At 39.7% G+C, this 144179-nt stretch overlaps 1 protein-coding gene across 12 annotated transcripts; it reads right to left on the bottom strand.

The window, feature by feature from the left end:
• Nucleotides 1–43466: 43466 nt before the first annotated feature.
• LOC132636274 (uncharacterized) lies at nt 43467–76210 on the bottom strand. 12 transcript variants are annotated; one of them, XR_009581154.1, is made up of 6 exons: nt 71242–76210; nt 70794–70887; nt 55422–66255; nt 54858–54899; nt 52528–53373; nt 51868–52291 (listed from the first exon to the last, which is right to left on the bottom strand). XR_009581154.1 is itself a non-coding variant. In XM_060353054.1 (3 exons), exon 3 carries the CDS (start codon nt 65051–65053, stop codon nt 64004–64006), a length of 1050 nt encoding a protein of 349 aa, XP_060209037.1. In that variant the 5' UTR covers nt 65054–66255; nt 70794–70887; nt 71242–76210; the 3' UTR covers nt 55340–64003. The 12 variants fall into 12 exon arrangements, 1 of the variants encoding a protein (XP_060209037.1); XR_009581155.1 differs by having other exon boundaries at nt 53327–53373; XR_009581160.1 differs by lacking the exon at nt 55422–66255 and having other exon boundaries at nt 54198–54899.
• Between the last annotated feature and the right edge of the window lie 67969 nt (nt 76211–144179).

Below are 144179 nucleotides of genomic sequence, written 5' to 3'. Positions count from 1 at the left end.
GTACAAACACCTAAGATCATGATACATTTTTGTCGATCCCGGGTGAATAGTATAACGAGCACAGTGTGCTTCCCTCATTACCTGCTACCGTAACCCTGCAACCTCAGGTACACATGTACATAATCTGTCTTTGTATCGTAGTACTCCATCGGCTGACATCTTAAATGGGGTCTCCTCCTTATGAAGTGTTGTATCTCTATAATATACCAGAACAGGGTCCTCATATTGACGCTTCTTTACCTCTTCTACAATAGAGGGCTCAGCAACACCTCGCACCAAAACGCTACCATTATCAGAATCAGCCAACCGAACTCCAAGACTAACTAGCTGATGAATCTCACAGACTACCCCTTTCTTTCCTGGCTGTTCGCTTGCTAAACTAGCCATAGATTTACGGCTGAGTGCATCTGCTACAACATTAGCCTTCCCTGGGCGATATAGAATATCGACATCACAATCTTTCAGCAACTCCATCCATCTCCTTTGCCGCAATCTTTACAAGAATACGCGAAGGCGCTCAAATCAGCCCGAGCAATACCTTGGCGTCGTCTCATCAGTCTAGATGCAGACCTTACATTCTTCTCTTATATCTTTCAATTGATATCGGGGCTCAACTATGGCTTTTGCCCTCAGTACTAATTCTATCTCGGTACTTTGGTTCAAACCATCTTACACCTTTCCTTAATGTGTCCAGAATATCGCAACCGCATTGTTATTATTGAATCCTTACTTTTCCTATCAAGTATATATATATATATTTTATATTTTTTTTTTTTGCATACAAATATTCTTAGGTTGCATAACCTTCTTGTACAGCTCGTATAAAGTACATCCAATCTTAATCATAGTCTTTTCTTCTCCTGGTTCATTCTGCTTTGCATGTCTTATTTGTACAAAAATTCACTTGTTGTCTATCTTGTCATACTTCTTTCCTTTTCTTTATTCACCCCTTTGATTTTCTTGTATCCTACTATAGGAGATTTTCTACCCTTTCTCCTTTTGCTACTTATAAGTCACCATATTATTAACGACCAACTCCATTGCCAACATCTTAGCCTCTAATCTGGTATAGCATTGCTATCCCTTATAATATCTCTTGTCATACTCTTTCTTTTCATAAGCATCTACTTTCTAATGTCATATTATCCAAGGTCTTTACAAATAATTCTCAGCACTGTCTCAGATACCATCCTGACTTCTACCCATTTATTGTTGGCTTCCAGATCTTACTAACTTGTCCCAACGAGGGATCTCACTTAAGGTTTTAAGCACTCATATTAAATATATTGTAGTGTCCATTGTTTCCATCTCACACTTGCATTTCTGTTATCCGCTTCCCCGCTTAAAGGTGTACCTATACCATTATCTATTTATATCCTGCTCTATGTTCTCCCTCCAATCTCAAATTCATCTGATCCCTTTTTCAATTCGCTTGGTATACTGTACCATATCTATGTCTTTCTTTATAATTTATAGCTTTGATTATCCACGTTCGAAACCTTAGCAAAAATCATGAAGCGACGAGAGCCTTTCTATATATAGAGTACAAATCTCATCCGGTAATCTGTACTCGAGTAATGCGACCAATGTAGCAACTCATCCAAGGCCACATTCCACTCATTCCAATCAATAATTAATTAGTACTTGTAGTCGTTCCAAATTCTCAATTAGGTAGCACCTATATTCTGATTATAAGTGTCCAAATCCTCTTGTAACATTATCTTTATCCCAACCTATATCATCTGTTTCCTTTAATAAATTTACAATACATCACTTGCTCCTCAAGCCTACCGTCCTTGGTCCTTTAAGGATTCCACTATTTCCGAGGTGAGGTCGTGTACACGCAGTACTCCTTTATGCCTTATGTCCTTTCTCCCTTGTTGTGTGCCCAGTACCAACTTCTAACTCACTCAAGATCGTATCAGATTCATTTTAATGATAGCCTTATCTTATCACTTCGTCATCGTACTACACCTTTAAGTTCATAAATATATATTCCCCTTTCGTTCCATACTCGTACTCAATTAATTATGTCTATCTTAGGTGCTTCCTTTGGAATTCCCTTATCATTTCTCCCGCCTATGGCTATCTTTTATTCTGTGCACGAAGAATCTTATGCTACCTCTGTATCCTTCGGAAAACATCACTTGTGCATAACCCCTTTCTTATTTTCCAAGCGTATTCTGCCCATCCTTGTTTATTCTTGTCATACCAGTCATTTCTTAGCACTCATTCTACATCGTTGCTCATTTTTCTATAACTTGGTCTTTCACAGTTCCGTTATTTGTAGTATTCGTGTCTTCAGCTACACATGTCGTGACCTATTACCACACTGTTATCTCGCTTCCTTCTTATCTCCTTCTTTCAATTACTCCCATTTTTTTGTACTCGTTATCATTTCCGTTATCATATAACCTTTACTCTGAACTTTCCCTACAAAACTTAATAAATCTTCCTTATTCGTTCTATAACTCGTTTTTCCATTTCACACTTACCTTTATATTCTAGTCACATAGATCACGTCATATCTTTTAATCGCTTCCTCACTAAACTCCATTCATCTTCATAATAATCCTTATTTTATTCACTTTATATCCTGTTCGTATTCGACCCCATAGTCAATCTTATCCTTTAATCCCTCACAAGCTGTCTTACCTCACAAGCTGACTTATCAATATATTCCCATCCGTCACAATTCTTTTTCTTCTGTACTGTTGTCTTAATCATACTATTACTTCTTTTATCTATAAACTCGTCCTAATTCATCCCAGCTTATCAATTCAGTCGGTACCTCATATAACACCCTATTAAGATTTGCCAGCCTTTTCTAAATCATCTCTTATTATCATAGACCCTTCCAAATTGCCCTAGCATTTCCTTTTTACTATTTTGATATCGATCTCATAATTACTATTACTATCAATTCAACGATTAACTTATTTCTCGACTTTTGTCAACTCTTATCAGTACCGTTGACACGACCTTTCAATACATATTACGAACTAATATCTCATTCCTTTTATACTTGTGGGAAAATTTTAACAGAGTTCCCTCTGTATTTCCTTACTATCCCAGAACCTGCACACAAGAAATACCAACAATGCCTCACAGGGCCAACATATATATATATATATATATATATATATATATATATACATCATATCATATCATAGCCGCACAGGGCTCCCAATATTAACAACAGTATGAAAATGATGGACTTACCTCGTATGTCTAATCCAAACTGCACCTGTTACACTTTCCTGTTTACCTTCCCTTTCAATTTTTAACTTTACATTTCAATCGTACTTCAAATACGTTACCCGACATACATTCTTCGTACCGTTGCTTACCTGCGTGCTTTGAAACGTCCAATATCATCAGTCACTTTCTTCGGTTGATGCCGTTCTACTGCTGAAATCAAGGGTTAGTATAAGGAATTTCATTTCCTATGACTGGGCTCTATCGCACGATCTTGGATATGAAAGAAAGGTAACATCCTAAATGTCCTGTAGCTTCCTGTTTATAAATGTGGTGCACAACACATCGATAAACAAGACTCTACTCGACACGGTCTGTAGACACTCCGAGGATTGAACCGCTTTGATACCACTTTTGTCACGACCCAACCCCGTAGGCCGTGACTAGTGCCCGAATTGGACACTCATATTACCTGTTAACTATAATCATCTATAATCAGCATGCCATGAACTTAATTGTATCAAAAGGTAGGATGTTATTTTAAAGCTGTCACAATTCTGTATGTCGTAGACACTGTCTCCTGAGGAGTTATAATTTTTAAACAACAACATACATATTTCTACGCAAGCCGACAAGGCTGCCACGATATGCAACGTACCAAACATACATATATATGCAAGCCGACAAGGCTGCCATTACTAATGGGTACGCCCCAAACATAAGTCATAGTCATACAACGCATCAACAACCATAAACAGACCCACACAGGTGTCCACAGACCTCTAAGAGTAATGACAGTATCATATGGCGGGACAGGGCCCCGCCGTACCCAAATAAAACTTATGCATACAACAAAGGAAGTTATACCACAAGCTAGGCTCCGGAACAAAGGAGCAGTCCAAAATAGCTGAATAGGTACCCTAAGCTGGCGGATCTCCAAAACGAGCGTCTGTACCTGCGGGCATGAACGCAGCCCCCCAAAGAAAGGGGGTCAGTACGGAATATGTACTGAGCATGTAAAGCATGGAATGTAATAGTGAACTCATACTGAGACAAGGTGTGTAGAACCCAATGCAACAACCAGATTTTTATAAGACTTTCCTTTGAACATATTTCATCTGTATCGTTCTCATATCAATGTCAATATAAAGCTTTGTAATCACAGCTGCATAATCATTTTGTATATAACATATATAACGTGTCCCGGCCCTTTAATGAGGGACTCGGTAATTAAAATCATGACATCATAAACATAAACATATACGTGTCCCGGCCCTTTAATGAGGGACTCGGTAATAAGGAATATATGCCCTCCTGGCCACCGTCTCTATATCATCATATCATCATATCATCATGTCATCATATCATCATATCATCATATCATCATATCATCATATATATATAACGTGTCCCGGCCCTTTAATGAGGGACTCGGTGAATAATATAGTAAACATGCGCACGAAAACGTGTCCTGGCCCGGGACTCAATGAAGGATATAGCGGTAAGCACGAGCAGAATAATAGGCAACCACATATATGCAATTCATCTTTTTAGACTCAGTAGATAAGCAACTAACCAGCTCTAAAGTGTTGGGATAATAACCATATTCAATTCTTTTCAACTTTCATTACAAGCCATAGCAAGGAACATTTCAGCTTTCATGTACATGTGTAAATTTTCATGATGTAGTTTTTTAAAGTCAAGTATACCTCTATTCATGCCATTCTTTTAAGAGTAGGAACTTCTATACATCTCTCATTAGTCCATCATATAGTAGGCTCGTGACAATAGCATTAAGGAAATATAGAATCATAAGTCATGCATGGAACTAGAGAATCGAATTTACCCCAAGGTTCATGTCATTTCATACTTACGTCTAGGACATGCCAAAAGAAAGAAGGAATGGGCTTTACATACCTTTAGCGTTTAGTTGTATTCTAACTTGTACTTGCTGCCCAAAAACACTTATCCTATATCAAGATATGAAGAACTACAATTAGTCTACAAGGGAATTCAATACGTATTTTGACGCTCACAATTCCTTTCTAACATTTAAACGACGTTTCGTTCGCATTCAAACCAACTAGCGTTACAAGCTAACATTGCTAATCGTTCTTTCATATATTAATCAAAACTTGTTTAAACATGACTTAGGGAGCTTGGGCAGTCCCTACACCATTCAAAACTGTTTCATACACACGGCTAAACAACACACATAGCATTTCCATTCTCACTTAGCAATTTTCCAGTTTTAACTTGCAACAACAACAACACGTTTAATGACATTACTTTCATGATTCTTGGAACTGTTTTAACCTCATTTTCATTCCTACAACAGCCCACCATCATTTCAGTTTCAACTTGAATCAATGCACTTTACTTTCACTAAACGTTTGCAACAAGAATCAACATTCAACACACACAAATTCACTTCTAACATCAAAACTGTCCACGGTTTTGGACTGCCTATACACTTCAACATAATTCATTTCTTTAACACCTCAATTCACATATTCAACATGCATACAATACACCACAATTTCCATAACAACAACAATCCAAATGTGACACAAAACAGTCCCTAAATCTCCGCTAAAACAGTCCCTTTTACACGGCTACAACACCCTTCCCACAATTTCATGATTTTCATCCGTTTATCCAACTACAATACATTCAATCCATTTCCAATACATGTTCAGGAAGATAAAGCATGACTTCATTAGAACCTTCAACACACGGCTCATTTTCATTTCAAGAAAAACAGTCCAATATCCAACATGCAACATCACAACCAAACTTCTACAATCTTTGTTCATTTACCTATGTTGGTACATATTCAATTCATCAACAATACATGCAAAATGAAATCAATCATGCCTTCACCTCACTCACGGCTCACTCTCTACTTCAACTACAACAACAATCCAACAACAACATGCATGAACTATACATTCAAATCATCATGCAACTCAAAAACAAGGATCATTCTTACCTTACAACTTGTTCTTCTACCTTAGCCGAATCTTCAACACCATAGACATGCTACACCCCCTTGTTTCTTTCCAACCACTAGTACACGTTCTTATGCACTTGATAAGGAGTTGAATTTATGGAGAAATTTATTTTTTTGATCAAAATCTTGGAGCTCATTCTCGGCCAGCCATGGCCGAGAGCTTCTCTCTCTAGCTCTTGGTTTCTCTCAACTTTGTGAAGGTGAAATGATGTAGTGTAATGAGGTATGAATCAGATTTCTTGCTTATATATTCCCTACAAGACTTGGACATGTGTCCACTTAAATTTTTGGGTCAAGATTCTTTGACCACTCCACCATGATGCACGGCCAAACATGGCATATAAAATGGACTGATTTTTGTCTTCCCAATCCCACTTAATAATCCAATTATGGTTAGTTTAATCCAAATTATCCATTAATACATCCATGCCAAACGAAATTGTAGGTAAATTGTGACTTGAAACGAAACCGGAAGTTAAAGTCTCTACTTCGTATCTTAAGATAATCTTGCCTTTAACTTGTCGCGTTTATTTTAAAACATCTCAATGTATGAAAATATGGGATATAACATCTAATTGCTCCAACAACTATCCCACGTTAAAGAGGACCTTCCAATTAGTAGAAATGCTAGAAGAAAATAATTTTTGATCAAATCTTTTCCAAGGTTCTTGTTTGGTTGTGTATGGCCGAATGGCCTTTTTGTTTTGTCTTCTCCAAGTTTCTTGAAATTTCGAAGTGGTGAAGATGAAAAATATGGTGAGTTTGTCATCTTTTTTGAGCTTATATTAGGCTTCCATGTGGGCCTTGGCCCACCCAACTTGGACGGCCACATGGCCCTTTGGTTTCAAGACCTTCTTTTTTTTTTTTTTGTAATTCAAGACCATTATTTTTTATTTTTTTTTAATTCATGAAAAATTATTCATCTCTTCTTCAGCTTCCCAGGTCATCTACTCTCTGTTATTATTCCGCCACAATACTTTAACAGAAGCTACATCTTTAGTACGCAGTCTTCTTACTTGACGATCTAGTATGGCTATCGGCTGCTCTTCGTAGGATAACTCTTCTGTCACCTGAATATCATCTATGGGAAATATTCTGGAAGGGTCACCAATTCATTTGCGAAGCATCGACACATGGAAGACCAGATGCACTGCTTCTAAATCAGACGGTAAGTTTAATTCATAAGCGACCTTGCCCACCTTGCGGACGATCTGATAAGGTACAATATGCCTCGGACTGAGCTTCCCCTTCTTGCCGAATCTCATTACACCCTTCATGGGTGACACTTTCAGAAATACCCAATCGCCAATCTAGAATTCCAAGTGTCGACGTCGATTATCCGCATGTGATTTCTGTCGGCTCTGAGCTGCTAGTAATCGTTCCCGAATAAGTTTCACTTTATCCACTGGTTGTTGAACCATGTCCGGACCAATTAACTTAGTTTCACCAACATCGAACCAGTCGATCGGTGACCTGCACTTCCTGCCATACAGGGCTTCATACGGTGCCATTTGGATGCTGGAATGGTAGCTATTATTATAAGCGAACTCGATAAGTGGAAAATGGTCGTCCCAGATACCCATGAAGTCAATAACACAGGCCCGTAGCATATCTTCTATTGTCTAAATAGTACGCTCGGCCTGTCCGTCAGACTACAGGTGAAATGCGGTACTAAGACTTACCTGGGTCCCCAATCCTTCTTGAAATGATCTCAAGAAGTTAGCTGTAAACTGAGCACCTCTGTCGGATATAATAGATGTGGGAACTCTGTGAAGTCTTACTATCTCCTTAATATATAACCGGGCATAATCCTCGACCGAATAGATGGTCCTGACTGGGAGAAAATGGGCTGATTTTGTCAGCCTATTAACAATAACCCATATGGAATCATACCTTCGTGGAGTGCGTGGTAAACCTGTAATGAAATCCATATTAATCGCTTCCCACTTCCAAGCCGGAATTTCCATTTCCTGTAACAACCTACCAGACTTCTGATGCTCGATCTTAACCTGTTGGCAATTTGGGCATTGAGCAACGAACTCTGCGATGTTCCTTTTCATACCATCCCACCAATATAAGCATCTGAGGTCATGGTACATCTTTGTTGATCCCGGATGAACGGAATACCGTGCATAATGTGCCTCTTCCATAATCTGCCGCCGCAGCCCCGCAACGTCAGGTACACATAACCTGCCTCTATAAAATAATACTCCGTCAGGTGTAATCTCGAACGGGGTCTTCTCCTCATCAAGGGTTGCATCTCTGTACTGTACCAGAATAGGATCCTTGTATTGGCGTCGCTTTACTTCTTCCATAATAGATGATTCGGCAACCCCTTGGACAGAAACCCTCGTATCTCCAGAATCGGTTAGACGAACTCCAAGACTGGCTAGCTGATGAATTGCGCGAACTATTTCTTCCCTTTCTAGTTGCATGTCGGTCAAGCTGCCCATAGACTTGCGGCTGAGTGCATCTGTTACTACGTTGGCTTTCCCAGGATGATACAAAATGTCAACATCATAATCTTTCAACAACTCGAGCCATCTCCTTTGTCGCAAATTCAGCTCCTTTTCCTTAAAGATGTACTAAAGGCTTTTGTGGTCTGTATATACATCAACATGAACCCCATATAAGTAGTGCCGCCATATCTTCAAAACATGATTTACCGCTGCTAATTCCAGGTCATGAGTAGGATAATTTCTTTCGTGCGGTCTGAGCTGCCGGGAGGCATAGGCTATAACTCGACCATGCTAATACACAACCTATTCCAACACCGAAAGCATCACAATAAATGACATACCCGTTTGGTCCCTCGGGAAGAGTTAGAACCGGAGCTATAATCAACTTTTCCCTCAGTAACTGGAAGCTTCGTTCACAAGCATCGGTCCACTAGAATTTTGCTGCCTTCTGAGTCAGCTTTGTTAACGGTGCTGCAATCGAAGCAAAATTCTCCACAAATCTCCTGTAATATCCTGCCAACCCCCAGAAAACTATGTACCTCAGTAGGTGTCATAGGCCTAGGCCAATTCTATACGACCTTGATCTTTTGTGTATCGACCCGAATACCATCTGCTCCGACAATATGCCAAAATTCACATTTGGAAAACTTAGCGTATAACTTCTGCTGTCGGAGTGTTCCGAGTACTGTCCTCAGATGATCTGAATGCTCCTCTTCTGATCATGAATAAACCAGAATATCATCAATAGATACAATCACGAACAAGTCTAGGAACGGCCTGAATACTCGATTCATCAGATCCATGAACACTGCTAGAGCATTAGTTAGCCCAAAAGACATCACCCTAAACTCATAGTGCCCATATCGGGTCCTGAACGCAGTCTTCAGAATATCTGCCTCTCTTACCCGCACCTGGTGATAGCCCGAGCGCAAATCTATCTTCGAAAAATACTTAGCACCCTGCAACTAATCAAATAAATCATCAATCCGGGGGAGGGGATATTTATTCTTTATGGTCACTTTGTTCAGCTGCCTATAATCAATGCACATCCGTAGCGACCCATCTTTCTTCCTCATGAACAGTACCGGTGCTCCCCAAGGTGATGTACTGGGTCTGATGAAGCCTTTCTCCAATAAATCCTTCAGCTGTTCCTTCAATTCCTTCAGTTCTGTAGGTGCCATTCTGTAAGGAGGAATAGATATAGGCTGGGTATCTGGCAGCACATCTATCATAAACTCTATTTCCCGTTCAGGAGAAAGGCCTGGGACCTCGTTCGGAAATACATCTGGAAATTCATTAACTACTGGGACTGACTGAAGAGTAGGTGCTTCTGCTTTAATATCATGTACGCGAACCAGATGATAAATTTACCCCTTCTGAATCATCTTCCTGGCCTTGAGGTATGAAATAAACTTACCCCTCTGCGATGTTGTATTTCCTGCCCGTTCTATAATTGGTTTCCTTGGAAATTGGAAGTGGACTACCTTCTTCTGACAGTCAACGTTGGCATAACAGGAGGCTAACCAATCCATGCTCATAATAACATCGAATTCTGTCATATCCAGTTTTATCAAATCGGCTTTGGTGCAACGACCACATATAATTACTGAACAAGCTTTATATACCTGCCTTGCTATAACAGAATCCCCGACCGGTATAGCTACCTCGAACGGCTCTATCGGTTCAGGTTTTATCCCAATCTTACTAGCAACCAGGGGGGAGATATATGATAAAGTAGAGCCTGGATCTATCAATGCATACACATCTCGGGAAAAGATCAATAATATACCTGTAACCACATTTGGTGACGCCTCCTGATTCTGTCGGCTGGCCAAGGCATATATGCGGTTCGAGGGACCGCTAGAATTGGAAACTTCGCCTCAGCCTAAGCGACCACTTTATGGCTTATAACCACTCCGCATACTCTAATTTCCTTTAGGTTACCCTAAATTCCTATTTGTCTCTTATATCTACATTTATGAAATTTTTAGTACACTTCCCAGGGGGTCACCCATCCTAAAATTTCTGTCACCCTAGCACGCTTAACCTCGAAACTCTGACGAAATTCGATGCGTTAGTGCTGGTATAATTGCATCCACTTCTTCGCACGACCTTTATCACGTAATCTGGAGTAAGTTGGTGTCTTCACAACTTCCAAAACACTCTCGTAACATGTCTCCCTCCGACCTGGATTGGGTCTTTTACTTTTCCGACTACGCAATTATCGTATTAGCCTTTTAAATCCTCAATATTCATTTTTCATCTGTATGCATGACTACCTTGCATCCGGGGTTTCCAAGTTCCCACTGGTGACGGAGACACCTTAGTCGTCGTTACTTATAGATACTGGGTCATCGGCCCCATTGGGTTTCCGCTCGCCGCTATTAAATAATGCTCTACGGAAGTTACACAGCTCATATACCTGTAGCCGACCGGTCTCTAGTCTGATCTGGTGGACTGCTATGTGAAGTTTGCTCCTCATCATCGTCTGCCCGCCACCCGCTCGTCTGATCTTCGTCATTGGTCACATCTGAGTCTGAAGAGTATAGATAACCGGGCAATTCCTGGTTTACTGACGGCCAGGATAGAGGACTGGAGTAGTCCGTAACACTCACCGGGGAGGCCTGTCGAACGTAGTGCTCCACCACAGGAGCAGCTGGCATGGCCCCGGAAAGCTCCTCCTCCGGTGTCCCAGAAGAATACTCGGATGGATCTGTATCGTAACTGTTCTCTGCAAGGTCCTCCTCCCCGGGAGTCAGAAACTCTGGAGGAATTATCGCCGGGTCCTCCGAAGGATCAGTCTCAATAGTATAGCTAAGACTCCTCGTACTCGGTCCTGAAGATACTCTAGGGGCCTTCTTAGCGCCCCCACTATCTGAAGTTGACCTTTTCAGCTTTCGTCAACCCACAATCACCTGCAGGAAACAGAATCAGAAGCGATCTTCCTGGATGCTTACACTATTGCTCTCTTCTGGGCATCGTTGTAGACACAGCAATTCGTTAGAGAGGAACCATCCTAATAATGCAGCTCTATCGCACGATCTAAGATCGAAGGAAGGGTGAAATCCTAAATGTCCTGTAGCTTCCTGTTTATAGATGTGGTGCACAACACACTGATAAACAAGACTCTACTAGACACGGCCTGTAGACATTCCAAGGATGAACCGCTCTGATACTACTTTTGTCACGACCCAACCCCGTGGGCCGTGACTGGTACCCGAGCTGGGCACCCATAGACACTCATTCACGAGAATCGGCATACAAAAGACTTATTCAGATACAAAGGTCAGACATCGTCTCAAGCAGTCGCATATAAAAAAATGTATCACACAGAAGCCGGCATGGCTGTCGTAAAACACATCACCTCACAAAATATATATATATACAGAAATACATGTAAGCCATTAAGGCTGTCATAGCAAATGGGACCTCTTAAGACATAAGTCACGCAGACACAACAGAACAGTAACTATTCACAACCCATATGTATGTCTACAGGCCTCCAATACAGACAACAGAATCATACGACGAGGCAGGGCCCCGCCGTACCCCTGAATATATACAAACATACATATATGCAACGGAAGAGTCTATACCAAAATGTAGGCTCCAGAACAAAAGGAGCACTCCAAAACAGCAGAATAGGTGTACTAAGCTGGCAGGTCACCAGAACGAGCGTCTGTACCTGCGGGCATGAAATGCAGCCCCCGAAGAAAGGGGGTCAGTACGGAATATGTACTGAGTATATAAAGCATGAAAGATAATAATCAGAATCATAACTGAAATAAGAAGTATGGAAAAACAGGTACAAAAATCAGTATACCAAACGCTTACTTTTGAAACACAAATAATGCATATCAAAATCATGCATAGGGCTCAGGAACGTGGTCGCCCCTCCCGTCGTTGGCGCCACAGCACATCATACTCCAGAAGATTTCATATCTCCGTACAACCCCGAAACACATCATAACATCATAGCACATCATACGCCATAACACATCATAACGCCGTATATAAGCCGTACCCGGCCGTATGGCGAGGGACTCGGGAAACCGTAACACATCATACTTCCAAATATAACATAGTGCGCACGATGACAAACTGGCCCGGGACTCGGCGAAAGATGTAAATACAGTATGCACGAGCAGAGTAGTGAGAAACTATATGCAATTTAAAAACATCATTATTTTAGATTCAACAAATAAGTAAACTAACCGACGCTCGAGGGTTAAGACGATAATCATGTGAAATCCTTTCAAAAGTCGTTAGAGCTATACAAAGGTAAGTCTCGGGGACCACAGATAGGTAGCAACCCAATTCGAGCCCGCCTACGAAAGTTATAGACATAATACGCTTTAGAACTCCCTAAGAATGTTTCGGAGCGATCCGAGCTCGTCTAAGAAAGTTAGAGACATTATTCGACATAAAACTTTTAAGAATAAAAATTTTGTATACCATTCTTTATCCAATGATACAAATAATCTAAGGACCATTGTTCGGTTATACTAGGAATGTAACATCAAGAAATGAATAAGAATCGTCAACATGCTCGGGTCTTAAGAATGGAGTTACCCCGAGGCTCGTTTCATAGCTTACTTGCAACTAGGACATGCCAAAAGAAGGAAAGGGTAAGCTTTACATACCTTGTCTGCTCCTTAAGCTAACCTGAATTTAAGCCCCGGGTTTCCCAAAATCTACAACAACACCAATGAATATCAAGCATTAGCTATAGATCTTAAGAGTTTAATTCTAAACTAATCACTTTGTCTATAAAAATTTCGGCAGCATCTCCCCTGTAAATACAACCACCCCGAGAATTCAACTCGGCCAACTTTATCAACAACCATACCAACAGTCATTCCAACAATACCAACAATCAATTTAAAACGCATTCGAACATTAATAACCCGCTTTAACATAATTCAACGGCATTTCGTTTACATTCACTTCAACTTCATACAATCAAACCAACACCAATGCTCGCATACTCAAATACTAATCCGAAATCATTTAAACAAAATCCCAGAACATTTCAAACAATCCGCACAACATTCAAAACAATCCAACCAAAACTCCGTTCCACCCGAAATGCAACAAGAACAACAACAACACATTTTCTTCTTTCAAATTCATGAGCTATACCAACAATTCACATGCTAGCAACATTAATTTCCATAAACACAAGAAGGGGTTTTAAAATCACATTAGCTTCTAAAACAACTCTCCAACACTTACAACTTCAACTAGAATTATTAAACTTTCATTTTCATCATAGAATCCATTACAACAACAACCAAAATACTAAGTAAAATCGATTCATTCTCTTCCACACCACACAATACTTACACGGCCACAACACTACATATACACGGCCACAACATAACATCCATATTTTCATGAATTTTATCCATTTCTGCATACTACAACATACACAACCATCCATAACATATACAAAGAAGATTAAACCTTACCTTTTTCACCACACTTCTCACTTGGCTAGGGCTATGAATTTGCAACAAGGAGTGGTTTAATTGCTCCAACAACTATCCCACGTTAAAGAGGACCTTCGAATTAGTAGAAATGCTAGAAGAAAAAAAATTTTGATCAAATCTTTTCCAAGGTTCTTGTTTGGTTGTGTATGGCCGAATGGCCTTTTTGTTTTGTCTTCTCCAAGTTTCTTGAAATTTCCAAGTGGTGAAGATGAAAAATATGGTGAGTTTGTCATCTTTTATGAGCTTATATTAGGCTTCCATGAGGGGCCTTGGCCCACCCAACTTGGACGGCCACATGGCCCTTTGGTTTCAAGACCTTTTTTTTTTTTGTAATTCAAGACCATTATTTTTTATTTTTTTTAATTCATGAAAAATTATTTTTCTAATTCCAAATTTGCCCTTAGCCTTCCCCAATATTACCATGAACCACCTTGTGAATTTCCCTTTTTACCCCTAGCCTCTCTTAATATTTCCACATCAAAAAAATTCATAAACAACTTGTATATTAAACAAGATCAAAATATAGCCTTGCCCTTAACTTCTCACAATTATTCTTGAAATATCCGAATGTACAAAATACGGGATATAACAGTAACTTTGAATCAACTCCTTCTTTGGTAGTAACACAAGATTTGTGTGAGTGACTGATTTTGGAAGAGTATGACCCTGAAAGAAAGCCACCACCATCTTGTATACATCCAAGCCAATTATGTCCCAACATGTCTGGTAGAACACTCCAGGAAAACCATCAGGTCCACTAGCACTTGCTCCACTAAGGTTGAAAACAGCTTTTTTGACTTCATCAACACTAGGCATTTGACAAAGAAGATCATTTCTGTCTTGGTCAATCAAAACAGGAATGAGTGACAACAAATTTTCATCTCCAATTAACTCTTCTTGTGCAAATTGTTGAGAGTAAAAGTGCACAGCCTCATCTGCCATTTGATCTTCATCCTCAATCCATGAACCCTCTGAGTTTTGAATTCTTTTGATCTGCAATTTCTTCCTTCTTCCCTTTACTAGATTATGGAAAAATCTACTATTTTTGTCTCCATCTACAAACCAATCCAGACCTGATTTTTGTCTCCAGTACTCCTCTTCATAATGCAAATATCTCTTAGTCTCAGCCAGAGCTTTCTGCAAAATCACTCTATTTATTTGGCTTGGATTTTGTTCAAACAATTGTTCCTTTAACCTCACTATTTCCTCCCTTATGATCAACTGCTTGAATATATCACCAAACACTTCCCTACTCCATTTGGATAACACTCATTTTTAGCTTTTTCATCTTGCTTTTGAAGTTTATGAAAGGATCATCATGCTCCCAAATGGACCAATTCTGCCTGACTGTATCTAGGAAAGTTGCATGTTCTATCCAGAATGATAGAAATTTAAAAGGTCTAACCAGATATTGATGCTTGTCCCCATAGGTACACATAAGTGGAGCATGATCTGAACCAATTCTTGCAAGATGTTCCACTTCAATGTGTCCAAAGTTATCCAGAAGCACTGAATTCACCAACATCCTATCCAATCTCTCAAAAATACATGCTGCATCTACTCTACCATTCCACCAAGTGAAGGGACTACCCTTAAAATTTACCTCTTCAAGCTCACATGAGTTTATGCAAAAAGCAAAGTCTTTTATATCCTGGGGTTGAACAGGATTACCCCCTATCTTTTCTTCATCATTCAACACCATATTGAAATCTCCTCCTATTAACCAGGAACAAGATAAGGTATTGGAGAGATGATATATATCCTCCCATAACTCTATTCTATCAGAAGCACTACATTTAGCATATACTAAAGTAGTAATAAGATACTGATTCAAATTTTGTAAAAACAGCTTCAAAGTAATCTGCTGAGGGGAATCCATCAGAACTTCTACGTCTATATTACCAGCCACAAAATACCAGATTTTACCATTACAGTTGGCATTGGCTAAGCACATGCCCAACCTTCTTCTATACTGGTTAATTGTCCTGACCTGTTGAAAAGGTTCCATGAGAGCAATCAAAAAGAATTTGTGATGTCTGTTTAACATTTGAACCCTCTGAAAGGCTTTTTGTGTCTTCACTGACCTAATGTTCCAAATGAATGACTTCAACATCATTTAACATTAGATTTAGTAGCATTCCTCTTTGGTACCACCCTGAGTGGAATTTTCTTGTCAATAGCATTCTTCTTGTCTTTCTTCTGACCCTTATTGTTAGACTTGCTATTAGGAGATATATCTGCCTGCTTAAGAATGTTTTCCTTATTTTGCTTAATATTCTCCTCCTTGTCTTCTTTGTGTAGATCTCTAACATCCTCCTCTACCTCCCAACCATCTATATTATGAGAGATCAGGTCATGTAATTCTTTGACTGGGGAAGATTTTCTACAAAATGTCACCTGATGCTGGTCAGTCCGTGAAATCACCATATCCTTTCTGATGAGGAATGATCTGGTGGATTTGCATCTTGCTCCACATACAATTGCTCCTCATCCACTACTGTTGCCTCTATGGATTGCACATTTTCCTCCATTTTTTCTTCTCTTTGCTCAGGAATCTGAGTTATCACTGAGTGAGAACCCTCTGAAGGTTCTTTTACTCCATGTATCCTTGTATCCTCAACATCCACATGCTCATCATGTTCTTGATGATCATTTTGTTTCTGCACCTCCTCTTTGTCTGGATTATCTACTGTTCCTTTTTCTGCTGTATTGGTGCCTACTTCTCCATTAGTTTTACCATGTTCTCAATCTTCTTATTGGTTTTCTCCTATATTCAATTCCTTTTCTGCTTTATTGGTGCCAACATGTTTTGGTTCTTCCACACTGTCCCTTTTACTATAGTCTCCCTCAGTATTACTTTGTACTCCATCATCATATTGGCTTCCTCCTACTATCAATTCGTTTTCCTCCACCTCATCAGCCAAGGAGCTATGAAATTCTTTTTCCTGAATAGTGCCTGGCATACCTTCCTGAGCATCTGGTTGAGTGATATCTGCACTATTCAGCCTTGTCTCCACCTGGTGACTTTGTCCATCCTTGTAGTCATTAACATTAGAAGTCTCCCCTTCATCTTTGAATGTACTTCTACTTTGTATCTCTCCTTCCTCCACAGTGTTTAGTACATCAAACTTGTTTTGCACCATCACCTGTAGTTCTGAATCATCATCAATCTTTGCAGCACCTTGTTCACCTTTGCTTTCATTCCCCTTATCAGAAGTATTAGTTTTTGGGGATATACTTCATCATGTGATAATTTCTACCATGATACCATCGACGTGCCTCCTTTTTGTCTTTATCTTTAACAACTTGTGCCTCTTGATTTCCTATATCCTTCACCCCTTTATCTGATCCTGTAACCTCAACATTTGTTGTTTTCTTCAATTCAGGATGAAGAATCTCATCTCTAGAATGGCCTTGAACCTTACATTCAGTGCAGTATTTTGGAAGGAAATCATATTGAATTTTGAATTTCATCTTCCTGATGTCCTTTGTATCCTCATTCTCTATTTCCAACATCAGAAACTGAGGTAATTCAGCAAGGAGATCAACTTGGACCTTAACTCGAGCACAACTTGGTCGAGTTTTGTTTATAGTTGCCAAGTCCAATTGTAAAGGATTTCCAACAGCAGAAGCCATGGTAAACAATGATTCTTTGACATAGAAAGTAGGTAATAGGTTTGGAAAAGAGATCCACGCCATTTCCTGAGATGTTTCTTCATCAACTTTGAACTTAGAACCATAAATAAGAGGCCTCATCTGATATGTAACACCATCTTTGGCCTTCAAATAATATGCACCTCTAGACGTAAGATTGATAAAATCTTCCATCAAAGAGCATCTGATCAAAACATGTCTTGGCCTAAATAATCCAACCTTGGAGTCACCTTTTAATCCATATTGTGATGGTATAATGCTAAGTAGCTCATCCAGCTCCGGCCACCCATGGGAAAATTTGCCAATTACTGCATGTTGAAGGTCTTCCAATATCTCCATTCGTTTGATTTCAGCCTCGGTCCACTTCACCATTGGAATACCATCAACATACGTTAGATTCTTCCTAGGTATAGGTTCACATTGCTGCTTCATTACTGCACAGATTTCCTCTCTACCCGTTAATGTATTGGCAATGTTTTTTGAAGAATTAGGGTATGTAGAATAGTTTACGTTAGGGTTTGAAAAATTAGGGTTTGGTTTAGATGAAGAAGAAGGCAGTATATTGGATTGAGGTAAGGGTGGGAATATGATGGAGGAGGTTAGAGGGAGAGGTTGGTCAGTCGCCAACGACGGCTGACCAGTGGCCAGAATGGCCATATTACGGATAGGTTAGGGTTTGTAGTATTAGGGTTTGCATGAATTTTGAAGAGAGAGAAGAGAGCGTTTTCGTAAAAAAAGAAAAAACTGAGCTACTCAGTGCGAGGGAATATATAATATCTTGTTCGGCCGTTAAGGCACGGTAATATATATATAGCATCTTCTCTCTACATTTATTCCATACAAATTCAAGAGATATTAGTGATCATCTACATCAAACTAAGTGAATCAAGTGTGAGAAACCCAGTAAAGTTCATCCAAAGTAAGAAATCCAAGTGAAGGTGAAACTAGGGTTTTGCTCAAGTGAAGCATTTTCAACCAAGGCTTGTTCCTACAACATCTAAGGTAAGCTTTATGGTATTTCTATGTTGTTTATGATATTTGAAAGTTGAAACACTTGGACTATATGAGGAAATGGGAAATGAGTCATGAATGTGGGAATAGTGTCACTTTTGAGTAAATGTTTGGAGTGAGTTATGATTCTTGATACATCATGATTATAATCATGTTATAAATGACGTGGAATAGACTTTGTATATGAATGAACGAAATTGTGTGATATGACCATGAATATGGATGAATTGAGGTGAAATGAGGAGTAAGGATGATGTAGGTGAGTAAAGGCTATTGTGATGATATTGTGAATATTATTATTGATGTTTGGGAGTTTATATATGCTATGGAGGAATGTCGTATAAATAAAGGAGACGCTGTCCGATTTTCTCTAGTTTTAGCCATGTATGCTAGCTATCGACTTCTAATGATAGTATGACTTTAATGAAGGTAGAAACATGAGCGTTGAAGGAGAACGTGCAAGTCGTAAATAGTTGAACGGAAAGGTATGTAAGGCTAACCCTTATTTAATAAGGCATGGTTATTTGGCCAAACATCTAAATCTTCTATAAGTCTATGATGTCTTTCAAATGGTTCGATCTTCCGAGCTTTTGAGCTCACGATTCTTGATATGCTACGATGGTACTAAGTTCCTCAAATAACGAGTAAGCCTATAAAGATAAATATAATGAATGACGATAGCGATGACGATGATGATAGTGATGTTAAAGTATAAATGCTTATGAACTATTATGTAAATGTAACTATGTATGGCTATTATGAAACCCCGAGCTTATAAGACCGGGTAGAATATGTATATGATTATCTAACGCGTGCACACCTTTGCAGATGGTACGGATAAACCTGAAGCCTTGGTAGGGCTAGGTAGATGTAACCCTGAAGCCTTGGTAAGGCCAGGTATGTGTGACATTGAGCCTTGGTTAGCCAAGTATGTATGAAACACCGATCCTTCATGGTCGGGTATGCTATGCAAATGCTATGTATATGATATAGATATGAGTATAAATACGAATGTGATACGAATATGAATAAGATTATGTATATGAATACGACGATGAACGCAATGTAAATGAGTACGGATATGAGTATGGGTACGAATATGGATGTATGTACTCAAATACACATTAGAAATGGAAAGTTCCTATGAAAGGTAAGTAAGTGCTTATGACGATGATATACGATCTCCTATCCTATGCTATTCCTCATGTTGTATATTACGCTTCTATATTGATATTGATCATGCTTTACATACTCAGTACATTCTTCGTACTGACGCCCTTTTGTTTGTGGACGTTGCATCATGCCCACAGGTGCACAGGGAGACAGACTTGATCTGTAGCTACATTCTCAGGGACTACATAGCGGAGCTCCATTTCATTCGGAGCTATAGCTTTTGGGTACTTATTCTTTTGTGTACATAATTATGGGCACAGCGGGGTCCTGTCCCGCTTATGTGATATGTCATACTCTCCTTAGAGGCTCGTAGACATGTGTATATAGTTAGATATGTTTGGCCTTGTCGGCCTATATGTTGTATATCATTTTGTAGCCTCGTCGGCTTATGTACATGGGTATGGCATAGATGCCAGTGTTGATATAAAGGTGTTATCGTCCAATGGGACTAGCATGATGGATGAATAAAAATATATCTTTTATCATGTGGCTCACCTAGATGTAAGAGTAAGTGTATGATAAGGGGTGCCTAGGTGGGATAGCACCGGGCGCCCGTCGCGGCCCCTAGTCGGGTCATGACAACATCAGTACGAATAATGTACCGAGCATGTAAGGCAGAACTAAAGTAATATATCTTAACTCGAATGATAAAAGAGTAACAAACTCAATCTGTACCTATAACCAACACTGAGAATCATGTATGTACATATGAACTTTTAAAATATCATGCGTATAGATATAATGGATACCTTGTCCCTACTCGCAGCCCCTTCGAGCATAATAGCATAATGGCCCCGTCGGGCAGCCCCTTCGGGCATCAAAATCATCGTGGACCAACTAATCAGTGGTTTGCATATATAACACCATAGCCCTTTTCCCCTTTCCCATAAAATCATGTCGTACATATATATAAGTGTGCAAATGCATGATAATCTTTGTAAAACATCAAAAGACTCCCTTCGGAGCAACTTTTAGCTCAAAATGGGAACTTCTTCCCCTTTTCATTTGTCTTCTTCGAGACTTAAAAATCAAATATAAAATGCATATGAATAAAGAAGCCTTATGAATGTCCCCTTCGGGATTTAGACATCATTATGAAAACGTACAACTTATGGATGCCCCTTCGGGACTTAAGAAATCAAGGAACTCAGGATATGAACCACACTAATATAAACATAGGGACATGAGCTCCTACATCTAGGAGTGGATTCATTATGAGTATCATCACGTTCGTACTTATCATAGATCATGCCAAAATGAAAGAAGGAATAGCCTTAACATACCTTGTTGCTTCTCAACTTAACCACAACTTAGGTCTCGAGCTTCACTAATCTACAAACGATACCAAATATACCAATAATCAGATTAAGATGCTCTTTCAAACCAATCCTTAGTTAGTTAGGAATCTAACGATATTCGGGCAGCATCTTCCCTAAAAACATAATAACCATCAAGATTCCAACTTAGCAAAAATATCAATCACAATACCAACAACAACAATATCAACAAATACATATCCAAATAGAATCAAATCCATCCTTAAATCACTTCCAAAACATCCCACAATCATAATAGCAACTCAATGAACATATCGAGATTATACCGTCATTTTCTTCATTCTAATCTGCCAAAACTCTTGATAACCAACTAAATAACAAAGATAAGAATCATATACATACCGTCAACAAGAAGAACCTCCAAAATTCAAACTCCAAACACAAGTTCCAAGCTCAATAATATCATTAGGACCTTAGGAATAACTTTCTTTATATAGGCTCGGGATTCTGGGGGTCAGATCTTACCATATCAAGGTTAAAAGTGAAGAGAGCTGAAGCGGAGTATTTTTAGACTTAGGGTCTGTTCGTTTCTGAAAATAGAAAGTTCAAACGAACTATGGACATATATAGAAACTTCCTACTGAAGTTGCACCGCCCCACATCGACGGTGCACTTTGATGGCCCGTCAACATATTGATGGCTCCTCAACTTGCACCGTCGTTGTGCCACCCTACAGTTCAGGGGTTAGTGCATGTTGACGGTGGCAATCGATGCCCCATCAACATATTGACGGCTCGTCAATTTGCCCGTCAATGTGCACTGTCCCCTAGACTTCAACTTGTCTCATTCGGCTCGATTCGTCAAACCTCTAACCTTCACGTCACGTACTTATCACTTCTTAAACATAGCATGAATACTTATAACCTCAAAAATAATCTTGTCCTTGAACTTATGTTGACTAACTTATGACAAATCCAACGTACAAAAGTACGCGATGTAACATCCTTCCCCCCTTCGAAACATTCATCCTCGAATGTTAAGCTAGTTCTGCATTCCAAATACTTCCTCAAGTGTTCTCTTATTGAATTATGCCCTTCACATGCCTCTTTCGTTGGTCGATTCCCTTCAATTTACTATAAGGCGTTTTAGATCTCTAAGTAACCATTCCCGTAATATTTCCTCTTGCACTTGCCTCTCGCGGTAATAATTCCACGTCTTTGTCTATACTCTCCTCTTTTCCCTTTCCTCCATTTACTTTCTGTGCTTCTTATTCTTTTGACAACTTAAGTCCTATTCTTTTCTCCTCATCATCCATTTTTCACCATTCATCATAAATCACAACCCTCTCAGATCTTAGTTCTCTCCAAAATGATCTCACAAATTCTCAAAGTAGCCTAACAAGTATCTTAGTACTATCTCAATTACTTTCGCAGTTTACCTTGTGTTCTTTCACTCTTATCATATAATCAACATCGGAATAACCTTAGACCCAATCATGTCTACGTCCTACATTCTCTTGAGAATAATTTTATCATGACGCTTCATCTTATGTTTCCTCGCAGTTTCTTTTAATCAGTCTGTTATACCATAGACGCACAATTTTCGCTTATCAGAACCTTTAATATTCACCGTTCTTACTAAAAGCTTTCCTTTTCTTACGATAACATAACTTTCACCTCTTCATCATGTGCCTTTTATATGACTGCCATTTTCCTCTTTGTCGTTTCTTTAGCCTACCTTGTCACACACCTCCCTCTATTTTTCAATTGACCCAAAGTCGACACATTATTCTCTAATCGATTCCAGATCCTTTCCTATGAATCATTACCTTCATGTTAGTCGTAATAAGCCTCCTTCTTTCACTCAATTCATAGCACCCTACCCGTCCTATCGATTTTCCCCTAAATCTCACATGGGGTTTGTTTCTGTAAAAAACCTCTGATATAAGTCATTCTTAAATCCCTCAAACCACTGGTCATCCACTCCGTAGAAACTATCCTTCAGAATTAAGATAAAACCATTTTAAGATTCCTTTGAAAGCGACTCATGGCTAACAACTCAACATATTCACCCTATAATCTTGTTACCATATTTCCTTTTAATCATCTTCCACAGCACACACATATTCAAGTAACTTATCTTCGAATTTTTTTTTTGCAAAGTCTCCTCTGTAATTCTTACTATCACAAACCTACACCCTACCCAGAAAACACATTCAGCACCTCACAAGGAAACCATAGAAGTTAATATGATACATAACTCACCCACATAGAATTTACCTCATATACGAATATTGACAAGATATGAAACATACCTTCCTGGTCGACGAACTTTAATTCTTACCACTCATTCCAAAACTTAAGCAAATCAACTACTCATCACCAACAAAAGCATTCGGGTTAGAGTCAAGGATTTCATATCTTATAACTTAGCTCAATAGCACGATCTAGGATAAGAAAGAAGAGTAACCACCCTAAATGCCATGTAGCCTACTGTTTATAAATGTGGTGCGCAACACACAATAAACAAGACTCTACTATATACAGCTTTGCAAGCAACCCCTAGGACGAATTGCTCTGATACCACTTCTGTCACGACCCAAACCGGAGGGCCACGACTGACACCAAAGACCCTACTCAGCTGAGTGCTGTACTACCATTCTATTCATAAGTCACAACTTTTTGTAAACCTTTAAATTATGAAATGATGCTTCCATTAAGTAAAACATGAAAACTTTTTAATAAAAATCTTTCATCATGTCAGGGACTTCTCCTTTATCGTTAAGTCAAAGAAAACCTTTAGTCACAATAAAATCTTTAAATCAATGCATATGAACACATCGACCTATATGGCCGGTTGACACAATTGTCGACATCTCTAATATGTAACAAGATACCATAACATAAGTTGGGATAGGGCCCCAACATACCCGTAATGCATCTGAGTCAAGGACATACATAAGTACTCTGACTCGGTGACACTCCGAATAAAAATGGAGCTGACCAATCCAGCTGATATCCTGGGAACATTCTATAGCGAGTTCCCTCTAATCATTTGTATACACCTGCGTCACATGAAACACAGCGCCCCCCGAGAAAGGGACGTCAGTACGAACAATGTACCGAGTATGTAAGGCAGAACAGAAACAATATATCTCAACTCGAATGATAAAAGAGTAACAGACTCAATCTTTACTTGTAACTAACACTGAGAATCATGTATGTACATATGAACTTTTAAAACATCATATGTGTGTGTGTGTGTATATATATATAATGCATACCTTCGCCCTGATCACAGCCCCTTCGGGCATAATAGCATAATGGCCTCATCGGGCAGCCCCTTCGGGCATCATAATCATCGTGGACCTACTGATTAATGATTTGCATATATAACGCCATATCCCTTTCCCCCTTCCCCATAAAATCATGTCATACATATATATAAGTGTGCGCATGCATGATAATCTTTGTAAAACATCAAATGACTCCCTTCGAAGCAACTTTTAGTTCAAAATGGGAACTTCTTCCCCTTTTCATTTGTCTCCTTCGAGACTTAAAAATAAAATATATAATGCATATGAATGAAGAAGCCTTATGAATGTCCCCTTCAGGATTTAGACATCATTATGAAAACGTACAACTTATGGATGCCCCTTCGGGACTTAAGAAATCAAGGAACTCAGGATATGAACCACACTAATATAAACATAGGGACATGAGCTCCTACATCTAGGAGTGGATTCATTATGAGTATCGTCACATTCGTACTTATCATAGATCATGCCAAAATGAAAGAAGGAATAGCCTTAACATACCTTGTCTCTTCTTAAGTTAGCCATAACTTAGGTCTCGAGCGTCACCAATCTACAGACAATGCCAAATATGCCAATAATTAGATTAAGATACTCTTTCAAGCCAATCTTTAGTTACTTAGGAATCTAACGATATTCGAGCAGCATCTTCCCTAAAATCTTTATAATCCTCGAGATTCTAACTTAGCCAAAATATCAATCACAATGCCAACAACAACAATATAAACAAATACGTGTCCAAATAGAATCAAATCCATCCTTAAATCACTTCCAAAATAGCCCATAATCGTAATAGAAACGCAATGAACATATCGAGATTATAACGTCATTTTCTTTATTCTAATCCGTCAAAACTCTTGATAACCAACTAAATAACAAAGGTAAGAATCATATACATACCTTTAACAAGCAGAACCTCAATAAATTAAACTCCAAACTCAAGTTCCAAGCTAAATAATATCATTAGGACATTAGGAACAACTTTCCTTATACAGGCTTGGGATTCTGGGGCTTGGATCTTACCATATCATGGTTAAAAGTGGTGGGAAGTGAAGGGGAGTATGTTTGGACTTAGTGTCTGTTGGTTTTTGAAAGTAGAAAGTCCAAACGCCCTATGGACATATGTAGAAACTTCCCACTAAAGTTGCACTGCCGCCCATCGCTGGTGCACTTTCAGGGCTCGTCAACACATCGATGGCTCGTCAACCTACACCATCGTTGTGCCACCCTATAGTTCTGGGGTTGGTGAATGTTGACAGTGAAATCAACGGCCCGTCAACATGTTTATGGCTCATCAACTTGCCCGTCAATGTGCACTGTCCCCTGGACTTCCACTTGTCTCATTCGGCTCGATTCGTCAAAACTCTAACCTTCACGTCACTTTCTTATCACTTCTTAAACATAACATAAATACTTATAGCCTAAATAATAATATTTTCTTTGAACTTATGTCGATTAACTTATGACAAATTCAACATATAAAAGTACGGGATGTAATAATCTATTCCTCCTTATAGAATGGCACCTGTTGAATTGAGGGAGTTGAAGGAGCAACTGAAGGATTTGCTTGAGAAAGGCTTTATAAGGCCTAGTTAGTTGTTGTGGGGAGCACCTATGTTTTTTGCATGAAAGAAGGATGGCTTATTACGAATGTGTATCGACTACAGGCGGCTGAATTAGGTAACGATAAAGAATAAGTATCCACTTCAAAGAACTGATGATTTATTTGAGCAGTTGCAGGGTGCTAATTGATTCTCGAAGATAGATTTTAGGTTAGGTTATCATCAAGTGAGGGTTAGAGACAAGGACATTCCAAAGACGACTTTTAGAACCAGGTACAGTCACTTTGAGTTTCGTGTAATGTCGTTTAGGTTGACAAATGCACTGGTTGTCTTCAGGGATTTAATGAACTGTGTATTCAGGCCTTTCCTAAATATGTTCGTGATTGTGTTTATTAATGATATTCTTGTATACTTCCGATCAGAGGCAGAGCATGCAGATCATTTACGCGCTATCCTTAAAGTTCTTCAGGCTCAGAAGCTGTATGCAAAGTTCTCTAAATGTGAATTCTAGTTGAACTCTGTGACTCTTCTAGGGCACATTATTTCAGCTGATGGTATTCGGGTTGATACATAAAATATTGAAGCTATGAAGACTTGGCCGCGACCCACAACACCCACAGAGGTTCATTTTTTTTGGGTTTGGCAGGCTATAACAGGAGATTCATAGAATTTTTTCTTCTATTTCTGTACCACTGGCGAAGCTGACTAAAAAATAAGCTAAGTTCCAGTTGGCAGATGCTTGTGAGAATAGTTTTCAGGAGTTGAAGAATAGATTGACCTCGGCTACGGTTTTGACACTTCTAGAAGGATCGGAGGGCTATGTTATTTATTGTGATGCCTCAGGCGTTGGGCTAGGTTGTGTGTTGATGCAGCATGGTAAAGTAATTTACTATGCTTCAAGACAGCTGATGAAGCATAAGAAGAACTATCCAGCATATGATCTAGAGTTATCTGTGGTAATTCAGGCATTGAAGATGTTGAGGCATTACTTGTATAGTGTTCATGTGGATATTTATACAGACCATAAGAGTCTCCAGTATATTTTCAAGCAGAAGGAGTTAAATTTGTGGCAGAGGTGATGGTTAGAGTTATTAAAAGAATATGATGTTAGCATTTTGTACCATCCTAGGAAGGTGAGCGTAGTTGTCAATTCTCTTAGCCGTAAATCCATGGGCAGCTATCATGTGTTCAGCTAGAGAAAAGGGAGTCAGTTCATGAGCTTCAACAGTTAGCTAGCCTAAGAGTTCAATTATTGGAATCGAGCGTTACAGGAATTACTATTCATGATGCGACAGTTCCATCTTTAGTAGCATAGATGAAGGAGTGCCAGTATGAATACCCCATGTTAGTTCATTACAGAGATACATCTCCTCAAAAGAAAAAGTTGCCATTCGAGATTTCTACCGATGGAGTTCTCAAAATTAAGGCAAACTGTGTGTTCCTGATGTTACAGGATTACATCATCAGATTCTGGGGGAGTCTCATTGTTCCCATTATTATATTATCATGATATTAAGAAAGTCAATTGGTGGGATTGAATGAAGAAATATGTAGTAGAGTTCGTTACCTAGTGTCCTAATTTCCAATAGGTGAAGATTGAACATCAGAAGCCCGGTGGGTTGTTGCAAGCTATCGAAATTCCAATGTGTAAATTAGGGGAAATTAATATGGATTTCATTACAAGCTTGTCTTGTTCTCAGTGTAAGTTTGATTCCATATGAGTGATTGTTGATAGACTTACTAAATCAGCCCATTTTCTGCCAGTCAGGACTACTTACTAAGTCGAGGATTATGGGAAACTTTATATTAAGGAGATAGTACGACTTCATGGTGTTCTGGTATCTATCATCTCCGACAGGGGTGAGTAAATTACAACTAATTTTTGGAAGACTTTCCAGAAGGGTCTGGGAACTCAAGAGAGTCTTAGCATAACATTTAACCCCCAGACATACGGACAAGCTGAGCGTACTATTCAAACCCTTAAGGATATGCTAGGGGCATGCGTGTTAGACTTTATAGGTAGCTGGGATGATAATTTACCGCTCATTGAGTTTGCGTATAATAATAGTTATCATTGCAGTATCCAGATGGCCTCATATGAGGCTCCATATAGGACAAAGTATAAGTCACCCATTGGATGGTTTGAAGTGAGGGAAACCAAATTAGTAGGCCAGATTTGATCTAGCCAGTAGTGAACAAGGTCAACCTTATACAACATTGATTATTGGCAGCTCAGAGTCGTCAGAAGTCTTATGCAGACAACCGCCGATGAAATTTAGAATTTCAGGCTAATGATTGGGTATTCCTTAAGGTATCACCTATGAAAGGTGTTATGAGATTCGGCAAGAAGGGTAAGCTCTATCCTCGGTACATTGGGTCTTACAAGATTGTACGTAGAATGGGCTAGGTGGCCTATGAGTTAGATTTGCCTCCAGATATGGAATCAGTCCGGCCGATCTTCCATGTATCGATGCTTTGTAAGTGTACCGGAGATCCTTCCAGATTTGTACCCATTGAGGATGTTCAGGTTACCGAGCAACAATCGCATGAGGAGGTTCCCATTGCTATTCTGGATAGACAGGTTCGGAGATTGAGGACTAAAGACGTAGCTTCAGTGAAAGTCCTTTGGAGGAACTGGAATGTCGAAGAGATGACTTGGGAGGCCGAAGAAGATGTAATATCAAGGTATCCGCACTTGTTTCCACTCTCGGAGGAGGTCCATACAGGGACACCACTGCCTTTAGGTACGTAATGTTTCGTTCCTTATCATTACTGGTCGTATGAGTTCATTACTGTTATTGCTTGTTGTGGCCCTGTGCGACATTGTATATTTTGGTTTGCTTTGTCACAGGTTGGTAGTGATACACTTACAGGGGAGACTCTGCCAAAAAAATTTTAAGACCCCTAAGAGTCTAACATTCGAGAATGAATGTTCGTAAGGGGGGGGGGGGGGGGGAGATGTTATACCCCATTGTTTATACGGTGCATTTCACCATGACTTAGCCGACATGGATTTATAAAGGGACATTTTCATCAAGGTCATAAGAGATTCTACATGTTCATTCTATGTGTATGACAGTTTAAGTTATGTCTAACAAGTATCGATAAGATTGGAGGTTGAAATGAATCAAAAGAAACTGAGTGTGACAGCAGGGCAATTCCACGCCCTATCTTAATGGACCGTAGAATGGTTGATGGCCCATCAATTCCCACCATGGACCCACCATAATGACGCCACTCGACGGTCGTAGAGCAGTTCGACGGTCCGTCGAGTTGAGCGTCGAAGTTGAGGCGATGGAAAATTTTCCACTTTTTATAAATTAAAGGCCAGAACTTGGGGTTCATATTTTTCTCCAAAATAGATTTATCTAGACCCTCTAAGCTCTTCTAAACACCCATAAAGATCCCATACTATTTCAAGAGGAGATCAAGCATTAAAACCTTAAACTAATTCATAGAAAGTGGTTATTCTTCCTTCTACTAGGAGTTATGGTGAATTTGATCTTGAGAAAAGTTGTGTGTGGATAAAGTTCTTCAATTATAAGGTATGTTCTTCATCGTATTTCTTATGTTGAGTTTATTTGGAGGTTTAGTAAGTCTTAAAGGCAATAGAATCATGGTAGAGAAGTCATGAGGTATTAAGTTGAAGTTGATGACTATGGGTTGATTTTGACAGGGAGTTTTGGATTGACTTAAGTTTAATTTGAATGTAATCTCATGTGCTTTTGAGGATACATTGGTGATGTCCAAGGGGAAGTCGTTCCGGATGGAGTGATGATGGTATTTTGAGCCAGATTGGCTAGAGACAGGTAATATGAGCCTAAGGGCTGAGTATTATGACTTGGAGCGTAAGGGGATGAGTTTGTGATTTGATGCCAAATATGTCTTTGAACCCGAAGTAAAATCACGGGTTGGTATATTGACCATGAAAGTCCCCCATGGGTCACGATTCATAGAATTTCAACATATGTATATCGGAAGGTGGAAAAGGCCTTGTGTTGCATATCATTGCATATCCTATTATCTCAATTGTTTCCTTGTTTGTTGACTTACTTGAATTGTTACCTGGTTTATCTTAAATGTTAATTTGGTTGCTTGATGGATTGGGCATTTAGAAGCTTTACCTAGGCTTATAACCTGAGATTGTTGTGATTGTGGACTAATAGCGGTTAAGTGTGGAAGTGGTATTCGTAGGCCAACCCTCATCTCCATTGTTATTGTTTCCTATACACACACTACACTTCCTGCACCCTTTTTATATCCAGAGTCTATGCCTGGTATGAGTGGACCACGAGACTACTAGCTTGCTCATTGCGGAGGCTATTCCAGAGAGTTTGGGGTGAGCTACTTGACAATTCGGAGCACCAGATTTTCCTTCTATCCCTTTATCTTTTGTCTTGTACTTTCTAGATAGTATTTCAGGTTATATCCCAGACTTGTAATAATTTAGTTTATTCTTGTACTTGTGACACCATATTTTTTGGGTTGCAACTTTGTCTTTATGCTTTCATGACTATCGGCTTTATTAAGACTTTAAATCGACTTGTATGATTCCTTTTCTACATTAATTTCGTTATTAGTATTTTCAAGCGGGTTCTAGATGTCTTAGTAACTTGGTGGGAGTTAGTGCCTTCACAGTTTATTAAATTGGGTCGTAACATCATCACTCCTAAAAACACTTGTTTCAAGTGAAAAAGAGCACACGATTAAGTCTTTATTGCTTAACTTGATTTCTTATGGTTTTGCATGTCATGTTCATTTTTTATTAAGTATATCATGTGCAATTGAGGATACGTGCGTAAGGTCCGAAGGGAAATGGTTTCAGATGGAGTGATGCTGATAATATGAGCCATATTAGCTAAGTGACAAGTAATATCAGCCTACTACCTGAGTTTGATAATTTGGAAGCCATTAGAGGCTAGGAACCTGAAGGGAAATAATGTCGGGTTGGTATATAGACCTCGTGAGTCCCTCACGGGTCACGATTCATAGTATTTGAGCGTGTGTGTATCGGGTGATGGAAAAAGGCCTTGCAATGCATAGCCTTTGCATATCACATTATTTTATTGATTTCTTTTTGTATGACTTATGTAAATTGTTGTCTAGTTTTTCTTAAATGCTCATTTGGTTACTTGACAGATTTGAGAATTTAGAAACTTTTACCTAGGCTTGTAACTTGAGATTATTATGCTTATTATGATTATTATTGTAGACTAATACTGTTATATCTGGAAGTAGTATTCGGAAGACCAACCCTCGTCTCCATATTTGTTAGGGTTGATCAACGATGTTGCTGAGTACACGTTCTTTCACATACTCATGCTACACTTGCTGCCCCCTTTTTATGTGCAGATTTTTTGCCTGTTTGTCACGACCCAACCGGAAGGCCGTGACGGGCACCGGAGCTAACCCACCCGGGCACCTCTCATCATACTTTTACAATCATAACTAGGTGAGCCACATGGCTAACTCGCAATTCATGTACATCAATAATACAAATCTTATCGGGCAAGAGCACTTTTATATCAACATCATCAACTATGCCCATATACATATACACAAGCCGACGAGGCTAACAAAATGATATACAAAATACGAGCCGACAAGGATAAGAGACAGCTAGCTATACACAATTGTCTACGAGCCTCTAAAAAGAGTATGTAACGTCATAAAGACGGGACAGGGCCCCGCCATGCCTATACATACACAAAAGAATAGCACCAACAGCTTCAGCTCTGAATCAAATGGAGCTCCTCTAAGCAGTCTCTGGATAAGCAGCCTAAGGATCAAGTCTATCTCCCTGTCAACCTACGAGCATGACGTAGCGTCCACAAACAAAAGGACATCAGTACGAACAATGTACTGAGTAGGTAAGGCATAAGCAGTAACATAATAATAGCATGAAGGATAACATGAGATAGAAGAGTCATGAGATAAAAAACCATATATATACCTTTTGAGACGTTCGCCATTTTTACTTATCCTTTTTTGAATGGAAACCTTCCATACATACACATACATATATAGTAGTATCATACCCAACCATAGAGGTTCGGTGCCACACATACCCGGCCATATCAAGGCTCAATGTTGTCCATACCTAACTGCAGTGGCATGCGCGCAATGAATATCGTACCCGGCCATACAGAAAGACTTATGACACTTCCAGAAGGATCGGAAGGCTATATTGTCCTTTGTGATACTTCAGGCGTTGGGTTAGGGTGTGTGTTGATGCAACACGGTAAGGTGATTGCTTATGCTTCAAGGCAATTGCGGAAATATAAGAAAAATTATCCAACCCATGATCTTGAGCTAGCTGCAGTGATTCATGCATTGAAAATGTGGAGGAATTATTTGTATGGTGTCCATGTTGATATTTATACGGATAACAAGAGCCTTCAGTCTATTTTCAAGCAAAAAGAATTGAATTTACGGCAAAGGCGATGGTTGGAGTTGTTGAAAGATTTTGATGTTAACATCCTATATCACCCTGGGAAGGCAAACGTTGTGGCTGATGCTCTTAGCCGCAGATCTATGGGTAGCTTATGTGATGTTCAGCTAGAGAAAATAGAGTTAGCTTATGAGCTCCAGTAGCTAGCTAGCCTTGGAGTTCGGGTAATGGACTCGGGTGATATGGGAGCTACCATTCAAAATTCAGTTGTCTCGTCACTAGTAGTTAAGGTGAAAGAGCGCCAGTACGAGGATCCCATGCTAGTTCATTACAGAAATACACTCCCTCAAAAGAAAAATTCATCCTTTGAGATTTCTGGAGATGGAGTTCTCCGATGTCGAGGCAGGTTGTGTGTTCCCGATGTTACAGGATTACATCATCAGATTTTGAAAGAAGCCCATTCTTCCCGTTAATCTGTTCACCCCGGAGCAACGAAAATGTATCATGGTCTTAAATCTATATATTGGTGGAATGGAATGAAGAAAGACATAGCGGAATTCGCGGCTCAATGTCCTAATGGTCAGTATGTGAAAATTGAGCATAAAAAGCCCGGCGGGTTGTTGCAAGCTATGAAAATTCCAACTTGGAAATGGGAAGTGATTAATATGGATTTCATCGCAGGCTTACCTCAATCTCAATGTAAGTATGATTCTATATGGGTAATTGTGTATAGACTTACGAAGTCAGCTCATTTCCTACGGGTCATAACTACAGACGCAACGGAAGATTACGCAAAGCTTTATGTCAAAGAGATATTGCGACTCCATGGTGTTCCAGTATCTATTATTTCTGATAGAGGGACATAGTTTACCGCCAATTTCTGGAAGTCTTTTCAAGAAGGTTTGGGGACTCAGATGAGTCTTAGTACAGCATTTCATCCATAGACTGATGGGCAAGCTGAGCGTACCATCCAAACTCTCGAGGATATGCTACAGGAATGTGTGTTGAATTTTGGAGGTAGTTGGGGTGATCACTTACCGCTTATTGAATTTTCTTATAACAACAGTTATCATTCTAGCATCTAGATAGCCCCGTATGAGGCTTTATATGGGCGCAAGTACAGATCGCCAAATGGGTGGTTTGAAGTGGGAGAAATTAAACTGATAGGGCCAGACTTGGTCCAGCAAGCTATAGAAAAGGTCAAGCATTTACAGGATCGATCATTAACAGTTCAGAGTCGTCATAAATCTTATGCAGATAATCGTCGATGAGACTTGGAGTTCCAAGTGGAGGATTGGGTATTCTTGAAGGTGTCCCCAATGAAGGGCGTCATGAGATTTGGCAAAAGGGGCAAGCTTAGTCCCTGGTACATTGGACCTTATGAGGTTCAATGTCATAAGGTCCAATGTACCGGGGACTAAGCTTGCCCCTTTTGCCAAATCTCATGACGCCCTTCATTGGCGACACCTTCAAGAATACCCAATCCTCCACTTGGAACTCCAAGTCTCATCGACGATTATCTGCATAAGATTTCTGACGACTCTGAACTATTAATGATCGATCCTGTAAATGCTTGACCTTTTCTATAGTTTGCTGGACCAAGTCTGGCCCTATCAGTTTAATTTCTCCCACTTCAAACCACCCAATTGGCGATCTGTACTTGCGCCCATATAAAGCCTCATACGGGGCTATCTAGATGCTATAATGATAATTGTTGTTATAAGCAAATTCAATAAGCGGTAAGTGATCACCCCAACTACCTCCAAAATCCAACACACATGCCTGTAGCATATCCTCGAGAGTTTGGATGGTACGCTCAGCTTGCCCATCAGTCTATGGATGAAATGCTGTACTAAGACTCATCTGAGTCCCCAAACCTTCTTGAAAAGACTTCCAGAAATTGGCGGTAAACTATGTCCCTCTATCTGAAATAATAGATACTGGCACACCATGGAGTCGCACTATTTCTTTGACATAAAGCTTTGTGTAATCTTCCGTTGCGTGTGTAGTTATGACCGGTAGGAAATGAGCTGACTTCTTAAGTCTATACACAATTACCCATATAGAATCATACTTACATTGAGAACGAGGTAAGCCTGCGATGAAATCCATATTAATCACTTCCCATTTCCAAGTTGGAATTTTCATAGCTTGCAACAACCCGCCGGGCTTTTTATGCTCAATTTTCACTTACTGACCATTAGGACATTGAGCCGCGAATTCCGCTATGTCTTTCTTCATTCCATTCCACCAATATATAGATTTAAGACCATGATACATTTTCGTTGCTCCGGGGTGAACAGATTAACGGGAAGAATGGGCTTCTTTCAAAATCTGATGATGTAATCCTGTAACATCGGGAACACACAACCTGCCTCGACATCGGAGAACTCCATCTCCAGAAATCTCAAAGGATGACTTTTTCTTTTGAGGGAGTGTATTTCTGTAATGAACTAGCATGGGATCCTCGTACTGGCGCTCTTTCACCTCAACTATTAGTGACGAGACAACTGAATTTTGAATGGTAGCTCCCATATCACCCGAGTCCATTACCCGAACTCCAAGGCTAGCTAGCTGCTGGAGCTCATAAGCTAACTCTATTTTCTCTAGCTGAACATCACATAAGCTACCCATAGATCTGCGGCTAAGAGCATCAGCCACAACGTTTGCCTTCCCAGGGTGATATAGGATGTTAACATCAAAATCTTTCAACAACTCCAACCATCGCCTTTGCCGTAAATTCAATTCTTTTTGCTTAAAAATAGACTGAAGGCTCTTGTTATCCATATAAATATCAACATGGACACCATACAAATAATTCCTCCACATTTTCAATGGATGAATCACTGCAGCTAGCTCAAGATCATGGGTTGGATAATTTTTCTTATATTTCCGCAATTGCCTTGAAGCATAAGCAATCACCTTACCGTGTTGCATCAACACACACCCTAACCCAACGCCTGAAGCATCACAATAGACAATATAGCCTTCTGATCCTTCTGGAAGTGTCCAGTTCTACCGGAAACTAGATAATTGTTCTTATATTTCCGCAATTGCCTTGAAGCATGAGCATCACAATAGCTCAAGATCATGGGTTGGAACCATTTTTCTTCTACAATCAACATTGGCATAGCAAGAAGCCAACCAATCCATGCCCATGATAACATCAAAATCCACCATTTTTAACTCATGTAAATAAGCCATAGTACGATGATCACAAATCACAACTACAAAATTTTTATACACTTGACTAGCTATTACCGGATCACCAACGGGTGTCGATACCTCAAAAGGTTTGATTGACTCCGGTTTCACTCCAAATCGACCAGCAATATAAGGAGTAACATATGATAATATGGAGCCCAGATCTATTAATGCATATACATAAGTGAGAAAATATCGATAATATACCTGTGACAACATCAGGGGAGGACTCAAGATCCTGCCATCCAGCCAATGCATAAATATGATGCTGAGGAACACTCGAACTACAGCTCCTCCTCTACCTCTACCACGACTAACTGGTGTCTGTGAGCCTTGCCCCGGAGGGCGTATAGATGATAAAGACCCAACTGCTGACCCTGTGGCCTGAACTGTACCTCTAGTACCTCTAGAGGGGCAATCACGCATGATATGGCCTGGCCGACCACATGCATAGCAAACATGTGAGCCTAATCGACATTGGCCCCAATGTAATTTCCCACACTGAGAACATCGTGGTATAGGTGGCCTTGACCGGCCCGAATCACCTCTGTAAGGAGAACCTAGAGCTCTAAAACTCTGACTCAGCCCGGAGTGAATAGATCTATCAAATCTCTGGCCCGTAAACCGTGGAGGCGCACTAGTCTTGGAATGGCCTGAATGCCTAAAATACTGTTGTCTTTGCCCTCCTCTAAACTCGCTAGTCGGACCCAAAGATCTAGCCCGCTTGCTATAACCTCTATCAAGCTCACGCTCACTTCTTTGTTGTTTTGGCTTTTGTCCAAATTCTAGGCATGGGCTTGAATGCGAGAAATATTCATACCATCTTGAAGTGATGCAGTCAAGCACTTATCCATCAAGTGTGGCCCTAAGCCACTCACAAACTGGTGCACTCGGTCACCCATATCCCCTACCATGGCCGGAGCATACCTCGCCAAAGAATTGAAGCGGAGGCTATACTGTAGGGTACTCATGCTTCCTTGCCTAAGATTCAAGAACTTATCGGCTCTAGCCCGCCGAACCTCTGGGGGCAAGTTGTGTCGGAGGAAATCATCAACAAATTCTTGCCATACTGAGGGAGGTGCATTGACTCCCCTAGAAGACATCCAAACCGTATACCAATGAACTGCAACATCCCGTAGTCTATAGGAGGCCAATTCTACCGATTCGACGTCGGAAGCATGCATTAACCGAAGGGTCCTCAACATTCCATCACCAAAGCTTTGAGGGTCCTCATCCGGCTTTTACCCGAAGAATTCCGAAGGGTTCAAGCTAATAAAATCATGAGCTCTTGCGCTAACCACCCTATCACCATGACCCATACCCTGCCGCTGGGCCTGAGCGACAACTAACTGAGTCAGCAAATGAATGGCCTCTTTTATCTCTTGGCCTGTAGTATCTGGTGGGGGAACTGCGGGTGCTGGAGCTGGGGCTGAGGCACCCTCATGCTCATCTGAAATAAGCAACGAGTGAGAGGACCGAGATGGAACCTTATTCTAGGACTCACCCTCCACTATATCTGTCCGTGGTACTCTCTCAGTCTGCCTTCCTGCAGCTGTCTTGCCCTTTTGGGCTGCTGTAACTTTTTTCTTTACAGATATCTCTGAAATACATAACACATGGTTAAGGAAAAAGAAATCCTTATATCATGGCTTTATCGCACGATCTATGAAGAAAGAAGGTCATTCATTGCTAAATTCCCGCAGCCTCCTATTTATAAGTGTGGCGCGCAACACACCCATAAACAAGACTACTGGACACGGCTCGTAGATACACCCTAGGATGGAACTGCTCTAATACCACTTCTGTCACAACCCAACTGGAGGGCCGTGACGGGCACCCAAAGCTAACCTACCCGGGCACCTCTTATCATACTTTTACGATCATAACTAGGTGAGCCATATGTCTAACTCGCTATTCTTGTGCATCAATAATACAAATCTTATCGAGCAAGAGCACTTTTATATCAACATCATCAACTATGCCTATATACATATACACAAGCCAACGAGGTTAACAAAATGATATAAAAAATATGAAACGATAAGGCTAAGAGACATCTAGCAATACACAACTATCTACAAGCCTCTAAAAAGAGTATGTAACGTCATAAAGACGGGACAGGGCCCCGCCATGCCCATATCAACATACACAAAAGAATAGCACCAACAGCTGCAGCTCCGAATCAAATGGAGCTCCTCTAAGAAGTCTCTGGATAAGCAGCCTAAGGATCAAGTCTATCTCCCTGTCCACCTACGGGGATGACGCAACGTCCACAAACAAAAGGACTTCACTACGAATAATGTACAGAGTATGTAAGGCATAAGTAGTAACATAATAATAGCATGAAGGGTAACATGAGATAGAAGAGTCATGAGATAGGAGAACCATATATATACCTTTTGAGACGTTCATTATATTTACTTATCCTTTTTCTAATAGAAACCTTCCATACATACGCATACACATATATAGTATCATACCCGACAATAGAGGTTCGGTGCCACACATACCCGGCCATAGCAAGGCTCGGTGTTGTCCATACCTAACTGCGGTGGTGTGCGTGCAATGAATATCGTACCCAGCCATACAAGCTCAGTGTTACATAATAGCCATACGTATATACATACATATACACATAGGAGTACATAAGTAGCGTCAACATCATCATCATCAATATATCTTTCTTTAGAGGGTCAACTATCGTAGGATGAGATCAGCAATATCATGAGAGTATCAAGACTTGTGAGATTTAGCACTTCTAGAAATAGAGGCGTCATGGAAGACATTATGGATTTTACATATTTGTATACAACCACGGAATCATGCCTTAGGAAAGAAAGGTTAGCCTTAAATACCTTTATGTCTTTTTAACCACTTAACGTTCACCTCCAAAACTCGAGAAATCTACATTTAAAAGGATTCATACCAAGGTTAAGTCTTAAAGACACTCTTAAGTTCAAACTAAAATAATTCATGAGCTAGCGAAAATTGGGCAGCATTTCCCTATATCATCTACTTCTACCAAATTCCGAAACAACCCCCAAACAATAATGACATTATTAACAATACCATAATCAAGAGGCTTCATTCACGTTAAGCATCATCCAATCCTCAAAACTCCCTATCAAGATCATACATAACAATAGCTACAACACAACACCATATTTACTTACATAAGATAATTCATCAACATCATTAGCACCACCCACAACAAGATTATACTCATAGCATGCTAAGAATCATAATTCAAATTAACTTATAGCTCACAATATCCTCAAGTTCATTCTTGAACTCTATTTTCACTTTTCTTCCTCCAACCACATGATATAACAATCAAACAACCTTAACCATATGTAAAAGATGTAGAATCTTACCTTAATCACTCAAGAACAAGTCTTGGATCAACTTACTCCGCTAAAGTGAAGTCTCCAACACCAACACCATAGGAATTCTTGAGTTCCACAAACCCTGGCAAGCTTCTTAGCACTTGAATCTCTTGATATTGGCCTCTTGATCCTTGATTTAACTTTAGATTTGTGCGGGTATGCTTGGAGGAAGGTTCTAGGGCTTTTAAGAGTTTTGGGGAAGTGGAAAATCAAATGAATTAGCAAGGGTCGGTCATATATAACAAAAAAGAAAACCGGCCCTACCCGGATCTACGGCCAATTATACGGGACATACAAAGTGTAATCCTACCAGAGGTTCACCCTTTTTTGGAATTTTTCTACAGAGGAGGTCGGTCAATTATACGGACCTTAAAAATTATACAGTCTGTATGTTTGACCGTATAAACCATTTTTCCCCAAACTTATTCTCGTTGATTCGTTCAACCCCTAATCCTTATGGAACCTTATTGGCACTTGTGTAATACTTCATTAACCATCTAAGGGGCCCTATAGCTCTCCCTCAAGATGTTACTAAACAAATTACAGCTCGATTATTGAGAAACCTTCCCAAACATGACTTACATTTCACTTCCTTCGACGAACTTAGTTTCACCTATTCATATGACTTCAAAATCTTATGGTACGCACTTAAAGTTATTAAATAATCTCCTTTATATCATAAGGACTTCATGCTCAGCTTAAGCTCGCGTTGGTCTACTCATAATGCAACCATCCGCAATCTCTGAGTTGTAACACTGTTACGAGTGGATCTCGAGACTAAGCAATTGCTCGTTGAGGAGGTCATCCGGAGAGTTCGGGGTGAGCTGCATGATGATCCGTAGCTCCAGATTCTTCCTCTATTATTTACTTTCTATCCTTTTCCTTTGTAGACAGTATTTCGGGTTATATCCTAGACTTGTATTTCTTTAGTCCGGTCTTGTACTAATGACACTCAATGTAGGGGTTGTATCACCTTACTTATATTTTATGTTTATTATATTTATTAAGACGTTAAAAGGACTTGTATGATTTATTTTATGCATTAACTTCCTTATTAAATTTTTCTAACGGGTTGTGGATGGTTTATCGAGTTGGTGGGAGTTGGTGCCTTCACGGCTTAATAATTTGGGTCGTGAAAAACACAATGATATGCAACCTCCTTAATTGCAACAAAATCTACTTCTATGTTGGTGGTTTCATGGATCTCTTTTCCTTCAGCATATATCAGATCACCTAAGTGGTTCCTCAAACAGTCTCCATATGAGCTCCTTCAGGATTCCCTTCGTTTGCACTAAATCACTCCTGCTGGAGGGGGATTCCAATGTATGAACTTATATCTCATCTTAGGCTTGTATTGCTCTAGGTATTGAATCACTGCTGGAAAGTTTTATGATATATCATTCAAATTTGGATAAATAGTCTGCACCAGTTGCCAAATAGTCTTGTTAATAACGTGCACTAGACTGTTAAATCTCGTTTTTCCCCATGTATAGTGGTGTTCCTTCTCTTCCATAGTATCCACGCAATGATAGTTGCAACTACATGAATTATGGGCTTCAGAATGGGTCTACAATAATTTTTCCACTAGCTAGTTATTATGTGTGGGAGATGCTATCCCACCTGTTTTATAACTGCAAAATTAGCAGACATTCTCCACAATTTTAAGGTTGTAGGAGCGGTTGGAAAAATTTGTGATAAGGTCTCCTACTTTCGATCTTTACAACACCAGCATTTAGATGGTAAATGCACTCCTCTCCTTCATAGTATTTCATCTATAGGTATCCTAAACTTTCATGCTCTCCATATAAGAAATGATAACTTGAATGGTAAATGTTTCCTCCGCATCTAAGCATACATCTCCGATTTCTCCTCCCTATGTCGCACAAAGTCCTAAGCACTTTTGATAGAAAATCTCCCATTCTTTTCAAGTAACCACCATTTTCTGTCTAGATTTGCAGTAGGATCAGGAAGTGGAATGGTATGCAATACATGTTGCACTTATTCCTCATGTATGTACTTTCTCAATGCATGGACATCCCATCCTTCTGCATCTGAAATTTTGTTAACTTCTATTTCCTCTGCATTACATATTTCAGGCAACATATGATATAGAGCTCCTTGATTTGTCTAGTTATAAAAAACAAAAGTTGGAGTCTCCTCCCTTGACTTTCCTCCAGATTTGATGTTCAACTGATTCGCTCACTGATATTTGCTTTTTCCGTATATGTGATTTCCCTTTAGCTTGTGCAATTACGGGATGCGCTTTTTTATGGTAATTTTTTAATCATAAAAGCACACCAAAGGGAAGGTTTTATTCTAAAATTCCACTATAGTTTACAAAAGAGAGCATTTGATACTTCAAAGAGTGACCGAAAACCCAACCCCCTTTTTCTATTGGTAATGCTATGATATCCCATTTCACCCAATGAACTCCTTTTCTGTCCACTGAATTAGACCATAAAAATCTAGTGAAAAATGCTATGCATTTGCCTTATGACACCTTTTAGGGGGATTCATACCAGATAATAAATAAACTGCCATACTTTGAAGTACATGAGAGATTAGAGTTGCTCTCTCACCATATGACAATAGCTTTCCATGCCATGCTTGCACTCTTTTGGCTATCTTTTTTATAGTGCATCATTATGTGAAATCTTGTTCGTGCTATAAAATATTGGACACCCGATGTATCTGAATGGAAAAGAGCCTTGTGTTATTTTTGTAATCTATTTCGGCATTGAAACCAGACTACTTTGAACCTTCTCATGGACATAAAAAGTACTTTTGTTGAGATTACCAACTGCCTACAGACTTTCTCATATCTAGCTATCACTTGCAACATTAACTGCAAGAATTTCTTATCTGCAGATACAAACAATATAATATTATCAACATGAAAGGTGATTTATCTTGGGAGTCCATTTAGGCATACCAAAATCCATAGAGTCTGATTTTTCATATAGTGCATTTGACCTCCTAGATAATGCTTCTGCAGCCAATATAATTAGAGTAGGTAACAAAGGATTACCTTGTTTCACACCCCATGAGGACTTGAAAAAACCATATGATTGACCATTTAATAAAACAGAATATCAGTTGTTGGATAACAACCTATATACCATATCATTTGAACACCTCAAAGAAAACAAATTTCTTGAGTATTTTGGTGAGGAACTAGGAAACTTTGTCATATGCCTTAGTCATATCCAATTTCACTACCACATTTGCAAATTCAGATACTATCATTATGTCTCTGATAATTTCCTAACCAAGCAATGCATTTTCCATGATGCCTCTTCCTTTTACAAAGGCTGATTGATTTTAGAAATCAGCTCTGCTTGCAATTTCACTATTCTTTCTTGCTACACCCTAGGTAGAATCTTATTAGTGAAATCACTTAAACTGATTGGCCTCATATCAGAAAAATTATGTACATGCTCCTTCTTTGGAATAAGCACCAGATTTGTGTGTGTAATGATTCTTGATTATTCTTGTAAAAAAAAAAGGGGCTTCACCATATCAACAATGTCCACCTTTATAATCTACCAACAAAATTGAAAGAACAAGCCTTTGAAGCCATCAGGTCCACAAGTACTTTTCCCATTCAAAGAAAAAAATTGTTGCCTTGATTTCCTCCTCTTTTGGTATTTCTTCTATATGCTAGCTTTGCTCTTTTGTAACTAGAGTAGGGGTAGGTTCTAGTAATTCAAAATCAGTTGGAATCCTTTATTCGTCAAACTATTTGTGATAAAATCTTGTTGCTTCCTATTATATACCCTCTTGATTTATAAACTTGCTGTCCTCCTCATCTTCTATGCCGCTACCTCGAGTTTCTTCCTTCTTCCATTCACATAAGCATGGAAGAATTTTGTATTTCTATCCCCATCCTTGAACTATTTCATTCCCAAATTTTTCCTCTAGTATTCTTTCTTCAGATGTAGGATCTACTAAGATCAGCTTTAACTCTATGTAGTCGTTCTCTATTATTCACTGTAAGAGATGCTTCAAACGGCTCCTCACACAATTGGATTACCTTTTCAAGGGATTCTATCTATGAAAGATGTTTCCATATGTGCTTTTTCTCCATTGTCTTAGGATTGTTCTCACCTTTTTAAGTTTATGGTGAAACTTAATAAAATGATTTCACTCAAAGTCAATGGTCCAGTTATGTCTTATGATATCTTGAAAGCTATCATGTTGCACCCAAAAATGGTCACGACCTAATTTGGCTAAGTCGTGCGGGCACTTATCTTTTCCACCTCGGTAAGAGAACCCTCAACCCAATGATAATAGAGGCATAAATAAATAAATCAATTAAGCGGAACAGAATAAATCACGTAAGTCTTACAATAATAATATAGAAGAAAGTGCGGAAATAAGAAAATACACCCAAGGTCTGGTCTAATCCATACAAGAGCATCCAGATGCGAAATATACAAGTCTGGAAATATAATAATACATCAATCCGTATATGTCTCAGAATGGAAAAGTAAGACATAAATAAGAAGAGTCTTCAAGGCAACGGACATCTCGTGCTCACCCTGTGGACTTAAAGCAGTCCTAATAATGACTATCAGCCACGGGAGATGGAAGAAGATCCAACCTGGAACTCTGCACTCATAAAAGAATGCAACAAGTGTAGGTCACTACAAAATCACAGTACTGATAGGTATCATAGGCCGACTAAGTATAGCTAACATAATTCAGAAAACAAAGCACGATAGGCAGATAAATCAACAAGTCAAACATAATTGGAACCAAGTACACGTCGTCGCCTAGGTATAACCATCTAAACCCAAATGTGCCAAGTCTAAATATGTCCAATCTGAAACCAACATCACAAGTAAAACACCAGATCATCATAGTATAAGCCATAATGCAATGCAATGCAATAATGTATAAATGCAAATGCAATGTTGTGTACACATGTACTCCGAATGGAAACCTCCACATCTTGATAACACAACCTAACGTGACTCGTGAAGTCTAAGTGCTACTCGTCCTGGATCTTTGCCCAACAGACAGATGAGACTTCGAATCTTTGCCCACGGAGGATTTTTATCAGCACCACCCAGGGGGACCCATGGAGTCCATGCACTCGCTCAATCCACGATTTTGGGACAAACATCGGATATCGGACTCTCACATCACTCTCATCCAAACTGAGCTCAGATCATCACAGTGTTTCATTAAGTATCAGCAATGTATTAACAATATATTATGAAGGATGAGAATGCGTGCAATGTATGTGTCGGCATCAATAATTGATCAATATCACAAGTACCAAACACGGGTACACCAACAATATCTTGAAATACTACACAAGCCATACAGAACACTATCCTCATATCAACATCATCAAGGTACTACAATATCACAATCAAGATGTAACAATAGTCCTCAATATCTACTATCATCACGTGGCATCAAGCTAACAATAATAGCACAATCAAGTCACAACACAACGGGATGACTATCCCCAATCACACAACAGGGCCCAACCTAAGACAATATCCAACCCAACTTCATACCCAAAGGTTTACATGCTTTCTTCGATAATATCATCTAAATATATGCTTCGATACACGAAGTCTGACCAAGGGCAAGCCATAACCTATCTGGATGGCGGAACAACAATACACCAACAATCACTCCATAGCCTTGCCCTCCCGCTGAGCCTCAAGATCAAGAAAGTCTAGGCATATTTGAAATCTAGATTAGAAATCATGAAGATCGATACCTATATTGCTATCATTCAATATAAGTCAAAAACCAATCTAGAATTTGGGGAAACGAGACCCACAAGGTCAAAACGGGAAATTTGAGGGTAAAATATCCAATTAAACACTGGGAGTTCAAAAGCAATCAACCAATTTCTAAATTAACTAAAGGTTTAAACAAAATTCAAAATCCAAGCAAAACCCACAATTTTATGTATAAACCCTAAATCTTAGATTCAAGGATTCAACACTAATAATAGAAGAGATATGAGTAACAACCTTAGATACATCATAATCTAGCATAAACTCAATCAATTTCATCAGTAAAAAGCCTAGATAGAAAATCCATTAAACCCACTTTCAATCCTCCATTACTAATGAACTAACAAGAAAAGCGAGACTCTAAGATGATTAGGAATAAGGAATTTAGCAAGGGAATTAGAAGGACTTACCACCAAGAATTTTCTCCAAGAATCCTCTAGAACAGTTCCCAAGAGCTCAATTTTCGTAATAGTAATAAATGATAGACTGAGGGCTTTTAATACACACTTAATGAAAATAACAGGTCCGATGCCGTTACGGCGGCATCTAGACCGCCACGATGTCACCGCCCCGAAGTCTACTCAGACCGTGAGGACGATGAGCGTCCATCCCACCGCTACGGCGGTGCCGTTAGGATGGTACTGGTGTCGCCCTGGCGGACACTAGGTACCAGAATTCCCAAATATTTTTCCAAATCTCAATGAAAATTCTGACCAACTCCCGAGGCCATCTGCTCACAAACAACCTACATAGACCCATACAAAAACGCGCTATGAATGCACTCGTGGCCTTGGAATTCACAACTAATTTCCAACCAAAGTCCCAAAATGCATTTGAGTGCATTGGTGTTAACCCCAACCTTGGTAAGGCATGACTGGCACTCTGCACCCTACGGGAACCGAGCAAACCAAACTGTAACTCACATTTTCTGTATCTCGAAAGGCAGCATAAAACCAAGGTACCATAAACCATAGGGGCACAAGCCCAAGACATAAAATACTTACGTCTTCAAACTAATCTCGAGTGCATATGCCGGTAAAGCTATCCATAATAATGATACAACATAGTATAAGTCAAGATGATTATAAGACATCTGATTGTGCATATCTGTCTACGAGCCTCTACAGGAGTGTTTGACATAAAGTGGCCGGAACAGGGCCCCCCCATACCCATGCAAATATGTATGTAACCATGATAACTGACAGGGCAACTCCGAAGCAAGTGGAGTGCTACGACTCTGCCTGCTGAGCTGGTATCCTTACCAAAAGGTTTTTCAAGCTGTATCTCAAGACCTTCGAGCATGAAACGCAGCACCCCCGGCAAAAGGACATCAGTACGAGCAATGTACTTAGTATGCAAGGCGGAAAGTGCAACAAAATAGCCATATACTAAAGATGAGAAGAATAAGAATCAACCTGGCCTTTCCGAACTACCAATGGAAATCTAGCATATGTATACATACCTCTTCATCTTCTTATAGTCTTTACTAGGTTTATATACCCTACCATGGCCCTGGTTACCTTATCATCAAATGTTATCCGAATATGTTTTGCGGCTGCAACCCGATCCATATATGATACATGTTTCTCTATACTCTCGCATGCTTAACTATATCTAGGTATAGTGTTGTGTCTCTATCTTACTAATCATCGTGTATTAACTGTCCAACTGATCAGTGGTAACTGCCCGACCGGCAGCAGCCTGGTGGTAATAACTGCCCGTCCGATTATCGCCCGATGGTAGAGCGCAACTACCCGACTGATCAGCGGTAACTGCCCGACTGGCTGTAGTCCAGTGGTAAATATATATATCTGCCCAACCGGTCGTAGATCAGTGGTAATAACTGCCCAACTAGCCGTAGCATGGTGGTAAATACATATCTGCCCAACTGGTCGTAGGCCAGTGGTAACTACATATCTGCCCAACTGGTCGTAGGCCAGTGGTAACTACATAGCTGCCCAACTGGTCGTAGGCCAGTGGTAAATACATACCTACCCAACCGGACTTAGCCCGGTGGTAACATCTTCCCGACTAGTCGTAGACCAGTGGTATCTATAATCAACATCATGATGAAACATGTACGAGTAACCTCTATGCACTTCTCATGGCCGCCACTTATTCGCTAATGTCCACATAATCACATAAGAGTGGTAACACATCGCTGGGCCAGATCATATAGATGCATGTGCTACGGAACGTGTAGCCCAATCCAATCTCTCATATAGAATCCCTTATATAATTCTAGTACTCATTCCTTATCTATTCATTTCTAAGCGTTTCTTGTGACCATCATTTATCCGTCAACACTTATATTGTCATATAAAACTCATAAGCATATTTCTAGGCCCTTAAGACTTCTTCCCGCTTAACTAAATATTAGCCAAATCCTGAGATACATCATAAATCTCTCTTCTAGCATCAAATACCTCATTAGGGATCCTTCACTAGTACTCTATTCATGTCCCACAAAATATTCCTTAAGACACCTTCCTAAGCTCGTTGGATTATTATTATTATTATGGAACTATCGTCATCGCTATATCTCACCTTGAAGGAACAAGTATCATAAGGTGAGATCAATCACAATGAACAATTTCAAAGGTCAGGAATAAGCTCAATAATATTATAAGGATCATGAGATTCTGTTACACCTCGAAAATTTCATGTCGTTGTGTCGTAAATAGAGTAGCACAAGATTAAGGTGAACATGAGGCTCTTATGATTATAAGAAGGGTATTTGGTCGCTTTAAAGTGCATACGATAAGATTTTGAGGTTATATGAAGTAGTGGAACTAAATTCATCAAGGAAGGTGAAGTATAAGTTGGGTTTGAGGAAGATTTTGCAAACTACCGAGTTGCGGATTGATTGGTAATGCCTTGGAGAGAAGTTGTGAGGATACTTAGATTGTTAATGAAGTGTCAAACAAGTGTTAAGAAGGTTCCATAAGAGTTTGAGATCAAATGAATCGACGAGAACTAAGTTGGGGAGAAGGTGGATTATATGACCATTTATAGGGTCCATATAATATTATACGGTCCGTATAACAGTTTCAGTGAAGGGCCATCACTGATGGAGTTATACGGTCACTTATACAAACCGTATAATAGTCCGTATAATCCTATCGGGCTGAGTCATTTTCCAAGTATAAATATAAGTCCCACTTTCTATTTTCTTATTTTATCATCTTCCCCACTTCTTTCAAGACCTCTAGAGGGTTCCATACATTTCCCCAACATAAACTCAAGGTGAATCAAAGATTAAACACCAATAATTAGTGGAATCAAGTGCAAGGATGCTAACTAGGGTTCATGGAAGCTAGAAATTTCCTTGGAAATGAAGTTAGGGTTTTCTCCAAGTGAAGTATTTTCATCCGAAGCTCATTCCTACATCATCAAAGGTGATTTTTATGATCATTTCATGTTATTAAGAGTATTGAGTGGTTGAAAGACTTGGATTAAGGAGAAAAGTAGAATATGGAACTCAAATGTGAAATAATGGTATTCTTGAATAATAGTTTGACGTGAATCATGATTCTTGATATGTTGTAAATGATATAAATGATGTTAAAAAGGTATTATATGAGAACGAATACGGTGTTATGCCATAGTTATGGTCATGAATCATTTTGGTAGGGAATTGTGGGAATTGGATAATGTTGAACTTGAAGAAGTTATTGATTATGATATTATGAATGTCGTTATTGATGTTTGGGAGCTGTTATATTATATGGAGGAAGTTTTAGAAACAAAGGAAGTTCTGTCAAATTTTCGTTAGCCCTTAATCGCCTTAGCTTAGCTTCAAGTATGTTTTTGGTTATCTAACCTTAATACGAACTCTCTTGAAGGTAGAATCGTGAACTTGGAGGGGAGCGTTTAGTCGGCAAGTTAGAGAAACATAAAGGTATGTAAGGCTAGTTCCTTTCCTTCAAAGGCATGACTCTTTTCTTACATTTCCATGATTTTCTTACATCCTAAAAGATAAAAGTTAGAGATTCTCAAAAGCTTCTTATGAACTACAGATGATACATGCTTTATGACAATGATGATGAGAATGATGCTAGTATGAGCTTGATAATTTTAGCTTCATGACTCCATTGATGTTATATCTTGTTGCTACCTCACCTCATGTTATTATTTCTCTCAAGGTGAGGCATAGCGGTGATGACTACTCCATAATGTAATCGGAGGTTTCCGACCTTACGTCCCTCTGATAGATTTACAGTTCTTACTTGAGCTCTTATGCATGTTTCATGTTAGGAATATAATGAGGATTACACCATGCCTAGATGGTCGGGCAGCACCGCTAAGGCAGGCGGCTTACTGCACCATGTCTATATGGTATGGGCCGACTCCACTAGTGGGCGGCGTGACATGATTACCCCGGACGCGGGCTAATGATGTTATTGATCCAGACATATTATGTATGTATATGTGATATGTTTGAAAGGTAAAAGTGAGCATGCATGATTCCGCCTGAAGAGGCAAGCAGTTATCTTTTCTTCTTATGCTTTCTATGTTTCCTTATTATGTTATCATATATGCCTTACATATTTAGCTCATTGTTCGTACTAACGTCTTTTTCTTTATGGACGCTGTGTTAATACCCACAGGTAGACAGGGAAATGGCACAGATGCTTAGGAGCTTACTCAGCAGTTGTACAGGAGTACTCCACTATTCCGGAGTTGCCACATCTTGGTATATTCTTTTGTGTATATAATGGGGCATGGCAGGGTCCTGTCCCGTCCTTATGATTTCAGTCTTCAGTTAGAGGCTCCTAGATACTTATGTGTGGGTTGTAGGTGTTATGTGACTTCTTCATTGTAGATCCTGTACATCATTTTTGTAGCCTTATGGGCCCATGCTTATATATGTTTTGGGGGATGTTTGGATATTGTTTCGCGATAAGTTTGTGTTGAGAACGATATGTGCCCAGGATGAGTATGATAGTCAGTATAATAAGCGATACTCGGTAGTCAGCCCCGGGTACCCGTCATGGCCCCTTGTTGGGTCATGACAGATTCACAGGCTTCTAGCATTTATGGAAGCAACAATATTATGAATATAGTACAAAGGTTTATAACAAGAAATCATGCCTTTAGAAAGAAAGGGTTTAGCCTTACATACCTTTCAGTCTTCTTAGTCACCCAACATTTATTCTCCCAAGCTCGTATGTCTACATATAAATCATTCATACTATCATTAGACTCATTGCCACACACTTGTCTCAAGCATTTAAATGAAACCCCTTTTTGAATCTGCCGAAATTCGGGCAGCATCTCCCTTGTTTATATGCCTAGCCTGAAATCATAATCCAGCAACCAACAACAATACCAACATCAACCACAATATTATCAATACCAATATATTCCATAAAATATCCCACACGATATTCGTCCAATTTTTTCACCAGCAAATCCACTATACAATTATTCAACAACTCTACTTCCGTAAATAAACTTATATCCATATCCATAAGGAGAGATTCATACCTGATTCTCGCTAGTATTGCGATATCTCCAATATTTTTCTTGAATTCCAACTAAGATTCACCGCAATACGATAGTATAATCGCAACTACGCGCTGTCCAAACATAAATCCGGAGATTATACTTAATTCGCATTAAAATTTTGTGGAGGAAAGGTTGGGAGAATCTCTAGAAAGTTTGGGAGATTTTGAGAGATGTTTTTTGGATGAAAAATGAGGGGTTTTACCCCTTTTATAAGGTCCCAAAGTCGGTTCGGCCTGTGCGTAATAGCTCACTATTCGAGCGCTCTTGCGCCGAAGATGAATGGGGCTAAGCGATCTGCCGAAGCTGTGGGATGTAAAAATACATCGGTAAGGGAGCGTTCCGCCTTAGAGAGAAGCCTCCGCGCGAGCGGTGGTGGACGAAGCGGAAGCGAGAATGTCGGCTTGAGTAACGCAAACATTGGTGAGAATCCAATGCCCCGAAAACCTAAGGGTTCCTCCGCAAGGTTCGTCGACGGAGGGTGAGTCAGGACCTAAGATCAGGGCGAAAGGCGTAGTCGATGGACAACAGGTGAATATTCCTGTACTGCCCCTTGTTGGTCCCGAGGGTAGTAGTTACTATAACAGCGCGACTACTGTAGCACGCCGGTTACTGTAGCACGCGTTTCTGCTCTGTCAGCCTAACTTGTAACTAATATGCCCTATTTTTAATGGATTAAAACTAGTTCACAACTTATTACTATGTTTCCTCTAGTTTTACAAATTTTCAGAGTCGCCACCTAATTTTAGGAAATATTAGGAAACCAATTGTGAAAATGGAAATTCCATTCTTTAGTCTTTAAAACCTGTGAGATTCTAGGTAAGGGTTTTATTTACCCCGAGGGGAAGGTGTTAAGCATCCCTCAGAGTCTATCCGAAGACAGTTATTAAACTTAGCTTAATCAACACTAGAGGGGGATTATTTAATTATTTATTATTACTTATTTAAAGAATTGCGGGAAAAAAACTACTCTCTCAAAACTATTTGTATAAAAAGGGGGATTTTGAAGTAATTATAACTATGAGAGTAAATGCATATTTATAAAGGAAGTAGTTAATGCTAATGTGTGCATGAGAAAACTATGTTTGACAATTATTTTATATAAGAATAGTATGTACAATATAGAATAAGAAGATATATATATTTTTTTATGAGAAAATAACGTATATATGTGATATGTATATCATGAGTAACTAAAAAATAGTTATTGAAGACATGACGAATATAGATGCATATAATGTAAAGGCGACCAAGAGAATTAATGGAAATAAGGTAGTATATGTATGCTACGTGTTTAAAAAATAATAGTATGTAGGCATATTCATTGTAAAGGAAAGTAATTAATACGAGTTGTAAAATTATATGTACTGGGGATGTATATCGTTTACAAAAATAGTACATTTGTATTTTTTTGAAGATTAGGTATAAATATGATTATTGTATATAAGGACAGTATATATAATGTAGAGTATGAAAATTCATATTTTTTATGAGAGAATAATATACATGGAGTATGTTTATTGTCACACCCTAATCTTACTAGGGTGTGATGGGCACCCGACCCCACATTCGGAGCCGAGCGAACCCGCTGACTCTTATTACATACACAATCTCTTTAGATTCTTAAGTCAAAATAAGAATGAAATACACAATAAAGCTTTCAGAAGTATTCTTTTGCATCGTCCTCAAGTCAAAAAAAATCTGTAATCATAATTTATAACAAAACACAAAATGACATCCTATACCCACGACTCTGTCTGCAAAGTCTCCAACTTCGAACAAGACATCATAACATAATACTCTGACCAGGCAACACTCCAGGGGCAAATGGAGCTTGCCAACTCTGCTGGCACATCTTCTATAATGACTTCTACTCATCTGGATGTACCTGCGTGGCATGAAACGCAGCCCCCGAAGAAAGGGGGTCAGTACGGAATATGTACTGAGCATGTAAGGCAGGAATACAGAAAACAGAACCATGATCGAAACAAGCAGTACAAAAGTAAGTACATTATTCAGAATACCAAAATGCTTATTTTCCAAACACAAAACATGTATGCCGAAGTCATATGTCAGAAGAAGTATAGAAGGTAAGTAGCTTATCCAGAATATCGAAATGCTTACTTTTGAAACACAAATGATGCATATCAAAATTATGCATAGGGCATAGGAACATGGTCGCCACTCCTGTCTTTGACCCCATAACACATCATACTCCAGAAGATTTCATATCTCTGTAACACATAACACATCATAACATATACACGGTACCCGGGAATCGGACATATATACACGGTACCCGGGAACCGAACACATCATACTCCATAACATATACACGGTACCCGGGAACCGGACATATATACACGGTACCCGGGAACCGGACACATCATACTCCGGAATTTATATATATGGAACCCGGCCCTCAAGCAAGGGACTCGGTGAACCATACGCACGATACATACCGGCCCGGGTCTCGGTGAAAGAGGTAATGACACATGCACGAGCAGAGTAGTGAGAAACTATATGCAATTTAAAACATATTTTTAAGACTCGATGGATACGTACATAAATCGACACTTGAGGATCATAAACACGTTTCAATTCAATCCGAGTTAGTATACGAAAGTTAGGGACATTTTACTACAGAAACCTTATTGAACATTTCAGAAGCTATTTTTGGAAAATCAAAGCAATAGTCATATCACGTACCTTTTGAATATCACTATGGCCCAAATCAAAATAAATCTTTCGGAACCATACATACGTATCAAGACATAGCAAAACGGTCTTCGGAAGTCAAGAACGTTAGTCATCCTAGTGGCTCTAAGAATAGGAGTTTCTTTGAAATCATACATATACTTTGTCTGTTCGTTTCACAAAGATCATGCCAAAAGAAAGAAAGAAAAGGGTAAGCCTTACATACCTGTTCCACGTCCTATTAGCTACGCTTAATTGTCCAAGCTTGCTAGTCTACATTCAAGAGAATTGACATAATCATTAGACTCATCGACATATACTTGTCTTAGTCTTTCAAATGAATTCACTTATATTCTATCGAAATTTCGACAACATTTCCCCTGTAAATACAACCATCCCCGAGAATCTAACTCGGCCAAATTATCAACAACAATCCGAGAATTCAACTCGGCCAAATTATCAACAACAATCCGAGAATTCAACTCGGCCAAATTATCAACAACAATACCAACAATCATATCTTCAACTTCAACAGTTATTTCAAATGCATTCTAACACTAACAATCTTTTCTACACAATTCGACGACATTTCATTTATATTCAATTCAACCTCATATAGTCAAGCTAACACCGATGATTTCACATTCAAGTATTAATCCGAAATCATTCTAACATGATTCAAGAACACTTCAAACAATTCAACCAATATACCACTTCACCCGAAACCTTCCAAATTTAACAAAAACGATAACAACACATTTCCTTTCATTCCAAATTCATAAACTACACTAACAGTCTACTCATTAACAACTACATCCTCATAATTATGAGAAACCATACTAATGTCACATTAACTCATTCAACAATTCCTCAACAATTACAAATTCATTTCAAGTCGTCAAATCTTCATTTTTATTATGGAATCCACAACAACAACAATCAAAATACTAAATAAAATCAATTTATCACATCTACACAACACCACCTCCATTCGGCCACACCATACGCATACATATTTCATGAATTTCATCCATTTCTACATACTACAACATTCATAAATCATCCCTAACACAAGTAAAAGAAGATTGAACACATACTTTTCTCCACACATCTCTTCACTCGGCTAGCATCCAATACTTTGCTTACTCCAACAATCACTCCATGTTGTTAGGGACGTTCCACTTGGTTGAATTACTAGAAGAAAATGATTTTTCTTGATCAATTTCCATGGCCTCCATTTTTTGAGCCATGGCCGAACACTACCATATTTCTTTCTTCATGTTTCCTAAGTTGGAAGATGAAATATTTTTCTTTCTTGCCTTGTAAGCCATGGGTGGGTCCCACTCTCACACACCACACGGCCAACATGGCCCCTTTCAAGAACTTTCAAGACTTCTTGTGAACTTCCCATTTTGCCCTTAGCCTTTCACAATATTATCATGAACCATCTTGTGAATTTCCCTTTTTACCCTTAGCCTTTCTCAATATTTCCTTACTAATAAACAACTTGTATATTCAATTAACTTTGGAACATAGTCTTGTCCTTAACTTCTCGCAATTATCTTGAAATATGCGAATGTACAAAATACGGGCTATAACATCTATCATATGTAAAAATAGTATAAAGAGGTATACTTTTAGAAATAGCCATGGAAAAAATAATAATATGTATAAGTACCGTGATATAGATAAGTACACATAATGAAAAGATGATTGAAAAATAAGATAGTATGTGTGTATTAAAATAAAGTACGTACCTTGTAGTTCTTGTAAAATAGCTTTGGCCACTATATATAAGCCTGATATGATTTTGTTTTTGTTTTCAACATGAAAAATAAAGGGTGTTGGACGTTAGTTATCGAAATAGACAAATTTCTGAAAAAAATAATGATAATAATAATTGGTCTTGCTCCTATTGAAAAACAAACTTAAAATTCAGCAGTTATTTGTCCAATAAAAAAAAACTGCACTTTTCAACTCCAAAACACCTATATTTAGAGGTTTTAAAAGTCTCGTTTTTATTCCTTCAATATCTACATTTGGACTCTTAAAAATCTCACGCTTTTCTCCTTTGCTAAAAATCCATATTTTCAAGCCTTTCATTTATTTTCATTTTTTGCTAAAATCTCTCGATGTTATACTTAACCATTTCCTCGCAAGTTCATACCTAAGCCAGAAGCATATATGCTACAAACATAATCCAAAAGAAATGTTAGTCTAGAATATATGTATGTGAATGTGCTAATGTGGAGACACGAATTTTGAAGAGAGGAAGAAGGATGTGGACACTTTCGATACAAAAATAAGGGACGGCTACACACGAGCAAAAAATATGCTGTCGGCTGTTCTCTGATACTGGGCTGAAATCTGAGTTATATCACAACTCCAATGCACTCCCAAGGTTGCACATGAAGAAAAAAATAGAGAAAAACAATTAGTATTTGCATCTTGATGGATCTTACTAATAGCAACATGACTATTGTTTAACCTTAAAACGGAGAACAATTAAATTTGTATATGATGCCAAAGATATGTGGCTAAATTCAATTCAAGATTAAATAGCGAGATATGTCAATAAAATGAACAGAGAAGCAGATCTAACCGAATGTTAAATACGTATGGCCTCAGGTATAGAAACCGAGGTCGATACCCTTTTTGTTACAAGCTCTCACGAAGGTATAATAAAAAATGAACTTAAGAACAGACGCGAAGTGATTTAATAAGATTCTTATGATTGTTGATGTAAACTATTTCTCTCCTTGCTGTTGCTAACCCCCTTCATGAATGATAACCTCCTCTTTATATAGTAGAGGAGTTTCAACCCTTTTCTAAATAAAGCAAGTAAATCTGGTGACAGCTGTATTGCTGAGATCGACACTGAAATATCAGGGTAAGGGCGGATATTTCGGTCTCCCGCTAATGGCGGTCAATCGCCCTTCTTTTTTCACTTTTTGACTTTTACCAAAGGGAATTTTTACCTTCGTGTGCTCTGAATACTTTGATCTTCATATCCTCAAACCTTCAAACCTCCATATCTTCTTCTTAATTTCCTGTTCAATCTTCAAACCTTAATTTTAAACCTTTTTATCTTCATACTTTCAAAATGACGAGCAAATCTTCAAAGGCTAAGGCCGGTGAGACGTCTTCGGCTCCTAAACCAGAGCCACTGCTGACTGACTTCATTCCTCAAGACTGTTCGACCATTCGGGACATCAAAGTCTAGAAACCTTCTCAACAGGGGGATCGAGGTGTCGAAATATCAGCCTATCTGTGCACGATACCCCCGAATAAACTCGAACAAGTCAAGGAAGATTGTGGGTGGAAAGGTAAGGAGGTCGTTATTCCCGACCAAGATGAGGCCATACAGACCTACGTGGAAGGGTACTTAAGTCTTTATACTTACCCTTTCACCTTCACCACACTCGACTCTGTGGTGGTCGATTTCTGCAAGTGGTACGAGATCACCCTAGGCCAAATTCACTCATCATTTAGGAGGATCGTTGTGCTCCTCCATTATTTTGCTACAAACGTGAACATTCCGTTCACGGTGCACCACCTACTTCAACTATATAGCCCCCGTGTCTTCAGAGAGGGAATGATAAAACTTTCAAAACGAGCTGCAAAAGCACCCTTCTCCGGTCTGGACGAAGATAGAGACCGAGGCTGGCAGGGCAGGTTTGTCCGAATCAAAACAGTGGATCTGATCCCCGTTGACAAATTTTCGCTTCCCGAGAAATGGAACCCAAAACGTAAGTAACTTTATGTCGATACGATTCGGCTGCGTGCCTGCACCGATACTGAACTTTTTATTTGTTCGTGTGTATACAGCGCTTATCCGAACCCTTGGTGCGGTTCCTAAACTCGACCAGTGGATTGGGAAAATATGTTCCCAACTTACTTATGCCGAATGTACCTGGAGGTGTTTATCCCGGTCCCGTTGGGAGGCCGGGACCCATGGTAAGTCTTCCCCTTAGAGCGTCGTCCTTTCTACTCTGTGTAATATGCCACGTTAGTTAGGTAATGATTGTTCTTCTCTTTACTTCACAGGTTTGTCAAAGGCCACCAGAATTCGGGGCCAGGAAACTGCCGAGACCTCAACTGACGAGCAGGATGTCGAAGCTCCCGGTCTTGGAGACCTAGTTGAAACGAGGGAAAGAAAATCCTCCGAATCAGCTCGAGCTCCTTCCTAGTCTAGGAAAAGATCGAAGGTCATTATTCGAGAAACCTCATCAAAAGATATCTCAGCCTGTGCTTTGGACGCTGAGGTTGTTAGCTAATTATTGGACCATTCTAACGACGATGACCAGGCGTTGGGTGGGCATCGTCTTATTGACGAGCCCCTTGAGCATGATTTGGCCGATTCTGTTGCAATCACTACACCATTGATGGAAAGCTCAAGTCGAATTTCGGCTAGGTCGAGTGGTTTCTCGAGGTCGATGGACGCAGGGATCGTCGGGTAGAAAGTTGGGGCCTCCGATCACACTTCTACTCGAAGTACGGGAAAACTACCAGTCGCAGCCGCTAGATCGAAGGCAACTTCATCGGTATCAGGCTCTAAGGTACCTACTATTCCGCCTTTGTACGGTATTGGTTCCATCTTTCCAATACAAGTTGTGGCCTCATCTGAAACGATAATTTGCATACAGGATTCTCCGCCGCCATTGGTGGATATTCCTGCCGATGATGAAAAAGCCAAAGGCAAGGTGACCAAGCAAAGGGCGGCCGGTCATGGGGTTTATGAAATACACTCTCCGAGTATGTCGAGTTTCTAGCATTTGCCCATCCCGGTAGCCGACCGTTTCGGGGTTAATTCCGGTCCCGGGTTGGAGAAATCATTTCCTCCCCTAGTATCGACCCGAATCAAAAGAGGCTAATCACGTTTAAGGTGTCGGCCGATATGAACATGCTATCGGGTCCTCTTGGGGTGCCCAGCTATTTGTACCCTCTGGTGTCCCGAGAGGACCGTAAGAAAATGGCCGAAGTCAGCGAATCGTGCTTTTTCAACGAGGCTCAGCATGCATTGAATCGGGTAAGTCTCGTCCTTATGTTCTTTTTACTCAGCTTTTAATTTCATGCCTCATTTTAATAACCGTTCCTTTTCCCCTTATAGGGCTCTGTGCTTCACCATGCAAGCTTCGACCGGCTTAGGCACGAAGTGGGCCGACTCAAGGAGGAGCTCAAAAATAAGAGTCAGGAGATGGACGAGCTCATGAGTCTATATGAGAAAAAGTTGCAATATATCTCGTCTCTCCCTGATCTTTCTATCCTTAAATAGGATTTAGCAGCGGCTCGAAACGAAGCTGCCGAGGCCAAACGGGAACGTAACCAGTTGGCAGAGAATGTAAAGGCTTTCGAAGTTTACAATAAATCTTTAATAGCCAAAGCTAATGCCCTTGCTTCTCAGGCCCGAGCTTATGTTAGCCAGATTGGTCAACTCCGGGCAGCGCTTGATGGGATCAAGCCCGAGTTTGATGGCCTCCACGAAACTACCATCGGTGCTGTGGCCGAATGTGATGTTCTCCGGGAGCAACTTCGGGCATCGGTGGAACAAATGAATGGCCTTGTCTCATCACTTGTTGCGGCCGAAGTGGAACGGGATCGATTGAATCGGGTTATCACCAATCTGCAAACTGAGCATGGAAAGGCTCTTGACCAGATCTCGAGTTACGACGACATGTTAGAGCAGTACAAGGCCGATGTGACTGCTGCCGAAAAGGCCAGTAATCTTAGAGCTGAGTACGAGCGGTGCTTGTCCCGAAGGAAGAGCCTCGAATAAGTTCAAGCCACTGGTGCGGACTTATCAAATCTGATCGAGGAAGCCAAGAAGCTTGAAGCGGAAGCAAAGGCTGTGTTCGACCCTGAGGATTCGGATATCGACCTCGATTCAACCGATAAAGAGGCCGAGGGGTCAGATGAAGATTAGGTTCGGGACCTTGTGTCCCTTCTTTTGTTTTTATACCTTTGTTTTGAGGCCACTATTCCAAGCCTTTGTAAATCTACTTTATGTATGTATGAATCAAAACTTGTATTTGATATTTGCAAAGTACTCCTCGGTTCAATGTTTTGTTCGGTTTATGCCTTCATTATAATTTGCCATATTGTTTCGGCCAGGATAAAATTCAAATGGTAACGGCCCATGATTGGGTTATAGTCTGTGTTGTCGTTAGTCGTTGCTTTATTCATAATTTGCAAGATAGACCCGATCATGACAATTTTGTATTTTTAGACCGTGGTCTTTAATCGTTTTAGGTCGCAGCTTTCGAGCTTGCACATGTTTTTTAGACCGTAGTCTTTTAACTATTTACGCCATAGTTTAGACCGTAGTCTTTAACTGTTATGCCATAGTTTTTCAGTATTTGGCAACATCGGATCCTTTTGATCGAAGTAAGTTTTTTATTCAAAAAACTAGCCACAGATGCATTCGCAATTGTTGCCATGGCAAGAACAAACTAAGTGGACACGATTCAATCAATCGTTTGGTCCTTACATCTGATCCTATCGTTCAGGCCTTGGCTTTTACATAGTTATCACTTAACCCATGGTATAATAGTCCCCTAGTATTCGAGTCCGAAGTATGAGGGCTCGGGTACTATTAGCCCGGTATGTGCAGTCCCCGGTCTTCGGTCTTTGATCGATATTCTCTACATGTGTAGCACGCTGTTCGGCGCTGCCTCATCAAAAACCTTGCCGAAAACCCACTTCGGGACAAAACGGTCTAAGGAAAAAAGAGTGCAGCACGTGCTTTCAGTCCTAAGTCCATGACTTCCGAGTATCTGTTATGCTGTTTCGTTGTCCCTCGGGTTGTATCCCTGCAGGGTTAGATCTAGAGAGAAGAACGCAAAAGAAAAGTTATTCGTACCTTTAACAGTAATATCATTTTAGGTGTGCCACATTCCAGTTATTTTTTCAGCTGTTGTCCGTCTTCATTCTCGAGCTGATAAGAACCCTTTCCGGTTATTCCAGTGACTCGGTACAGTCCTTCCCAATTCGAGGCTAGTTTCCCTTCATGAGGGTTCTTCGTATGAAGTGTGACCTTCCTTAGTACCAAGTCCCCAATTGGAAAATGTCTGAGGTTGGTCCTCCGGTTATAATACCTTTGTATCCTCTGTTTTTGTGCGGCTATCCGGATATGAGCAGCTTCCCTTCTTTCGTCTACGAGATCCAGATTGTCGGACATTGCTTCATGGTTTGAGTTCCCAGTGGCATAACGGAATCTTAAGCTTGGCTTACCAACCTCGATGGGTATCAGGGCCTCGGCTCCGTATACAAGGGAAAATGGGGTCTCCTCGGTACTTGATCTTACCGTTGTACGGTAAGCCCATAAAACCTCAGGCAGAACCTCCTTCCATCGGTGCTTAGAACCGGACAGTCTCTTCTTTAAAGTCTGCAATATGGTTTTGTTAGTATACTCGGCCTGACCATTCGCACTCGGATGATACGGGGTTGATAAGATTTTCTTGATTTTGTATTCTTCGAAAAACTTGTTAACCTTGCTACCTATGAACTGCTTCCCGTTGTCACACACGATCTCCGCTGGTACCCCGAATCGACAGATTATATGATCGTAAATGAAATCAATGACCTCTTTTTCCCTGAATTTCTCGAGTGCCTATGCTTCGATCCATTTAGAGAAATAATCAGTCATAAGTAAAATAAATTGTGTCTTACCTGGGGCCCATGTCCAAGGTCCCACTATATCCATGCCCCATTTCATGAATGGCCATGGGGAGAGGACCGGATGGAGCTCTTCCCCGGGTTGATGTATTGACGGGGCGTGCCTTTGGCATTCGTTACATTTTCGAACGAAGGTTTTGGCGTCCTCCTCCATCTCGTTCCAGTAGTATCCTGCTCTGATCAGCTTGCGGACCAATGAATCGACTCCCGAATAGTTTCCACAAGTGCCCTCGTGAACTTCCCTCAGAACATAGTCGGTATCTCCTGGTCCTAGGCATCTCGCTAAGGGGCCGTGGAATGGCCTTCAATACAGCTGACCATTGACCAAACAAAATCTAGCTGCCTTGGTTCGGAGGGCCCTTGATTCCTTGGCATCGGATGGTAGCTTTCCTATTTGGAGATAGTCTATGTATTTGTTCCTCCAATCCCAAGTGAGGCTGGTCGAGTTTATTTCGGCGTGGCCGGTCTCTATGACGGATTTTGTCAACTGGACCACAGCTCCCGAATTGAATCCATCTGATTCTACCGAGGATCCCAGATTTGCCAAGGCATCCGCCTTATTATTCTAATCCCGGGGTACGTGTTCCAACGTCCACTTCTTGAATCGGCGAAGGATAACCTGCAATTTTTCTTGATATCTCTGCATTCAATCATCCTTGATTTCGAAGGTTACGTTCGTTTGGTTGACTACCAGGAGAGAATCGCATTTGGCCTCGATGATCTCGGCTCCCAAGCTTTTAGCCAGTTCTAAATCTGCAATCATAGCCTCATACTCGGCTTCGTTATTAGTTAAATCAACACACCTAATAGATTGTCTTATTATGTCACCTGAGGGGGGTTTAAGAACGATCCCTAACTCGGAACCTTTCACATTAGATGCACCATCCGTCTAAAGGGTCCAGTCTCCCGTGCTAGTCCCCGAGGAAAGAAGCATCTCCTTGTCAACCTCGAGCATCATGGCCGGTGCAATATTTGGGATTTGATGGCAGTTCGGGGTTTGTATTCAATATCATACCCGCTAATCTCCACAGCCCACTTTGCTAGTCGGCCTGAGAGTTCAGGTTTATGCATGACGTTCCTTAGGGGGTACGACGTTACGACGTTACGACGCATATGGGATGACACTGAAAGTAAGGTTTTAATTTTCTAGATGCACTTAACAAAACCAAAGCGAGTTTTTCCAGATGTGGGTACCTAGTTTCAACGTCACAGAGGGTTCTACTTACATAGTAAACCGGGTATTGCGTACCTTTCTCCTCTCAAACCAGGACACCGCTCACCACTATCTCGGACACCGCCAGGTATAGATACAACTGCTCGTTTGCTTTTGGTGTGTGGAGTATAGGCGAACTTGACAAGTATCTTTTGAGTTCTGCCAAGGCCATCTGACATTCGAGGGTCCATGCAAAGTCGATCTTTTTCTTGAGCAACGAGAAGAAACGGTGACTCTTATCTGAGGATCTAGAGATGAATCGGCTCAGGGTAGCTATCCGTCCCGTTAATCTCTGTAACCCTTTAATGTCATTTATCACGGTGATATCTTCGATTGCTTTTATCTTATCCGGGTTGATTTCGATTCCCCAATTTGATACCATGAATCTGAGAAACTTTCCCGATCCGACCCTGAAGGCACATTTTTTCGGGTTCAGCTTCATGTTGTACTTTCTCAATATGCTGAAAGTTTCCTGCAAAAATTTCAAATGGTCTTTTGCTCGCAGGACTTAACGACCATGTCATCTATATAAACTTTCATGGATCTCCCTATTTGGTGTTCAAACATTCAGTTAACTAAACGCTGATAGGTGTCACCGACATTTTTTTAAACCAAAAGGCATTACATTATAACAATATGTGCCAAACCTAGTTATAAAGGAGGTTTTTTCTTGATCTTCCGAGTCCGTTTGTATTTGGTTGTACCCGGAATACGCATCGAGGAAACTCAGCATGTCGTGACCCGCGGTAGCGTCGATCATGCGATCGATGCTGGGCAAAGGAAAGGAATCCTTCGGGCATGTTTTGTTTAAATATTTATAATCTACGTACATTCTAAACTTATTCCCCTTTTTAGGCACTACTACAACGTTAGCTAACCAATCTGGGTATTTTACCTCTCGAATGGACCCTATTTTAAGGAGCTTGGTTACCTCGTCCTTGACGAATGTATGTTTCACCTCGGGTTGTGGTCTTCGCTTTTGTTTGATCGAGGGAAAACTTGGATCCAAGCTCAACTTGTGTGTTGTCACATCCGGTGGAATACCTGTCATGTCTAAACGGGACCAAGCAAAGCAATCTGAGTTAATTTTAAGAAAATCAATAAATTCTTTCTTGAGCTCAGAGGCTAACCCCGTGCCCAGGTATACCTTCTTTTCTGGTAGATGGATGAACAGTATGACTTGCTCGAGTTCTTCAACGGTGGACTTAGTGACGTCAGAATCATCAGGCACCACAAAGGTTCTCGGTATTTTGAATTTTAACTCTTCGTCTAGCGTGTCGTCGTTCCGATCTTCCCAAGATTCCGGGATCGGGATCTGTGATTGCTATTTGGCATTCTTCCCTTCACTCCAATCTGGCACCTGTATATTCTTAACAGTTTCTTCAACCGCGGACATTTCTTTTGCGGCCTGCTATTCACCACGGACAGTTTTGACACCTTCTGGAGTCGGGAATTTCAATACCTGATGCATAGTCGAGGGAACCGCTCTTACGAGGTTAATCTACGGTCTGCCCAGCAATGCATTGTATCCCATATCTCCTTCTGTCACATAAAATTTCGTCTGCTGCGTTGTTCCTGCCATACTGATCGGTATAGTGATCTCATCCTTCGTCGTTTCACATGCTATGTTGAATCCACTTAGGACCCGTATAGCCGGCACGATCTGATCTAGTAGTCCCAGCTGTTCGATGACTCTCCATCGGATGATATTAGCCGAGCTACCTGGATCAATCAGCACACGTTTAATTCTAAACTTATTCACAAGGACAGATATTACCAGTGCGTCATTATGCAGTTGGGTGATGCCTTCCATGTCCTCATCATCGAATGTGATGAGGCCATCGGGGTCACCGTTTCGGATACGCTTTTCCCTCGTTATGCAAAATTTTTGTGCGCTTCATAACCGATCCAATGGGAATATCAGTTCCTCCCATGATCATGTGTATCACCTGCTGGGGCTCTTCCGACCTATCCAGCTTGTTGGAATCCAGGTTTTTAAAAAGGGTTTTCGCTCGTTCACTTAGGAATTCTCGAAGATGCCCCCAAATTGAACAGACGGGCGACCTCCTCCCTCAGCGGTCGACAATCCTCGGTTCGATGGCCATGAGTATGATGATACTTACAAATAATACTTTTATCCAGCTTCTCCGGGTCGGATTGGATTGGCCTCAGATGCCTTGTTTCTTTGTTTCGGATAACGGCTGCCGCTAAGGTTGCTACATCGACACAAAAGTTGTACTCAGATAACCTTGGAGTTTCTCTGTTTCCCGGTGCTCTATCGACAACATTTTTGTTTACCAAACCACGGTTATTTTGGCCTCGATCATTCCTTATATCGTTTCTCCTATCATTCTTGCCCGATTCGCTGTTACGCCCGTTCCCCCTTCGATCGAACGGGTAAGGCTGGTATATGTCATATGAAGATCTGGAATATCGATCTATCACTCTTCTTGATCGATCACCTCCTTTACTGGAATGCCATGATACTGAAGCGGCCCTCAGAATCTTATCGTCTTCGACCCTGATCTTCGACTGATACCTGTTGTGCACATCAGCCCAGGCGATTGCCGGGTATTCTATCAAGTTTTGTTTTAGTTCCATATATGTGATTGAGCTCCTCGAGTTTAGCCCTTGGGTGAAAGCCTGAACGACCCAATCGTCAGTAACTGGAGGTAAGTCCATGCGCTCCATTTGAAATCGAGCCACAAAATCGCGGAGGGTCTCGTCATCTTGTTGCTTAACGTTGAACAAGTCCGATTTTCGAGTTTCGACCTTGATGGCCCCGGCATGGGCCTTAACGAAAGCATTAGCGAGCATGGAAAATGAATCAATCGAGTGCTCGGGCAAGTTATGATACCAAATCATAGCCCCCTTTGACAAAGTTTCCTCGAATTTTTTAAGTAGCACTGATTCCCTTTCGACATCGGCGAGGTCGTTGCCCTTAATAGCGCACGTAGACGCAGTCACATGCTCATTTGGGTCCATTGTCCTATTGTATTTCGGGATATCGGGCATGTGAAATCTCTTGAGGATTTTCATCGGTGCCGCACTTGGCGGAAACGACATTTGAACAAACTTTTTCTAATCCGATCCCTTCAACACTGGCGGATCCCCCGCGATCTGATCGACCCTCGAATTATAGTTCTCCACCTTCTTATCGTTTGTCTCTATCTTCTTTTCACCGGATTCGACCCGTTTGGTCAATTCTTCGAGAATTCTTATCAATTCAGTACTTTGTCTGAAATGGTTCTCGTTACCCCGTGAGGCATGTATTTCCTCCGTATCCTGGGTCTGTTCTGATGGGGCAACATCGGGTGCCTGACCCCGATTTTGCAATTGTGCTATGATCTCTTGCTGGGCCTGTAACTGAGCCATGACCATGTCTAATTGGTTTTGGAGCTGTTGCGGCATGACCCCGTTATCCTCATCGGCCGGTACGTTGCCCACCGATGATCCAACTAGAACAGGATTAACGGGAGGCGCGTTATTGTTTGGTACGTCCCCGTCGTCATGCTCATAATGGCTTGGTTCCACTTGGAAGTTGACAGAATGGGAATCCGACTTTTTCGGTATACCTGAAATCAAACCCTAAAGAACAAGTGTAAAATATCGAGTGTGACCAGAAAGTTGTATTGAACCGCCACTACTATCTAATGCCCCACGGTGGGCGCCAAACTGTTTAACCTTAAAACGGAGAATAATTAAATGTGTACGTGATGTCAAAGATATGTGGCTAAATTCAATTCAAGATTAAATAGAGAGATATGTCAATAAAATGAACAGAGAAGCAGATCTAACCGAATGTTAAATACGTATGGCCTCGGGTATAGAAACCGAGGTCGATACCCTTTTTTTTTACAAGCTCTCAGGAGGTATAATAAAAAATGAACTTAAGAACAGACGGGAACTGATTTAATAAGATTCTTATGATTGTTGATGTAAACTATTTCTCTCCTTGCTGTTGTCAACCCCCTTCATGAATGATAACCTCCTCTTTATATAGTAAAGGAGTTTCAACCCTAGTACAATTCTAAATAAAGCAAGTAAATCTGGTGACAGTTGTATTGCCGAGATCGACGCCGAAATATTCAGGTGAGGGCGGATATTTCGATCTCCCGCTAATGGGAGTCAATCGCCCTTCCTTTATCGCCTCATCCTGGCCCGAGCTCTAAGCCTCGTTCCCGGTGAGACGATCGAATTGTGACCGAGCATAACCATGACATCGGGAAACCGAGCGTGCCTGTGTCCTCGATTTTACTTGTATACAACTATAGGAATAGCTAACTGAGATAAAGCAAGTAATTCCAGAAATTTACAACTAAGGCATTTCAATCAGGAAAAAGAAGTTATCCTTATTCGAACAGTATTGCAAATGAACACAAACACTTTATAGGCTGATGAGCCACAAGAAACAGTATTCATATCATACATAATCCAGTATTAAACGATGCTTAAATCCAACAGATAAGGTGCTGAAATCTAAAAAAAAAAAAAAAACTTTCATTCATTTTTGTGACTTAACAGCCGTTCTGTTAGTTCTTCAAATAAACAAACAAATGAAAGAGGAATTATTTTTAAAGGGACACATAAGAGACACAAAATAGTTATTGAGCTTCAAATAATATTTTCCATGATATGTTCTCATACAAGTAAATAGCAGTAAACCCACTGCCCTATAATTCATTTTTTATTTTCCATGTCATAAAATCCGAAACGAAATTATTTGAATCTTAATGGAAGCAAGTTTTTCTATTAAAACATAAAGCTCAAGGACACCATACAAGCAATCAAGGAGTGTAAATCCAAAATACGCCCTGACTACTCAATAGATACTCATCAGTTTCAAATCAAACTAATGTATATTTATTTCGGAAAAGGCTCAAATATGCCATCGAACTATCAGAAATGGCTCATTTATGCCACTCGTTGAAAGTTTGGCTCAAATATGCCACTGCCGTTACCTTTTTGGCTCATCCATGCCATTATTCACTAACGGTGGTTTTAAAATACCAGATATGCCACGTGACAAAAATTTATTGGTCCACGTCACTTAAATGAAAACCAACCAAAATAAATCCTAACTATACAACGAGTGGCATATTTGAGCCAAACTTTCAACGAGTGGCATAAATGAGCCATTTCTGATAGTTCGATGGCATATTTGAGCCTTTTCCGTAAATATATTTCAATGAAGGTAATATAAAATATAAAATAATTAATAATTAATAAAAATAGGAGTATATTCTATAACAAATTCCTAAAAAATTAGCTATTTATATTTTATATGAATTATATATATATATATATATATATATATATATATATATATATATATATATATATATATATAGAGAGAGAGAGAGAGAGAGAGAGAGAGAGAGAGAGAGAGAAAGACGCCCACGCGCACACACACATACAAATATATGTAAAAATAAACAGTAATATGTATTTGTATGTGTGTGGGCGCATGTGTATATATATACTTAATGCATCTAGTATTAAAATATCAATCATAAAAGTAATATTTGATTTTGTGATAAATTCATAAATGGATTATTCTACTTAAAGTATGAATTTAGATAAAAATGTATAAATAGGTTAAAAAATAAATTTTCTATAATATAAAAAGGTATTACATAGATGGAGGATTGAAAATGTCAAGGATAAAATAGACATTGTTTAGGATAAAGGGGGGAGAACGTCTATTATTCATAATTGAGGGGGGATTTTGATTTTTAAAGCAAAGTTGGGGGGTTGAAAATCAAATAGGACACTTTTTCCTCTATATACTTGTCTTTGCAAATGAAAAGTTTATTCCTTGATTAGAAATGTGCTTGTTGAATAATTTCAAATACTTAACGTCTCCGGATAAGTATATCCAAACTTAATAGTGAGTAATCTGGATTCTGGATAATTAACTTCAGCTTTGGAGCATAAAAGGCTCAAATATGTCATCGAACTATCAGAAATGGCTCATTTATGCCACTCGTTGAAAGTTTGGCTCAAATATGCCACTCGTTGTATAGTTAGGATTTATTTTGGCTGATTTTCATTTAAGTGACGTGGACCAATAAATTTTTGCCACGTGGCATATCTGGTATTTTAAAACCACCGTTAGTGAATAATGGCATGGATGAGCCAAAAAGGTAACGGCAGTGGCATATTTGAGCCAAACTTTCAACGAGTGGCATAAATGAGCCATTTCTGATAGTTCGATGGCATATTTGAGCCTTTTCCGTATTTATTTTTTTGATCGTTATGGCTAAACAATCCTTTCAGAGTGCTGCTAAGAGCCTTCCATAGAAATATTCGGGTTAATCATGCTGATTTTTCATCCAAAAGTTCATTGTAATAAAGCAATCGCTCTTTCAAATACTCATATACTTTGAGAGTTAAACCCACAGAGACCAATAAACATGCATATAACAGTAGGTTAAACAAGCAAGAAGCAGTTCACATATTTAGATATTTGTTTGTGAAATAACGATGTGAAAAAGAAGGTTAACGACTTAGTTAAATGCAAAATACGAATGACTTGCGGAAACAGGAAAGTTAGCCCACGACGAAGTTATTCACATGTTCGACGAATTTAATTTTCACGAATCAATAACTTTTCCTTTAATCAAGACAAGTAACTTTTTTGTCTAATCAAAATAGTAACTTTTTTTTCCAAACATCTAGAGCTAGCTCAAACTGATTTTTATTTTAGCAAAATTACATGAAAGCAGCCACTTCATCTCAACACACAAAGAACTCTCCTAAAAATAAAGCTATGACTTAAGCGAGCAACATACGGGGGGGAGACTCTATACCAATAAGACTAAGTTAAAGTAACATTTTTCTTATGAAAATAATATACTTGATCAAATAATTTTAAAAAACTTTGACATACTTCAACAATTTAAGCACACTTTACAAGTTCATTATTAACCATTTATGGGCATATCGGAGAAGCAAAGCAGTCATTGGATCCAAGCCTCTTTTCAAATATCATGAATGGATGGAAAAGAGAAGTAAGACGTTTTACTTTATTAAATTAATTCCCAAAATATTACTAGTGCAAACCCCTTTTTATCAATAGCTAAAAAAATGATAAGTTTACCAGAGAAAAAACAAGTTTCTGAATTTTTAGAGTAAGGCATTAGTTAGTCATACCACTTAAAATTCTAATGTGCAGCTAAGGTATCTAACAAAGGAACAAGGCATAATCACATAGCATCTCAAAAAAAATTAGACACTAACTCATTAGCTTTGGACATGAGTACATGCAAGATACTAATCTGGACAAAAGATGCAGTCCACTTACACCTGATTTCTAAAAGTATCAATCCCAAACAAGTTGATGAAGAATCGTTGATGCTTATATTTCCTTTCATGCGATTACAAATAACCTTCTATATACTAGTAACACGCAAGATTATTTCAGCAAATAAGTTTAAACAAAACTAGACTAAACATAACAATGACCGTGTTCCTTTTTAGAACCCTTAAGAACCTTATGATCATGACCTCTAACTCTATAAACTAACACGGGAGAAAAATTTACTTTCAAGGTATTTCAAATCAGTGAAAAGATTACACCATCCTTAACTTAAGAAAATTCAAACAGAGAAGACGCTTTTCCGGAAAAAAAAAGAGGCTTAACTAATGATGAGGACGATGGCTATTTATGAAATGGAACATCTATCAAATATACACTGAATCCTTAATTCAAAATTTTTTAACGCAGTACTGAGATCCCGCCCCTCTTACGCACCAGTTAGACCAATAGTAACAATACCCAAAGAAGAATACTACACACGTGTTTTCATTGAAATCATTATGTCCATGAAACACCAATAACATATCAGTTATGAATATATGCACATCAAAACAGTGGATAAACAGGTCCTAAGTTCAATAATACATAGCTATTTTCTTCTCTTTTCGCTTTTTCCTTCTCTTTTTATTCTAGCAAATCACTTATTTATCATAACAAGCCCATAGTCTATGTTAGCCTTTTGTAAACCGACTTTTATAAAAATAGAGACAAAATGACAGATTTATGCATACTTAGCAGAGACTTGTACAAAAAGTCGAAAATACTCGAACGATAACATTTTAATTCTGTAAACCAAAACGAAATGAGAGACGAGGGTGTTTACATGTTTAATATAAACTGGTCAAAGTTCACACCAGAAGCTCATTTTTACCTTACAACATAATACGATATCGACTTAAGATAAGTTCTTCCCAAACATAAGTAATGCTCAACCACTTACTATCCAACACAATTGCTAGGTTTTAAGAATAAAAACACTAGTAACTTATTCATGAACACACACTCAGCAGTTTTAGAGTTTCCGGCAAAGAGCCAGTTCAGTTTGTAAAACAGAACTCAAAGAAAAAGATATAGTACTATGTTATGCCATATATTTTCAAGGAAAACACAGCCAAAATGATCATAATTTCAAGTTTTCTCTGGATTTCTTATGTGCCAGCTCTTTTATCACCTTTCCAAAATACGAGTTAAAATGAATACTAACAATAGAAGATTAGACAAACGACATGGTGCGGCATACATCCAATAAATTGAATCAATAGCCCTTCTAAGTGTCCTTATTTCATTTTGACTTCTACATACAAATTTCATCAAACAAGAATAACGAAAATCAGGTTCGACAAACCTCAAATAGAAAATTAGACAAGCAAATTACGAATACAAACGTACATTTTAAAATAGAAAACCAACTGAGAGGCAAAAACACTCAAACAATTACACTCATCTAAGAACTGAAATAAAAGGAAAGTGAATATGATTACTGACCTTCTCCGGGACAAAGAACTGAGGCTATTGTCGTCGTCGAGTCTCTGAATCCGCTCAAAAAGCTTGTTGTTTTAGCAGAGAACTTGAAAAGAGACTTTGATAGCCAAAAAGAAACTTAAAGTTAAGAGAGGATTTTTCTGAGAACTTAGAAAGAACTATGGTTTTTCAGTTGTGAAGACTTATGAAAAAGAAAGGGATTTTTCAATTCGACTTTAGAGTAAATAAAAGTTTTCTCTCAAATTCTAAGCCTACTTCAAAGTGAATTTTCAGCCTTCAAAAAACTTCTCTAAAACAGCCCAGGAAGGCTGTATTTATAGCCAAATGCTGAGGGGGTTTCAACAGCTTCTTCAAGAAGCTTTTGCCTTTGAATTTTGAATTCAAAAAGGGGGAAAAATTCTGATGCTTCGGAAAAAATAAATTGATGAATAAAAAAGTGACGAATTTTCACCTTTTCAGAGTGATTTGAAGGCTAGAGGTCCAAAGCTAGTGGTTTCTTCATGGTTTAAGGCTCTAAGGGATTGGAACGAGCCTTTACCCACCGGATTGAAGAAGAGTTGAGCTTGAAACCGGTGGTTCATTGCGCTCCTCTTATACAGAGATTTAAATGAACCATTTGCTAGCTCTTTCAGTTCTTCCACAATGTCAATCAAAGGGAAAAGGGGACGTGGTGGCAATTGAGGCGGCGCCTGTGTTTGTCTGGCGGTCCGCTTGGCGTTGGGGCGGTGAGGTGACGTGAATGGGAGAGGGGTGGAGGTGATGGCTAGTTAGGTTTTTGTTAGAGAGAAGAGGGGTCATTTGGTTAGGGCTGTTTGGTTACTGATTAGAGTGAAAGAGTTAAGGGGTTTTAGTTTAGGTGTTGGACTGGGTTGGGATTTTGGGCTGGGGCGTTTTTGGGCCACAGATTTTTGTAGGATAGGAATCGGATTTGGCTCAAATTTTAGGTAGATGAATTATTTTCTCATCCCTTCTTACTTCAATCAATTAATTAAAATATGTTCTTTTGTTCTAATTAATTCCCACAAAATGTATACCTATATAAATTACAATAGAAGTAATTTAATATACGTATTTGGTTTTAAAAATATAGTAAGAAGATCATAAACATAGTAATAAATATGATTAAAGGAAAAATGTCAATGTCAATATTGATATAGGAATACCAACAGTATTTTTGAGTGATTTAATTGTAAAGAATGATGTTTAGTAATTTTTTTTAATTATAAAAAATAATGATAATGTTTGGTGATTTTTAAGAAATGATAGAAACCTTTCTTAACTTTAGAGAAATAATATCTTAAAAATAGTGTAGTAATTAGTGAAATTATTCCAAACTCATTTTTGGGGAATTTTCTCGCTTGAGAAGCATAGTGAAATTAATTAAACAAAAAGGAGGGGTCCCTCTTTGACCAGGGATGATGAAAGAGTCTTTGGGCGAAGACATTGACATAAACCCGATTTTGTCCGGACGAGTAAATCCGATTGGGTTTGGAAAGAGTACAACTACAAAGGGGGTAATCCTTTGGGGGAATGGAGAGGTGTGTTTATGAATTCAGCCGAACTCTCGTTCCTGAGTAGCCTACTGTTATATCCCGTATTTTGTACGTTTGGATATTTCAAGGTAGTCGTGGTAAGTTAAGGGAATGACCATGTTCCAAAAAAATTTTAATATATAAGTTGTTTATTAGTATGGAAATATTGAGAAAGGTCAAGGGTAAAAAGGGAAATTCACAAAATGGCTCATAGTAATATTGCGGAAAGCTAGGGGCAAAATGGGAATTTCACAAAATGCTCAAGAAAAATTCTTGAAGAAGGCCACTTGGCCGTGTGACATGTATGTATACATATACATATAATTGTGGAAAAGAGATGACAAAATACAATAATTAGTCATCTTTTATTTTAATTTTTAAGAAACTTCAAGAAAAAGGCCATGTGTTCACATGGTATTGGAAGGAACTATTTATATATATGTAGAGAGATGACCAAGCAAGACACATAGTCATCTTTTATAATTCTAGAAATTTGAAGAAAGAAAGAGAAGACAAGGGGAGCTAGGTTCGGCCAAGGTTGGCAAAAATTGAGCCATGGAAAATGATCAAGAAAAATTATTTTCTCCTAGTATTTCAACCAAATGGAAGGCCCTCATCAACATGAAGGAGTTTTTGGAGCAAGCAAAGTCTTTATTTGTGTAATTCACAGGCCCTAGCCGAGTGGAGAAGCTAAAGGATGAAGGTAAGATTTAATCCCCTTTTCTATGTGTTGGAGATGGTTGTGAATGTTGTAGAATGTAGAAATGGATGAAATTCATGAAATAGGTGTGTATAGGGATGTGGCCGAATAGGGGTTGGATTGGTGAGATGTGGTGAATTGATTTTTACTTAGTATTTTAACTATTGTTGCGGTAGATTCTATGATGTAAAATGAAGGTTTAATGGTTTGAAATGAAGTGGTAATTGCTTGTGGATTATTGAAGAAGCTAATGTGATTTTGATATAGTTTCTTGTAATTATGAGAATGAAGTTGTGATCATTGTAGAATTGTTGAAAGAGTTAGTATGACATTAATATGATTTCTTATGCTTGTAAGAATGATGTTGTTAATGTGAAGAATGTAAGTGAAGTTCATAAATTTGGAAGAAAGTAATGTGTTGTTGTCTTTGATGGTGTGGTGAGATTTCGGGTGGAATGGTATAGTAGTTGGGCTAATTTGAACATTGTGCGGATTGTATGAAATGTTTTTAAGTCTTGTTTGAATGGTCTTGGACTAGTACTTAAATGAGTGAGCATTGGTTCAGGCAAATCCCACATCGGTTAATATCGTCCCGGACGCGGGATATATGTGGCTAAATGGATCGGAGCCGACGCCTCGGCAATATGACATGTTCTATTTTCTATGTATATGAAAAAGAAATGTTTTCAAAGGAAAGCTAAGCATGCATGGCATCCGCCCTAAGAGGCACTCAGATGTACAGGTTACCCTTTTATCTCATGATATGCTCTATATCTCTATTCTGTTGTTGTTCATAATTACATCTCTTACTATGTTACTATTCATGCCTTACATACTCTGTACCTTGCTCGTAATGACCCCCTTTCTTCGAGGGGCTGCATTTCATGCCGCGCAGGTACACCCAGATGAGCTGAAGCTATTATAGAAGACGTTCCAGCGGAGTTGGAAAGCTCCACTTGTTCCTGGAGTGCTGCCGAGTCAGAGTATGTGTGCTATGATGTCTGATTAATGTTAGAGACTTTGCAGACAGAGTCGTGGGTATAGAGTGTCGGTATTGTAAACGGCTCCACCAGCCTATGTGTCATTTTATGTTATGTTATAAAGTCCATACGATCATAGATTATATTTGAATTGAGTACGATGAAAAGAAAGATTTTGAAAGTTTTACTATGTATTTCATTATATTTGATTTAAGAGTTCAAAGAGACTATGTGAGTAATAAGAGTCAGCGGGTTCGCTCGGCTCCGGGTATGGGGTCGGGTGCCCATCACACCCTAGTAAGATCGGGGTGTGACACCTACATATCTCAGGTCATAAGAGAATCAGGTCGATGTAGTTCGAACAAGGAGACGATAAAATTTTGAGAGGTCCTCAAAATTTTGCCACAGTGTCTGAATTACGAGGACACTAGCTCTCTTGTTATGGACAGGGGATAATAGTTTTGTTGGAGATTTAGAAGGTTGAGTTGTTGAAATTTTTTGAGTGATCCTCAAAAATTTCTCCCAGTGTTGTAGTTATGGTAACATGAGGTTTCGGAGATAGAAAGGGTAGTGGTTTCAACATGGGCGAAAATAGCTAGAACGGAATACGATTGGCTTGACTCTGAGTCCCCTACGTATTGAAGAGGAAGGGAATGAATTCAACTGGGTTTTAAGAAAATGAGAAGATAGAAAATTTTGAGGGATCCTCAAAATTTATCCCAGTGTCAAATGATGGTGACACTAGATGTTGTTAGGAAGGTGTGGTCAAGTTTGGAGGGAGAAGATTGCAGATGAAAAAGATCTTTCTGAAGACAGGATGTACTTTTGCTGCCTCCTGACTATAAATGTGGCGGCCGCAACACACTCATAAGCAAGACTTTACACGAATGCATCTTCGTGCGTCATAGGATCATATCAGCCCGTCGTAAAGGATTGACCCTCAGAATGGTCCCTGTATCGCATTATGACGACCTCAGGATGTGGAAGAATTTGACTGAGTCCCCAGAATGTAGATTCTCAGAGGAAGTAACTGCTTCTTAAAAATTGGAAGAAAAACTGATTGGCGAGCTAAATCGAAGAGCAGATTCATTGAGCCTAGCTTGTGAGTTTGATATCCTCATCAACCGGGGCGCCTCAGTTCGCTGTGGCAGAGATAGTTCCACGTTGTATTGTGTTCATCTGCAAAAGATGTAAAGATACATGTGCAGTACAAAGTTATAATGTAATAATAACATAAGGAAATAAAGGAAGGGATTGTAGACAAACCAGAATTGAAAGCACCGATTTACGGAGCGACTGAAATGTAAAGCTTCCGGCTGGCGGAGCAACTGTAATGTAGAGGCTTCCGGTTGGCGGAGCAACTGTAATGTAAAGCTTCCGGCTAGCGGAGCAACTCTAATGTAAAGCTTCCGGCTGGCGGAGCAACTGTAATGAAAATGCTTCCGGCTGGTGGAGCAACTATAATGAAAATGCTTCCGGCTGGCAGAGCAACTGTAATGTAAGGGCTTCCGACTGGCGGAGTAACTGTAATGTAAATTAAAAATCTTCGATTGGCGGAGTCGTTGGCAAAGTTAGACGGCGGTCCCCGATTGGCTGGGTAATTGACGTTGTTAGACAGTATCCTCGATTAGCGAAGTTAGTTGACGCAGTTAGATGGTAAATCTCCCATTGGCGGAGTCTAACGACGTAGCCTGTTTTGTTGTTTGGGGCGGACTTTCCAAGTCCTATTGTTCACGACGCACTTGCCCTGTCCTGTTGTTCGGGGTGGACTGCCCTGTCCTGTTGTTCGGGGTGGACTTGCCCTATCCTATTGTTCGGGGCGGACTTCCCCGTCCTGTTGTTCAGGGCGGACTTTCCCTGTCCTGTTGTTCTGGGCGGACTACCCTGTCCTATTGTTCGGGGTAGACTTGCCCTGTCCTAATGTTTGGGGCGGACAACCCTGCTCTTGTTACCTTTGGGCATTGGAGTAATATCGCATGACTGTGATGCAATGTGGTTGCTTAATTTTTTAGGCTTCGTGCTGGATAAGTGCTACCATATCCTTTGAGCGTCAGCATGACCTGCAAAATCACGTAGTTTCTTTAGAGTTATGAGACAAGATGAAAACAAACTAACCAATGAAAATTGATTGCTTAGTTTGTGATGGTGGGGCAGCGTCGAGGTCTTAGAACTTTTAGACTTTGTAGTTGATGTTACGTCATCCCCTTGTTATTCCTGCGCTCAAAGAAAAATACATAGTTCTTGGGAGGGTGTTGATTTTAAGTTGATCGAGAACTTGGCCCAGGAGATAACTTGTCCTTCAATATTTTGGCAGCTGTAGTGGTTCCAGTTTGACGACTGTTGATTCCAAAAGACGTTATTGTAATGCTAAGCCTTCCGGTGAAGACTTCATTTCCAGGATCTGGCTCAGTCTTGTCCTTGATGCCCAACACTCGTACTCTTTATTAGAGTTGTGTAATCGATGCGTCTTGGGATGCTAAATGGCTTTATCTCATGAATGACCCTTTCCAAGTTGCCCATTTATCGTGGCTTGAAAGAGGTATTTTCTTTATGTGATCGGGCGTGACTCAGGCTGTCTACGTACCCCAAAATAGGAATCAGGTTAGAACATAGTTCAAAGGAGAAAACACATTTTCAACAAAACAATTAGAACTAGTATAGGTTGCCAACGTATCAGATCGTAACGTCGTTCCGGATACAATCGCTAAAAGGGTGGGTGTGTGGAGAATGGTAAAGCTGATAACTACGATGAACTAGTCTTTTGATGCTTATTTTGGTCATTTGTTGAAGCAGTGTATCTTCCAAGAGGAATCTTCAAGCGTTTTCCCTTGCTACTAGTGGTTGGCGTTGTAACATCCTTCTCTATCGGTTAATCCTCTTATAGTTTGTTGTTGTCGGTCAGGTCCTGAACCTCATGCCTCGGGTTGTACTGATAGCTGATCCAGTCAATGTTCTATGTTAGATATCGCGATCTTAACTAGCCAGACACTAGGTATAGCTTCGAGAGCGTCAAAGTAGGTGTTGTGCTGCAGTGGTGTTTGCCAAAAACAAACTTGGTAATTTGTAGGGTGAAGCGGTACGACAAAGGAGATATTCTGAATCGGATTAAAAACATGACGGGGGTCTTGTTTGGTGTACCAAGAGAGAGCCTCACCGGATAGACTCATGATGAACAACTTCATTATGAGCTTCTCGTTCCTGCCAATCCCTAACAATTTGTCACAATACACTCTCAGATGAGCGCGAGGGTCGCCGGTTCCATCGAATATGTCAAACTTTGATGGCTTGTATCCGAACAGCATATCGATGTCTGTATGGATGCATAAATCTTCATAGTCCAAACTCTCGCTGCCTCGAGATGCCTGGAGATTTTTCATCTCTCGCTTCAAATCTCGGAGCTCGTTCATGAATGTTTCTCTTGCACTTCCCTCTCCTTCCCCTGTATTTGTCGGAGGTGCCTCAGTCACATGCGATGGGGGAACATATTTCTCTTGATAGGTAGCGGTGCGTGTTGGAGGTGTGAATAGAGGTGAAGATATTGGGATGTGGTGGAGTTTGGAAACTTTGTACGAGGTTGGTTGCATACAGGGTGCAGTTAAGAAGATTTCGCGAGTCTGCAGGCGTGAACGGGGATAATGGATTTGTTAAATTTGTGGTGGTAGCGGGAGGTTACGTTGGTGGAAAGCGTACAGGTACTGGAGATTCTAGTGATGGGAAATGGGGAGGTCGTTGTAGAGTAGTCACGATTGGGTGAGTCGGGTCCTTTCCTCGGTGTAGTTCTCCTTTTAGCGTCTCAAGTTGTTGCTCCAGGCGAGCAATCCATTCATCCTTTGCGACGTTTCCTCTTCTAAGACTTTCTGGTACATTTGTTAGTGCCGGAACACTTCTAGTCGGGTCAAAGTCCTCAATGTTAATCATTCCACTATTTGGCCTTAAGTTGCAGCTTAATTCGGCCAGTTCTATCGATCAACACAATCAACCTCTGTTGAGGGATAAATATATAGCGTAATTGAGAGAAAAAATAAGATATAGAAGTTAGTCCGGGCAATGTGTCAAGGAGAATGAAATAAGTATGCAAGCATATAATAATGTCAGATAAAGTGCGTCCTGACATATGCGGGACCTCTTTGTTTTTGCCAGAGGTAAGCCTACATTCCGCATATATTGATAGCAGTTTGATCCATGTTTGACACATTTCGGATTTAGAATGATTCTACATTTTCAATGACAATGAGTGTCTTGAAAATTTATCAAAAGGACTAAGGCTGAAATGAAGCCTTAATGATTCTAATGAGATTACAAAGAGACACCGTAAGGGCGTACATTTGATAATGAACAAGAGGAGTGTGCCACAAGGCGCTTTTAGTGAATGTATGTGAAAGGAGAAACCTTCACGTCGTTGATGAAAGAGCGATATAACAATGAAGGTCAAACATAGGCGAAGCTTTTAAAGACTCCACGTCCGTCGACTAGTTTTTAAGAATAAAAACTCTAGTAACTTAGTCATGAACACACACTCAGCAGTTTTAGAGTTTCCGGCAAAGAGCCAGTTCAGTTTGTAAAACAGAACTCAAAGAAAAAGATATAGTACTATGTTATGCCATATATTTTCAAGGAAAACAAACAACCAAAATGATCATAATTTCAAGTTTTCTCTGGATTTCTTATGTGCCAGCTCTTTTATCACCTTTCCAAAATACGAGTTAAAATGAATACTAACAATAGAAGATTAGACAAATGACATGGTGCGGCACACATCAAATAAATTGAATCAATAGCCCTTCTAAGTGTCCTTATTTCATTTTGACTTCTACATACAGATTTCATCAAACAAGAATAACGAAAATCAGGTTCGACAAACCTCAAATAGAAAATTAGACGAGAAAATTATGGATACAAACGTACATTTTAAAATAGAAAACCAACTGAGAGACAAAGACACTCAAACAATTACACTAATCTAAGAACTGAAATGAAAGGAAAGTGAATATGATTATTGACCTTCTCCGGGACAAAGAACTGAGGCTATTGTCGTCATCGAGTCTCTGAATCTGCTCAAAAAGCTTGTTGTTTTAGCAGAGAACTTGAAAAGAGACTTTGATAGATAAAAAGAAACTTAAAGTTAAAAGAGGATTTTTCTGAGAACATAGAAAGAACTATGGGTTTTCAGTTGTGAAGACTTATGAAAAAGAAAGGGATTTTTCAATTCGACTTTAGAGTAAATAAAAGTTTTCTCTCAAATTCTAGGCCTAGTTCAAAGTGAATTTTTAGCCTTCAAAAAACTTTTCTAAAACAGCCCAGGAAGGCTGTATTTATAGCGAAATGCTGAGGGGGTTTCAACAGCTTCTTCAAGAAGCTTTTGCCTTTGAATTTTGAATTCAAAAAGGGGGGAAATTCTGAAGCTTCGGAAAAAATAAAATGATGAATAAAAAAGTGACGAATTTTCACCTTTTCAGAGCGATTTGAAGGCTAGAGGTCCGAAGCTAGTGGTTTCTTCATGGTTTTAGGCTCCAACGGATTGGAGCGAGCCTTTACCCACCGGATTGAAGAAGAGTCGAGCTTGAAACCGGTGGTTCATTGCGCTCCTCTTTTACAGATATTTAAATGACCTCTTTGCTAGCTCTTTCAGTTCTGCCACAACGTCAATCAAAGGAAAAAGGGGACATGGTAGCAGTGGAGGCGACGCCTCCGTTTGTCCGGCGGTCCGCTTGGCGTTGGGGCGGTGAGGTGACGTGAATGGGAGAGGGATGGAGGTGATGGCTAGTTAGGTTTTTGTTAGAGAGAAGAGTGGTCATTTGGTTAGGGCTGTTTGGTTACTGATTAGAGTGAAAGAGTTTAGGGGTTTTAGTTTAGGTGTTGGGCTGGGTTGGGATTTTGGGCTGGGGCGTTTTTGGGCCACAGATTTTTGTAGGATAGGAATCGGATTTGGTTCAAATTTTAGGTAGATGAATTATTTTCTCATCCCTTCTTACTTCAATCAATTAATTAAAATATGTTCCTTTGTTCTAATTAATTCCCACAAAATGTATACCTATATAAATTACAATAGAAGTAATTTAATATACGTATTTGGTTTTAAAAATATAGTAAGAAGATCATAAACATAGTAATAAATATGATTAAAGGAAAAATGTCAATGTCAATATTGATATAGGAATACCAACAATATTTTTGAGTGACTTAATTGTAAAGAATGATGTTTAGTAATTTTTTTTAATTATAAAAAATAATAATAATGTTTGGTGATTTTTAAGAATTGATAGAAACCTTTCTTAACTTTAGAGAAATAATATCTTTAAAATAGTGTAGTAATTAGTGACCCCTCATATTTTCCATAAAATCCAAGGTCTCAATAGCTTATTTCTTCAACTCTATTTGGTCGTGAGACTTCTCGGTACTCCTCATATACCACTTTATCCATAAGTATACCCAATAATTATATCATTCCTTAAACCCAAAAGACGGCTCATCTTGATCATTATTCCACGTAGTTGTACTTAAGCTTAGCGAACGTTCATCTGGAAGTACGGGGTGTAACAATTAGGAACCGAACCAGATATACACACAAGTTTTAAATGACCATCCGTACCTCTCGAAATCGATGAATTTTCGAAAATGGTCCGTTTACCCAAAAGTCAACTTTGAGTCAACTCATTTTCGCTTTAAGCCCAAATTTTACAAAAAGCCATCCGAATTAGATCTAGATACCTTGGGAAGCTTGTCAACAGTCCTCTCGGGTCAAAAGTGAGCTAACCAAGCTCGAAAAGGGGCAAAAGTGCCGAAAAGACTGTAACGACAAAACGAATCATTGCATCAGATACTAATTAAACCATTGCACATCCTTGAGAGAATAAGGGAAAAGAGCGGGGAAGTACCTGAATCATCGAACAACTGGCATGTCGGACTCAGTCTCCCAAGTAGGCTCCTCAGTAGGACATCGCTTCCATTGCAACTTCACAGAAGCAATGTCCTTAGATCTCAACTTTCTAACCTGCGTATCTAACATTGCAATAGGCTCATCCTCATAGGTTAAATTCTCATCAAGTAATATCGAATCCCAACGAACAATGTAAGTACCATGGGTGTGGTACTTCATCAGCATAGAAACATGAAAAATCAGATGAACTTCCGCCAAACCTAGCGGTAAGGCTAGCTCATAAGCAACATTGCCCACGCGGTAAACAATCTTAAACGGGTCAATATATCTGGGGCTCAACTTACCTCTCTTCCCAAACCTCATAACACCCTTCATGGGTGACACCTTCAATAGACCCTGGTCACCAACAGCAAACTCTAAATCTCGGACCTTCCGGTCCGCAAACACCTTCTATTGAATCTGAGCTGCCAAAAGCTTAGCCTGAATGACTCTCACTCTATGAAGGGACTCTTTCAATGGATCCGTACCCCAAGGTCGAACCTCGAACCCATCAAACTAGCCAACCGGAGATCTACACCTCCTACTATATGAAGCCTCAAAAGGCGCCATGCCAATACTCGAATGATAGCTGTTGTTTTACGGAAACTCTGCCAATGGTAAGTGCTGATCCCAATGACCGCCAAAATCAATAACACAAGTTTCAGCATGTCCTTGAGCACCTGAATGGTCCGCTTGGACTAGCCATCGGTCTAGGGGTGAAAAGCTGTATTGGGATCCAATCGGGTACCTAACTCCTCATGAATGGCCCCCCAGAATTGAGAAGTGAAGATAGCACCTCTATAGATATGAAAGAAATAAGAACCCCATGCAACCACATAATATCCCGAATGTATGACGTGGCTAACTTATCCGCGATATAAGAAAATTGAACTGGAACAAAGTGAGCAAACTTAGTCTACCAATCAGCAATCACCCAAATAGAGTCAAACTTGCCCAGGGTCTTCGGAAGACCCAGAACAAAATACATGGCAATCCTCTCCCGCTTCCACTCGGGAATAGGCCTCCTCTGAAGTACACCGTCGGGTCGCTGGTGCTCATACTTTACCTGCTGACTTTTCCCACACTTAGCCATGAAATCCACTATATCTCTCTTCATCCGACGCCACCAATAGTGCTATCTCAAATCATAGTACATCTTAGTCGCCCTCGGATGAATTGGATAGAGAGAGCTATGAACCTTAGACAAGATCAACTGAATCAAATGACCAACACGAGGAACGCACACGCGTCCCTTAATCCTGAAAATTCCCTTAGGGTCAATGATGACCTCCTTGGCCTCATCCCTCAAAACCCTATCTCGAATCTTGCTCAACTGAGCATCCTCAAACTGATGAGTCCTGATCCAACCCAATAAAGATGATCTCGCCTCTACACAAGCTAAGATCCTTCCTGGGGCTGAAATATCAAGCCGAACAAAACTGTTGGCCAGAGTCTGAAACTCCATGGCCAACGAACACTCGACAACAATCAAACGAGCTAAACTTCCCATACTCACTGCCTTGCGACTCAAGGCATCAGCCACAACATTGGCCTTCCCAGGATGATAAAGGATAGAGATGTCATAGTCCTTCAGGAGCTCCATCCATCAGCGCTGCCTGGAATTAAGATCTTTCTTGGTAAACACATGCTGAAGGCTACGGTGATCGATGAAAACCTCACAATGGACACCGTACAAATAATGACTCCAAATCTTCAAAGCAAAGACCACGGCCAACAACTCCAAATCATTGGTAGGGTAATTCTTCTCATGACTCTTCCACTGAAGGGAGGCATAAGATATCACTCTACCTTCCTGCATCAACACAACACCCAAACCTATTCGAGTGGCATCACAATAGACTGCAAAATGCTTACCCTCCACGGGTGATGCTAAGATTGGGGATGAAGTCAAAAGAAGCTTGAGCTTTTGAAAGCTCTCCTCAAATCTTCTAGCCACTGGAAAGGAAAATCCTTCTGAGTCAATCTGGTCAAAGATGAAGCAATAGCAGCAAAACCCTTCACAAAATGATGGTAGTAGCTGGCCAAACCCATAAAACTACAAACCTCAATAACAGTAGTACGCCTCGCCCAACCCCTCACAACCTCAATCTTTTGGTTGTCAACTATAATCCCATCCTTAGACACAACATGGCCCAAGAATTCCACTGACTCCAACCAAAACTCACACTTCAAAAATTTAGCAAACAAGCTATGCTTCTTCAACAACCCAAGAATAGTACGAAGATGGCTCTCATGCTCCTCTCGACACTTGGAGTACACCAAGATATCATCAATAAACACAATCACGAAGGAGTTAAGGAATGGCCTAAAGATGCCATTCTTCAAAGTCATAAATGCAGCTGGGCATTGGTAAGCCTAAAAGAAATCACCAGAAATTCATAATGGCCATATCTCATCCGAAAGGCTGTCTTCGGAATAACCTCCGCCCTGATCCTCAACTGGTGATAGCCTGAACGCAAGTCCATCTTCAAAAATACTGAAGCACCCTGAAGCCGGTCAAATAGATCATCAATACGAGGCCTAGGGCACTTGTTGTGAATAGTCACCCTGTTCAGTAGATGATAATCAATGCACATCCTTATGGCCCCATCTTTCTTCTTCACAAATAACATAGGATCACCCGAAGGGGAGACACTCGGTCTAATAAACCCCTTGCTCAATAAATCCTACAATTGCACTTTAAGCTCTCTAAAATCCGTAGGTGCCATCCGATATGGTGGAATAGAAATATGGCGAGTGGCCGGATCCAAATCGATAAAGAAGTCAATGCCGCGATTGGGCGGCATACCCGGCAGATCAGACGGAAATACCTCTGCGAACTCGCTCACAATAGGAATGGACTGAAGGGGTGGAGATGCAATAGTCGTATCTGGCACATGAGCCAGATGAGCTAAACACCCCTTGTTGACTAACTTCTTCGCCTAAAGGAAGAAAATGAACTTCTTTAGAGCGGGACTAGGAGTACCCCTCCACCCAAGCCTAAGAATGCCCAGCAAGGCTAAGGCGACTATCTTGGCATGACTGTCCAAAATAGCATGATAAGGAGAAAGCCAGGAGATCCCCAAGATAATATCAAAGTCCACCATATCAAGAATCATCTAATCTATCCAAGTGTCATACCCCATAAAACTAACCAAATAGGACCGGTAAACTCAATCAACAACCACAGAATCTCCAACTGGAGTAGACACATGAACAAGTATATCTATGTGATCACAAGGAAAATCCCAACCAACGGCATAATATGCAGACACATATGAATCAGTCGATCCAAGATGGAATAACACAGATGCTACTCTATGACGGACGTAAATAGTAGCTAAAAAAATAGCATTTGAGGCCTCTTCCTCGGGCCTACTCGGAAATGAGTAACAATAGGCCCCACCACTTCCAGTCTGAGATCTCCCTCTTGCACTCTGGGACCCACCTCTAGCTGCCTGGGATCCACCTCTGGAACCCTGAGAACCACCGCAGCCCGATGAGCACCGCCTCTGTGAGAAGCACTAGCTCCACCACCAGACGAGGTTGTAGTCCTCTGTGGATGATAATCCTATCTGGGTTGGGAACATCTCCTAGCAATATGTCCAACCTCTCCAAGGCTGATAAACTGAAGCTGAGGACCCGGATGAAACAACCCTATCTACTAGTCGAGAAAACGAACTCTCGGGAGCTCTCTGTCTGGGTGGCTCATTGGAGGTAGCCTGCAAAGCTGAGTGCACCGGGCGGTCGAAATATGGCTGATACGGCCTAGAAGACTAACCGGCGCCTCTCAAACTGAAACCACCACAACTCCAAGTCTGACGCTATCTCTTGTCACCTCAACTCCAAAGAACTTGCTTGACGATGGACTGGAAGACGGCCTCCTTCTGAAGCCAAGGAGTCTGTAGAGGACCGACCAATCCACTAACAAAACGCTTAATCCTGTCAGGCTCTGTAGGAATCAAAGGGGTGAAATAACGGGCCAGATATAGATAACGAGTCACATAGACCTCCACGATCATGCCCCTCTGCTGTAGGTGTAGAAACTCCTCCTTACGCGCCTCTCTCAAAGACCGAGGCACATGCTTCTCAAGGAAGGCCCAATAGAACAGAGTCCAAGTCAGGGGAGGAGAACCCTCAGGTCTACATGCCACAAAATTCCTCCATCACGTCTTCGCGTCATCGTGAAACTAGTAGGAGACATAGTCAACTCCATGGGTCTCTACGATCCCAATCCTATGTAGCAACTCATGCATATCGAAGATGAACTCATAATAATTCTCAGAAGAAGTACCTAAAAACCTCGGCCGCTTCAACTTCTAAAACTCCCAACACGATCCTGCTCAGACACGGTCATAACAGTGCCTCCATGGGCCTAAGATAATCACCAAGGGCTGGCACTGCATCGATACGGGGAGCCATAGCTGCAGTGGGGTCTGCGTCCTAACTTTGGTCTGTGAACCTCTGCTAGGAGTAGTAACACCAGCGGCAGCCTACTGGCCATCTAGATGAAGTAAGACCCTGGCCATAGTATCCTGCATAGTCTGGTAAGAAGTATTTTCGGGCTGTGTCAGTGGGTCACACCATTCTCTGTTGCCTAGTCTCGATCCTGCTAATCCTCAAGCTCTAGAGACAGAGATCTCTCGCTTCGCTGTCCTACCGCAGGAGCCCTTCCCCTACCTGGGCAGCCCCACGGCCTCGGGCTGTCGCTTTCCCTCTGGTACCAATTTGATTGTTCCAGATACCAATTAGAATAAAGCAGCATGAAACAATGAAAGAAAGTGAGATTTCCTAAATGTCCCGTAGCCTTTCGTAAATAAGTATGGAGCTCATCGTGCCGATCCACGAAACTCTACTAGACATGCTCTTGTATTATCGATCGGGTAACCCAGGGCTCTGATACCAACTTGTTACGACCTAATTTGGTGAAGTCGTGCGGGCACTTACCTTTCCCACCTCGGTAAGCGACCTCTCAACCCAATGATAATATAGGCATAAATAAATAAATCAATTAAGCGGAACAGAATAAATCACGTATGTCTTACGATAATAATATAGAAGAAAGTGCGGAAATAAGAAAATACACCCAGGGTCTGGTGTAATCCATATAAGAGCATCTAGATGCGAAATATACAAATCTGGAAATATAATATTACATCAATTTGTATATGTCTCAGAATGGAAAGGTAAGACATAAATAAGAAGAATCTTTAAGGCAGCAGACATCTCGTGCTTACCCTATAGACTCAAACCTGTCCTGATAGCGACTATCAGCCACGAGAGATGGTAGAAGATCCAACCTAGAACTCTGCACTAAAAAAAATGCAGCAAGTGCAGGTCAGTACAAAACCACAGTACTTGTAGGTATCATAGGCCGACTAAGTATAGCTAACATAATTTAGAAAATAAATCAAGATAGGTAGATAAATCAACAAGTATAAGTCAAACATAATCGGAACCAAGTACACATCATCGCCTAGGTAGAAGCATCTGCCCAAATGTGCCAAGTCTCAATATGTCCAATGCAAAACCAACATCATAAGTAAAACACTAGATCATCACAATATAAGACATAATGCAAAGCAATGCAATAATGTATGAATGCAAATGCAATGCTATGAAATGTTGTGTACTCATGTACTCCAGACTGAAACCTCCACGTCTCGGTAGCACAACCCAAGGTGACTCGCGAAGTCTAAGCGCTACTCGTCCCGAATCTTTGCCCGACAGACAGACAAGACTCCGGATCTTTGCCCACAGAGGATTTTCATTAGCAACACCCAGGGGGCCTGCGGAGTCCATGCACTCACTCAATCCACGATTCTAGGACAATCATCGAATATCGGACTCTCACGTCACTCTCATCCAAACCGAGCCCAGCTCATCACATTGTTTCATCAAGTATCAACAATGTATCAATAGCACGTCATGAAGGATGAGAATGCATACAATGTATATGTCAACATCAATAATTGATTAATATCACAAGTACCAAACACGGGTACGCCAACAATATCATGAAATGCTACACAAGCCATATAGAACACTATCCTGGTATCAACATCAACAAGTAAGGTACTACAATATCACAATCAAGATGTAACAATAGTCCCCAATGTCTACTATCATCACGTGGCATCAAGCCAATAACAATAGCATAATCAAGTCACAACACAATGGGGTGGCTAGCCCCAATGACACCACAGGACACAGCCTAAGACAATATCCAACCCAACTTCATACCTGAAGGTTTACATGTTGTATCCGACAATATCATCTAAATATATGCTTCGCTACATGAAGTCTCACCATGGGTAAGCCACAACCTACTTGGATAGCTGAGCAACAATACACCATAATCACTCCTTAGCCTTTTTCCTTCTACTGAGCCTTAAGATCAAGAAAGTCTAGGCATATTTGAATTCTAGATTATAAATCACGAAGATCGATACCTATATTGCTATCATTCAATGTAGGTCAAAACCAACCCTAGAATTTAGGAAAACGGGGCCCACAAGGTCAAAACGAGAAATTTGGGGGTAAATATCCAATTAAGCACTAGGTGATCAAAACCCATCAGCTAATTTCTAAATTAACTCAAGATTTTAACCAAATTCGAAATCCAAGAAAAACCCCCAATTTTGGGTATAAACCCTAACTCTTAGATTCAAGCATTCAACACTAATAATAGAAGATATATGATTAACAACCTTGGATACATCAAAATCTAGCATAAACCCAATTAGTTTCATCATTAAAAAGCCAAGAATATCCATTAGACCCAGTTTGAATCCTCCATAACTAATGAAGTAGCAAGAAAAGAGGGATTCTAAGATGATTAGGAACAAGGAATTTCGCAAGGGAATTAGAAGGACTTACCACAAAGAATTTTATCCAAGAATCCTCTAGAACAGTTCCTGAGAGCTCAATTTTTGTAATGGTAATAAATGATAGACTAAGGGCTTTTAATACACACTTAATGAAAATAACGCTCAGACCGTCGAGACGATCAGGACAAAACAAGCTTGGCCGCCCCAGCGGCCATCCTATCGCCATGGCGGTACCGCTGAGACGGTACTGGTGCGGTCCTGGCGGACACCAGGTACCAGAATTCTCAAATATTTTTTAAAGTCTCAACCAAAATTTCGACCAACTCTCGAGGCTATCTGGTCAAAAACACCTATACAGACCCACACAAAAACGCGCTACGAATGTACCTGTGGCCTCGGAATTCCCAACGGAGGTCTCAATGATCGAGTCAACCCAATACCTCCATTCCAATTTCCTAACCCAAATCCCAAAAGGCATCCGAGTGCATTGGGAACCAAACTAAATATACACACAAGTTCTAAACAACCATCCGGACCTCTTGGAATTGACGAGTTTTTTGGAATAGGTCCGTTTACCCAAAAGTCAACTTTGAGTCAACTCTTTTTCGCTTTATGCTCAAATTTCACAAAAGTTTGCCCGAATCAAATCCAGACATCTCGAGAAGCGTGTCAAAGGTCCCCTCGGGTTCAAAGTGAGTTAACTAAGCTCGAAAAGGGGCGAAAGTGGTGGAAATACTATAATGACCAAACGGGTCGTCACAAAAATTTAGGAACATGAAAGGTTTAACTATCACATTTGTATCAGTTGAGCATTCCAATTCAAGAAGAGAATGATCTGATCCTTTTTTAAGGAGATGAGTAACCTTCATATGGGTTAGAAGATCTATCATCTTATCATTACAAACCATCCTATCCAACCTCTTATAAATGCATGCATCTTCATCCTTTCCATTTCACCATGTGTAGCAGCTTCCAGTACATCCAAGATCACGTAGACCACAGTTACTGAGGCAATGAGTAAACTCATCTATTTCATTAAAGAGCACTGGTAAACCTCCTAATTTGTCATCCTCCAAAGGTGATAAAATTAAAATCACCACCAACTAACCAAGGTAAATCAAATTGATTATCCAAATGGTTAATAAAATCCCATAAAATCTTTCTCACAATGGCATCACAGCAGGCATAAACTACTGTAATGAGCATGTGACTTTTTAAAACTTGACAGAATAGTTTTAAAGTATGTTGCTGATCAGGATCTATCTCTACAATTCCTTGGCTATCATCAGACAGAAAAATAGATCTTACCAGAGTTATTTGCAAAGGTTGTATCCACTCCTAATCTCCTTTTAAAATTTTCCAAGTCTAAATACTCTTGAAAAGGCTCCATCAAATCAATTAAGCTATAGTTATTTCTCTTATTAAGATCAATTAACCTCTTAAAAGATTGTTGAGAGTTAACTGATGTGATGTTCCGCAATATGATCTTATTCATCATCATTAAAAATGCTTTGAGGCTGCTAGCCTTTTTGGAAAAAGTTTGGTCGGCTGTGCTAGCTCCTTTTTACTTCCTTTTGATTTTGTATTATTCTTTAGTTACTTGGCTTGCCTTGGGGATAGATTTGTCTCCACAACCAACTGCTCAATGTAAACATTAATAAAATCTTCCTCAACCCTATCATTCTAGGTAATGATATTATGTGTTCTTATAGCAGTACTTGATATATTATAGTTTGGGGTCATCATCTGTTTCTGATCCTTCTCATTTGCTTCTTTACTAACAGATTTCTGCTCGTTCATTGCAGATTATGTAGCTGAGCTTTCTCCAATAACAGACTCATTTACTACATCTTTCACCACTCCTAAAACACTTGTATCACCTGAGTCTCCAGTATTAACTATTGCTATAGTCTGTGTTTGTTCACCTTTAGCATTAATCCCCCCCCCCCCCCCCCCCCCCATGTCTTGATTGTTCTTAAGCTTGTACTTTTGGTTCTTTACTTGGAATACCCTCCTGAGCCTTCTCTACTAATTGTGGAGATGATTCCATTGCAACCTCTTTTCCTCAACTTCTTTTCACTTCTTATAAAACACTTATATCTCCAAAATCCACAATATCATCTTTTATGAGCTTCAGTGCTAGTGAATCCTTTGCATTTAGTCCATCATATAACCCTAAGGTATCATTCTTTTGGACCATTTTCTCTGTATCATGTTGCTCCTGAGAATGATCTACATTAACTATCTCTTTCACCTTTGTAATTCCATCTCTTAATGTGTCTTTTGTGTAGTATCTGATGGCTTCTGATTTATCTTCTATATGGGTGTGTTTACAGTTAATTGTTTACCAAAAGATGCTTCCACTCTTGGTTTTGTTTTCTCTTTTGGTTCCACCTTACTATTACTTATGTTCTCCTTTTGTTCGTCAACTTCTTGTTCTTCCCCTTGATTATCAAGAACACTAAAAGATTTTTTGTTTTCACACTGCTAATTTGCTCTTTGCCATTATCCTTTTGCCGTGCTTCCAATTCTTCAGTCTCCAGTGGCTGATTAAAAACTCTCTTGTCTTTAACAACTCCCCATCCATTAATCACTATAGCATGTTCCTCCTGCTTCCCATCAGCTTTTTCAATAACCTTTTCTGCAGGCTTGGTCGGTTGATTTTTAGTAGGAACTGTATTGGATTGCTAAACATCCTTCATCCTAGATTCAAAATTTGTTTGCTAAATTTTTATAAGAGCAAGTTTATCTTGTTGGTTTCCTATAATCTTCCCACTTGACATAGTTCTAACAGGTTCATTATTCCTTGGTTCTTCAACCGATCAAGTATGATGTACTTCCCGTCATCCTTCAATTTTCGTGTATCATCTCTTCCGTTTTTCCCATTTTTCAAAGTCTAGAACATATATAATACAAAAGCAAAATTCTTTATAAAAATTAGGAACATGTCAAGTGATCTTCTATTTAATTTTATTAACACTTATTATTAGTGTAGCTATCACAAATTGACAATCATCATTTGCTATTAATGCTTAATTTGATTTGTATTTGTCATAATATATTTTTTCCCATGGAAAACTGTAAGTTTCACTTTTAAGGGGGATATAGATGCCCACAATAAGAGTTCTGGTCAAGACAGACTAACAAAAAAATAGAATGTACATCAAGAACATCATCTATAAAGACGTATTAGGTAACACACAAATATATTACATGATTGAACCAAACAACAAGAAAATGTACTAACTCATAATACATTCCAACTACCACACTTAATATTGTTTTTTGAATTTTGCAGGTTCATAGAATGGATAATCATTTGTCTTCCAACAAAGACGTCATTTGAATAGGTTGATTGTTCATCAATTTCAAATTGTATTTTTCCGTTTAAAAATTTGTTGATACTGATTACAATATGGTTTTAACATGACTGAGAACATATGTACTTCTTTTGTAGGACTCACGTGGAATGTGTCCAAGACTAGTTATATTTAAAGTGGAAAGCATATAAGGTTAGAGTTGAATTACGAAAATGTCCATTAAAAAGTGAGTGACCATTTTTACCCTTAAAATGTCTTCTATAATTGAATAGATTTAGATACATTAAAGTGGGAAAATTGTTTCATCTCCATTACTTATTGTAGGAGGTTGTTAATAAGCAAATTCTTTTTTGATTGTTCATATTTATAAGATCAACCTCTTCATATTTCAATTTATTTGTTTAGCAGTTTCAGCATCCATGATGTATTTTGTACAGTCTTTCCATATTCTATATTACTCTATAAAGAGAAAATACCTAAAATCCCCCCTTAACTTATTCCCAAAACTCATTTTAGCAATTTAACTTTATGGGCGATTAGATACCCCCCCCCCCCAAACAAATTTCAAGTGAATTATGTTCAACCCCCCATTATCCAAGCCAAGTCAAAGCTGGGCGTTGTTGAGCCACTCACTTTCTGATTTGGCCACGTCATTTAATGAGTTTTTTTTTTTTTATATATAATTCGACCAAATTAAAAAAATAATTATAAACTTAACAAAACCAGACCCATTATACCCTCTTCTCTTCTTATTCCATGTGTTAATGATGAAGCAAATAATAATGATGTCCGTCGAAAAATACACCAGCTTGATCTATAAAATCTCACCGGTGTTGGGACGTTTTCGGCCAGATATGATACAAACATAATAAAAACACCAGATCTCGATTGGACCGCCAAAGAACCACTGTCGTCCTCCCTTTCTCTCCATCAATGTACACCACCCCTCTCCATCTCTTCTCATTCACCTCCATTGAAAATAACCATAGGATAGTGATGTGATTCTTTGAGTTAGCAAGGAATCAATCAACCAGGATCTTGTTCTTGAAGCGATTGGATGGGCAGATTCAAACTGGCATATCTCAAGCTATAGGGCTCGTAATTAAGTAATTCAAAAATGAGGTGAAAGATGACGATTTAAACCACAAAAATAACTATTTACCCATTTAAAATAAGTAAATATTAAAGATGAAATGATGAAAGGAAAGTTAAAAGTTCTGGGTACGAAATAGAATGAATTATAAATCAAGAAACATGTTCTTGAATGATCAAGAACCTACAAAGCTCCTAAGTCACCACTTGAAATCAATAAATGTGATAAAGAAACACCACACGCAACTGAAAATAGGGTAAATACTATCACCACCTTGCTTGGAACTAAAAACAAGGATAAAGAACACCAAATAGAGAAAATAACTCTATGGCAAACTACGGTTTAAGATAAAAAAATGTGAATTTCCTATTGCATGTCATGAGAACGCTTTATATATGCCTAGGGTCTCTTATTTTATGACTACAAATTCCTATTCTACCCTAGAAAGGAAATAGCTAAAAACAAGGAAAGTAAAATCCATATTCTATAAGGAAAAGAATAAAGAAAACTAGAATCCTGCTAGAACTAGGATAAAGATCCTATTAATTATAGGAAATTAAATCCCTACTATAACACTCCCATGTCTATGTTGTGTTTAGTTCAGCCATATGCAAAGCTTTCTTTCAACATAATGAAGCTATATGACAAGCTAGAAAAATGCAACTTAGAGCCTAGTGAATATGGGCTGTTCTCAATTTTTTTTACTATCATTCACCACTTATGGAGCCTTTAGACTTGAGGATGAGTATTTCTCAACAAGGGGAGAATGATGAAAGATCAAAAAGACCAAGTGTAACGACCCATGTGGTCGTTGTAGCACTTTTGACCCATTCTTGAGTTATTTTAGCAATTGATTAGTAGGATTGAACTCCTAGAATGTTGAGTTGCATATTTCACTTTCAAAATACCCATTTTACTATTGTGGGCCCGTTTCCCCTTTCTCCATAGTTGATTTTGATTCGAAAGATTATAGGAATATGGGCGTTGTTCTTTCTTGTTTCTAATTTACAACTCCATTATGAATAGACTTTGTATATTTGGAGGCACTACAAAAGGGAAAGGCAAAGGTGTGATTGATCATGGCTCTCGCTCGACTACCAAGTAGGTTACAACTTACCTTATGGTTAGACTTAATTAGCGAAGCATATGTAGAGTGAGTGATTATTGGAGAAAGCATGATACACCTTTAGGAATGAAGTTGGGATGGATTACCTAGGTTGGTACGGTTGTTTGACTGTGGTTTGTTTCCTTGTTGTGATCTGTTGTCCTGTTGCCACATTTGTGATACTAAACCTGATATTGGTAGATTCTCGCGATGTGTCCATTTGTGGCACCGTTGTTATTGATAGATTCTTATGATATGTGTCCATGTGTGGCATTGTTGATATCGATTGATTCTTGTGATATGTGTCCATGTTTGGCACTGTTGATATTGATAGATTCTTCTAATATGTGTCTATGTGTGGCACCATTGATATTAATAGATTCTCTTAGGATTGATATCATTCATGCATTCATGCTTATACATTTAGATTGGGTTTCGTTCCGCAACATACTTTATATTGGATCGGGTTGCGCGCCGCAACATATTCTATACATATATTAGATTGGGTTGCACACGACTACATATATTAAACCAATTTTGGACTGGGTTGCACGTTCTGCAACATATGCAACCATGTCCAAAATAGGTTTAATATATGTTGCGGCACGCAACCCAATCCAATAGCTATACGCCGCAGCAGGTACATGGACTTTGTGGGTCCCTCATAGGTCATGACTATCGAGGTGTGGAGGTATTCTACCTAAAAGGTGTGTATCATTGCATTGCATATACATTCATCATTATCATCTCACTTGCACCTATTGATTAGATTTGTGCACTGTATTTGTGGTTGTGATTACTTGAGGAATTGTGGGAAACTTGGAGACTTGTGTTTAGATGCTTTACCATAGGCTATGATCCTGTTGTTGATATTTCTTGACTTGTGATATATTTTAGACTGTGTTGATTGATACTTGATTGTTAGAATGATTATCTTTCAGTCTCTTTCTTTATATATGTTACCTTTCTGTTGTCAGCCTATGATACCTACCAGTACATAGTGTTTGTACTGATACTACCTTGCTGCTTTCTTTTATGAGTGCAGACTTCCTGACAGGGTCAACTTCCTCTCCTCGTGGCTGATTTCCCGAGGATTTGCTGATGAGCATCCAGGGTGAGCACATGGACGGATCCGCAGCCTGGATGCCTCTTCTTAGCTACATGTCTTATTTTGACATTCTGAGATAGTATTCGATTTTCAGACTTGTAATATATGCAGACTTGTAGTATTTGTAGTAGTGGCCCTTGTACAACCTTAGACAAAATTCCTTGGGATTGTTGTATTATTTTCCGCACTTATTCATTTATCCTTACTATTATCTACATTTGAGACTTATATTTTTGGTTGTCCTGATAACTTTATTATGGTTGAATGAATGAATTGGAAAGAGTTCGCCTACCGAGATAGGAAATGGTAGGTGCCTACACGTTTCTCGATTTAGGATGTGACAAGTTGGTATTCGAGCCATAGGTTACCCAGTCTATACGTGTAAGGGCACGTCCAGTATGGTCTTGCGGATCGGTATGATGAGCTCCGTACTTATCTGCGAGAGGCTACGGGACATTTATGAAACTTCTAATTCTTTCGTTCTTTCATGCTACTTTATTCAAATTGGTATGGGAAATTTTTGAATTGGCATCTAATTCATTTCTATTCTCTCACAAATGGTAAAAACAGGAGCTATGATCGCGAGGAACGAGGTACCCGAGCCCGCCACTGGGGCCGGCACTAGAGGTTGTGGAGCTGCACCGGCCAGGGGCATGGCCCCTGTCGCTGGACAGAGGCCAGTACGATAAGCTTCTCCAGAGCATGTGCCTGAGCGATAGCCAACGAGAGAGCAGGCAATCGGGGGAGGTTTGGGGCCAGCCTACACCTACCTTGAGGTCATGTACGACCTAGTTTTCTAGGACATCATGGCCTGTTTCCTCTTTCATCTCCAAGCCCAACATGCTATGGGTGGTGCCGCTACTCTTGGTGGTGGTTCCCAGACTAGAGAAGGAGTACGGACTCCTGAGCAGTGGTCGATTATGGGGATGCAGACTGCTGCTGTCCTGGCCTCACATATTGATGGTATACCTGCCCTTGAGGGGGTTCTCAGGCTAGTAGCTATCCATGTTTTGACAGTTGGAGATCAGGATCTCATCACTCGGGTTTTAAGATGGAGCCGCCTAAGTTTTTTAGCACGCCTAGCGAGGATGCATATAAGTTTCTTATAGATATGCATGAGATGCGTTACAAGATGAACATCATGGAGTCTAGCGGTGTGGATTATGTACCTTTTCTATTTTGCGGAGATGGGAAGTCATGGTTGAGGTATTTTATTGAGGGTAGACCTGTTGGTGAACCTCTACTCGGGCACAGTTTCACTAGCCCTTCTTAGAGAAGTACGTCCCGCGTACTTTGAGGGATCAGCGCAGGGATGAGTTTGCCCATTTGTAGTAGAGAGGTATTTCTATGGCAGAGTATAAGGCCAGGTTTTTTGTTTTTGGCCCGATATGCGACATAGTTGATTTCGATCGAGCCAGAGAGAGTTTGTAGGTTTGTTGGTGGACTTGTGCTTCCACTTCATATAGCTTGTCTCCAACTAGTGGCCATGAGGTCTTCCTTCCAGGAAGTTGGCGATCATGCCATGAGTGTTGAGTCTGCCAGGGCTCAATCATTTGGAGGGTCGAGTGTGAAAAGGCCTTGTAACCATGGCCAGTACACGGGTCCAGCTATAGAGGCGGGGATCAGCCTTCCAAGACCTATCAGTCAGCCCCAAGCCTTCTTATTTAGTACGCATTGCAGACATCTCTTACTAGCCCTTCTAGATAGAGTGGATATGGGGACGGGCAGTCTCAGGGAGGATCCTTCCCACGACCAGCCAACCGAGGTTGTCCATCTGATTCTTCGACTTTTATACATCAACCTCCAACACCCAAAGCTTGTTATGTTTGTGGTGAACCCAGTCACATCATGAGAGATTGCACTCTATCTACTCAGAGTGTCACTCAACAGGGTTCCTGGTTCCAAACCCCGAAAACCCCGATATCTTCTGTTAGCCGGGGTGGTTTTTCAGCGAGAGGAAGTGCTCATTTAGGTCATGGTGGTTTGCATTCGTCCCGGGGTTGATATCAGTCAAGTAGGAGTGGTTCCTAGGTCTCCAAGGGGAGAAGCGCAGTCTTGCTAAAGGGGCCGTGGTGGTGTGCATTTCTATGCTTTTTCGGGTAGGCTTGAGGTCGAGGCTTCTGATGCTTTGATCTTAGATAACATTTTTGTTCATCACCGGAAAGCTTCGGTCTTATTTGATCCCGATTCTACTTAATCATATGTGTCTACTTATCATTTTGTTGGTTGGCATTTGACTTGTGGTCATCTTGGTGTACCTATTTATGTGTCTACCCTGGTTGGAGATTCTATTATGGTGGATCGAGTCTATCAGTCTTTCTTAGTTACTTTTATGGGGTATGACATATGGTTAGACTTGATCATCTTGGATATGGTAGATTTTGATATTATTTTGGGTATGAGTCGGTTGTCCCCATACCATGCAATCTTGGACTGTCACATCAAGAAAGTCACATTAGCTATTACTGGCATCCCTATACTTGAATGGAGGGGTACTCCAAGCCCCGCTCCGAAGAATATCATTTCTTATCTCCGCATAAAGAAATTAGTCCACAATGGGTGTTTGGCCTACTTAGCCCATGTTTATGATACTAGTGTTGATTCTCCGCCCCTTGATTCTGTGTCTATTGTATGTGAGTTCACGGAGGTATTCCCTTCTGATTGGCCAGGTATGCCACTCTATCGCGATATTGACTTCTGCATCCAGTTAGAGCCGGGCACTCACCCTATTTTCATTCCGCCATATAGGATGACACCTGCCGAGTTGAGAGAGTTAAAGGAGTTGTTGCAGGATCTTTTGAGTAAGGGATTCATTAGACCGAGTGTCTGCTACTGGGGCACTCCCGTGTTATTTGTAAAGAAGAGAGATAGGATGATGGAGATGTGCATAGATTAACGTCAGTTGAACAAGGTCACCATTCGTAATAAGTACCTTATTCCTCGCATTGATGACTTGTTCGACCAGCTTTAGGGAGTTTCTATGTTTTCAAAGATTTATTTGAGGTCAGGCTATCACCATCTGAAGATTCGGGTCGAGAATGTTTTGAAAAAGGCCTTTAGGACTCCTTATGGTCATTACGAGTTCCTTTATATGTCATTTGGGCATACAACTGCTCATCAGCTTTCATGGACTTGATGAATGCCATTTTTAAGCCATACTTGGATTTCTTCATCATAGTATTCATCAATGATATCTTGGTGTATTCAAAAAGTAGAGAGGACCATGAGCGTCATTTGAGTATTGTCCTTGAGTTATTGAGAGAGAAAGAGCTTTATGGAAAGTTTTCGAAATATAAGTTTTGGCTTGATTCTATGGCATTCTTGGGCCACGTGGTGTCAAAGGATAGGATCATGGTTGATCCTAAGAAGATTGAGGCATTTAGGAACGGGCAAGGCCCACTATTGTTACTGAGATTCGTAGCTTCGTGGGTTTGGCTAGTTACTATCGTCGATTCATGAAAGAGTTTGCTTCTATTGCTTCTCACCTGACCAGATTGACTCAGAAAGAGATTCCTATCCAGTGGCCTGATGCCTATGAAGAGAGCTTCCAAATGATCGGGACTCTGTTGACTATAGCTCCAATGTTGGCATTACCCATGGAGGGTAAGGACTTCTCAATCTATTGTGATGTGTCTCGTGTTAGTTTGGGTGTCGTATTGATGCAAGAGGGAAAAGCCATTGCCTATGCTTCTAGGAAATTGAATATCCATGAGAAGAACTACCCTACTCATGATTTGGAGTTGGAAGCAGTAGTCTTCGCGTTGAGGATTTTGTGGCATTATCTATATGGGGTCCATTTTGAGGTGTATACTAATCATCGCATCCTTTAGTATGTGTTAAATTAGAGGGATCTAAATTCTAGACAGCGTAGATAGATGGAGCTTCTGAAAGATTATGATCTCACTATATTTTACCATCAGGGTAAGGTTAACGTGGTAGCTGATGCCTTGAGTCACAAGGCAGTGAGTATGGGTAGTTTAACTCGGTTGGTTCCTTCTGAGCATCCTTTATCCATGGAGGTTGAGACTCTAGCTAAAAGTCTTGTGCGATTTGATATTTCAGATTCGAGCAGAGTTTTAGCGTGTGTTGAGGCGAGGTCATCTCTCTTGGAGCAAATTTGGGCTCAGCAGTTTAAGGATGCTAAGTTATATAAGATTCGTGATAAGGTTTTTGAGAGGTGAGGCCAAGGAGGCCATGCTTGATGCTGAAGGGATTCTGAGGATCAAGGAAAGCATGTGCAATCTTCGTGTCGGCGGTCTGATTTGATTGATTCTAGAGGAGGCTCATAGCTCCAGTTATTCTATTCATCCAAAGGCGACTAAGATGTATAGTTATTTGAGATAGCACTACTTGTGGGGTCGAATGAAGAGAGATATTGGAGATTTTATTGCTCAGTGTGGGAATTTCCAACAAGTCATGTATGTGCACCAGAGACCTGGTGGGGTGCTTCAGAGGATGCCCATTCCCAAGTGAAAGTAGGAGAGTATTGCCATGGAATTCATTGTGGGTCTTCCGTAGACCCTAGGCAAGTTTAAGTCAGTTTGGGTTATTGTTGATCAGTTGACTAAGTCTGCTCATTTCATCCCCGTTCAGATTACTTATATTGTAGAGATGTTGGCCAGGATTTATACCCTAGAGATAGTGCGAATGCACGGGGTTCTTGTTTCCATTATTTTTTACCGAGGGACTCAGTTTACCTCAAAGATTTTGAGGATGTTGCAGGCAGAGTTCGGTACTCAATTAGACCTTAGCACTGCATTTCATCCATAGATTGATGGGCAATCTGAGAGGACTATGCAGGTGCTTGAGGTATGTTGAGAGCATGTGTTGTTGATTTTGGTGGTCATTAGGACCAGTTCTTACCCTTGGCAGAGTTTGCGTACAACAATAGCTACCATTCCAGTATTGATATGGCACTGTTTGAGGCTTTATATGGTAGGAGGTGTCGTTCTCCTATTGTTATACCCCGTGTTTTTATACGTTGAATTATTCGCAAGGAATCGACGCGAGTTAAGAACGGAACCCCAATTTTTTTTAATTTCTAAATTAGAATTAATTGTTATAAATTTTATTTAGTGTAAAAATATTATTATTGGAGGTTAGGAATTATTTAATTGTGATTAGATTATTAAGTAGGGGTTTGTGATTAATTAAATTAATTAAGATTAATTATACAAGTGGGCCCCACCCGATTTTTTTTTTTTTTTTAAAAAAGGAAGTCATCAATTAGATGACACCTAGTGGACACGTGTGGGGCTTAGAAGCCTCCCATATATATTGCAAATGATGCTTTGAACATCATTCACAAAGCTTGAAACAAGAACAAAGGAAAGAAAAATTTTCTTGAACACAAAGAAAGGGTTCGGCCATGGCAGCTTGAACCCGAGGGGAAGATTGAAGAAAAAAAAGGAAATTTTGGAGTGTGAGATTGTTGTATCATCCAAGTGATTAGCAAGGTTAAGAAGCCAAGTTGATTAAGGTAATATTTGATCTCTTTTATACACATTTTGGAGACAATTAAAACTTGTATAAATTTGTAGATATATGATGAAAACAAGAAGTTGTAGATATTGATGTTGAAATATAAATTGAGCCGTGTAGGGGGCTGTTTTTATTAGGCGTGGTAATTAATTTTAAGTCGCGTTATAGTTTTTGTTATCATGGATTATATGGCGAAAGGATTAGAAAGTTAAAGTTGAAACTGTTTTGGTCCGAGCATATTGTTGTTTTTGTGGAATTGAAAGAATTGAAGATATGATTGTATCCATATGTTGTTGTTGGTATTTCTGTGTCAACAGGAGAGCAATTGGAAATTTTGGATAGGTGAATATATAGGGGAAGTGCTGCCGGATTTTCGCTAAATTTTTAGATAATAGGAAATCCTAAATGAGAATATATATAAACTGAAATGTAGGTCCTATAAAAGAATGAACTATAGATTTGCGAACTAGAAAATGTAGTTACTAACGATAACGTTACTTCTATATAAATAGGCTAAAAGAGGGACGAGGCGAAAAGGATACACAAATAGTCGCTGACAGGTATGTAAAGCCTATCCCTTCTTTCTTTTGGCATGTCCTAGACGTAAGTGATGAATGACATGAGCTTTGGGATAATTCCATTCATAAGTTCCGAATATGATTCATGATTCTTATTCACTTCTTGATGTTAGAGCTTTTAAAGTATTTAAGCTACTGCCCTCGAACTTTCTATATGTTGGATAGTATAATCGTATGTATAAGTTTCTATTCCTAAAGGCTCTATAATGACTAATGTCCTTAACTTTCATAAGCTGGCTCGTATTGATTTGATACCTGTCTATGATCCCAGAGACTTTATTTGATATAGTTCATAATGATATTCAAGGAGCACTGAATATGACTATCATCCTGAACTCGAGCGTTGGTTAGTCTACTTATCTATTGAGTCTCAAAAGATGATTTATATGCATATGGTTACTCACTACTCTGCTCGTGCATACTGTTGTTATATCATTCACCGAGTCCCGGGCCGGGTATGTTATCATGCATAGTTTTACTACATTATTCACCGAGTCCCATAATGGGCCGGGTACGGTATATGACGATATGATGATATAATTATTCACCGAGTCCCATAATGGGCCGGGTACGGTATATGATGATATGATTATTCACCGAGTCCCATAGTGGGCCGGGTACGGTATATGATGATATGATGATATGACTATCCACCGAGACCCATGATGGGCCGATCTGCTGATATATGTATATGTTCATTCAGGGGTACGGCGGGGCTCTGTCCAATCATATGTTACTGTTGATACTCTTAGAGGTCTGTAGACATATGTGTGGGTTGTATATAGATGTTGTTCAGTTGTGTTAGCATGACTTGTGTTTGGGACGTTCCCATTCGTAGTGGCAGCCTTGTCGGCTTGCGTATATATATGTTTTGGGATGTTGTATGTAGTGGAAGCCTTGTCAGCTTACGTATATGTATGGTTGGGACGTTCCTATATGTTACGATAGCCTTGTCGGCTTATGTACGATGTTATCCGTTGATAGTGTGACTCTACCGGAGACAGGTTGCTTTGGTGTATATATATATATATATATATATATATATATATATGTGACAGTTTTGAGATGACATATTGTTCCTAAGAATTTCCATATTATGTTCAGTTCGAATGGATTATAGCTAACAGGTGTGTACGAGTGTCCAGCTTGGGCACTAGTCACGGCCTACGGGGTTGGGTCGTGACAAAAGTGGTATCAGAGCAGTTCATCCTCGGAGTGTCTACAGACCGTGTTTAGTAGAGTCTTGTTTATCGATGTGTTGTGCACCACATCTATAAACAAGAAGCTACAGGACATTTAGGATGTTACCTTTCTTTCATAACTAAGATCGTGCGATAGAGCCAAGTCATAGGAATTGAAATTCCTTATACTAACCTTTGATTTCAGTAGAAGGACAACATCGACAGAAAGAAGTGACTGACGATATTGGAAGTTACAAAGCACGCAGGTAAGCAAAGGCACGAAAGATATATGTCGGATAAGGTATTGAAGTACGATTGAAATATAAAGTTTAAAATTGAAAGGAAAAGTAGACAGGAAAGTGTAACAGGTGCAGTTCGAGTTGGATATACGAGGTAAGTCCATCATTTTCATACTGTTGTTGATATTGGGAGCCCTGTGTGGCTGTGATATGATATGATATATATATATATATATATATATATATATGTTGGCCCTGTGAGGCATTGTTGGTATTTCCTGCGTGCATGTTTTGAGATAGTAACAAATATAGAGGAAACTCTGCCAAACTTTTTCTAGAAATGAAACGAGAGTGAGATATAGGTTTGTAATATGTCTTGGAAGGTCGTGCCAATAGTAATGATAGGATTTGACTGGGTTGCGAGTACGGCGGACCTCGAGAAATAAGTTAATTGCTGAATTGATGGTAATGGTAATTAGGAGGTCGATACTGATATGGTAAAAAGAATTTGGAAAGGACTTGTGATACTAAGAGATGATTTAGAAAAGATTGGTAGATCTTGATAGAGTGATATATTAAGGCACCGACTGAATTGATAAGCAGGGATAAATTGTGACGAGTTATAGTTAAAAGAAGTAATAGTGTGATTAAGACAAGAGTACAGAGGGAAAAAGAATTGTGACGGATATGAATGTATTAATAAGACAGCTTGTGAGATATTAAGGATAAGATTGACTAGGAAGGGTACAAGGTTAAGTACGCTTACTCCACCGAGTGTAATTAACCCATAGTAAGAATCGTGAATAAGGTTAAGAAGTGTTACACTGTGGGATTGAATATGAACAGGATATAATGTGAATATAATGAGGATCGTTATGGAAATAAGTAAAGCCTAGTGAGGAAGTGACTAAAGGATATGACGTGACCTATGTGACTAAAGTGTACAAGCGAGCTATAGAACGAATAAGAAAGATTTATAAAGTTCTTCTATAGGGAAAGTTCAGAATAAAGATTATGATATAACGGGAATGACAGCGAGCACCAGAAAAGAAGGAGTTAATTGAAAGAAGGAAATATGAAGAGAGCGAGATAACAGTGTAGTAATAAATCATGACATGTGTAGCCAAGGACACGAGTACTATAAGTGTTGGGACTAAGAAAGACCCAGTTATAGAAAGATGAGCAACGAGGTAGAGTGAGTGCTAAAGAATAACTAATATGATAAGAACAAATAGGGATGAATGAAAATACATTTTGAAAATGAAAAAGGAGTTATGCAGAAGCGATGCTTTCCGAATGATACAGAGGTAGCATAAGATTCCTCGTGTGCAGAATAAAAGATAGACATAGACGGGAGAAATGATAAGGGAATTCTAATGGATTCACCCAAGATAGATGTAATTAATTGAGCATGAGTATGGGACGAAAGGGGGATATACAGTTATGAACTTAAAGGTGTAGTACGACGACATAGTGATAAGGTAAGACCATTATTGAGGCGAACTTGGTATGTTGTTGAGTAAGTTAGAAGCCTGTGTTGGGTACACAATAAGGGTAAAAGGGCATAAGGCATAAAGGGGTATTGCGTGCACACGACTTCACCTCGAAAATAGTGGAATCTTTAAGGGACAAAGACGGTAGGCTTGAGGAACAACTGGTGCAATATAAATTCATCAAAAGAAACAGATGATATAGGTTGGGATAAAGATACTATTTCAAGAGAACTTTGGACACTTATCGTCGGAATATAAGTGCTGCCTAATTGAGATTGGAACGAATACAAGTACTAATTAACTATTGATTGGAATGAGTGGAATGTGGCCCTGGATGAGTTATTACCTTGGTCGCATTACTCGAGTACAGATTATCAGATGAAATTTTGCACTATATATGGAAAGGTTCTCGTCGCTTCGTGATTTAGTCAAGGTTTCGTACGTGGATAATCAAGTTATAAATTATAAAGAAAGATATGGATATGGTACAGTACCAAGTGGAGTGGAAAAAGAGATTGGATGAATTTGAGATTGGAAATAGGGACATAGAGTAAAGTATAAACGGATAATGGTATAAGTACACCCTTAAGGGGGGAAGCGGGTGCGAGAAATGCAAGTGTAAGATGGAGACGATCGACACTGCAATATATTTGATATGGATGCTTGAGCTTCAGGTAAAATTCCTTGCTGAGACAAGTTAGTAAGATCTAAAAGCTAGCAATAGATGGATAGGAGTTAGGATGGTATTTGGGACAGTGTTGAGAATTATTTGTAGAAATCTTGAATGATATGACATTAAAAAGTGGGTGCGTGTAAAAAGAAAAGAATACGACAAGAGGATGGTACCGAGTAATTTAAGAGATATTGTGAAGGGTAGCAACGCTATACCGGATTGGAGGCTAAGATGTTGGCAATAGAGTTGTTCGCTAATGATATTGCGACTTATAAGTAACAAGGGAGAAGGAATAGAAAATCCCCTATGGTAGGAAATGAGAAAATCAAAGAGTGAATAAAGGAAGGAAAAGGAGTATGACAAAATAGGACGAGCGAGTTTTAGTATGAATGAGATATGTAAAGCAGAATGAACCAGGAGACGAAAAGACTGTGTCTACCTTATACAAATTGTCCAAGAATAGTTATGCAACCTACAAATATTTGTATGTTAAGCGTAAGACCAAGTGAGTGAGCACTTGATAAGAGGAGTAAGGATTCAGTAATAACAATGCAGTTGTGATATTCTGGGGTACATTACAGAAAGATGTAAAGATGGTTTAAGCCAAATTACTGAGATAGATTTAGTACTGAGGGCAAATAGAACATGGCTATGGTTGAACCAAAGATCTATCCCGGTACCAATTGCAAGATAAGAGAGGAGAATCCAAGGTAAAGCATAAAGATTAGTGAAACGACGCCAAGGTATTTCTTGGGCTAATTTGAGTATCTTCGCATATTCTCGTAAAGATTGCAACATAATGTGTGAACAGGAAAGTTAAGAGCAAAACCTGAGTAAAGAGGCAATAAAAGAATTCGAATTAAAGATAAAGAATGACACGAGATAATATGCCCAGAGTGCTACAAGTTGGGTTAAAGGAATTATAAAATGGTTTAAGCGAGACGATCAGAACAAGCAGGTTACTAGATGACAGTAAATTTATATGTCAAATCAAAAATTCTTTCAGAGTATACCAGTCAATAATAGACAGAGCACAGATCAGCTATGTAAAGTCGTTATATGAGGGAATTCCAGTGCTACTCGGTAGCCAACTCTAAGGATTGAGATTAAGAGCCAAAAGGTAGAATACCAATTAAAGTCTTCTAAAGAAGTCGAAAAGTAATACATGAGGCTGAAGATTCCAGAATATGGACTTCATCTCAGGCTTACCTCGCACTCCACGGAAGTATGACTCTATATGGGTTATTGTGGATAGGCTGATAAAATCAACCCATTTTCTCCCAGCCAGGGCTACCTATTCAGCTAAGAACTATGCGAGGTTATATACCAAGGAGATAGTGAGACTCCATGAGGTTCCCACATCTATTACATCAGAGAGAGGAGCTCAGTTTACAGCTAACTTCTGGAGATCATTCCAGGAAGGATTGGGGGCACAAGTGAGTCTTAGCACAACATTTCACCCTCAGACTGACGGACAGGCCGAGCGTACTATTCAGACGCTAGGAGATATGTTGCGGGCCTGTATTATTGACTTCATAGGTAGCTAGGACGACCATTTGCCACTTATCGAGTTTGCTTATAATAATAGCTACAATTCTTGTACCCAGATGGCACTGTATAAGGCCTTGTATGGTAGGAAATGCAGGTCACCCATTGGTTAGTTCGATGTTGGTGAGACTAAGTTAATCGGCCCAGATATGATTCAGCAAGCTGTTGATAAGTTGAAGCTTATTCACGAAAAGTTAGTAGCAGCCCAGAGTCGACAGAAGTCATATGCAGATAACTGACGTCGACACTTGGAGTTCCAAATTGGTGATCAGGTATTCTTGAAGGTGTCACCCATGAAGGGTGTAATAAGATTCGGTAAGAGAGGGAAGCTTAGCCCGAGATATATTGGGCCTTAACAGATTATTCGTAGGGTAGGCAAGATTGCCTACGAGTTAGGCCTACCAGCTGATTTGGAAGCGGTGCATCCAGTCTTCCACGTGTCAATGCTTCGCAAATATATAGGCGATCCTTCCAGAGTGTTTCCCGTAAATGATATCCAGGTAACAGAGGAGTTAGCCTACGAGGAGCAACCTATATCCATACTTGATCGACAGATTAGGAGGTTGCGAACTAAGGACGTGGCTTCCGTCAAAGTGTTATGGCGAAACAACAGCAGGGAAGAGATGACCTGGGAGGCCGAGGAGGAGATGAAGAACAAATACCCTTACTTGTTCCCTACGCCTACAGGTAGCCTAAACTCCTCACTTGGTTATATTAATTGCGTGATAAAAACTATATGTTATGACGATAAAGGGAACCCTTCCAAAACTCTTACAGGACCCGACGGGATTAAGTTAACATTCGAGGACGAATGTTCTAAAGGGGGGAAGGATGTTATACTCCGTGTTTTTATACGTTGAATTATTCGCAAGGAATCGACGCGCGTTAACAACGGAACCCCAATTTCTTTTAATTTCTAAATTAGAATTAATTGTTATAAATTTTATTTAGTGTAAAAATATTATTATTAGAGGTTAGGAATTATTTAATTGTGATTAGATTATTAAGTAGGGGTTTGTGATTAATTAAATTAATTAAGATTAATTATACAAGTGGGCCCCACCCATTTTTTTTTTTAAAAGGAAGTCATCAATTAGATGACACCTAGTGGACACGTGTGGGGCTTAGAAGCCTCCCATATATATTGCAAATGATGCTTTGAACATCATTCACAAAGCTTGAAACAAGAACAAAGGAAAGAAATTTTTTCTTGAACACAAAGAAAGGGTTCGGCCATGGCAGCTTGAACCCGAGGGGAAGATTGAAGAAAAAAAAGGAAATTTTGGAGTGTGAGATTGTTGTATCATCCAAGTGATTAGCAAGGTTAAGAAGCCAAGTTGATTAAGGTAATATTTGATCTCTTTTATACACATTTTGGAGACAATTAAAACTTGTATAAATTTGTAGATATATGATGAAAATAAGAAATTGTAGATATTGATGTTGAAACATAAATTGAGCCGTGTAAGGGGCTGTTTTAATTAGGCGTGGTAATTAATTTTAAGTCGCGTTATAGTTGTTGTTATCATGGATTATATGGCGAAAGGATTAGAAAGTTAAAGTTGAAACTGTGTTGGTCCGAGCATATTGTTGTTTTGTGGAATTAAAAGAATTGAAGATATGATTGTATCCATATGTTGTTGTTGGTATTTCTGTGTCAACAGCAGAGCAATTGGAAATTTTGGATAGGTGAATATATAGGGGAAGTGCTGCCGGATTTTCGCTAAATTTTTAGATAATAGGAAATCCTAAACGAGAATATATATAAACTGAAATGTAGGTCCTATAAAAGAATGAACTATAGATTTGCGAACTAGAAAATGTAGTTACTAACGATAACGTTACTTTTATATAAGTAGGCTAAAAGAGCGACGAGGCGAAAATGATACACAAATAGTCGCTGACAGGTATGTAAAGCCTATCCCTTCTTTCTTTTGGCATGTCCTAGACGTAAGTGATGAAAGACATGAGCTTTTGGATAATTCCATTCATAAGTTCCGAATATGATTCGTGATTCTTATTCACTTCTTGATGTTAGAGCTTTTAAAGTAGTTAAGCTACTGCCCTCAAACTTTCTATATGTTGGATAGTATAATCGTATGTATAAGTTTCTATTCCTAAAGGTTCTATAATGACTAATGTCCTTAACTTTCATAAGCTGGCTCGTATTGATTTGATACCTGTCTATGATCCCTGAGACTTTATTTGTTATAGTTCATAATGATATTCAAGGAGCACTTAATATGACTATCATCCTGAACTCGAGCGTTGGTTAGTCTACTTATCTATTGAGTCTCAAAAGATGATTTATATGCATATGGTTACTCACTACTCTGCTCGTGCATACTGTTGTTACATCATTCACCGAGTCCCGGGCCGGGTATGTTATCATGCACAGTTTTACTACATTATTCACCGAGTCCCATAATGGGCCGGGTACGGTATATGACGATATGATTATTCACCGAGTCCCATAATGGGCCGGGTACGGTATACGATGATATGATTATTCACCGAGTCCCATAGTGGGCCGGGTACGGTATATGATGATATGACTATCCACCGAGACCCATGATGGGCCGGGTACGGTATATGATAATGATATGCATGACTTGTTTTGTAAGGCACAAGTACAGTGATTTATTGATTATCATACTTGTCTCCTGGAATCTTTACTTCAGTTATGATCTTCCATATTGTATTTCATGCTTTATATACTCAGTACATATCTCGTACTGACCCCCTTTCTTCGGGGGCCTGCGTTCATGCCCGCAGGTACAGATACTTGATTTGGTGACCCTCCAGCTTAGGACTTCTACTCGGCTGTCTTGGAGTGCTCCATTGTTCCGGAGTCTAGACTTTTGGCACAGATCTGCTGATATATGTATATGTTCATTCAGGGGTACGGCGGGGCCCTGTCCAGTCATATGTTACTGTTGATACTCTTAGAGGTCTGTAGACATATGTGTGGGTTGTATATAGCATGACTTGTGTTTGGGACGTTCCCATTCGTAGTGGCAGCCTTGTCGGCTTGCGTATATATATGTTTTGGGATGTTGTATGTAGTGGCAGCCTTGTCGTCTTGTGTATATGTATGGTTGGGACGTTCCTATATGTTACGATAGCCTTGTCGGCTTATGTACGATGTTATCCGTTGATAGTGTGACTCCACAGGAGACAGGTTGCTTTGGTGTATATATATATGTGTGACAGTTCTGAGATGACATATTGTTCCTAAGAATTTCCATATTATGTTCAGTTCGAATGGATTATAGCTAACAGGTGTGTACGAGTGTCCAGCTTGGGCACTAGTCACGGCCTACGGGGTTGGGTTGTGACACCTATTGGGTGGTTTGGTACTTTTGAGGTTCGACCTTGGGGTACAGATCTGCTTAGAGTCTTTGGACAAGGTGAAGCTTATTCAAGAAAAGCATCTGGTAGCTCAGAGTCGGCAAAAGATGTATACAGACCGAAAGGTCCGGGATCTAGAGTTTATGGAGAGTGAGCAGGTTCTTCTGAAGATTTCACCCATGATGGGTGTTATGAGGTTTGGGAAGACGGGCAAGTTGAGTGTTACACCTCGGAAAATTTCATGTCGTCATATGGTAGATAGACTAACGCAGGGTAAGAAGTATATGGTGTTTCTTCAAGTAAGAAGTGGTATTTAACGGTTTTAATTAAGATTCCAAAGGCATTTGAGGCAAGAGAAGAAAGTTCGTTAAAGAATGTCAAGGATAAGTCGTGTTTTGAAGAAGGGTTTGCAGAGTACCGAGCTAATGTGGATTTAATAATGTGTTGAGGAAGAGTTATAACGCTTCTTAGATTGTTAGTGAAGTGCAAAACAAGTGCTAAGAAGGTTCCATAAAGATTGGAGATCAAATGAAATGACAGAAATAATTTCAGAAAAGTGGAGTTATATGACCACTTATACGGTCAGTATAACTTTATACGGTCCGAATAAGGGTCCTTATAACCCCCAACAGGAAAGAAAAATCCCTAATGGTGAAATACGGTCACTTATACGGACTGCATAATATTATACGGACCGTATAAGGGTCCATATAACACCCGACAGGCTGAGTATTTTCCAAGTATAAAAAGGTGATCCCACTTCTAATTTTTCATTCTTTCCACTTCTCCACTTCTCTCAAACTCTCTAGGGGTGCCTGCCCGGCGAACTAGGCACGGTGTAGCCATAGCTACCCACTACGCTCATCGTAGTGGTATTTGCCCGGACAAATAAGCACGGTGTCGTTATCATCATAGCTGCCCACTACGCTCATTGTAGTGGTGTCTGCCCGGCCAACTAGGCATGGTGTATCATCATCATATACACAGCATCAAGCATGCATGAGAGCTCAAGTAAAATCTACAACACTATCGGAGGGACGGAAGGTCGGTAACCTCCGATTACATTATGGGATCATCGTCATCGCTATGTCTCACCTTGAAGGAACTAATATCATGAGGTGAGAAAACAACAAGAAATAACTGTTATACCCCGCATTTTCAGAGCCTGAGCGTGACACGTGCTTCCTCAGACATTGACAATCACGTTGTTACTACATAATTTAAACTCACGTTGATAGTATTATATTTCGTATTTTTGCACGTCGGATTAGTCGTAAGCGGAGGTGGGGCCCACACATCGAGATTTTTTTTGGAACACGTGACAAGTTATATGAACCACATATGTGAAGTTAAATACAACTCAAGAAGAACCCATGAGCCAAATCAAAGTGGAAACCCTCCAAACAAATATTTTTAAGTTACGTTTTTGGGTGATCTGACTTCGGGAGGCCATAACCCCATCAGTGTTTGGGACTTTGGGAAAGCTCCCAGAATGAAAGTTGTAGATAATTGAATTAGCTTTCCAACCATAGGTAGTGGGTCCACAGTTGACGTCGGGATAAGGAGATATGGACTTTTTAAGGCAGAAAGGTCAGTGGGCTAGGCCCAATCCGGGCCCAACCGGGTTAGGCCCATGACCCATGCCTATTTAAATGAGATTTCAGCCATTTATCCTCATTTTTCAGACCAAAACACCCAGAAAATTCTGGAGAGAGAGAGAAAAAAAGAGTCTTGGAGAAGAAAAACCAATTTTGATCGAAATCTGAGCCCCGAATCCCGAAGCTCATGAAGAGAAAAGTGGTGTACGTCGCATTGTCTTCAATTTGAACTAAAAATCAACCAAAAATAAGAGGGTGGACGTGGTGGCTGCACACTTGAGGTAAGATTAAGGTTCCTTTTCATATCTAGCAAGTTTATTTAGAGTTTTAACGAACTAGAACGGAGAAAATAGTGTGATAAATTCGTTTATCGGTGTGGTTGGATTATGGTTTGAGGTGTGAGGAGAATTTTGGATAAAATGTATATTTATGTATTTATCTTGTAGGATGGAAGTATTGATGTTATTGGTATTAACTTCGACGTCTTTGCGGAAATAAAATTATGAAATAGCTATATCGCAAATTTGGTTGGTTGAGAAATTTAGAAAACAGTGTGCGGGCTGTTTTATGGAATACGTCGGTATTGGAAATGATGTTAATATTATTGGTATTGTTGTTGATGTTGTTGGTTGTTGAGTTGGAATCTCGGGCTAGGCATATAAACAAGGGAGATGCTGCCCGATTGTCGGTAGAAAATAAAAGAGTTTAAATTGAAACTTGGGATTGTATGTGACTAAATTGAATGTAAATGAAACTTCGTCGGATTATGTAAAAGGAGTTACTAACGTTAGAATGCGCTTTGAATTAATTGTTGAAGTTGTTAGTGTGGTTGTTCGTATTGTTGTTGATAATTTGGCCGAGTTGAATTCTCGGATTGTTGTTGATAATTTGGCCGAGTTGGATTCTCGGGGTTGGTTGTATTTACAGGGGAAATGCTGCCGAAATTTCTGTAAATGAAGTGCTAGTTTAGGATTGAACTTCTAAGTATCTATAGCTAATGTTGGTATCTATTAATATTGTTGTAGATCTTGCGAAAGCCAAAGACTTAAGTTCGGATTAGCTTAGGAAGCGGGCAAGGTATGTAAGGCTTACCCTTTCTTTCTTTTGGCATGATCCTTATGAAACGAGCAGATGACGTATATGTATGATTTCAAAGAAATTCCTATTCTTAGAGCCACTAGGATGGCTAATATTCTTGACTTCCATAAGCTATTTCATATGGTTTTGATGCGTATCTATGATGTCCGAAGATCTATTTGATATGTTTCCGAATGGCATTCGAGAGATAATTGATATGACTAATGTCTTGATTTTCAAATGATAGCACGTTTGATTATTCCATTGAGTCTTTGATATACTTTGATACGTACATATGGTTCCAAAAGATCTATTTGATTTGATCCATAACGATATTCGAAAGGTACCTAACATGATTGTTGCTTTGATTTTCCAAAAATGGCTTCTGAAACGTTCGTAGAAGGTTCTGTACTAAAACGTCCATAACTTTTTCATACTAACTCGGATTGACTTGAAACGTGCTTATGATCCCCAAGTGTCGATTTATGTACGTATCCATCAAGTCTTAAAATTTGTTTTATATGCATATGGTTTCTCACTACTCTGCTCGTGCATGCCTCAATGTATCTTTCACCGAGTCCCAAGCCGGGTATGTTATCGTGCGCACTCCACTGCATTGTTCACCGAGTCCCTCATTAGAGGGCCGGGTACGGTATATGTGTATGATGATATGATGAGATGATGATGTGTTATGGCGGCCAGGAGGGCATATGATGATTTGATTCACCGAGTCCCTCACTAGAGGGCCGAGTACGGTATGTATATGATATATGATGTTCATATGCATGATTTTATCCACCGAGTCCCTGAATGGGCCGGGTACGATATGATATCATTCACCGAGTCCCTCACTAGAGGGCCGGGTACGGTATATATATATGTATATGCATATGCATGTATGATGATATGAAAGTGTGATGGCATGATTTTATCCACCGAGTCCCATAACGGGCTGGGTACGCTATGTGATAATGATATGCATGATCAATGCTTTAAAGGCAAGAGTTTTGGTATTCTGGACACTGTATATGTTTCTGCACCCCTTATATCAGTTATGATTCTTTTACTGCGATTCTTGCCTTACATGCTCAGTACATATTCCGTACTGACCCCCTTTCTTCGGGGGCTGCGTTTCATGCCGCGCAGGTATACCCAGATGAATAGAAGCCATTATAGAGGATGTTCCAGCGAAGTTGGCAAGCTCCATTTGCCCCTGGAGTGTTGCCGGGTCAGAGTATTATGCTATGATGTCTTGTTCGGAGTTAGAGACTTTGCAGACAGAGTCGTGGGTATAGGTTGTCAGTCTTGTAAGCGGCTCCGTCAGCCGATGTGTCATTTTGTGTTTTGTTATAAATTATGATTACGGATTTTGTTTGATTTGAGCACGATGAAAAGAAAGTCTCTGAAAGTCTTACTATTATTTCATTTTATTTGAGTCAGAGGGTTCGCTCGGCCCTACGTAAGGGTTGGGTGCCCATCACATCCTAGCAAGATTAGGGTGTGACAATAACATCAATGAAGTCATAAAAATGGTATTATCAAGCTCATATTAGCATCATCTCATAGGCTTCGGAATCTCTAGAAATAGCATCATCATCATCATCATCATTATCAAAGAACATATCTCATCTCTAGCTCATAAAAAACTCTTACGAATCATGAACCTTCAGCTTTTGGGATATAAGAAGGTCATGGAAGTATATAGAAAATGGTAATCTAAGAGTCATGCCTTTATGAAAGAAAAAGACTAGCCTTACATACCTTTATCTCCTCTTAACAACAAAACGTTCTCCTTCCAAGCTCACAACTCTACATTCAAGAGAATTCGTACTAAATTAGATCATTCTAAATATGCTTAAGTCAAAGCTAACGCGACTAAACAGCTAACGAAAATTGGGAAGCATTTTCTTTGTTTGGACTACTTTCTCCATATAATAAAACAACTCCCAAATAGCCATAGCAACACCCATAATATCATAATCAATAGATTTCTTCAAGTTAAACATCTTTCAATTCTCAAATTCACTTTGAAAGTCATGCATACCCATAACTACAATACAACACCGTATTCACTTTTCACATAATACTACCTCAACGTCATTAGCATAATTCATAACAAGATTATACTCATCTCATACTAAGAATCATGACTCAAGTTAACTTACTACTCACAATGCCATTATTTCCATATTTGAGCTCATATTCTACTTTCTTTTCTAATCCAAGTCTTTCAACCACTCAATACTTTTAATAACATGAAATAGATGTAAAAATAACCTTTGATTATGGAGGAATGATCTTTGGATGAAGATTCTTCACTTAAGAAAGCCCCAACTTCAATTCCAAAGAAATTCTTAACCTCCACAAACCCTAGTGAGCTCCTCTACACTTGATTCTCTTGATTCTTGATAATTAATCTTTGATTTCTCTTGAATTCATGTTGATATGGTATGGAGAATGTTCTAGAGCTCTCTTGGTGTGTGGAGAATGGGAGAAATGAAAAATAAGAACTTGGGTCCTCCTTTTATAAAAAACTAAAAGCTGCCCGACATGGTTATACGGACACTTATACGGTCCATATAACTTATACGGTCCGTATAATTGACCGTATAATACCACTAGTGAGTGAACCTTCTCTGGAGAGGTTATACGGACCCTTATACGGATCGTATAAGTTATACGGACCGTATAAGTGGTCGTATAACTCACTTTTTCCGAAATTGCTCCCGTTGATTCGTTTGACTTCCAATCCTTGTGGAACCTTCTTGGCACTTGTATAATACTTCATTAACCATCTAAGGATACTTATAGCTTCTCCTCAAGACGTTACTAAATCAACAGTAGCTCGGTTGTTACGAAATCTTCCCGAACACGACTTATATTTCACTTCCTTCGACGAACTTAGTTTCACTGATTTGTATAGTCTCAAAATCTTGTAGTACACACTCTAAAGCTATCAAGTACTCTCCTTAAGGTTGCGTTAGTCTATTCACAGCTCACGTATGAAATGTTTGAGGTGTATATTCTCCCCCCTTAAGAACATTCTTCCTCGAATGTTAGGCTTTCGGGGATTCTACAAAAATCTTGCCAGAGTTTCCCCTATAATACGACACTACCATTCTGTCACAGCAACCCAAGATAACATCACCTCACAGGGATACAACAACAATGGTGAGAAAATATGTACATAAACGACCAAAATCATAAAAAGAAAGCATTACATACCTTAGGACAATGGCGTCTCATCCTGAGCTTCTTCTGGGGGTGGAAATAAACGCGGATATCTGAACTTCATATCTTCTTATGCTTTCAAAGTCATTTCCTCTCTATTGTTGTTTCTCCATAAGACCTTGATTGAGGCTACATCTTTGTTTCTGAGCTTCCGCAGTTGCCTATATATTATGGAAATGGGTACCTCTTCATAAGATAACTTCTTGGCAACTTGAACATCAACTACCGGTATGATTCTAGAAGGATCTCCAACACACTTACAGAGCATCGACACATGAAAAACTGGATGAAGTGACTCAAGTTCTGAAGGTAATTCTAGCTCATAAGCCACTTGGCCTACCTTGCACACAATCTTATAAGGTCCAATATACCGGGGACTAAGCTTTTCCTTCTTGCCGAATCTCATTACGCCTTTCATCGGCGACACCTTTAGGAATACCCAATCATTAACTTGGAATTCCAAGTTTCGTCATCGGTTGTCTGCATAAGATTTTTGGCGACTTTGGGCTGTCAACAATCGGTCTCGAAAAAGATTGATCTTGTCCACCGCTTCCTGAATCAATTCTGGACCAATTAATTGCATCTCTCCTACCTCAAACCATCCAATTGGCGATCTACACTTTCTTTCGTATAGAGCTTCATACGGGGCCATTTGGATATTGGAATGGTAAATTTTTTTTTTGGTAAATCTGGAATGATAACTATTGTTATAAGCAAATTCGATAAGTGGCAAGTGATCATCCCAATTACCTTCAAAATCTAGTATACATGCTCGCAACATATCTTCCAAAGTCTGAATAGTGTGTTCAGCCTGTCCATCGGTCTGTGGATGAAATGCTATGCTGAATCTCACTTGAGTCCCCAAACCTTCTTGAAAATACTTCTAGAATTTAGCAGTAAAATGGGCTCCTCTGTCTGTGATAATGGATACTGGAACACCATGAAGTTGCACTATCTCTTTAAGATACAACCTTGCATAGTCTTCCGCTGAGTAAGTAGTTCTGACTAGAAGAAAATGAGCTGATTTTGTGAGGCTATCAACAATTACCCATATGGAGTCATACTTACACCAAGAACGAGGTAAGACTACCGTAAAATCCATATTGATCACTTTCCATTTCCAGGTTGGAATTTCCATAGCTTGCAATAATCCTCCTGGCTTTTGATGCTTTATTTTCACTTGTTGACAATTTGGACATTGAGGTACAAACTCTGCTATATCTTTCTTCATCTCGTCCCACCAATACATTGACTTGAGATCATGGTACATCTTTGTCGCCTCTGGATGAACAGAATAACGGGAATAATGGGCTTCTTCCAAGATATGATGGCGTAACCCCGCAACATCAGGAACACATAACTTGTGTCAATACCTAAGAATTCTATCTGTAGAAATATCAAATGGTGACTTCTCCTTCTGGGGAAGTGTATCTCTGTAATGACTCAACTTGGGATCTTCATATTGGCGCTTTTTCACCTCCATGTCTAGGGATAAAACAGCTGGATTATGAACAACTACCTTTGCATTGCCTGAATCCACTAAGCGAACTCCTAGCTAGCTAGCTGGTGGAGCTCACAGACTAATTCTTTCTTTTCCGATGGAACGTCACATAGACTGCCCATGGATTTACTGATAAGAGCGTCGGCCACCACATTCGCTTTCCCGAAATGGTATAAAATACACACATCATAATCTTTCAATAGCTCTAACCACTGCCTCTGCCGTAGATTTAACTCCTTTTGCATGAAAATATATTTGACCGTATAAATATCAACATGAACGCCATACAAATAATGTCTCCACATCTTTAGTGCATGAATAACAACAGCTAATTCAAGATCATGGGTCGGATAATTCTGCTCATGTTTCCGCAGTTGCATAGAAGCATAGGTAATAACCTTGCCGTGCCACATCAGCACACAACCTAACCCAACACCGGAGGCATCACAATTGACAACGTAGCTATCTGATCCCTCTGGAAGTGTCAGGACTGGAGCTGAGGTCAATCTATCTTTCAATTCCTGGAAGTTGCGCTTACAAGCATCAGTCCACTGAAAATTTGCTGATTTCTGAGTTAGCTTCGTCAATGGTGCAGAAATAGAAGAAAATCCTTCCACAAACCTCCTATAATAACCTGCTAAACCCAGAAAGCTACGGATTTTCGTAGGCGTTGTAGGCCTTAGCCAAGTCTTCACAGCCTCCATCTTCTGAGTATCTACCCGAATACCGTCAATTGAGATAATATGGCCCAGAAAAGTTACAGAATTCAGCCAGAACTCACATTTTGAAAACTTGGCATATAATTCTCAAGTCTGAATAATTCTAAGGACTATACATAGATGATATGCATGCTCTGCTTCTGACCGAGAATATACCAAAATGTTATCGATGAACACGATTACTAATAGATCTAGGAAAGGTCTAAACACATTATTCATCAAATTCATAAATATTGCCGGAGAATTAGTCAACCCGAATGACACAACCCAAAATTCATAATGACCATATCGGGTTTTGAAAGCCGTCTTTGGAATATCTTCTTCTCTAACTCTCACTTGATGATATCTTGATCTCAGGTCTATCTTTGAAAACCACTTAGCACCCTGCAATTGATCAAACAAATCATCGATTCTCAGAAGTGGATATTTATTCTTGATTGTCACCCTATTCAGCTGTCTATAGTCAATGCACATTCGTAGGGAACCATCTTTCTTTATTACAAACAAGACAGGTGCTCCCCATGGCGATGAACTAGTCCTAATAAATCCCTTCTCGAGCAAATTCTTCAATTGTGCCTTTAACTACTTTAATTCTACAAGAGCCATTTTGTAAGGAGGAATGGATATGGGCTTGGTGTCCGATAACACATCAATAGTAAAATCAATTTCTCTTTCCAGTGGAAGACCTGGAAGCTCATCTGGAAACTTATTTACTACCGGGACAGATTGAAAAGTCGGCGGTTTTGCTTCGATGTCATGAACACAGACTAAATGATAAATATAGCCCTTAGCAATCATCTTCCTCGCTGTGAGATAGGAAATAAAACTACCTCTTGGAGATGCGGCGTTACCCTTCCATTCAAGCACTGGTTCTCTCGGAAATTGGAACTGAACCACTTTCATTCTACAATCCACATTATAACATCAAAGTCTAACATTTCTAGCTCAATCAAATCAGCTACAGTATGACGGTCACAGACCATAATCACACAATTTCTATATACTTGTCTACCTATTACCAGGTCGCCAACAGGAGTAGATACTTCAAAAGGTTTGATTGGCTCGAGTTTCACCCCAATACGACCAGCAATATAAGGAGTGCTATACGACAAAGTAGGACCCGGATCAATCAATGCATAAACACCATGAGCGAATATGGATAATATACCTATGATAATGTCAGGGGAGGACTCAAGATCCTGTCGTCCAGCTAAAGCATAAATACGAGGCTGAAGGCCACCTGAATTGGATGCTACCCCTCTGCCCTTACCACGGCCTGCTGAAGTATGGGGAGTCTTCCCTACAGGGCGCATAGATGAAGAAGAACCGGCTACTGATCATGTGGGCTGAGCCCCACCTCTACTACTCATCGAGGGACAATCACGCATCATGTGCCCAATCTGACCACAGGAATAACAAGCATCTGAGCCTTGGCGACACAGACCCGAATGTAATCTACCACACTGGCTGCATCGCGGTACTGCTGGTCTCCTCTGACTGATGTCATCTCCAAATTGGGAACCCGAAGCTCTCAAGCTCTTACCCGGACCGGAATAAACGGGGCGATCAAATCTCCTACCTGCAAATCGAGGAGGAGCACTAGCTGTAGATTGACCTGAATATTTGGAATACTGTTGCCTCTGACCCCCTCTATACTTACTACTAGTACCGTCAGATCGGGCCTTCTTACTATGCCCCCTATCAATATCACGCTCGCCCTTATGCGGCCGCTGTTGCTCTTCCAAATTCTGAGCGTGAGCCTGAATACGGGAGATGTCTATCCCCTCCTATGGTGAAGCTGTCAAGCAATCATTGATCAAATGTGGCCCTAAGCCACTCACAAATCGATGCACCCGGTCTCCCATATCGGCTACCATGGTCGGAGAATACCTAGCCAATGAGTTAACGTGGAGGCTGTACTCCCGGGCACTCATATTTCCTTGCTTTAGATTAGAAACCTATTAGCTTGATCTTGACGGACCTCAGGTGGCAAATAATGGCGGATAAAAGCATCCACGCATTCCTGCCAAACCGGGGGAGGTACATTTTCCCCTCTTGAAAGTATCCAATTATTATACCAAAGAACTGCTACATCCCGCAACCTATAGGATGCCAACTCCACTGACTCAATATCAGAAGCATGTATTATTCTTAGGGTCCTCAGCATTTCATCTATAAAACCCTGCGGGTCTTCATCCGACTTTGATCCGAAAAATTTCAAAGGATTCAAACTCATAAAATCACGGGCTCTAGCATTAGTCACCCTGTCGCCTGGATCAGCACTCTGCCGCTGTGCCTGAGCGGCGACTAACTGGGTCAATAACTGAATAGCCTCAGTAATCTATTGGCTTGAAGCACCCAGTGGAGGAACTGGAGGCATTGGAGCTGGTGTAGAAACCCCTTCATACTCCTCTAGAATGGGCGAAGTATGAGAAATACGAGATGGAGCATCATTATGGGATTCACCTTCCTCTATATTCACTGGTGGCTCCCTTTTAGTCCGCCTTCCTATCGTAGCCTTGCCCTTCTGGGCAGCTGTTGCTTTATTCTTCACGAGCATCGTTGAAATCATAGCGCACAGTTAGAGAGAAAAGAGGAATCTTACATTATAGCTCCATCATAGGATCTATGAAGAAGGAGGACGATCATTATTCCTAAATGCCCCGCAGCCTCTTGTTTATAAGTGTGGCGCGCTTCACACCCATAAACAAGACTCTACTGGACACGGCTCGCAGACACACCCTAGGACGGAACTGCTCTGATATCACTCCTGTCACGACCCAACTAGTGGGCCATGACGGGTACCCGGAGCTGGCTACCGAGCAGCACTCATCATGCTAACTATCATACCCAACCTGAACATATATATGATTTCTCAAAGTATTGCGTAGTATGGAATGGTCACTACCCATCTCCCAAAACATGCATTTAAATACAAAGTCCCATGAGGCTACAAAAATGATGTACAAACATACACGGAAGGGGTCGCATAACCTCTATTACCCATACATAAGTATCTACGAGCCTCTAAATGGAACTCTATAATCATAAGGACGGGACAGGACTCCGCCATGCCCCAATATAGACACAAAAGAATATTCCAAGAAGTGGTAACTCCGAAGTAGTGGAGTGCTCATGTATATCTACTGAATAAGCTCCTAGGAATCCGGAGCGTCTACATGTGGGCATGAACATAGCGTCCATAAAAGAAAAGGACATCAGTACGAACAATGTACTAAGTATGTAAGGCATGTATATCAAACATAATAAAGGAATGAGAGAATATAAGGTAAAGGGGGTAACCTGTAACTGATTGCCTCTTAAGGCGGAATCATGCATGCTAACTTTTACATTAAATAACATCATATCATATATACATATATATAAGCTGCTCGACCATATAGGAACGGTGTGATCATCATTAGCCCGCTTCCGGGGTAACCAACTCATGCCGGCCACTAGTGGTACCTGCCGGGCCAACTAGGCACGGTGTAGCCATAGCTACCCACTACGCTCATCGTAGTGGTGTCTGCCCGGCCAAATAGGCATGGTGTATCATCATATACACAACATCAAGCATGCATGAGAGCTCAAGTAAAAGCTACAACTCTATCGGAGCGGCGGAAGGTCGGTGACCTCCGATTACATTATGGGATCATCGTCATCGCTATGTCTCACCTTGAAGGAACTAATATCATGAGGTGAGACAACAACAAGAAATAACATCAATGAAGTCATAAAAATAGGATTATCAAAAGCATAATAGCATCATCTCATAGGCTTCGGAATCTCTAGAAATAGCATCGTCATCATCATCATCATCATCATCATCATCACTATCACAGAACATATCTCATCTCTAGCTCATAAGAAACTCTTACGATTCATGAACCTTCAGCTTTTGGGATATAAGAAGGTCATGGAAGTATATAGAAAATGGTAATTTAAGAGTCATGCCTTTATGAAAGAAAAGGACTAGCTTTACATACCTTTATATCGTATTAATGACTAAACGTTCTCCTTCCAAGCTCACAACTCTACATTAAAGAGAATTCGTGCTAAATTAGATCATTCCAAATATGCTTAAGTCAAAGCTAACGCGACTAAAAAGCTAACGAAAATTGGGCAGCATTTCCTTTGTTTCGACAACTTTCTCCATCTAATAAAACAATTCCCAAATAGCAATAGCAACACCCATAATATCATAATCAATAGATTTCTTCAAGTTAAACATTGTTCAATTCTCAAATTCACTTTGAAAGTCATCCATACCCATAACTACAATACAACACCATATTCACTTTTCACATAACACTGCCTCAACGTCATTAGCATCATTCATAACAAAATTATACTCATCTCATACTAAGAATCATGACTCAAGTTAACTTACTACTCACAATGCCATTATTTCCATATTTGAGCTCATATTCTACTTTCTTTTCTAATCCAAGTCTTTCAGCCACTCAATACTTTTAATAACATGAAATAGATGTAAAACTCACTTTTGATTATGTAGGAATGATCTTTGGATGAAGATTATTCACTTAAGAAAGCCCTAACTTCAATACCAAAGAAATTCTTGTCTTCCACAAACCCTAGTGAGCGCCTCTACACTTGATTCTCTTGATTCTTTGTCACGCCCCAAATCTGGAGCGGTGTGACCGGCACTCGGTGCCAAACTAGGCCCGAGCGAACCACTCTAAGTCTGAAACTCTGATGAGGCCTACCTGCACACAGACAATACCAACAAGCTTGCGAGGTCGTACTTCCCATAGCTTGTACCTTTCAAGACTTCACGTGAGGTATAAACACAACACTTTATGACCTTTCCTCCATTACTATTTCCACTTTTAAGACTTGATAAACATTCAAATCAACTCAACATAAGAGATAGGATGAAGAACATACTTTATACTTGAATAACTTTAGCCACACCAACTTTCTTCAAGACCAAACTCACCACAACATCATGTAGGAGCAAGAACAATCACCTTTCATGGACTAGTTTGGTGTAATCTTGATTTAATGGGCTATAAATATTTGGAGAATGTGTTAGGAGATTTTTAGAACCTATGGGAGTGTAAAATGCTGAAAAAATGGGGTTGATGGGGTTTTTTTTATACCCCCTCATAAGTCAGTTCCACCGACTTTCCCAAGTGGGACCCACAGAAGCCATTTGGCAGCTTGGATGAGTCATCTTAAAATGGACATAACTCTCTACTCCGATATCGTTTTGACGAGAGGTTTGTTGTGTTGGAAACTAGACTCAATGAAATTCAATTTAGGCATTTAAAATTCCTTAAAAATTCTAATATACCTAGAGATCTACCCCTCCAAAGTTGGCCCAAAATTCTGTCCAAAATTCTGCTAACCTTTTTCCAAATTTTCGACAACTTATGTTCTTCGACTTGCTTGGTCCCAGAATATTCCAAAACTCTGCATACATGATATTTATCATTAATCATACTTGATAATGGTCATATCCTTTCGTTCCAAGGTTTTCGTTCCCGGTTACGACTTACGAGATCGTAATTCATCCTTTACTTCATTAGTCTTCTTTCTTATCCTCCCAATTCTCTGTCGAACCCATTCATTAGTTCCATATTCTCATGTTCTTACGTATGTACCCAGTGGTCAAATGGTATCTAGCTACCGTCCTGAGACCTGTTGCTATTGGAACGGTCTTAACTCATGATTGCTACGGCTCCCTGCCGACCTGTGAGCTTTTGATTGTTGTACTGTTTTACCTTGCTCCTTATTTCTCTACTAGTAGACAAACTCTCTTGTTCAAATATAGCACCTTTCTTTGTTTGCTTCTCTGGTGCTATTTTAGATTATCCCTTTTTGTGCCAGCCGACCTTATATACATACCATATTATCTCCTTTTAATTCCTTGGTCGGACCCCTCTTAATTCCTTACAATATCATCATATTCATATTTGAACTTTTCCTCCAATTTCCTCTCCTCAGTTTTAGCATAATTACAAAATAATTTCATGAATAGGGAACTAAGATAAAATCCTACTTAATCATAATTTCCTTCCAATACGAGTATGCTTCCCTCCTTATGTCCTTGGCTCTCTTATACCGGTGACTAATTGAGACATAAACTAACCTCCATTCTTCTTCGGCACCTTATAGTCGTCGTTGCACCATTCTGTTAGCCATTTTATCATGGCGACTGTTTATATGGTTCTATCTCATACACTCTCACAATTGATATAACCGGCGGCTTGGAATTTCATGATTTACGAGTTACTCCCTTATCTCAGGCAGTACTGCTATCTTGCTATCCATAGGCACACTATCTTCCTTTCCTTTGGAGATCATTGAACTCCCTATAATTATTCCTTGTTAAAACTTTCATCTCTTTTAGTGCTAAGATTTCCCTTTTTGTAATCCCGATTGTCCTTTATACTTACTCTTTGGTCAGCTTGCAGACCCTTGTTACTCCAATCCAATATATTTCCCTCTCTTGAGCTTCGAAATATTGTAGCTCATCTTAGGACTGAATTTGTTCTTCCCCTCTTTTAAAGGATGTTCTCATAGACCGTAACCTTTGAGTGATAACTGTCTTTGATAGTCATCTAGCCGACCTTAGCGATCCTTTAACTCCTCTATTCCATATGATACCGGAGTTCTTTTCATCGCATGGTTTAACTTGTTTTCCTTTTTGCTAATTGAGTTCTTGTATCAAATCAAAATGCTTATACATATCAGATACGATTCAAATTCCTTCTTTATTGTCTTTTCACTTCCACCTTTCATGACTAGTAGTCCCCTAGGCTAATGAATTAATGGGGACACCGGAATTCATTATGCCCCTTATGGAATGTCCGACTATACCATGCTCCTTTAGCCCTAGTCTTTCTCTACGACTATCTTCTTAATATCCTTGAAATTCTCCTTGCTCTAGGTTCCCAATTCCGATTTATGTCTGTACTATACCCTTTAAAGTTGATATTCCACACCATCCATTCCCACGACTCGACCTTTCATTAGCTTATCTCATTTTTTCCCGTAATTCTTCTTAACTACTTGTTTACATCACAGCTATGCATCATAGTCCTTTTAGTGTTCTGTAGGTTCTTGTTCTTATCATGAAATCCTCACAAAGTACACCCTTTCCTTTCTTCTTTCATCAAGTCTTCATCTTCCTTTATGATATCACAACTTGTGCACACATATGTAGATATATATCTCGAATTTTCTCGACTTTCTTCATGATCGCATCTTTGCATCTTTCACCTAACCTTTGCCTTATAACTTCAATTTGTTTCCCCTTAGGCAAGCCTACTGATTCACTAACCTTCTCCTTGTTGTCGGCGGCCACATAATTCCCTTTAGCCATTTCATTGACACCTCCTCCTTCCTTTAGTCCTCATAGTTTCTTTTACTTGTAAAATGCCTATTTCCATTAGTCATCTTTTAATCTTAGGTTAGGAAACTTTGGAGTGTTTCGTTACGAGTGTGAATCCCTTTTAACGCTGAAAATCTCTTCTTGAGGTACTTTCTTCCCTTAAATAGGCGTACTAATCATGGGTTCACATCCATCCCCCTGGATAAGTTTCAGGAGTTTAAAATTTCCTCGTCGCTCTCATAAGACCTGTTTATTTCTTCTCAAGGATGCACCTTTGTCCATTATTTACAACCTTCTTGGTTCTAGTTATGAAGACGTATAGGCTGGTTCCGGGGTCCTTACGTTCACCCTTTGTCACGTATAACATTACTCTATCTCCCGTTGATTTATTTAAAGTTGATCCTATTGTCTGCTTTCTTGCTTTCATCCTAACCTTTTCCTCAAATATATTTTACCTGACCCTCAATGGGTATACGTTTTCCTTGTCCAAGTTTCTCTCTCCTTCATGATATCATAACCTTCTTTTTCCTAATGCTCGTGCTTACATATTTGGTCGCGTTACCGCTATCCGACTTTAATTCCCGAGAAAACCCAATCTTGATTCTTTCTGTAGCGCTTGCTGCCTCAATTTTGACATACATCACAATCAATATTTTTTAACATGTCGTAACAGCAATCATAAAGGTATACATAATACTCGATGTAGCCACTCGTGACTTATCTTTTTATCGCTTTTCAACACCTTTTCTTGCAAGATATTCCATTGCCATTTGATTTTGTCATGAATCTGTGGCTTTAATACATCTCCCCTCTCTTTTTGCCTAGTTAGCTAGATAATTCTAATTGTAAAGCTCATATGCTCCTAATTTCCCTCGGGCTATTCTGGTTTCTCATATTCTTTTTTTCATATGTCCAAATTTGTAAGCCTTCCTAGCATACCTTCCTACATTCTAATTGTAACACCTGGCGATATAACTTTACTTAAAAATCTTTACTCATACTTGTACCCTGCCTCTTTGTCTAAAATAATCAACCTCACATCCTTTACTTTCCTGTAGCAACCGAATCGATCCTTGCGATATTTTATCTTCACTTGTACACCTACTCTCTTCTTTCCTTACACATAAGCCGACATCGTACCTAATTTCTCTATCGTCAAATAACCTTCACAACATCCGTCTTAAAAAAATTGAGGTGAATCCTTCTTATAAGGATTAGCTAGAAATACACTACATATTCCTAAGGTTGATACAATCTCTACTTCCTTCGTCGGCCACACAACACCACATTTAGAAGTTATATAAGCAATCTAGAAGACAATCATAATTACATTCCAACTTACCTATCCAGTTCTCATTCTTGAGTTCAAGGTCATCATTAATACCCAAAGTAACTTAGCCATAATGATTGTCAGAATAGTACCAACTATCAAATACTCAGAAACCCCCTTGAAGTCGAATGACTGGTGACTTCTGAATCCCAATGTAAACTCACATCATATGACTGGTGACTTCTGAATCCCAATGTAAACTCACATCATATAGGAAAGTCTGATAAAACGAGTCTGTGCGACTATCATCAACCTGTCCTGGTCTTATGTATGTATAAACTTCTAGAGTAAAACTTTTCCTTACTTGTTAACTTCCTTTCCCATATTAATATCTTTTCGGTATCTCTTACTCACCAATCTATAAATCATAATACTGCATTTGAATTCTTATTGCCAACTTTCCCTATATCTTCAATAAATCTCAATTCCCTGAAATCTCAAATGCACTCATTCCAACTCCTTTAATTACTAATCATTTTCCCCCTCCAGGTTTCTTCCCTTAAATTAAAATCATTCTAAAACTTCTCTTTAAAAGCGTTTCATAATGGTTCATTCAATCATGACTTACCAAACATCCGATTCAATAGCATTTTCCCTTCATTCTTTCTCTATAGCATAGACATTCGGACAATTCAATTTGTAAAAATTTTGGCAGAATTTCCTTTATACTTCTTACTGCCTCATTCCTCCACACAGCCCAGAAAACACATCCAATGCCTCACAGGGCGATCATAAATGCTCGTAACATATAGCTCGAGTTCTTGTATCAAAGACTATCAATATCAATAAGGCAGGAAACATACCTTTCAGAGTAACAACTTCAATTCTCATCAATTATCTCATAGCGTCATAATCAACTGCTTATCCGCAACCAAAACGTTTAGGGTTAGAATCAGGGACATCACATCCTATAATTTATCTCTACGGCACGATCTAAGATGAGAAAGAAAGGTCAATCATTCCTAAATGCCCTGCAGCCTCTTGTTTATAAGTGTGGCGCGCTTCACACCCATAAACAAGACCCTACTGGACACGGTCTCTAGACAACCCTAGGATAGAACTGCTCTGATACCAAGTTTTCCTTGCCCCAAATCTGGAGAGGCATGACCAGCACTAGGTTCCAAATTAGGCCCGAGCGAACCACTCTATGTCTGAAACTCTGATAAGGCCTACCTGCACACAGACAATACCAACAAGCTAGCGAGGCCGTAATCTGGATATGTATATGTATATATATATATATATATATATATATATATATATATATATATATATATATATATATATATATATATAAATGCTGACTATCTCGTCTGACTGGGCACACATACACCCAAAATATATATACATAACTGAGCAAGACGATGAGGCTGCTATGCATGTTGTACAACAAAAATGGGAGCCGACAAGGCTACATAACATCCCAACTACATACAACTATCTACAGACCTCTAGCGAACACGAGTTGTAGAAAGGACAGGATAAGGCCCCGTTATACCCATATATATATATATATATATATATATATATATATATGTCAAAATAGCATACCAAGACGGACTGTAGCTCCGAACCAAGTGGAGTGCCCTGACTGCAGCTAAGTGGAAAACCTACTGAGCCAGATCGTCTTTCTAGCTATCTGAACCTGCAGGCATGAACGCAGCGCCCCCAAGCAAAAGGGACGACAGTACGAAACAATGTACTGTGTATGTAAGGCAATGGAATAACTGAAACTGAACTGAAAATAATACAATCTGGAGGCCAAAGAATGTCCTGAAAATCTCACCTGACCTGTCCCATAGGAAATGCAATATAATACTATTATATATCTCACTGAACAAGTGGCCAGGCAACTAAAAATTCTCATTGACCCATCAGCCAGGCTATCTGTCTCACTGACCCGTCGGCTAGACATTCTGTCTCACCGACCCACAGGCCAGGCATATCTGTCTCACTAACCCGTAGGCTAGGCAAAATAAAAATGTCTCACTGACCAAGTGGCCAGGCTAAAGAAAAATATATATGTATATCATGCAGTATATCATGCATATGCCGAAAACACTGATACTGTAACATGTCTCGTCTGTCTCTCTATAAACCCAAGGACATAGGGAGGGGATGTGGCCCCTTAGAAAGAATAACATAACACCCGGGACTAGACAATAATATGACAAGCTCTACTTTGACAAATCTCAAGTCATAAGGTTTATCATGCTCTTACCATATATGGAAACATGGCAAGAAAATAAGGAACAACCTTAACATACCTTTACGGTCGCCTTAACTTTAACTATTTAATGCTTATCCTCCCAAGCTCGTAAATCTATATCCAAGAGAATGCATATTGTTAGGCTTATCGTCATATGCTTGTCTTAAGCCCTCAAATTAATTCCTTTTAAAATCTGCCAAAATTCGGGCAAAATCTCCCCTGTTTATATCCCTAGCCCGAAATCACAATACCAATAAAACAACAACAATAGCAATACTAATATCGACAACCTCATCATCAATACCAAAATATTCCATAAACATCCCACACGATGTTTTTCAACAAACAAAAAAAATATATACGTCCTTTCTTCCCAATCAAGGAGCATAATTTCATCAACACACCAACAACGTTAGATACTATCAATATTCATGGAAATCCGCCCAACCACATGGCCACAACATGCTCAAAACGGTCCCTAAACACAACACTTTATGACCTTTCCTCCATAACTATTTTCACTTTTAAGACTTGCTAAACCTTCAAATAAACTCAACATAAGAGATAGGATGAAGAACATACCTTATATTTGAAGAAATTTAGCCACACCAACTCTCTTCAACACCAAACTCACCACAACATCAAGTAAGAGCAAGAACAATCACCTTTCATGGACTAGTTTGGTGTAATCTTGATTTAATGGGCTATAAATGTTTGGAGAACGTGTTAGGAGATTTCTAGAACCCATGGGAGTGTAAAATGCTGAAAACATGGGGTTGATGGGGGGTTTTTATACCCGTCATAAGTCGGTTCCACCGACTTTCCCAAGTGGGACCCGCGGAAGCCATTTGGCAGCTTGGATGAGTCATCTTAAAATGGCCATAACACTCCACTCCGATGTCGTTTTGACGAGAGGTTTGTTGCGTTGGAAACTAGACACGACAAACTTCATGTTAGGCTTTTGAAACACCTTAAAACTCCTAATATACCTGGAGATATACCCCTCCAAATTTGACCCAAAATTCTATCCAAAATTCTGCCAACTTTTTTTCAAATTTTCGACAACTTATATTCTTCGACTTGCTTGGTCCTGGAATCATCCGAAACTCTCCATACATGTTATTTATCATTAATAATACTTGATAATGGTCATATCCTTCTGTTCCAAGGTTGTCCTTCCCGGTTACGACTTACGAGATCGTAATTCATCCTTTCTTTCATTGTTACGTACTTCCCATGGCTTGTACCTTCCAAACCTTCATGGGACGTCTCCGATATTCCATTAGTAAAGTGAAGTACATGGCATGCTCATGCTCTGAAAGTGAGAAATGTAACATTCTTTCTAATTAATCTTTGATTTCTCTTCAATTCATGTTGATATGGTATGGAGAATGTTCTAGAGCTCTCTTGGGGTGTGGAGAATGGGAGAAATGAAAAATAAGAACTTGGGTTCTCTTTTTATAAGAAACTAAAAGCCGCCCGACAAGGTTATACGGACACTTATACGGTCCGTATAAGTTACCGTATAATACCACCAATGAGTGACCCTTCTCTGGATAGGTTATACGGCCCGTATAAGTTATACGGACCATATAAATGGTCGTATAACTCACTTCTTCTGAAATTGCTCCCATTGATTCGTTTGACTTCCAATCCTTGTGGAACCTTCTTGGCACATGTATAATACTTCATTAACCATCTAAGGATCCTTATAGCTTCTCCTTAAGATGTTACTAAATCAACAATATCTCGGTTGTTACGAAATCTTCCCAAACACGACTTATATTTCACTTCCTTCGACGAACTTAGTTTCACTGATTTGTATAGTCTCAAAATCTTGTAGTACGTACTCTAAAGCTATCAAGTACTATCCTTAAGCTTGCGCTAGTCTATTCACAGCTCACGTACGAAATGTTTGAGGTGTAACATATAAGCTATTGTACGGATCACCGAATTCCAAGACAAGCAAGGATGAGTAAGGTGTAAGACAAAGGGAGTACGACTAATTACTGTCAAGAGCAGTGACAGTAGGACGATTAGGACAACAATGGAATTCACCCCTCGAATCCCAAGTAACACCATCGCCCAAGAATTGAACTCACTCGAGGAATAGTATGCTAAGGACCAATGATCAGATAAGGGGCAGCGGGCAATGATAGAATAACCAACGATTGAGACATCAGAGTAAGACATGCACTAATCGAAGTCCATAACCGCAAGGAATGGGGTAAGCGTAAAACCTACAACCATTAAGAAGGTGTCACACGAAGGACGATTAATGCAAAAAGGGCCTAAGACGAGAATGACATCAAGTAGATGCCATCAGCAGCCAAAGGACTGGAGGAACTAGAAATAGAATTTCCCAAGTATTAACTAGATCAAAGAAGCATATCGTAACTTTATCACCAAGAGCAGGCCAAGTGCTGTCGGCACCCCTGAGGGCAAATAGTAGATAAAGGATGAAGGAAGAAACTTTTCGAGCAAAGACGCAAGATTGATGTAAAGGTATGGAAGTTGGGAATGTTATTGCAAGAATTAAGGATAGTCGTAAGGACTCCGAAGGCCCGCCAGGAGGCAAATGCACCAAGGAAAGAGTACCCGTACCACACTAACTCAATGACAACAGGCAGTAATGAAGGTTTAAAAGGTAAAAAATAAGGACACAAGAAGGGTGGGGAAGACTCTGAGGATAACCGAGTAAGTCCATTGATCATCAGCCTTTTCCATCTATGCGCAAGGGTGCAGACAATGAAGAAAGGTACTCTTGGAGGCAGATTATCTATCACAGCACAAGCCGATGAGCCGTGACGAGTGCCCGACCACTACTGATCAAGCACCCCTAAACTCGTTCTTGCTCTATACTAGGTAACCCGGTGGCCCATTTTATCTGATATCTGAACGATACCATATGCTATAACATATTACACAGTAATCTTAAACCTCGAAAGCTCATACATCAGGCATATAGATATTTATGTAGGCATACGTGCAAAGGATAATAACGCAAGTCAACTTGACCTCTACATATACTATACACAAAATGAACGATAACTAAAGTCATATGACATCTCCATTATATACAACTGTCTAGAGACCTCTATGGAGTATAGCTATAGAAAAGACCGGACAAGGCCCTGCCATACCCACATATCTGCATATCAAAAATAGCATACCAAAAAGGCTGCAACTCCGGATCAAGTGGAGTGCATCGACTGCGGCTGAAAGGAGATCCTACTAATATGGCTCATCTGGATGGCTACCAGAACCTGCGAGCATGAACGCAGCGTCCACAAGAAGGGACGTCAGTACGAACAGAGTACTGAGTATGTAAGGCATGAACAATATTATAATATGACACATGGAGCATAACATGAGATAAAAGAATAACTTGTACATCTGATTGCCTCTTAAGGTGGATACCATGCATGCTTAGCTTTTTATGAAATCTTTCTCATACATATGTATCATAATAGTGCTGCGGAACGTGCGGCCCGATCCATATATATATAAAATATTACTGCGGAACGTGCAGTCCGATCCATAAAATATATTATATTCCTGCGGAACAAACGGCCCGATCCATTTAACCATATATCCCGCGTCCGGGACGATATCATAATATACCAACTGATCAGGTGGTTATGCATATATAAAGCCTCACCTTTCCCCATACCCCCTATATATATATGTATATATATATATATATATATATATATATATATATATATATGTATGTATATATATATATGTATGTATATATATGTATTATGTATTATAAGTAGCATGCATGAGAGCCCAAAGAACGCTATGACTCTATCAGAGTGACGTAAGGTCGGTAACCTCCAATTATGTTATGGAATAATCATCATCGCTTTATCTTATCTCGAAGGGACGAGCAACATGAGATGAGGTCATCAACAATGAATAAAATTGAGAAGAATCATGAAATAACTCAACATTCTCATAATACCTTAAAATCATAAACTTTGGAATTTCTAGAAATGGAATCATCCTCATCGTGTTCATCATAGAAAACATCTCATCTTTAATATCATAAGAAGCTTTTAAGAATCATGAACTTCTAAATTTTGAAAGTAAGAAGGTTATGGAAACATATATGGAATCATAACATAGGAATCATGCGTTTTGAAAGAAAGGGACTAGCCTTAACATACCTAAAAATTCACGTTTCGGCTTTCCACCTAGTTCCGGTCTTGCAATCTACATATAAGACCGTTCAAACTATTGTTAGGCTCACTGTTATTTACTTACCCTAAGCCTTCAAATTTAATCACCTTAAAATCTGCTGCCGAAATTCGGGCAGCATCTCCCCTGTTTATGTGTCTAGCCCGAAATCATAATTCAATAACCAACAACAACAACAACAACAATACAAACATCAATAACATCATTTCCAGCACCAATATATATCATAAAACACCCCACACGATGTTTTCCAATTCCCACAACTAACCAACCCATTATACGATTATTTAACAACATTATCCCCGTAAATAAATCGAAATTAACATTAATAAGAAGAGATTCATACCTTACTCCTGATAATATTGCTATATCTTCACTTTCCACCTTGAGCTTGAGCCAAAACCCGTCGTTATACGATTTTGTAATCACAACTATTCGCTGTCCGGGCCAGAATTCGGGGATTATAGCTGATTTGGGCATAAAATTTAATATATAGAAGTTGGTGGAGGTTTCCAGAATATTGCGGAGGCTTAGAAGGTGTTTGGTTGAGAAATAAGAGGGGTAATCCCCTTTTTATAACGTTTTAGGCTCGGGCTGCACCGACCTAAAAATTGCTCAGCGCATTCTCGCCCACAGGTGGCGCGTTAGTGCTGAGTTAGCCCTTGGTCCTCTGCACGTTCGCGCCTATCACGCCCTAAAATGAACCCTCGATGTGACCGGCATCCGACGTCATGAACAACATCAGAAGAACCTAAACGACACATAATAACACTTGAACCCGCCTGGTTTAACATTCGCCTCAAATAGTTTATAAAATAAAGGTAAACAAATCATGCATGTATGAATTAAATCAGCGGAAGTCTTTAGTAATCAATACTTAGTCAAACGTAACAACGTGCTCGAGAGTTAATCATCCGGACGTAGCTCGAAATTAATATTATGAATAAATAAATAAATAGGGTGTCCCATAAATGAATGTGTGGGCTCACCAAACCAGTAGCAACAAAAAGTCCTTCCTAAATGCCCGGAGTATCAAGAACCTGTTTTTCTCCGTTACCTAACATACCATCAAAAATAACAATGGTATGCCTGAGTACTTCGTACTTAGTGAGTGCCTCGGGGATAATAAGTAATATGAAAAATAAAGCACAATGATACATAAAGAAATCAGTCCTGAAAATCATGTGAAACCAATGTAAGAATAATTATTCAGTTTGTGTATCTCAATAAGAATTATCAAAACCGATTATAAGGCCTCTTTTCAAGGTACAACTTCAAATATACCTTTTAATTGATCATGATTAACAACAACAATTCCATGAGAAAATAAGAATATCACACATGCCAATACAGGCCTAAGAATCAAGCACATCGAAGGGGTGACCATAGAGGTTCCCTTGTCACAGCGCACCACACCAGAATATGAAATTCAACGGTGGCTATCCTTCCTCCCGAATAGCAAGGCAAAATCACACCCCAGGTAGCGAACCCAAAAGTAGCCACTCTTCCTCCCGAATGGCTAGGCATTATCACACTAGGATTCACAGTGGCTACCCTTCCTCCCGAGTAGCTAAGTCAAACACAACCCTAGCTTGAATTATAACATAGAATCTAAATCACAATTATCTCAATGTAGTCACACCATCCATTAGCATTAAGTTTGAAAATGTTTCCAGTTCTTTAAACAAGGTTCAATTGTCATAGTTTCTCAGGAAAACCTCATTACCAACCATTAACCCTTATTATTGATCATCTCTTATAGAGGAAAAATAGTTGGGATCACATATACATGTATAGGGTATAGTACAATTAAGGTCTAATGTGGGCTTGCCCCCTCACACACACCAACCATGATAGAAACATGAATTAGGGTTTCAAAATATGTGAAGTTCACCTTTCTATTCAATAAAGAACTTTTGAAACGAAGTCATGCATTCCAAAATAAGATTTTCAAAAAACAAAAACATACGTCAAAGAAGGTTTTTAAAAGAGAGACATACCTTAGTATGTCAAAGAAAGTTTAACAATTCACTTTTCTAGTGAAGAACACTAAAACCCTAGATTGAATCATTTTAGGAAGAATTATGTTGCAAACCCTAGGTTTTAGTCACAAGAATCATGGGTTTGATGTTAGGATTGAAAATCAATGATTAAGATGTTCTTACCTTAGTGTTGGAGCCCTAGAGAGATATTTTTGTCCTTAGGGTTTTTGAGAGTGAAAAGAATGGAAGAAAACTAAAATTTTGCAACTTATATAATTGTTACACCCCGGAAATTTCCCGTTAACGTACAGTGAATAGACTAACGAAGGGCATGATGTATACGATGTTTTGATAAGTAAGAAATAACATTTGATGATTCTAAATGAGATTTCAAAGTCATTTGAGGTAGGAGACGAAAGTTGTTAAGGAAAGCAAGGTTTATGTTGTGTGTCGGGCAAGATTTACGAGTATCGAATTAATGACGACTTAATGATGTTTTGGAGAAGAGTTATAATGTCCCATATATTGCTAATGAGGTGTTAAACAAGTGTCATGAAGGTTCCATAAGGATTGGAGATCAAACGAACAACGGAGATCATTTCAGAGAAATGGGGTTATACGACCTCTTATACGGTCCGTATAACATTATACGGTCCGTATAAGGGTCCGTATAACACCCAACAGAAATTTTGTTTCCCTGATGGTGAACCACGGACACTTAAACGGACCGTACAATGTCATACGGACCGTATAAGTGGTCCGTATAATGCCCGACGGGCTGATTAAGTTGCAAGTACAATGCATGTTCCCACTTTTATTTTCTCATTCTTTCCACTTCTCCATCTCTCTCAAGAATTATAGAAGGTTCTAAATATTTCATCAACACAAATTCAAGACAGATCAAAGGTTCATATCATAAATCCAAGAGAATCAAGTGCAAGAAACTCATTAGGGTTCATCCAAGACAAGAAATCTCATTGGAAGTGGAACTAGGGTTGTGCTCAAGTGAAGTGTTTCCACTCAAAGCTCATTCCCATACTATAAAAGGTAAGTTTTATGATCATTCCATGTTGTTTAAAGTATTGAGGGGTTGAAAGACTTGGATTATGGAAGAAGATGGAAAATGGGTTACAAAATATGAGATTAGTGGCAATTGTGAGTAGTAGATTAATATGAATCATGATTATTGATATGTTTTGATTGTAATTACGTTATGAATGATGTTAAGAGCATGAGAGAAACATTAGATCAGAATGAATGTAATATTGTATTATGATCATGATTATGGATGACCTTGAGAGGAAATTGTGGGGATTTGATAATGATGAATTTGACAAAAGTTATTGATGATGATATTATGAATGTTATTATTGACGTTTGGGAGTTGATATATGATATGGGGAAAGTAGTAGAAACAAAGGAGATGCTGCCAATTTTTCTCTAGCTTTAGTTCAAACACACTTATGTTATCGATTATCTAATATGAGTATGAACTCTCTTGAAGGTAGAAACGTGAATATTGGAGAGGAACGTTCAAGCGATAGAGTAGCTAAACGAAAAGGTATGTAAGGCTAATCCTTTCCTTCTAAGGCATGACTCCTATGGCATGAATCTTTCTATTTTTCCATAATCTTCCTAAATAACGGAAATTACGAGTCCATGACTATAAAGAGCTACATGCGCACATGATAAAGAAAAAGAGATACGATACGAGCATGATAATGATGATGAGTTTAAGTATAGAGAATCCTCGAGTAATATACGAGGTCCATGAGGTTTATGATCCTAAGCACGGTTCCATTGATGCTTTTCCTTGTGTACACTCACCTTAAAATGATCACTCCATAATGTAATCGGGGATTCACGACCTTATGTCACCCCGACATCACCATAGTTACCTTCAAGTGCTAATGTATGTTTTGATGATAAATGTATAATGATGCTAAGTTGTGATAAGTTCATGATATGCCTATGAGATGTACAGTAATGTTAAGTTTATGATGTGCTCACGATGATACAATTCCACCGTGCCCAAATGGCCGGACATGTCACCGCTAAGGTGGGCTGCTTATGATTCCACCGTGCCCAAATGGCCGGACATGTCACTGCTAAGGCGGGCTGCTTATGATTCTACCGCGCCTAGAAGACCGGACACGATCACCTCTAGTGCGCGGCATATGATGGTTACCCGGACGCGGCTTAACGATTATGATATATATATATATATATATATATATATATATATATGATACGATTATGTATGCGCTATGATGATACATGTACTATGAGTATATATGATATATGTATGAAATGTGTCCACCCTTAAAAGTTACACAGGTTATATCTTCATCTTATTTCTTATGATTTCTCTATTATGTTCATTTCATTCATGCCTTACATACTCAGTACAATGTTCGTCCTGACATCTGTTTTCTTTGGACGCTGTGTTCATGCCCACAGGTAGGCAGAGAGGTGATCCAGACTCGTAGGAGCTATTAGCTGACTTGAGAGCACTCCATTATTCCGGAGGTGCCATTGATTTATTCTTTTGTGTGTATATACATGTATTTTGGGCATGACGGGGTCCTGTCCCGTCCATATGTCTAGTACTATAGTAAACGCTCGTAGATGCGTATGTGTGGGTGGTATGGTCGCACGATGTCCTTATTGTATGTACATTATTTTGATAGCCGAAGGGCTTATGTATATAAAGGTAATTGTGTTTCCAAGTGAAAAAAAATAGTTTTCCTATGATTTGAGTATAAGATTAAAGAATGAACGCTTGATGAGTACGATGGGTAATGGTATGAGCGGTGCTCGGTGGTTAGCCCCGGGTACCCGTCATGGCCCCTAGTCGGGTCCTAACAAAATTGGTATCAGAGTAGTTCAGTCCTAGAAAGTGTCTACGAGCCGTGTCTAGTAGAGTCTTGTTTATGGTGTGTTGTGCGCCACACTAATAAACAGGAGGCTACAGGGCATTTAGGAAAAATGACCATCTTTCATCTTAAGAGATCGTGCGATAGAGCTGTGTTGTAAGATTATTTCCTCCCTAATAGTGTGCTATGATTTCAGAAATACCGCCGAAGGGAAAGGCTACAGCTGCCTAGAAGGGCAAGGTTACGATGAAAAGGCGGGTGGAAAGAGAGCCAGCAATGAATGTAGAAGAGGGCGAATCACATAATGAGGCCCCATCTAATACTTCCTCCACTCCGCCCAATTTAGAAGAACAAGAGGGAACTTTAGCTCCAGCTTCTATGCCTCCAGTTCCTCCACCGGCTACTTTGGTCAACAAGTGACCGAGGCTATTCATCTATTGATGCAGTTAGTTGCCGCCCAGGCACAGCGGCAGGGTTCGGGTTCAATCGACAGGGCCGTTAGTACTAGAGCCCGTGATTTCATGAGTTTGAATCCTCCGGAGTTCTTCGGGTCAAAGCCGGATGAAGACCCGCAAAGCTTTATTGATGAAATGTTTAGAACATTGAAGATTATTCATGCCTCCAAAACTGAATCTGTGGAGTTGACATCTTATAGACTCTGAGATGTGTCGGTATTGTGGTACAGTAATTGGATATCATAAAAAAAAAGAATGCGCCTCCTCCCGTTTGGCAATAATTTTTAGATGCCTTCATCCGCCACTATTTACCACCCGAGGTCCGCCGAACTAGATCAGATAGATTTTTAAATTTGAAACAAGGAAATATGAGTGCTCGGGAGTATTGTCTTCAGTTCAATTCATTGGCTAGATATGCCCCGCCTATGGTGGCTGACATGGGAGATAGGGTTCACAGGTTTGTGAGTGGCTTAGGGCCGCATTTATTTAAGGATTGTTTGACGACTTCGTTGTAAGATGGAATGGATATTTCCCGCATTCAAGCCCATGCCCAGAATTTAGAAGGACTACGACATCCACAAAGGGGTGATCGTGATATTGATAGAGGGCAAAGAAAGAGGGCCAGATCTATGGGGGCAGGTAGTGATTATAGAGGGGGATCGAGGCCAATATATCCCAGGCACTCAGGCTAGTCGGCGACTAGTGCACCTCCACGATTTGCAGGTAGGATATTTGACCGCTCTATTCCTTCAGGACAGGTTCAGAGTTCGAGAGCTTCAGGTTCCCAGTTTGGGGGTGATTATAGGAAGAGGAGACCACCAGTTCCACGATGTAGTCAGTGCAGAAAATTACATTCGGGGCCATGTCGCCAGGGCACAATTGCTTGCTATGTTTGTGGACAGGCTGGGCACTTGATGCAGGATTGTCCCTTGAGGTATGGTAGAGGTGGGGTTCAGCCCACAGGATCAACAACTGGTTCCTCTTCAAAGCGCCCGGTAGGGCAGACTCCCCAGATCCAAGCAGGTCGAGGTAGAGTCAGAGGGGGAGCATCCACTTCAGGTGCCACTCAGCCCCGTATGTATGCTTTAGCCAGACGACAGGATCTTGAGTCCTCCCCGGATGTAGTTACCGGTATATTATCCGTATTTTCCCATGATGTGTATGCATTGATAGATCCGGGTTCTACCTTATCTTATATTACTACGTATGTTGCTGGTTATATTGGGGTGAAACCCGAGCCAATTAAAACTTTTGAGGTATCTACTCCGGTTGGTGATCCCGTGATAGCTAGACAAGTGTATAAAATTGTGTAATTGTGATATGCGACCACCAGACTAAAGCTGATTTAGTTGAGCTGGAAATGTTAGATTTCGATATGATTATGGGTATGGATTGGTTGGCCTCATGTTATGCTAATGTTGATTGCCGAATGAAAGTAGTTCGATTTCAATTTCCGAGAGAGCCGTGCTTGAGGAAGGGCAATACAGCATCTCCAAGGTGTAGGTTTATTTCCTACCTTAAAGCAAGAAAGATGATAGCAAAAGGCTATATTTATCACTTAGTCCGAGTTCAAGACACCGAAGCAAAGTTGCCAACTTTTCAATCCGTTCCGGTAGTGAATGAATTTTCGGATGTATTTCCAGATGAACTCCTAGGCCTTTCTCCGGAAGGAGAGATTGATTTTGCTATTGATGTGTTACCGGACACCGAGCCTATTTCTATTCCTCCTTACTGAATGGATCTGGCAGAATTGAAAGAGTTAAAGGCACAGTTGAAGGATTTGCTTGAGAAGGGATTTATTAGACCCAGTTCGTCACCGTGGGGAGCACCTGTCCTATTTGTAAGAAAGAAAGATGGCTCCCTACGAATGTGCATCGATTATAGGCAGTTGAATAAGGTGACGATAAAGAACAAATATCATCTCCCAAGGATTGATGATTTGTTTGATCCACTACAGGGTGCCAAGTGGTTTTCCAAAATAGACTTGATGTCAGGTTATCACCAAGTGAGTTAAAGAAGAAGATATTCCCAAAATAGCTTTTAGAACGAGATATGGCCATTATGAATTTCGGGTGATATCATTTGGGTTAACTAATGCTCCGGCAGTGTTCATGAATTTGATGAATAATGTATTCAGGCCTCTCTTGGATTTATTCGAATAGTATTCATTGACGATATTCTGGTATACTCTCGCACAGAGTCAGAACATGCTGATGATTTACGTATTGTTCTTGGAATTCTTCGAACTCGAGAATTGTATGCAAAATTTTCAAAGTGCGAGTTTTGGCTGAATTCTGTGACATTTTTGGGTCATGTTATTTCAGATGATGGCATTTGAGTTGATACTCAGAAAATTGAAGCTGTGAAGACTTGGCCAAGGCCTACGACGCCTACAGAAGTCCGTAGTTTTCTGGGATTGGCAGGTTACTATAGAAGGTTCGTAGAAAAACTTTCCTCTATTTCAGCCCCATTGATGAAGCTAACCCAGAAGTCAGCTAAATTTCAGTGGAATGATGCTTGTGAGCGTAGCATTCAGGAATTGAAAGATAGGTTGACTTCAGCACCAGTCTTAACACTCCCAGAAGGGCCAGATGGTTATGTTGTATATTGCGATGCTTCCGGTATTGGGTTAGGATGTGTGTTAATGCAGCACGGTAAAGTCGTTGCTTATGCTTCGAGGCAGCTGCAGAAACATGAAAAGAACTACCCAACTCATGATCTCGAATTGGCTGCATTTATTCATGCATTAAAGATGTGGAGACATTACTTGTATGGCGTGCATATTGATATCTATACCGATCACAAGAGTCTTCAATACATTTTTAAACAAAAGGAGTTGAATCTGCGGCAGAGGCGGTGGTTAGAATTATTGAAAGTTTACGATGTGAGTATTTTATACCACCCCAGAAAGGAAAATGTAGTAGCTAATGCGCTTAGCCGCCGATCGATGGGCAGCCTATGTGAAGTTCCTGCGGAGAAGAAAGAATTAATTCATGAGCTCCACCAACTAGCTAATCTTGGAGTACGTCTAATTGATGCAAGTAGTGCAGGGATTGGTATTAATAATCCCACAGTTTCGTCCCTGAATATGGAAGTAGAAGAGCGTCAATATGAAGATCTTCAGTTGAGCCATTATAGAGACACATTTGATGAAAAAGAGAGGTCTCCATTTGAAACTTCTATAGATGGAATTCTTAGATACCGAGGCAGGCTATGTGTTCCGAATGTTGCAGAATTGCATCGCCAAATTCTAGACGAAGCTCATTATTCTAGGTATTCTATTAATCCAGGAGCGACAAAGATATATCATGATCTCAAGTTAATTTATTGGTGGGATGGCATGAAGAGAGACATAGCAGAATTTGTAGCTCAATGTCCAAACTGCCAGCAAGTGAAAATCGAACATCAAAAGCCAAGAGGATTATTACAGGCAATGGAAATCCCTACTTGGAAATGGGAAGTGATCAATATGGATTTTATTGTGGGATTACCTCGTTCCCGAAGCAAGTATGATTCTATATGGGTGATTGTGGATAGATTGACGAAAGCAGCTCATTTTCTTCCTGTTAGAACCACATACTCAACAGAAGAATATGCAAGGTTGTATCTCAAAGAGATTGTGCGACTCCATGGTATTCCGATATCTATTATCACAGATAGAGGAGTGCAATTTACAGCCAAGTTCTGGAAATATTTCCAAGAAGGTCTAGGTACTCAAGTAAAGCTTAGCACGACATTTCATCCGCAGACTGATGGGCAAGCCGAACGTACTATTCAGACCTTGGAGGATCTGCTAAGAGCATGTGTTCTAGATTTTGGTGGTAGTTGGGATGACCACTTACCTCTAATCGAGTATGCATACAACAATAGCTACCATTCCAGCATCCAAATGGCTCCGTATGAAGCTTTATATGGAAGGAAGTGTAGATCCCCAATTGGATGGTTTGAAATAGGAGAAGTACAGCTAATAGGCCCTGAGTTGATTCAACAAGCCGTAGAAAAAGTCAAGGTGATCCGAGATAGATTATTGACAGCCCAAAGTCGCCAAAAATCTTATGTGGACGAACGCCGGCGAGACTTAGAATTTCAAGTTGATGATTAGGTATTCTTGAAGGTGTCGCCAATGAAAGGTGTGATGAGATTGGACCCTATAAGACTATCCGTAAGGTGGGTCAAGTAGCTTATGAATTGGACTTGCCTCCAGAACTTGAATCGGTCCATCCATTTTTCCATGTCTCAATGCTCCGCAAGTGTGTTGGAGATCCTACGAGGATTGTCCCAATAGAGGATGTTCAAGTGATAGGAAAGCTAGTCTATGAAGAAGTGCCCATTGCCATATTAGACAGGCAGGTACGGAGACTTCGAAATAAGGAAGTGGCCTCAGTTAAAGTCCTATGGCGAAATAACAACCGATAAGAAATGACTTGGGAAGCAGAAGAGAGTATGAAATCCAAATACCCGCACTTATTTCAGCCCCCGGAAGAGAGCCAAGATGCAACACAAAGATTATGAGGTATGTATGTTTCCATTTATGCATATGGGTCGTGTGTGGCCAAAATTTATTGCTATTATGTTGTGGCCCTGTGAGGCATTATAATTATGGGCTGTTGTGATAGGATGGTAGTGCCATATTATAGGGAAAACTCTTGCAAAATTTTCGTAGAATTCCCGAGTGCTAAACATTCGAGGACGAATGTTCCAAAAGGGAGGAAGAATGTTACACCCCGAAAATTTCCCGTTAACGTACAGTGAATAGACTAACAAAGGGCACGACATATACGATGTTTTGATAAGTAAGAAATAACATTTGATGATTCTAAATGAGATTTCAAAGACATTTGAGGTAGGAGACACAAGTTGTTAAGGAAAGCAAGGTATATGTTGTGTATCGGGCAAGATTTACGAGTATCGAATTAATGATGGCTTAATGATGTTTTGGATAAGAGTTATAATGTCCCTTATATTGCTAACGAGGTGTTAAACAAGTGTCAAGAAGGTTCCATAAGGATTGGAGATAAAACGAACGACGGAGATCATTTTAGAGAAATGGGGTTATACGACCGCTTATATGGTCCATATAAGGGTCCGTATAACACCCAACAGAAATGTTGTTTCCCTGACGGTGAACCATAAACACTTATACAGACCGTATAATGTTATACGGACTGTATAAGTGGTCCGTATAATGCCCGACGAGCAGATTAAGTTGCAAGTATAAATACATGTTCCCACTTTTATTTTCTCATTCTTTCCACTTCTCCATCTCTCTCAAGACTTCTAGATGGGGTTCTAAATATTTCATCAACACAAATTCAAGACAAATCAAAGGTTCATATCATAAATCCAAGAGAATCAAGTGCAAGAAACTCATTAGGGTTCATCCAAGACAAGAAATCTCATTGGATGTGGAACTAGGGTTTTGCTCAAGTAAAGTGTTTCCAGTCAAAGCTCATTCCCACACTATCAAAGGTAAGTTTTATGATCATTCCATTTTTTTTAAAGTAATGAGGGGTTGAAAGACTTGGATTATGGAAGAAGATGGAAAATGGGTTACAAAATATGAGATTAGTGGTAATTGTGAGTAGTAGATTAATATGAATCATGATTCTTGATATGTTGTGATTGTAATTACGTTATGAATGATGTTAAGAGCATGAGAGAAACATTAGATGAGAATGAATGTAATGTTGTATTATTATCATGATTATGGATGACCTTGAGAGGACATTGTGGGGATTGAATAATGATGAATTTGACAAAAGTTATTGCTGATGATATTATGAATGTTATTATTGACGTTTTGGAGTTGATATATGATATGGGGAAAGTAGTAGAAACAAAGGAGATGCTGCCCAATTTTCTCTAGCTTTAGTTCAAACACGCTTATGTTATCGATTATCTAATATGAGTATGAACTCTCTTGAAGGTAGAAACGTGAATATTGGAGAGGAACGTTCAAGCGATAGAGTAGCTAAACGAAAAGGTATGTAAGGCTAATCCTTTCCTTCTAAGGCATGACTCCTATGGCATGAATCTTCCTATTTTTCCATAATCTTCCTAAATAATAGAAATTACGAGTCCATGACTATAAAGAGCTACATACGCACATGATAAAGAAAAGAGATACGATACGAGCATGATAATGATGATGAGTTTAAGTATAGAGAATCCTCGAGTAATATACGATGTCCATGAGGTTTATGATCCTAAGAACGGTTCCATTGACGCTTTTCCTTGTGTACACTCACCTTAAAATGTTAGTCCCTTCAAGGTGAGACATAATGATTATGATCACTCCATAATGTAATCGGGGATTCACGACCTTATGTCACCCCGACATCGCCATAGTTACCTTCAAGTGCTAATGTATGTTTTGATGATAAATGTATAATGATGCTAAGTTGTGATAAGTTCATGATATGCCTATGAGATGTACAGTAATGTTAAGTTTATGATGTGCTCATGATGATACAATTCCACCATGCCCAAATGGCCAGACATGTCACTGCTAAGGCGGGCTGCTTGTGATTCCACTGTGCCCAAATTTCCGGACATGTCACCGCTAAGGCGGGCTGCTTATGATTCTACCGCGCCTAGAAGGCCGGACACGATCACCACTAGTGGGCAGCATATGATGGTTACCCGGACGCGGGTTAACGATGATGATATATATATATATATATATGATACGATTATGTATGCGCTATGATGATA

Source organism: Lycium barbarum, chromosome 4 (assembly GCF_019175385.1).
Source record: "Lycium barbarum isolate Lr01 chromosome 4, ASM1917538v2, whole genome shotgun sequence".
NCBI classification, from domain to species: domain Eukaryota; kingdom Viridiplantae; phylum Streptophyta; class Magnoliopsida; order Solanales; family Solanaceae; genus Lycium; species Lycium barbarum.
Note: the sequence above shows the minus strand (reverse complement) of the source record. Positions and strands in the feature narration are given on the sequence as shown.

Bases quoted from the DNA above. Each gene is read 5' to 3' on its own strand.
- LOC132636274 (XM_060353054.1), bottom strand. From the start codon at position 65,053: ATGTCGTTTCCGCCAAGTGCGGCACCGATGAAAATCCTCAAGAGATTT.